This window comes from Argiope bruennichi, chromosome 10 (assembly GCF_947563725.1).
Source record: "Argiope bruennichi chromosome 10, qqArgBrue1.1, whole genome shotgun sequence".
Classification (NCBI taxonomy): Eukaryota; Metazoa; Arthropoda; class Arachnida; order Araneae; family Araneidae; genus Argiope; species Argiope bruennichi.
The window spans coordinates 89383507-89527685 of record NC_079160.1 but is presented as its reverse complement, the minus strand read 5'-3'; the positions used below and the strand labels follow the sequence as shown (position 1 = coordinate 89527685).

Below are 144179 nucleotides of genomic sequence, written 5' to 3'. Positions count from 1 at the left end.
TTTGTAACAGTTACAGAAGTAATATATAAAGCCAGCTTAACAATGATGTCGAAATAGACAGTTGCACACAGTTGAAACTACAGCTAACCAGGTTACAGCATTACTTAGAAATGTCTATAAGTGAAAAAAAATTGAGCGTCGAGAAAAAATAAACATGAACATTTAATTAATCTAATAGAAAAATATTCGATTTAGACCAGAAAATTCAAGTTAGTTAAGTTATATTTATAAAAATCCAAAAATTATTCTTATTGCTGGATTGAGATTTCAAACCAGATACATAATCAGCCGAAGTGCTGCAAAATAAATTATTTACCACACTTAAAATCAATAATGTGAAATACTATTTTCTTTTCATTTACTTCAGTCATTATACTGAGAGAAACTGCTAATGATAATAAGACCTTTGATATTTTACTCTATTGCAAATAAGAAATTTCACAGCAGTACATCTAAATAAAACAATATGTCCTAGCCTTAAGAGCTAGGTAATTTCTTTTCCGAATAATTAAAAAATATTTTAATGCTTATATTTTTAAGTATTCGAACAGATTTGGAATGAATTAAAAACCAATGTGCTGTAAAATTTCGTATTAAACTTTTGATTATTGACACATTAAATTCTTATGTTCTTAATTAACAAAAAAATTTTGATTCATTTTCGGCGAAAAAATATAATGAAGCATCAGAATTGGTCTTTCCACAATTATTTTCCATACTCTCCAGTAAATATCTCATTCCCTTTCAACCGCATAAAATTGTGAACTTTGGGTAAGGTCGTTCACTGGTGATTGAAAATTACGAAATATTGATATTTTTGGCATCAAATTATCATTTTTTTACTGAATCTATTTTGGGAATACGTACTTTGGGCACCTTTTTTGCCAACCAATTGACACATAAATTCAACACATTGCTACAGTTGAAATCAGAAGATAACAAACAAAAATTCATTGCTTTAAATTAATTCGTTTATGAGTTTTGGAGTTTACACACACATGCGAAGTGCAGACCGAAGGACGGACAGCCGTTTGATGGAATTATTTCAAAATTCATAAACATCTGCATTTTAGTTAATGAACCTGTATACCAAAATTTATTGATTTGGCTCTCCGCGTTTTGTAGTTGTTGAATTCAATTGTACTCGAACAGCCGGCCAGACAGACAAATTTAGTCGCTCTTCTGTAAATCAAGTTTCAACCGTAGAACTCAAAACGTTTTTTAGTTATCGTTTTCACGGACAGCCAGAAGGTTAAAAATGCATTTTTGGGAAACAGGGAGATCAGAAATATGGAGATTCATTACACTCCCGAATTCTAATTCTTAGCAATACAAATTTTTTGATGACTACAATACTTCCTCTACACTTATTACACGAGAAAATAAAAATGAATGAAGTTTACTTAACATTCTTTTATTATGCCTTTGTTTTGGCAACTTGCTGGCATGCCTGAATATTAAATGTATAATGTTTCAAATAAATCTTTAATGCAAAACGTGACTTATTCAACGGAGTGATTTTGAATATGATATGACAGATAACAAAATAGCCTTATATTGCCGTTGTTCTGCATATTGCGGGCATGAATAGGCATAATGGGATAAAATATCACTGTATTATTGTGTCATTATAAACGTAAATGAGTAGGTAAACTATTTCAAGTTATTTGCTGTCATTTGGGATAATTTAATTCTAACTTCTGATTCCCCGTGAAAATTATCATGTCAAAAAAAGGCATTACTAAAATCTCTCTTCTTTAGATTCACAAAATGAAAGAAAGCCACGGAATCAAATATGTGGGAAGCGCTGACAGATCCCGTATCCTGTATGGCGCCATGCTGGCCATGTTGCGTCACGTCATTAATCACGTGATGCTTTCCCGCCATTATTGGCAGACGAGAGTTAGGCAGTGAGACTGCAAGACGTGTAGCTCACGCTCATGTATCTTTTATGTTCTATGTAGTAATGTTTTGTCCTTTGTACTTTAATCTTAATAAATATATTTCAAATATTAATGCTGGTCGTTGCCTTTTCCCACATTTTTGGGGGCTCGGCCTTTCTCGTGAATACCCCTAGCAAATCCCGCCAAATTGTTGAAAAGCTGTGGACGTTAGTACAATTTAAGACGTTAAATTGATGCTAAGAATTTTGATAAGAGTGGATTTTTGCCGTGGATATTTTAATGGACGTTAGTGCACGTTTTGGATGGATATGATTCAAGTGGAAACGTTAAAGGTTCAATTACTTCGTGTTCTTGTGCAACTGTGCTGACATATAACTGGCTGCTTTAAAAAAAAGGAACTTTTAAGAGTGAATAATTCGACTGCTCCCAACCAGGTAGGCGCAATTTTTTCCCCAAGTTTGTAATTTATAGTATAGTACGTTACTTTATTCCATTCTCCCTTTAAATTTTAATCCCGAGTGAATGTGCATTAGTTCTGTTTTAATTCATTACAATGTCTTTAAAACTAGGCGATATTGAATTAATCGCTAACTCCCTTAAATATGCAAAAACTAATTCCGTAAAATTGCTTAACTCTGTGTTAGGTTACAGTAATTTTGACCATTCTTCTCGAAAAAGAATGAGAAATTTTGAAAGATTTGAAAATTTAGATGTAGAAAAACATAAACAAGAATTGCTGAAGATTTTTTCTTTATCTGATTTTATCTCCGTTTCTAATTTATTACACTTAGAAGTAACTGAGACCGACAAAGATGCTATGTGTGAAAATATTTTTAAAGCCCTAACAAATTTAAATGAATTTCAGAACTCGCTAGATATTAGTTTTTTATCGGAAACAGAAGAAAAACCTTTGTCTCCTCAAAAGGTTTCTCAAACCGAAACTTCATCTATTAATAACAGCTCTATGAGTAATACGGGTAATAATTCTTCCTTCCCCATCCCCGTAACTTCAGACGAAACATTAATAAATAACAGTCAGGCATTAATTACTGGCGCCAAAAGGGAATCACTCGAAAATGATCCCTCGAATAAACAAACGATGAATGAAATAAACCTTCAGTTTTGTTTTTTATTACGCGATCTCTGTGGTAGTAGCAGAAACTTCACAGGAAATGATTCCTATTCGATTAAAAGTTTTTTTTATGATGTTGAAGAGAATTTTTCTCTTTTTCCTTCTTTAAGCGAACAACAAAAATTAATCTTTGTAAAGAGATTAGTTTCCGGCGCAGCTAAATCTTTTTTATTCTCTCAAAGAAATCTAAATTCCTATCATGCTTTTAAAAGTGCATTCATTAATGAATTTTCCGATAAAGTAACTTCGATTGAAATACATAAACAACTAGAAAGACGTAAAATGCGCTCGAATGAAACTTTTATGCAATATTTTATTGCCATGCGTGAAATTGCGAATCAGTCTGAAATCCTTATTGATGAATGTTCTGTTATTCAATACACAATAAATGGGATACAGGGTTCTCCTTCTGATAAAATTATTCTTTATGGTGCAAAATGTTATTCTGAGTTTAAAGAAAAATTACGAATTTTCGAAACTATCGTAAGTGCAATGAACGCAAATAATTCAAAGATGACTCATGTCGACGCTCTTAGCCGAAGCCCATGCTGCATGATCATTCAAGACTGTGTCAATCTTCAAATTTTCAAAGCTCAACAGACAGATGAGCATATTACAGCTATAAAAGCATTACTTCAAAATGCACCTTACGAGAACTACATAGTCAAAAACAACATTTTATATAAGAACTTAGACGGAATCGATTTATTTGTCGTACCTGATGATATGCAGGCCAACATTATTAAATCCTGTCATGAACGAGGCCATTTTGCAGTAAAACGCACGCAGGAAATGTTAAACAAAGAATTCTTTATTCCGAACTTGAAAGAGAAAATTGAACGATGCATACGCAACTGTGTAACATGCATTCTAAATAACAGAAAACGTGGCAAATTAGATGGCACTTTGCATCCACTTGACAAAGACGATACTCCCTTTCATACATATCATATTGATCATTTGGGTCCTCTTCCCAGCACTTCTAAGAAATATAAGCATATTCTGGCGATCATCGATTCCTTTACGAAGTTTGTGTGGCTTTACCCGACCAAGTCCACCGACACCGCTGAAGTTCTCAATAAGCTCGAATGCCAAAGATCAGTTTTCGGTAATCCTTCAAGGATTATTACGGACAGAGGTATCGCTTTCACATCTACGTCATTCAAATAATATTGTGAACATCAGCATATCACGCACATTGCTATTACAGCTGGACTTCCTAGATCAAACGGTCAGGTAGAAAGACTTAATTCTACTATCATATCTGTACTCTCCAAGCTATCCATAGAAAACCCTGAGAAATGGTATAGCCATGTTGCTTCCGTTCAGCAAATTATTAATTCTACATTTCAACGAAGTATCAATTCTACTCCATTCGAAATTCTGTTTGGAACTAAAATGAAATCTGAGCATGATATAAAAATCCTCGAAATCGTCAACGAAGAGATCCAGTCTGCATTTCTCCAACAGCGTGATGAGCTCCGTAAAGATGCAAAACAACAAATCCTCAAAATTCAAGAAGAAAATCGCCGTACCTACAATCTGCGTAGGAAACAGGCTCAAAAATTTCAATTGAATGATCTCGTCGCAATCAAGCGCACTCAATTTGGCCCTGGTCTGAAATTGAAACAAAAATTTCTCGGACCATATAAAGTGATCAAATTTAATGAAAAGATGAATGTTATTAGAATTTCAGTGCTGTTGCTGAAATGTATGCAAGAAATTATATTTCGGTTTCCAATCACAAACGGTATTGAAATATTTTGATTTCTTAGTAATTGTTAATTGATCAAATTTAACAATAAATGAAATTAACTGTCTCAACTAATAATTAATTATGCGTATAAAGAATTCGAGTTTATGTTGAGGCTCTGTAGGATAATCTGTTATATTTAGAGTTAGCACAATTGTCTCAGATTTATTTCAGAAGATTTGAATGTACTCCTCAGATCTATTTTTTAAATTAATTATAATTTAAGCGAGACATTTAAAAGGAAGGTTGTTTTGTTTTCTAAGACCCAAATTGTCTACGGAGATCTATCGTATCATGATATTAAGAGCCACTACAATTGACAATCTACAGTTGTCTATTGCAATAGCCATTGATTGTACAACAACCAATCTATAATTGTCTATTACATTGCAATAGCCATTGCTATAGACTTGTTATAAGAAATCTACCTAACAGTTTCAAATCAACATCTGAATAATTTATATGAGAAATAAGAAAGACATGTTTTCAGCATGAAAGTATTTTAGAAAACAAATAAATAATACGTTTGCGGTTTAAGCAGCACTGTGACGTCTTGGGGCATTACTGTATTAGAAGGGTTTGTGAGCACAATGAACAGAAAAAATTTCAGTCTAATGAAACGACACATTTGTCTATCTCAAAGTGATGTTTAGAAATATCTTCTTAGTTTTCTGAGTGCTAATTTATAACAAAGTTTTGTTTCAAAGTAAACACAATTCTTGCCCCCCCCCTCTTCAAAATTAAAATAGCATCTAAAAATGCTAGTTTTAAATAATTACAACTTTAGAATAAATGATAACCGATATTTATTGGTACTTACCAAATTTATCAATTTAAACTATATATATAACAACTATTTACAACAGAAATGCATGTGTAAATTATTGAGTCTAAAATTAAAAATACAGCTCAGAAAATTGTGGTGATCAAGGAAAAAAAACCATGATAATCAATTTAATATCGTTGAATAATTGACATGTCGATAGTTTTGCCAAGCACCAACTTGTTGATTTCTGTAAGTCCCTTGTCTTTTATAAAATCTTATGAGGAACAGGGAATTGTACGAAATGTGTGGTACCAGAATATCAAACGGCTTTTGATAAGAACGTTTGGGAGAATTGAATTCAGTGTATTCTAATAGATTTAATTTGAAATATGATTTTCGTTGACGGTATTCTGAAATTTAATTTTAAAAATTTATAAAATAGCACTTTTATTAACAGTGTAAAATTATAATTTTGTGTTTAGTTAGACCCGATATCAAAAATGTCTCATAAAACATTACTCAAGTAGAAATCTTCTCCAAATATGTTTCGATTTTTCTAGAATAATGTTCTGACGTTTATTATGAGATTTCCTTTTGATATTGTTTTCAGATTTCCACGCTTTAAGGAATTTTGTTTGACCTCATGATTTCTGATCAAAAGATTATTGTCTTCTTAAATATGTGAATTTTTAAAATAATAATGATAAAACATATCTGATGCATTTTATTATTTTCTAGATTATATACTTGATAACTGAATAACAGAATCTTTAAAGAAGATTTTAATTCATTATATATCCTGTTACTTCATCAGTAAGTTCTCTAAAGAAATAAAATCAAATATTACAGCATTTATGCCATAAGTATTTTAATTTTTAAGGGGAAAAATTCTAATTTGTTCTGTCTAATTTTTTTTCTCTTCCTTTTATGAATTCTTTTGAATTTACCATAAATACATAATTTATTCAGTAGAGATTACACATTTTGAGAGAGAGGTAACTTATTTTACCGTTTTTTTGAAGAATAGCTTTTAAGAAGATTGCTTATTCTTGATTAAACTTTTAAAAAAATAAAAATTTTGAATGAATTTATTCGCTATGGTTAATTAAAATCTTATGAATTTATTGATTCTTGATTAAACTTTTTAAAAAATAAAAATTTTGAATGAATTTATTCGCTATGGTTAATTAAAATCTTATGAATTTATTGGTACGGTACTGTGAATATGCACTTCTTCAAAATAGCAAGGCATCCCCACATCAAGACTAAAGTATGAGTTCAGCTCAAAAACATAATATAAAACAGATGTAAATGTTTTCGAAATTTCAGGGAAATCGGGACTTGTTCTAGGAAAAATCTCCGCCATTGCTTTCCTCTTGGAGACGTGTATTGCGCATGCACACTTTGGAGCTGAGCAGTCTCGTCTTGGAAGAGGGGAGCTGGCGCATTCGATTCGGATTCCGCAAGATGACCAGTTGACTGTGCCTTAGCGACATATGCGCAATTCTAACGTTCCTCCATTAGTGAACATTTATTGAAGTTTTCAGACAACTCTGTGGTAAGTAGCTTTACAACTTAAAATATAATTGACAAATTTAAAAAATAATTTTAAAAATTAGCCGTACAGATTTAATTTAATTTAATTTATCAACAAACGAATTCAATTCATTTGTTGGCGGTTTCAGTTTGCAGGAAGAATGGCAAAGAAAAATAGTACGTACTTTAAGCAATCTGCGTATAGTACGTAAATAGTAGATACTATAAATACCGTAAATAGTAGATACTATATAAAATCCATGAAAAATGAAAAAAAAAACAGATATTGTGAAAAAAGATCCTCAGAATTTATATTAATTTCACAGATAATTTTTGGAAAATACCAGGAAACATTACTTTCTTAAAATATTTTTAAAGCAAATTGCAAAACCTTCTTATTGCTGCAACTAGTCTCCACTACAGATGTACAACCAGAAGATACGTTTTTAAAATAATCAACTGAACGATGTATCCAGAATTAGAACTAACTCTTTCATGGGATTTACTTTAGCCATTTCCTTCAGACAAAATGCCATTTTACAAACACATGAGATTTTCTTTCATGAAATTTATGTCGTTTGAGAGCATTCAAATTTTGCAGCACTTTTTCATTAAAAAAATTATAATGTCTTTTATTGGATTTGTTATACATATATGTGGATATGACTATAAAGTATAAGAACAGAATTATAAGATAGAAATATAAGACTGAACAGAAGTATAAATATGTATGGGATGAAGATTTATGAAAATTTTTATAAAATATTTATATTTGTGAATTTTTTGCTTATAATCAATTGGAAATGCGCCTTTAAAACTGTTTTATAACTATAACATTCAAACTTGCTTTAAAAAGTAGGAACAGTTTTGTATGTGGCTGAATTAGGATAAGGTACAACGTTCTAACTCAGCAATTTATTCGAAAGATTTACATAATTTTTACAGAAAACAAGTAATATATTATTTCTTGAATTATAAAATAAATTGTTTCTACACAATCTTTAGTGTTAGAATGACAAAATTGCATATATTTTTCAATTATTTTTACACAAAATGAAACTTTAAACCTACTATAAAATATTTTGAAATAAACTGATTATTTATTCTGTAAAATACTTATTAAAATACTTACTAAAACTAATACTTACTTATTATATTTTCAAAAATATCATTAAAACAGATTTGAACAAATAGTCTTCATTGCTTTCCAATTGCGAGGTCGGGTTTTTGTAATTTTACATTTTAACAAAATACAGAAATTTAGAAAAAAAGCATTTAATAACGCATGTAGCATTTTAGTGAAAGCTATCGAAATACCAAAATTGTATTAAAATTTGAAACATGGCTATCATTTCCAAAAATCAACTGTTTAACACATTCCCCTACCTCAGATGTAGTTTAGTTTAGTTACATTAAAGCAGCGAAGCAACTGGAATGTTACATTGAAAAAGATCGATAATTTTTATGATTTTGAATAATTCTCAATATAAGCAGTTTGCAAATTTTTGACAAATTGAGACAACGGACATTTTATTACGAGTTATTTGGAAGTGAGATATTTTAAGCAAAAAAGTAAAATAACATACTGGTTACTGGTATCTGCCATATGTTCAAGAAATAAAACAAAAGGATATAAAACATCTGGATGTAATAATTCAAATTAAATAATATTCCTTAAATAATAAGAATTGACACAAATTTAAAGGAATTAATAAATTTGGATAACTTTACAACCATGGACAAATAAAATTAATGGAAAAATACAATAAATTACACTGATAAATATCAGTAAAAGACTAAAAACTTAGCCTTAGATACTGCAGAGTGATGAAATCCCGAAAAGTTGCTTCCTGAGAAACCTTTCTCTGATGGCATGAAAATAAAATTTTGTTTAATTGCAATGAAGTAAAATACTTAATTGTTTCGCAACACTCATTTTTTAGCTCCGTGAAATTGTGCACATTAAGGATGTATAATTCTATTTGATTGTTAAAGAAAATAAATGAATTAATTTAGCAATACTCAGAATCGAAAAAGCAGCTATTTACTTTCATTTCTTTTTGAAAAAATCACATTTCTTTAAGAAATTACTCAAGATATCTTATATTCAAAATTTGAAGATTTCCCACAGGAAATGCTGGTGGCACTTCCATTACTAAATTCAGCGTCATAAAAGTTGACGTAATCTGTTTTTCCCTTGATAAGAAAATGAAAAACATTAATCAAAATATATTTTAGTAATTCTTCTTATCTTGAAAGTATCGCAGAATTTCTTATTTTATTAAAGAATTCTCTGACTTTTATGAAGGATATTTAGTGACCATGCATTCACGCATTCACTCACGCACGCTCATCCAAACAAATAATTTTTATTTGCATTCATTCGTTTACTTGCCATGAATATTTTAAAGTTAAGGGTGCTTCATTGGCTTTTTCTTCTACAACTCAGATGGTGAAACATATCTTATATTTTTAAATGTAAAATTTGTTGTTCTTCCTAAAATCAAGAATTTATTAAACTAGTCTCAACACTCCTCACATTCTCGCCACGTAAATTATAATGAATGCTAAGAGATTATAAAGCATTTTTTTCTGTTTGTTTTGATTTTGAAACAGTCATGGATATGCCGTATATGACCTACTATTTATTGTGATAATTCTATCATTAAGGGTTTGTGGTTATTATTAAGTCCATAAGATATACTCAATATTGGCTTTGAAATGTGTGGGGAAGAATAGGAATTAATTTTATTTAACCTTTTAATTGTTTTGATCAACAATATGCAACACAGAAGTATTATGGCATTTTTATAAATATTATTTATTTTGCGATATTTAATAAGTTTAAATTTTCAATTTTGAGAAAGCTGTTGAAGATTAAAAACATAAATTCTTAAAGTATTAAAATCTAGATTTTTTAATTCTTACTTTAATTAAATAAATTGTACAGAAATTTAGGGAAGGAATTAAAATTTAAAAAGTGTTTTTGCTCATGAAGACTGAGGGCGAAAAATAATTCAAGTGCAAACAAATAATAAAAGCATAATAACCTAATTTTAATAAAAATAAAAGAATAATCTTTTATTTAGTACTAATTTTAACTAACAGTTTTAAAGAATGTTTAATCTAAATCCATATAACCAAATGTGGCAATCTACATAAGTCTCAAAATTCTTTTTAAGCCCAATGTTCTATAGAGACTTTATTTACTTATTGGTAATTAGCTCGAAGTATTCTTTGCACCGAGATAGAATAAATTATAATCTATCATTCCCTCCCTAGTTTCCCCTGAAGTACTTATAAGTATTCGAACGTCCTAGAAATAATAGTCATAACTGAACATTACAAAATATATAACATTTGCACATGCGCATATTTAAATTGTTTAGCTCGTAATCGTAAAATTTAAAACAAATTAACTCTTTCTTTGTATTTAATATTTTACTCTCTCATGTTGTAGGACTTCGAATACTCAGTGTTTACAGATGAAAACAGAATGCTTACATAATCGTAGAGCACTTAATTCTCAATTAGTATTTTAATGTAGCTAAAAATTAACCGGGAAAAGATAAAATATGTTATTTATTAAATAAAAAAGCAAGCAATAATATTATTGTTCCATATTCTCACGTCTGTGCAAAAAAAGACAGCTTTGCAGATATTCTTATGGATGCTGAATAAATGCCTAGTCAATGACACCTGTTCTTAGCCACGATTTGGGAACTTGGTGATAAATTTCAAAATTTTAGCGAAAAAATTAAAATTTTCGAAAGTTTAGATATATTGGAACTCTATTAATTTGGGAACTCTGTTATTAGAAAGAATAGGTTTTTAGTCATGTCAGAGGAATAAGATAATGATTAGAATAATATAATTCGTAATTAGCAATAACCAAATTTATTTTAAGTGGGCACATTTTCAAAAGTTTGAAAATGAAAATTGTTCCAATGCTACACGTAAAAAATGAAATTACAGTGTATATTTTGACGTTTATTGCATTTTTTCTTCATACATTTTACAGCTTTTAACGCAAAAAGAACATTCATGAATTGAATTTCTTTTTGAACTTAAACGCTTCGCATGTTTTTTTCTGAATCTTAAAAATTAAATTTTATAGTAATAAGAGAGGAGAGAAATTGTCAATTCAATTAAGTACATCTGAGAAATAGTTAAAAAGTGAAGATTATAACAGTTATTCAAATAAGTAAAATATATGTTCATAAACTTATATTTAGAATCCTTGTTCATTTTCAATTACATTTAAGAAATTCCCTCCTGATGAATTTTTATTTAGTAATCGTCTTTGGTGATCAGCTGGTTGACAGAAGACATTGGTGATACTGTACTCCATATAAATAGTTAAGATATGTTTTCTGGTCCATGATTTTATCAAAGTATTAGGAAAAAAAGCCGTATTATTTTAAACACTTTGTATATTTTCTCTGCATTGTGAATAAAAGCACACGCAATGAATTTCAGTCTCATATCCACATGGAGTTATTAAAAACGTTAATGTGCATTTTATGTATTTTGCAAATTTCGTGGTGCCTAATATTATTTATTTATTTAATTTTGTTCTTCTCTTAAATTACACAATTAATACATAGAGCTAACGATATTAAATTTTGCTTAATGCTTTAATTAAATTCTTTCATGTTAAAGAAATCAAATATTATATGAAACAATGAAAAGTGTTTGAATTTCAGGATCTATTAAAGTAATCTATTTTTGAAAACTAGAAAAAAAAAGAATATTTGTTTTTAAGCTTGCCAAAATTCTTTAAAAATTTGCAGTGTCATGAAATTAATATCATTAAAAGAACCTTAAAAACTTCAAACAATGTAAAATTATTTTTTATACTATAATATTTCAGAAATTCTCACAGAAATGCTATAAAATCCAGTTTAATTCTAATTCATTAAAATTTTGAGAAAATCATTCCTAAGTTCACATTTTCATGCCCTAGATAATATAAAGGCGAAATTTGATAGCTATAGTTGAAACGATCTGGTCTGTAAAGCTCCAATATACCGATACAGACATACAGAAATATATTCATCTTTATTTTAGGTGAAAGGAAAATAACACGGTTGTATAAAAATTGGTTCATCAGGATTTTCATATCAAATGAGTAAATTATTCAGAAGAAGACCCTTTTTTTTCGAAATTGTGTACACTCAAATAATAGTTAACATGAAAAACATAATTGAGAAAAAAATTGTTTGTTCCATCATGTAGTATTTTCATGATAAAAAAGAAATTATGTTTTTTTTTTGTTGTTGTTGATTTCAGGGAATATTTTGTAAAGATGTTTCAGTGTATTCTTTAATTTAGAGCTACCAAAAATACAAAATAAGGCACAGATAGATATAAAATTCAACTTGTCAGTTCATTTTTTATCGCTGTTGAACTGCCCTGTCAACAATGTACAGGGTGGTTATATATGTTTGTGTGTGTATGTGTGTGTGCGGGGGGGTGTATTATATTCCACTTTGAAATGGTCATAAAAGGAACACTACTTGACCAAATGTTATCACACTTGGCAATAATTTAAAAGAGGTCATGGGAATTTTTTTTCTGCCAAAAAAAAGTTCTAATACTCACCACCAGGGAGGAATGGTTCTGTATGTAATATTGTTAAGCAAAATAGGACATGAAGACACCGGTTTCAAATGTGTTTAATCGTTTCTGAAGCGTGTTACAAAGCATGTTCAATGCGTGATATTTCAAAAGCACTGCTTATGGTGATTAATCTAAAAAATTTGGCGGAACTGAAAGATGCGATACACCGACAAATGCGCAACATTTCTTCTAATATGCTAAGAGCTACAGTTGAGAATTCAGTAATTCGATTTAACTTGCTTTCATAAAATGGTGGACGCCACATTGAACATGCTTTGTAACACATTTCAAAAACGATTAAACACATTTTAAATCGATGTCTTCGTGTCCTATTTTCCTTAACAATATTGCATACAGCACCATTTCCCTCCTGGTGGAGAGATTTTGAAAACTTTTTCTGGCGGAAATGAAATTCCCATACCCTTCTTTAAACTATTGCCAAATTTGATAACATTTGGTCCAGTAGTTTCCCTTTTATGAAAATTTCAAAGTGGAACTTCAATTATAACCAACTTGTACTTTCATTTTTTTAATCAGGAAAAGAATATCTATTCCATATTGATTAAATGTCTTATATTTGTTAATTGCTATTATGAGAGAACATTTTTTGTTAAATAAATACTGTTTGTTTTTAATAGATATATTTTTTTTCTTTTCTGTAGGTTCACCAATTTTCCAAGGAGTTTGATACCAAACCGAAAGCAGTGTTCACAGAAATTTGAATCTCGTTGCAATTAGGAATTCATAATGTATCAGCAGTCAGATACCTCAGTTGATGACCCACTTCAGCGTGGGTTTTACTGTTCCATTGACCGTAGTTTACTCTCTGTTGATCCGCCTGATATGCTGATATCTTTGACAAGTGTTTCTATCAACTGTTTCTATGGTGTCTGGCTCCCGCTTCATCCTGAAACAGAGCGTGAGTTTGATGATTCAGTCTGAATGTTTTCAGTGAAAATAACTTCTACTTATTTTGGTGAAAAATATTTTTAGTTAGTTTTTACCAATAACATCGTGCCAAAATAGTAAAACGAATGTGTAAATACTTCTCTGAGCGTCACAAGGCTCATGAGTGCTTTGTTTGGTTTTTGGGATATAATATCTCATGCTTTTTGCAATAATATGAGAAATCAGGGAAAATTTTAAAAATGAACTGCTTTAGAAGATTTATATATTAGACACATTGCCGTATGGTTGTTTAATATCTAGTTTATGTGTACTATTGATATGCCCTCAAAATAACAAAGCAGCAGAGTGAAATTGTGAAGATCATGAGAACCAAACCATTGTGCATTAATGACAGTTTTTTGGTTTTGATGCCAAGTGTTTCGGTTGTATGAGTATAGTCTTAGGTCAGCATTTATCTAAAACATATACTGTCTAGTGCATCCATAATCTATCTAATGTTTGTATCGCGCAATTTTTTTCCTTCTTTGCAACTGTCAACCTAACAACCGCTCAAACGCCGCTTCGTAAATCCGAATTATGGTATTGAAACACATCAGTGTTGTCCGAGTTTTCTTTTGCAACAGAAGGTAGTTTGCCAAGAGAAACAATTCGAAACACATTTTGTTTAGATGCATTTTTATGCGCATAATCCTCGCTGTATCTTTCCACATCTTTACTTTGTAATTGTGTAAACAAATGGATTTCTAATCTTCGGTATCAGACTCCTCATAAAGGAAGTCCATGGTTTTTCACTAAGAAATATTGACAGATTCCATTCTGTGACATATTATCGATTAATGTAATACATAAAATGCCTCAGAAAGTGAAAAAAAAATCTTAAATCGTTTAGAATATAAAACAGAGTACCAATCCATATCACTGCTCTTTCAATCATTGACTCACTAAGCAGTTGGGTTGGTATAACGATCCGTTTTCTGCTTTCATACTTCCTTTAAGAGGAATGACACATATGATAAGAATCTGTGCAAAAAAAGAAGGAAGAAAAAGCTTTAAATATTAAATTAAAACATTCTTTGAAAACAACCTTTCATAGCTCTTATAACTTAAAGAATTTTAAACTCTCACCATTCCCTTTTATTGTTACTTGTAGAAAATAAATTGCCTGGTCACTTGTGGTTGGAAGTTGCTGGATGGAAGATGGTTGGAGGATGGTTGAAAGAGAATTTCTTTGACGTGATTCTTAGCACAGCTGAACTCACTATATCTGGTAATGAAATAATGTCGATAAAATTTATATAACTATGCATTTGTGAAAAGTGTAGATATCAGAATTGATAAGCCTTATAATCGGAATTTGGATTATAGTAGAAACTAATAATTCAGACATAAAATCAGATTGTTTCGCCAAAAAATATTTGACATTACACTATAATATAAACAAATGTTGTGGGAAGGAATAAATAATAGCTTTAATTGTTGGAAAGAATAAATGATAGCTTTATATTTTCAAAATTGAAATATAGACTATAAGGCTAAAATGGTTGATAAAGATATTTCTATTACTTACAACGTATTCATCAGGGATATTGATTATGTTTGATTTCAATTAAATCAGTCATGTCTGTATTTTTAAATTACAAATTGCGAGAAAAATTTAAGTACCGTTATTTTAGTTGGCCTATTTTGCTCTATTTCAAATTAACTTTCTTTATCCCACAAGCTATAGAATAAAAAAAATGTCCACATTGTTTTTAGAATCTTATTTGAATAGTGCATGAGCAATATTATGACAACACTTTCTTATTCCACCCATTTTACCGATTCTAGCCCTAACTTTATGCGGTGTATTAATGTTAGCTAACTTCTTATAAGTTATGAGAAAAAAAATTAAAAAGTTAATGTAAGCAGTAGACATTTCGGGTTTATTTTCTAATGCAGTAAATATATGTTGGAAATTATTCATCAAAATATTTTTAGAAAGATATTAAAATGAGGTTAAAGAAATGATAAAAATTTTAATTTCCTACTTTTAAAATATTTTTCGAATTTCAAATAGCGTAAAAATAATTACTGCAATATTTTATTTTGAAATTTCTTTGTCCAATGCTAAAATCTCGCTTAATTTTTTGAAATTCCAAGAATCATATTTATAAATGAATAAAAATTAATGAATCTATCAACTCCAGCGGTCACATTTTCACGATCAAAATTATATCTGTACAAACATTGGTCACCCTGAGCTAAACGATCTAATCTGTAGATCGGAAGTACAAATATACGAACTTAAAAAATATTTATTAGAAGTAGGGATTACAAAACATGGTTTAGTCATATTGTTTTAATTAATAAAAAATGAAGTCTTCATTTTTCCATTAGAAAAAGCAGGTTTTTTTTAAACCTTGAACCGTAGAATCTTGCTAGGATTCATCTATAACACGAGAATAGCCTACTTAGAGAAACTTTTTTTCGTCATTACAAGTAATAGATATAAAGTAAAACTTCTGACGGATGCAGTGCAACTTCTAAAAATTTTTGCAGAGAAGTTTTTAAAGACTCAAAACTGTAAATAAACAAAATATAATCTAAAAAATTATATTTTTAAGTCTATACACTTAATAAACATGTATTTCCTTTTTCCTAACAATTTTTTCACTGTGTCACCAATTTTCAATTTTGTGTTAATTCTTTGTGAAAATGACTTTTATTTCTCAGATAGCAATTTTAGCTAAGCTTAATAATTTAAATAGGAAATGACAATTTTTCCAATCTATAGATTTGTGTTTTTTCCCTTTTCTTTATGTTGATATGGGATTATAAACATGAGATAATTTTTTTTCCAAATAAAATTTGTATTTGAGGTGTCATGAATCATTTATGTATTCTTCATAAATTCTAAAGTATCGATATAGCTACATGGGCTTTTCCCAACAAAAATGACATTTCTCTAATTTTATGAGTGGAAATATGTATATGAGTATAATATGTATAAAATTCTGTCAGTATTGAGGCATTATTGCCATTTTAAATATATACTTTTTCCTCAATTAAACAAGTTCTTTTATTAAGTCATACGGATTAAGTGTGACTTTTAAAGTTAAAAAAAATCACTAATATACTTCAAGCATATTTTAAGTCAACATTGTGTTGATATTTTACAGCCTACTAATCTCAGAATTCTTTTTTCCTGAGCACGCTGTCATGAAAATATGATTATTTACATTTAAAATTCGTATTTAGCATATAACCGTGAATGTGGATGAACGATTCATAAAGTTGTTTTTATTTCTTCCCTTAAGCAGATATAATAATTGTGCGATTCGTTAGAAAATATTTAGTATTTAAAGTATTAGTTTTCCAAAATTTATGTTTATCATTTGCTCTTTATAATTAATCTGAGAAGAATTTCATAATAAAGTGGATCGTTGGTTATTCTTATTATATTAATTAAAAATCATGCATCATGAAAAATAAAAGCTTCTTTTCATCTCACACTTTATGGGACTTATTCTGTCTGGAATCTTTTTTAAGAAATGCATGCACATGCTTAAATTATTAATTTCCTTTGATATAAAACGGAAATTTTTCCTCCGTTTTATACTTAAAAGTATATAGATAGTTCTAATGCATTTTAGGTATAATGTTTTCTTTTTATATTTTACAATTTATATCTTGGCAACATTCGTCATAATTTACTTCTTCTGCTCACCAAGAATGAAAAAAGTTTCATAAGTAAGTGGTTAAGTATTAAAGAGCATAGAGTTGTCCAACATTTCTTAATTAATGCTTTTAATATGATGAGTGAAACGCTTTTCGCCGAAGCGTCTTAGGTATAATAATTGCAATTTTTTCTTTTTGTAGGCTAGAATTTAACAGGAGCAGGTGGAATGCAGGAACAGGTGGCGAAACGAAATAAAGCTCTCTTGGAACTCAGAGACCATTGAAACAGTTAGTAAACCATAATGGATTAATACGACTGTTTCGGTAGTATCTGGGTTCGATGGAGCTGTATTCTTCAAACTCGTCCTAGTTACTGCCAACTGCGATTCCAGGAAAGATGGAAGTCTTGCACGAGATCATAAATTCCTTGCTCGTCTCATTCTCCGGATCAATGAGATTTGTATTTTTTGACGGCAAATGCTGAAGCTCCCAGTCCATAATAGAAAAAAGTGATTGATTCTTTTATCTCTAAATTGACTGGATCAAAAGTGTTTATTTTCATTAAATAGATTATCAGTAATTTGATAATGTATCTTTAAATAATATATTTCAACATATTGTAAGATTTGGTTTTGCAGTAAGTAATTTGGAAAAGATAAAATTCACTCTATTTTTGAAGCATGTTTACCAATATTAAAATATTTTTACAAAAGCATTTGTTGCTCTATTCGTCAGAATAAATGTACAAGGATTATTGTAAAAGTAATGTGATCAATAATGACCAATAAGAAAACGACTGCATCAAGAAGGCAGAAAATTGTTTGAATTACATTGCTATGGTAGAGTCGAATTTTTATGTTGAAATTCAACGATACTAAATGTAAAATTAATTTGGATTGAAAAATAAGTAGACTTAGGAATTTATAGAGAAATTTGGTTTATAGTCTTATAAATTTGTATTTTTACTCTCGTTTTCTATTTTTTTTAATGTGTTTGTATTTTGCGTAATTTTTACTATAGCACATAATTAAACATAAGGTTACGAATTACAATGTAACTCATTGTTATATAATCGTTTGTCTTGAACATAATTATTATTGTCATTTTTATGAATTGATTAGAGAATCAGATATATTCAAAATCTAGAAACAGAAACGATAATCTGCTCATAAATTGTTTTTTGTGCCACTGAATAAATATTTCACTATGAACAATACGAGTATTACGAGTCTATAATGCAAAATGAAATTTTCTCTGAAGAAGAAACATAAGTTTGCCGATTTCGCAAAATCCAGATTTTTTTTTTTATGAATAAGGTTTTTTTCTACAAAATATCAGTAAATATTTTTTAAGGATAACAACTTCAGGATTGAAATTACTTATTTTTTTTAAGGCTATAATCATACTGTATACAAAAATCCTCCACGTGTAGATTTAAATATTGGTTTCGATGATTTATTCAAATTTGTTCCAATTAATAACAAAATGCTGTTTAAGGAAAAATCTGAGAAAGAGAAAAAAATTACTTTATTCATTATCGATAAGTCCTGATCAGGAACATATTATTTTGTGTTAAAATTCCTATATTTTTAAAAAAATATGTCATTTCAAAGTCGTATTTACGAAGAATAGAAAAGTAACTTTAAAAGATGTTAATATCCTTCAGATATAATTTATTATCAGCAATTATCAATTTTTCAGACGACATTTGCAGTTTAATTACAGGTTCTGACTATACTTTTTACTATACCGAACATCAGTAGTATTCATTTTATTGTAAGTTTATTTTATATTTTATACCTTAAACCTTTCTTATGTTTACATTTCTGAGTATTTGCACTGCCTTTGTTTTATAAAAGAAATTGTAACTTACATTTACAGTTTCTGCAAAATAAATGATTCATGTTTTCAAATCTATCCCTTTATTTTTTGAATTTTGGCTTGTTAAACAAATAAAGAGTAAAATATTTAGGAATCCAGCTTCTAATTCCTTAGAATTCATTTCGTATGTATATAAAGAGACATTTGTCCTATTTCTTATACATTTTAATTGGGCAAAAATATTTTTCATTTATTTATTTTACTTTCAATTTAAATATCAGTTTAAAGTTTGACTCATTTCCTTTCCCATATCTAAAAATTCTATCTCATTAAGAATTTTTTTATTTATTTCCATTCAAATATCTATCATTTTTATATCAAATTTCACTATTAGAAATTTTTTTGTTTTAAATTAATAAAAGATATGTACTTAGTAACTTATATAATTTAAAACCGATCTATGTATTAAACCTAAGCTCAGAATTATATAATTTTTAACGTAAAAATTAAAATGCAAAAATATGTACAACTCTCATTTCAAGTGCTCATTTCAAAATTTTTTAATATTACTATAGATTCTTGATGATTCGAAATGATTAGAACAGTAGCAATTAATGTACCCTAAAACTCAGATAATGGAGATTAACTTGAATATCGGAATTTAACTTGAATATCGGAAGAAATGACTGAATTGACAATCTTTTTAAAAGTTTCGTTTACTTAATTAAAATAATGTAAAAAGTAATTAAATTCTCTACCCAGTTAAATGAGACTTGATTGAAGTTCTGCTGCTCTTTTTAAATACTGAAAAAAATTATTATACATGCATAAAATATGAAAAATATTTAACGATAATGGATTCAAATTTCATATATCTTATATAAAACTACTTCAAATTTTTCTTGATGTGTTGTATTTATCTTGTATTACTTTGACTTGGAAAATCGATTTTTCCATCTAATTCACTGCTTAAGATCTCTTATACTATTTCTTATACATATATTTTTTTTTAGTTTTCTACCTGAAGTTTTCCCCGATATTTGTTACAAATTACTGAAAGCAGTTCATCACGGATGTGTGCTTGTTGTTCCATCGACCGTCTGCCTCCGCCGAAACAGATGAATTCTCTTGCTAGAAATCAAAAATATTTTCCCACTAATAAAAGAGGTTTTCAAAAATACACTTTTACGCTTTATCAGTGAAAAATGGAAAGATTATTTATATCTTCTGTTCAAAAAAATTGTGCGAAATGTATATTCAACTATGAAAACTGATTATTTTTAAATGTTTGTTGTATCTAACGTACACAAAATGAGTTAAATATTCAATTTGAAGTATTTTAATCTCTACTGAATTTCCGATGTGATATCCATCTAAGCCTGCTCAGAAATTCTTAAAACTGGTTAACAAGGAATGTTATTTGTCTAGTATCTAAATAAAAAGAATGTAAGAAAACAAAATCTATGAATTATGAACATCTGCGTAAATATTATTGTGTACAGATGTGGTGGTTGTCATGCGATTGTGATTTATAATAAATGAATAAATACATAGTTTCATACTGTAAGAAAATAATCTAAGCTAAGTTATAAGCATTTTGTCTAAAAAATACTGAAATATAAAATTAAAATGACCAGATGATTAAAAAAAGTACTTTTTATTGTAAAAAGTAACAGCTGTAAAATATGTATATCCATCTTGATGCTTGAAATTTTTTTTTAGTATAGACATACTATAAATAAATTTTCATCTTTTTCGTTTGCTTTTTCTTAATTGCATTATTATTTCAATACCTGTTCAAATTTTATTAATATTGTACAGGATATATATATTAAAAAATTTAGATTTTTAATACATTTCTAGATTTCAATTTTTTTTCTAAAATTAATATCGATTTTTTTTTCTAATTCTAATTAATGAGTTAACTTTTGTAACTTGTTATATTTGGAAAGGAAAGAAACTTTTAAAGACTGAGTTTTCTCGTTGAATTAAAATTTCTTTTTAAAATTCTAAAGTGTATATAAAACTCAGGTGATAACGTTTTATAAGAGTTGGCTGTAGTGGGAACTGGAATTTAAAAATTCAAGAAAATAAAAAAATTTCGATTTAATTTTAAAAATTTATATCATTTTCTTGGGAGAGTACATTTCTTAACTAAACATAAAAATTAACTTTTGTTTGTTTCTTTATGTCTGAAAATATGTATTTTACTAATTAAAGACTCTCTGAAAGAATAATATATAAATATGTTGTCAGTTGCATTAAAAATGATATTTTACACCCTTGGTTTTTTTTAAATTATTTTCTGAATTAAAACTTAATCTGTCTTTGAATTTATAAATTTTCAATATAATTTATTTTAGAAAATGGAATTTCATAAATTTGAGTATTTCTTGTCTGAAGTAGAGGCGTAAAAGCTATACTAACATTCAAAGTTAATGGCGGAGGAATATTTGCTGTCACTAAGGATGTATTTAAAGATTAATTTAATGTTTAGAACAAGGAGTGAAGCTTTATATAATAATAAATTTTATTGTTATTATAATTTACGAAGTTATTTTGAACTCTTAGGAGAATATAAAAAAAGACAATGGTTTCCATAAACGTTTTCTGTGCAAATTCAAATTGCATAATATAAATTTATTTTATAATATGATTTGTTTATTTTCCAAAATTCTAATCATAATTTATCGCCATTACTGCTATCATGATTTTCATTCAATAAATATTAATCTGAAATATATATTAAATTGTGTAAATAATAAAGTAAAATAAATAATTTCGACCAGTTAACTTCTTCATAATGAAATCTGTTATCCATGTACTTTAGAACTCCAAATTTAGACAGTAATTCTATTGCATGATTGGTGTAAGAATTATTGAGAAAAAATGTTGAAAGCTACGAAAACGTTTCTGGAAAATGTCGTTTTTTATAAATGTGAATTAACCTGACAGTTAAGTGTTTATTAAAATGAAGAAATCTGACAATTTCCATGTTAAATATTAATTAAACGCTACCTTGAGCACTGTTTTAATATGGTATTTATTGTTGACTGTAGGTCATAGATTTCATTTTAAATCAGGAAATCACTGACATCGATCAGAGTTGATGAAATTCTAGTAAGCGTTTGGCTTCAGAAACTGATTCCTTCTTCCGTGGTCATTACACATCCAACTCATTTCATATTAACTCCTCACGGAATTTGATACTTTTCTCGTCTCAAAAAATATATACACATGTAATTTGTTAGAAAGTCTTTAAAATTTAGTTTTATTGAGTGACATTTTTTTCCTGCTATACTGATAGTATATAAAAGAAGAAGCCACAATAGAAATTCAAGTTTTATTAAGTATAACTTGATTTATATTTTAAAATTTATACTATATTTATTTTTAAATTAAATAGAAAAAGAAATTGTTCTGCTAACTTTTGAAAAATGTAAAAATAATAATTGTTTTTAAAAGGTAGCTTATGTGGTTCTCATGAATTTATTCAGATTAATGTTAATTTGTTTATAATTATTATAGGTATATTTTTTTTATTCTAAACCTTTTTATAGGAAATCTACAAGTCCTTTTTCCAAATAGTTTGTGATTATTTGATTTATGCATTATTAGGTTTATTTCCTATGTTGTATTTCTGATTACTAAAATAATGCCTATATTTCTAACCATTCATAAAAATGCTTATGTTTCTTTTTGGTTTGTTTGAAACTGAACATAAATTTGTTCAAATATGTGGAACAATTGTGGAAATTTGTGTAAAAGAAAATCTGTGGATTCATGACATTTGATAAATTATATTTCATTTAAAATGATACTAAATCTTTTTCATTATAAAAAGACAATAAATTAATGTTCGTCTTTTTGGTTTGTCTTTTCTTAATTGTATTATATACTCTAATATCTCGTCTTGTTTTATTGACATTATGCAAGATATTTAAATACATAATAGAATTCAAATATTTTAGGAATGCATTTCCAGATTTCAATTTTTTCTAAATACTTATGTCTACTTTTTAGGTTAATTTAATTACGTAGCTAAATTTTCGAACTTGTAAAATTTGAAAAGAAAAAACTTTTAAGGTGTAATTTTTTTGTTGAAATTAAGTTTTATTTTTAAAGTTCTAGAATATATAAAACTGATGTGATAAATCATTATAAGGTTTAGTTGTAGTTAGTACTGAAATTTAAAAATTAAAGTATTTGCCAATTTAACTATAAAATTTATATCGTTCTGTTATTAGCATTACAACTTTTGGATAATAAACAGAAATTAAAAAAGTATTTATTTATTTCAATTTAAAAATACGTATTTTACTTGTTAAAGACATTCTTCTGAAGGAAATATATGTAAATATTTAGACCTTTGCATTAAATTGATATTTTATACCCTTGATTATGAATTCAATTTCGCGAATTAAAATTTAATTAGTTTTTGAATTTATATATATTTTATTAAAATTAACTTGATAAAAGGAATTACATAATTTTCAGTATTTCTTGTCTGAAGTAAAGGCTTAAAAGCTATATTAACATTGAAAGTTAACGGCTCAAGAATATTTGCACTTTCTGAGGCTGTAACTAATGATTAATTGAATGTTTAGAACAAGGAGTGAACCTTTCAGCAAGAATACATTTTATTGACAGTATGACTTACGAAATTATTTTGAACTATTAGGAGAATGGAATCAGAAGACAATAATTTTCACAACCGTTTTCAGTGTAAATCCAAAATTGTATAATATAAATGTAATTTTCCAAAATTCTAAATATAATTTATCGCAATTATTGCTATGATTTATTTAATTCAATAAATATTAATCTGAAATATATTATATGTATTTATACAGGGTGTCTCAAAAAGTTTTTATTCCTTAAATATTGATCGTTGACTTATACGTAAATTACAAAGTTGCGTAAAAAAGGTGCAAAATATTATAAAATCGATTAAAATTTCCAGGTGATTAAATTTTTAAAAATAAAAAAATTTCAATTTATATATGGGCCCTGTACAAAAAAATTCCCAATGAGTAAAATATGGCCCATCCTCAAATAAGGCCATGTACAAAATTTCAGAATTTTATCATGAAAATTCTCAAAGACATGTTAAAACAAAATTGGAGAAGGATCAATCAAAAATTAAAATGCAAATGTTTACAGCTTCAGTGCAGAGAACGCGACGCAGGAATGCCTTATAAGGAAATAAAATATGCTTTATATCTTTAGTTTTAAATACAAATTTTAAAATCTATTCTCCCTGAAAAATACTTTAAAATTTTATATCATGAATTGCAGAATATAACTTAAAAATAGCACAGTCATAAAAACTTGTAAAATATCTTATGTAATCTTTCCTTAAAGTAATCTATCCTTTATGTAATCTTTTCTTTAAGTTATTATTTCTACACATTTTTAATACTTTAGAACCAATAATAGTTGCAGTCGCGAAATCTGACATGTTGTTTGCAAATGAAGTGTAACGACCATCCATTCTGCAGTACTCATTAATGAATATTTGATCGCTGCTTTTATTTTCCTCAAACGTGTGAGAAGGTTTCTTCTCACTTGTTCTTAAATCTCGCATTCATAGGGCCATTCTCTTTGTCTTTTCAACGTCTACTTTTACGATTTTCACTGAATAAACGTTACCTGTGACCATAGATCTTCTGGTAATTTTTCATCTCCGTAATGCCTACTGTCTACACTCTGAATTTATTTTTTCAATTTGGCAACATTCTCTGCAAACATCGGTACAGTTGTTACAGCTATGTTTCTGGTGCCCATTTTAGTTTTTCTTGAATATCTTAATCCTCTTCAGGTTTCTCACGATATGCTTATATAAAATTAAAAATTATGAAAATTCCTTATATTTTCATGCTATTATTTTTCTTCAAGTTTTAATATTTTGCATATAAAGGTTCTAAACTATTTTTTCGTTTACAGTAATTTACGAATTTCTGGATCCTCAAATCGGCATGTTGCATACATAAGAAAAGCTTTTAAGAATGTGCTTTCACTTAAAAAAATTCATTGCTGAAACATCATTTGTTATTTTGTTAATTAATTTTTTACAGTTTCTAACAATTCTCAGACTCCCTATATTTTTGCGATTTTCATCTGTCAGTCGATATTTGGGTTCAAACCCTGTAAGTGTCAAGATCAATCGTCTGTAAGGCCCGCAGAGTAAAATGTTCTAATAATAGCAGTGAAAAATGCATCTGACTGGTGCTTATAAAATGTTGCAGGTCGAGAAGACTTCTTAAAAACACAGACTTTTATTTCTTGTGACAAACAAACATGTAATACATTATAAAATATCATATATTACACCGACACAGACTACGAACACAAGTGGGAAAAAAAAAGAATCTGAATCTACGTCTAAGTAAGCGCGTACGAGTGCTTCCGCTCTTATATATAGTGAAAAACATTCGCATAAAACCGTCAAATAACATCTTGCATTAATAATTGGAAACATCATTTCACTTCATGTGATAAATTATTGCGAACGGGGTTCGAATCATCAACAGTTTGTGTACACGCATTCGGATGGAAAGAAAAACCCAATATGAAACTAACATCCTATTTTTCTAACATCATCTACTGAGCGTCATTTGGGACCCTATGTTGTATGTTCATTTTTTTTTTTTTTTTTGTCCTCTCGATGCCTAGTATCACCTCTTTGAATTTGTCGGTTGTATTGCACAGTAGAGAAACCTCGACCTTTCACCTCGCACGTCGAGGAGAGTTTTTTTAAAAATATTTTAATCAATTATAAATTAAGTGTGATTTTGGTGTTATTTCGCGAAAATTTGCAAAACTTTTACAGCATAGAACTGATTTTACACCATTTTAAAATTTAAACTGTTCTCATTATAACGATAGGATTTAATTATTATACAAAATTTTTATGAACTTTAGGTCTGTGTTAAGAATTTTTTTTTTACTTATAGATGTTATTGTTGCTCTGAGATTCAAATTATGCTTGCTGTTTCATTAAATTTTTATTTCCTTCATTTTGTTTCTTTGGTGCGAAGCTAAAGAAGGAAAAAATTCTGTTCATTATCAAAGTAGTTAACATGACTAATGAGAATAATGACAGAGAAAAACTGTAGTGTTACTTTTTTAATAGCACTACCATGTTATGAGACTTGACTTGAATAACACAATGAACAGGAGAGATACAAGTCTATTAAAATAATACGTTTTTGATATCTATAGTAAACTAATGCATAAATTGAACCTTATGATAGAGTTTTAATTAAATATTAACTCAACAAATGTTTCTGGTGATATTATCTGTTACCAAAGATGGTTAAGTATTAATAATTGCATTAAAATGAATTGACATTTATCAGCGCAAACAATTTATTATTGTAATCTTGCCGTGAATATTGTTAGTTGTAAGGATTTATTACCGCTTTATGTAACAAAAATATATAAATAATATATTTACATGAAAATTGACGCGCTTGGATTTAAGATTAAATTTCTGAGCATCTGTGGGAAATAAGGCAGTAGTTTACACAAATTGAACATCGTTCAATAATTGATATTTCTATGAATTTTACTACCTACTGAAATGATGTAGATTTCGGCTGAAGGTCTATTAAGTCTGCAATATTATGTAGAGAACAAGGAATTGTATTATCTTTATAGCGCAAACGGAACATATGAACAAGAAAAACATCTGAAAAAGTTGTTTAATTTCATTAAATTCAAAAAATTAATTAAATAATTAAATTTTTAGGTAGAATTATAAAAAAAACTACAAAAATTTCCACATCAAGAGGAGAGTGAAAGAAGATTTTGTTATGAGGGAATTTAATAATCAATATTAATAAGACAGTTTTAAATAAATAGAAGTGTTTACGAGATTTCGGACATTCCGTCTGAAGCTTCCGTTCTCAAGGGAAACGCTTACGTGGATTGTTTTTCTCTTGGAGGCTAAAAATGTATGCATACCTGGAAGTTTCGCAGAAGCGCTTTGGAAAAAAGCAGCTCGATCCATCTTGCCTGATTTGAAATACTCCAGAAATGAATAAAAAAACGAATGTTATTTTTCTCCTAACCGGTTATCTTAATTTTAGATAGAAATTCGAGATATTTCTATAACTAGAATTCCATGACTTTTGTGATATAAAAGCAATTGTATTCATTCGGTCGCATATAAATTAACTTCACATTGATATAGTTCATGTGGAATTTAGAACCTCCTCTCTGGTTTGCTCTTTCCATATGTGAATGGATATGTCATATGTGAATCCCTTTCCATGTACTTATGTAAATTAGATGACCGATTTCCTGCTACAATTACATGGGTATACTCTGAACCATGTACATATTCCCTATTATTGGCAACCCACGCATTTATTTCTTCCTCAGAAGGCACATTGTATCATTTGGAAGTAGGCCATTAACCAGTCATTGCCACCTAGCAGAAATGAAAATCTATTTGCTCTTTCCGAAAACTTCTCATTTACATATTTGTAATGATTCCTTTAATGCTACTCAGTGAAAATAAAAAGAATGTCTAGAAACTTAAATTTTGAAATCAATCTGATTTTTTTAATTATTCCGAATTAAAAAATTCACAATTAGTGGAATGAATCAGTAATATTATGTGACAGATATTTTTCTGTTTATGGATTCAGAATGTTTTATATTAGTTTTTAGCTAACTGTAACCTGTTGTACCATTAAGAATGTTCGTTCACATAATAATATACAACAAGTGTAAGGTTATTAAAATAAGACGGCTTCAATGCATATTATAATTTGACGCCTTAAAATATTTTGTTGAGGAAATTAATAAAACATCATTTTACTTACGATGAAACTGCGTTTAATTAAAACCGCACAAAACCAGTATTCCCAACTAAGCAAAATGATGTTTTATTATTTCCCTCGAAAAAATATTTTAAAACGTCAAATTGTAATATGAATGGAAGCCGTCTAATTTTCATAACCTTACTCTTGTTGTGTTTATTATGTGAATGAACATTCTTAATGGGTTAAGTTCCTATGCTATCAAAAAGTCACATGAAACTTAATATTTTGCTAAGCCTTTTAAAATTACTCACTGTCATTTGCAGTAATTTGCTTTCCGATGTGAACTGTCGTGTCAAGAAACCATTACCAAAATTTCTCTTCCTTAACTTTACGTAATGCAGAGAAATCATGAGTTAAAATATTTTATAAAACTGTCAATATGATTTGAATTTCAGTGCGATTGCAACCACGGTGGCTTGGGGGTAAAGTCTCGGCTTCGGTGCCAGTGTGGTTCTAGGTTTAAAATCCGATTCCACTGAAGAACCATGATGTTATCATATCTGATGCCAGTTAAATCATGCAGTTCCAGATGTCCTCCATCTGGTGTGGCAGTTTGGAGAGGGAGTACCAGCTCAGGAGTAGTCCTCGTCTTCTGGTTTCGGTTCAAAATTACAAGGTCCGCCACAATACATCCCTACCGTAGCTTTGAAAGGGGGACATTAATATAACTAAACGTCAGTGAGAATGCTGAAATTTATATTAAAATTGGAACACCAATCAAAGATTATAAGGAAATGTTTAAATTTATTAATTAATCATGAGTTCATCTAATTTACTAAGAAGTGAAATTAATTATTTTTACTAATAACATTAAAAAACAAAACTTAATGAATTTTCTGTATTTGAATAATATTTGGGTTTTTTTATAGATTTTAGGTGTTGAAAAACAGACATGTTTGTACAAATTAACTATAATTTTTCAAATTTGTATAGGCTATTATACAGCATCTATAACTATATTACATTTTTTTACATGTGCTTGATCCATAGATTCATTTTGTTTACTTGTTAAAATAATAGAACTTAAAATAAAAGAATTAAAACAGAACTGACTTACTGTTGGCTTTAAATTTTCAAAATAATTACAGAAAAAGATCATTGTTCGGTGATGGTTCGAAAATCGCTTTGTAAACTGTCCTCCACTATAATGGAAACGCCCTTTTTAAAATTTCTTTTCGCTTGTTTCGTCAGAACAACATACTGTTATGTTTCGAAAAAAAGCATCTGAACGGATTGCTTATTCTTGATTAAAATTATTTTTTTAAGTAATGAAATGTTTTAAATGAATTAATTTATTAACAAATAATTATATATTGGGCTAATATTTTGAACGTATAATTGCAGAAAACTGCAAAATATCAGCTGCAAGGAGAGTGAAAGACGACTTTGTAAACAGAAAATTCCAAGAAATCGATCGATTTCAATAAGGGCTTTTGATATAAATAGACTTGTTTACGAAGTTCTGCAGCCGTCCGGGGCTCATGTTGCTAGGCAACCCATGGGGCCCGCATCTCGCTTTTCAGCTGGAGTCGGGCAAGTGTGACTATGTCTTGCACAATCGCTTTCTAAGAAAGAAGCGCACACATCATTGCCAGATTTCAAATCCAGGGTTGTTTCGACAGATCTGCTTTTTTTTTGTGGTCTCTAACCAGACAATTTTTCAGTGAATTGTTGAGTCATTTGTAGTTTTTCAAATCTTCTGCTTTCTACTTTGATAAATATTTATTTAAATTAACAAAAAACTCTGTGGTAATTAATTTTCAAAATTTAGTTTTTAACAGAATAATTTCAAATATTAATTATTTTGTCTATTAAATAATTGTAAATAGTTCAGTCGTGTATGAAAATATGTGTTCTCATGTAAATTCTTGAGCTACTGTGAAAGAAAATGAAAAAGTCACATTTAATTTTTTTTATGAAAATACATTAGTAATATATATATTGAATTCATTTTAGACATATGATAATAAATAAGGATTTTCAAAATTGAAAACTATTTATTTATGTTCTTTGTAAAGCAGGATTCTTTGTAAAGCTGTAGTCATTCGTGAGTGACTGTTGTACACGCTGATAAGGAACTGAAATATCCCAACGTTCTCAGCAGATATATAGTTAATTATTAATTATTACTTTATCAATCAACGAGCACAATTTTTTTTTAGTTTTTTAAATTTAAAAAAAAGGCGGAGAAAGTAACTATGCCTTTTCTTGCTTTCGGAGTTTCTTAAGGGACTACAATTCTCCTAAACGTGATTTTCTTTAGCTGCGGCAGCAAAGAAAAAAGGTTCAAACATCTTTTATTTTTTCTCAAAGATTTGTTTTAAAATGATGGAAGACTGCAGAAAAGTGCAGTCCTAGACATTATAAAATAGGACTTAATTTATTTTTTTATTTTCATAACAGAAAAATTTCTTCCTGGGCTATATTTTTGAAATAAGTAAAAAATAAAAATGATATTTTATAATAAATAAAAATGAATTGAGAATAAATTGTAATAAGAATTTTTTTACTCTGGTTTTTCCATTAAAATTTCCAAAATGAGAATGAGCTGCAATTTTCCTTAACTGCAATTCCTGAATTCTATTTTTTAACATTAATGCATAATATTGAATACCTATCACAAAATACATTGTTTAAACAGGTTTAAAGTTTCCATATATTTATTGATCTTTAAAAAGATTATTTTCAGTGCTTATCAGAGTATGTTTACTAACAGAAGAAAGCATTTTAAAACACTTTTATTTAATTCCACTTTTTTTTTTCTGCTGTAAGAAAATCAATTTTTTACTTACTCGTTTATGTTTTAGAAGCCTGAAATCCTTTATAGTTGTGTGTTCCAAATGACAATGTATTTTTTTAATCTATTCCAAAAATAATTATTAATTAAATGATTAATGTAATTGCTTTTATTTCATCTTATTTACATATTTTTTCTTCGAATAGTAATGCATTTAGAAACCCAACTTCATAACATTATTCAATTTATTCCCAATAATCATAAATCGGAAAGTAAAATGAAGAAAATAGATGAAATAAAATTTTCACTTCTTAATACATTATTAGGAGTCTGTTCTTGAAACCTGTTCAGATAAATTTCATTGTGATCGTTGCCACTTCGTAAATTCGTAAAACTAATTCAAAATTTATGATGTTTAAAATAACCAATTATGAATTAAAGAGATTAATTGGGGAAAGTAATTGTAATATTTGAAATTTACTCCTGAATATATAAATAGATATAAGTTTTTAAAATCCTATTTAATCATAATCACTGGAACCGTAAGTTGCATAAAACAAAAAAGGATAAAAAAAACTGCAAATGATATCATAAACAAACTACTAAACATTCATTACATAAAAATTAATATACTTTATGAATATAATTACAGCTTCAGTTACGTAAAAAATTTCTAATTTGCGGGACACTTTTTCTAAGCTTGTTGGGATATGCAAAATATTGAGAAAAATATTATTTTCACTTTTTAGTAGACATATATTAAAAACTAGTTCAGAAAATTTTTATACATATTATTTTCTCCAAATGAATACTTGTTTCTTTTTAAATATTAATTTTTCTCAAACCATTTTTAGATTGTTTACAACATTTATATATTTAAAATAATAACTAAATACAATGAACACTTCTGCCGAGCCCCAACCATTGGACTGATTTCTCCAATGACTTTTGAGTATTTTGCGCTCATGGGTTATATTTATTTCCTCCAGAGTAACGAACCCTTCTTAATGCCTCCATTTCGAAATAGGAAAAAAAAATGTCTTATTGTGCTTTTTTCATGGAAAATACTGAATCGATTCCAAAAAGTTTTATTTCATATGAAAGCTTAAGTCACCAAAGATGTCGATCTTTGATGGTTTAAATATGTCATCAGAGGTCGACATCTTTTAAGTATTATTAAAACAGACATAATAAATATTAATAACCTTATAATTAGAACATATTTTAGTTTCCAATTTTTATTGAAATTATTCTACTAAGTTAACAAACGTTTCATTACAGAAAAAGGGCCCTGTTAAGATTTTAATGTGAAATTAATAAATATTTCGTAAAAATATTTATTATTCGAAATTGATTGTATTATAATGAAGTTAATATTCGAAATATGTTTAATAAAAATTATTTTCTTGTTTCTTGAGGTATTTATATCGATCCATTTTGAAAGGTTACATTTTAAAAGAAATTAAATAACTAAAATTCACATTTTTTTTCTTATAAAGACGGAAAATTTCATTGGAATACATAAAGGATGCTTTAGATTAAGAAGTTTAAGAAATAAGTCGATGGAAAATATCAAAATTAAATCAGTAATTTTATTTTTATCATTATTAATTCTTTTGTTTAATTATAGTAGTATTAATGTACATTCATAGTAATATAACGTAATTATAGTAGTAAGAAAAAGTAGCATTAAAGATTTGGCTTTAAACATCCCAAAATAAAAAAATAATAAAGATTTTTCGTGCTCTTAAAAAAAGATATTTTTGCGTTTCCTCGTGCACAATGGGGTCACAAAAGCGGGATATATTCCAAAATTCTGAAAAATATTGCAAATTTTCTGCGAGATTGGTGCTATAGCGATTTAGTAAAGTTGCTGTATGCCGTTGTTTACAAACAGGGGAAAATCACGATCTCATTACAAACAAGTTCCTTTGATATAGGGTTGACAGATGAATATCAATGCCACTTCCACTCCCACACAGAACATAAAAGTGGGAAATTTTATAAGTAAACAATACTTATTGCTTGCTTTTGTATTTTTATCAATATTTATTTCACTGTACTTGGGAAATTTTTGACAAATTATTTATTTCTAAGACAATTTTTTTATCAGCAAATTGGAAAAATGAACGGACAATATTAGTCTACAAGCGGAATTTTTAAAGGGGAAAACTCTTAAGTATATTATTCTGCAATTAAACGTCTATTTTACTTTAATTGAAGAAATTCGAGTTCTTTCTTTACTGCACTCCGGTACAGGATACTATATAAAGCAAATAGCCAGATTACTTAAAACATATCCAAGTGAAGATATTTTTATTTTTTCAAATTATGATTAAAACATATGTATCTAATATAGATTAAAGATTTTTATGAAGATTTTTTGTTATTACATCTTTTATGATAAAGCATTGTTTAACTAAATAAACACTGAATACTTTCTTATACATTTTTCTTTTCTTTTCTATAGGTTCTATTATTTTCTAAAGATTTGAAATCAGCCTACTGGGAATCTTGACTGTCGTTGGAATCAGATATCGCAGTTGATAACTCACTTCGGTTGATAACGGAAGTTCCATTGGCCGTAGTGAACACTCTAGAGATCCTCCTCCCTTGTGGTTTTCTTTGAAAATTGGGTTATCAATTGTTTCAATGATATTTGGAAGTTGCTCTTCAGTGAAAACCAATTTTTAATGCCAAATATTCCTGTTTATTTTTCAGAATATGCAAGCAACGAAATGGCCAAACTGTCACTGACCAGAGTATTTAAATGCTCTAGTTGGTTTACAAGTGATGTATTTCGTGCTTGTAAGGATCATACGAAGCTCTCGAAGATACATCCCGAGTTAACAACCGAAATTATAATTAATGCCATATGGTTATATAATGATTCGCTGATTTTTCCCCAGAGTAAAGAACAGAGAAGAAAAAGGAAACGGAGATTGGCATGGTCAGGCCATTGTGCACGAATGTGAAAATACTACCATACGTGCGAATGGCCCCGAATATGTCAGTCTGCATCATATCAGCATTCATCTGAGAAGTCTCGGAGTCATCATATCAGCATTCATCTAGAATCATGTGTAACCTGTATTTCATTTTTTGTTTTCGCGGTGCAGAATGTCAAGATTATTCATCAACTAGCTACAGTCTATACGCAATTTTTGAATATTGATTGTTAATATTGTCAACTCATTAGAACGGAACAAACAACGTCACTCAATTAAAAATATTGTTTCTTTTCCAACAATAGGTAGATTGCCAAGACACTAATTCAAAATAGATTTCTTCAATAGTATTGTTTCTATGGACGTATTAAATCAACCTCATCACTGCCCTTTGGCATAATTAACGGAAGCTAACCGAAGAAATTTAACAGGAATTTATTAATCTGGAATGAAAGCTGCATGAAAGGAAACAAGCGTTTTTCGTCGATGACTCGAGGCTGATTCCTTTTGTAATGTAACATGACTTGACCTACTCAGAAGAGAAAGAAGCACTCAAAGCATCCATAGATTTTCTACAATAATTCACGAAACGCTCCTTTATATCTCCGCACCTAAAACCATTGACCTTAGGGGCTTATTATTATATTTCTTATCAATTATATCAATAGGGGGTTATTATTATACTTCTTTTTTTAGATCTCTGCCGGAAACATCTTTATTGTGTTTATCAGAAAATTCCAAAAGCACTTAAATGGTTTTACATATTCTGTTTTCCGCACCTTCTATAGGGGGCCGCGATGGCCTGGTGGTAAGGTCTCGGCTTCGAAACCGGAGGGTTTCAGGTTCGAGATCCGATTCCACCAAAGAACCGTCGCGTAAGGGGGTCAGTTGCATGTTAAATCCGTCCTGATCAAACGTCCTCCCGTTGGTGTGGTGTGATGTAGAGAGGGGGGTGCCAGATCAGATGTCGTCCTCGTCATCTGACCGCGGTTCAAAATTACGAGGTCCGTCCCAAAATAGCCTAAGTGTTGCTTCAAACAGGACGTCAATATAACTAAACCAGACCAAACCGCACCTTCTATAAAAAAAGAATAAACGAAAAATCTTTTCAGCCTAACAATAGAAAACGACAAATTAAAATAAGTATATTTATTTAACTTTTCTGTTGAAAAAAATTGAGCTTTTTGTCATCTCAAACTGACAAAAGTGTGCGAAATATAAGCTCATGCTACGAATGATTATTATTTTAAAAAACATTTTTTGATTAGAGCCAACAAAATGTATTTTTTTCCTTTTTGAAAAATTCGATATGAAGTATTTTGATTAGGCTGATGCTTGACCATAAAGAGCAAACTAGATACTAGGTTCATGAAGGATATAGATCACGACTTTCTTACAATTTGAAATTTCTTATTCTTTTATCATAGAATCGCCAAAAGTTTCTTAAACATAGAAAATTCGTTTGATATGAAGCTAAATACATGTTACTGAATGAACATGGGAACAAGATAGTGTTGAATGTTATAACGTAGGATGGTTGATCCATTTATAAAATTCAAATTCTATTCACAGACTCATTCGTCAGGAAATCTTTCAACCATGAGGTCTAGAAACTTTAAATTTATCAGTCAGATCTGTTGCATAGAGGAGGTAAGTGTTATTAAATCTGGTCACTGAGAATGAATTTTTGAAAAATGTCTTCTATACGTCTGTCTATAGTATACATATTCAAATGTGTAAGATATATGACTACGTTAAAAAGTAAATTTTTTGAGAAATAATGAATTCTTTTATTTAATATTCTAAATATTTGAGCCTGTTTCTTTATCAAACCGTTATAATTTTGTTTCTAAGTCTTTTGGAGGGGGAAGCTACATTGATTTTTACATTGACACTTTCTTACAAAAAACACATAAATGAAAATCTAATCAATATTTTTTGTTTAAATTTTTTACAGTTATTTTCTAATATGGTCTACCGTTTCTGAGCTGGAGAATAAGCAATTTATTCATTTAGAAATATCTTATAGTTCTTTTAGGGCTTTACAATGTAAAGAAAATTAGAAATGTCATGTTATTTATCAATCGAACACCAATATCAACGAGCATAGAAATACCGCTGATTTTTTAATTCAGTAATAAGATAATATATTTCATATGCCATCTATAAATTTTTAAGTAAATCATTTGATAAATCTCTAAACTAAAGGATTTTTTGCTTTATACCTTTTTTTTTTTTTTTTTAGAAAAAAATATCTTTTTTTTTAACTTAATTAGTATAGTTTTATTTCCTAAATGTTTTTTAAAAAAATTTTTGAAAATATTCAAAAATATAACTGTTTTCTAACATTTTTCAAAAAATTCATCTCGAACGTAGCCACATGCCTTACGCCTATTGCCAGGATCAGTATTAATCATTTAATATAAAGCGCACTTTTTGACATAGACACATTTATAATTATAATTATGGAATCACTTGGCTGTGTTAGATAATATTTCACAAACTAAAATAACATAAACTTAATAAACTAACTTAACTTGGAATTAATTTTAATAACTATGAGAAATTATCGTAATAAAAAATAGAGCTGCTTTAAAAAGTGAGTTAATTTGGTTTTCAAATATTTATTTAGATTCTTATTTCTTAGTTTAGAATAATTATATTAGGTAGGCTCTGGAAGTACTATTTCTAATCTGTTAATAACCTGATACTATGGAAGAAATAATTCTAAGAATTTGGCAATCGAAAATACACATATATTTTAGATAGTAATAGTGTTGCAATATTATTTTAGATCTGCCGTACAGCTCTAAATTGTTATGTAAAAAATTTGTACATATAAAAAAAATCATTGATATTTTTACTATCATTTTTTAAATATTATTTATTATATTTAATCCTCTTTTATCAATATTAATTATTTGCCATCCGTGAGATAGCTCTGTGCAGGCAGAAAGATTAAAAAATGTGAAATTTATTGGGCATGATTACAAATGATAGAATATTTGATAAGTTTTTTTCATAAGAAAAAAAAATTATTTCATAAAAAAATTTCATAAGAAATATTTTATATCTCCTCTGCATTAGCTGTTACTGAATATATAAAATAATTATTTCATTCGAAATCTTTTAAGAAGAGATTTAAATTTTTTTTACAAATATTTTGAGATCATTTGGATTAATTATTATTAAATAAATTTCATGTATTGTTGGATATGTTTGACTATAAATTTTTTAAAAATTTCAGCCTTTCCTTGAAAAGGGTCTACGAATTTTCTTTCAGACTGTATGGAAAACATATTTGAAATACTTGCGGATAACTTCTACTGTGAATCATATGAAAGCATCAGAGTTAAATACAAGACTGATAAAACAAGATAATCTGTGGATCCATAAGATTTTGTAATTTCTATTTAATCGAAACATTTTTTGTTAAAAAACACAATAAATTATATTCATCTTTTAGTAAAAGTTTGTATTTTCTTAATTACACTTCCCCATTATAATTTAATCATGATGCTAAACATTCATTATGTAACTTTATATACATTTTGTAGAATAAAAGTGCTTAATGATTTCAGTTTTTTCCTAAATCTTTATGTTCATTTTTTCAGTTACTGCAATTAATGATATAAAGTTTCTAATTTGTAAAATTTGGGAACAACGCATTTTTAAGGAATGATTTTTTTTGTTTAATTAGAATTTTATTTTAAGAATCCACGGTTATATATACTATAGGAATTAACTTATATAATAGTTAGGTGTAATGTGAATTTAAAATTGAGACTTAAATAAAATAAAATCATTTGTGAATTTAACTATAACAATTTATATCATTCTACCGTGAGATGCACAAGTCATAAATGAAAATAATAAAAATCCTTTTCTCTGTCTTTCTTCTTTCAAATTATATACTTCTGAGACAAATACATTTCTGAAAGCAAAATATTAATCGAGTTTTTGTGTTTTTCTGTAATCTAGAAAAGATTGTAATAATGGAAAAAAATTCTTATCGTGACTGTTTATTTATTTTGTTTGTGGAAATTTAACTAGTTGTTGAATTTATATATTAAAATTAACTTATAACTGAGAAAAGAGATTTAAAAAATTTTCAATATTTCTTATTATAAGTAAAGAAATGCAAGATAGATTAGCAAAGAGAGCCACTGGTTAACGATCATTTACTCTTTCTAAGGATGTAAATATTAAATAAATGAAAGTTTAAAACAAAGAAAAATTTAAGAATAAAATTTATTGTTGTAAAAACTTAAAAAATAAAAAATTTTGAACTATTAAGAATATGTAGTCAGAACACGATAATTTTCATAAATTGTTTCAGCGTAAACCCAAAATTACACGATACAAATCTGACTTTTCTAAAATTTAAATATAAAGTGTTCTAAATACCATCATTTCAACTTAGTAAAATATTTATCCTTATGTTGAGTTTATACTCGACCAGTTATAAGACGGCAAATAGGCAGAGCATTCGTAGAATGGGACTGATTTATGTTTGCGATAACTTCATTAGAAAGAGTCAGGCATTCCATGCTTGGCTATAAATTACCATTTTTTGGCGTTCCTGAATTTTTCTTTTTTACTGCGTATCGTATTAAAAGAATGTATGTCTGCACAAAGAAACATGGTAAAAAAAAAAAAAAGGTCAACATACTTAAATTTGAAAAACTATAGAAAATAAATGGCAAATAAAATGAAAAAAAAGCACAAATTCTCATCAGAAAGAACGAAGCACAAAAAATAGCGAAATTAATCTATGATAACTGATTAATTTTTTCACGCCAAAAAATTAACCCTCATGTTCATTTTGTAGAGTATACCATACATATATGTATATGTATATAATACATATAATATAATATAATTATAATTGTAATTATATTATAATTATAATAAAAAATTATAAAAAAAACTACATACAACTTTATAAAAATATAAAATTGATTTTCTTCAAAAAAGTAATCTTGCTATGATAAGGGTTAAGTAATTGTCCCGTCCGGACAATTACTTGCCATCGACCAAACAGCATTTTCAGTCTTTCTACGCATGCGCTGCCTACTTGCCGTCTTATAACTGGCCGAATGTATACCCTACATTAAATTGCATGTTAACTTACATATATAAAAGAGCGATTCTAAAATAGATGAAACATACAAACATTACTTTAAAAATTAATTCTCTCTTTGTGTGTGTATGTGTGTGTTTTTGTGATTGTTCATATACATGGAAAATTCTATCTAAAAACTTGAGATGTTTTACAGAAATATTGATTTTGTGATATTGTTTGATATCACAAATTTGCAATGATTTGAAACGAACGACGCATGACTCCATAAGAAAGATATCGCCATAATTCTTCTATATTCTAGAATATTGAAATATTGCTCACCTTGGATATAAGACATGCCTACATTCATTCAATATCTATTAAAATCATCGTAAATTTATCTTCCTTACTATACGAGAAGTATTATTACCGACTCGTATAAACAATGGTGGTGAAACATTAATCAAAAATTAATAAGTAAATTTTTTTTATAAATGATGTGACAAAAATAAAACAGAAATAATCCGTTTCTTATCTTCATTTTCAACTGCAATCTTTTCAAAATATGCTTCTAGAAAATATCTTGGTTACAAAATAAAATGTAACATTGCAGACTAAAATCCAAGTTTAAAATGTATAGAAATGCATATACATGCAAGTAATATATATCTCAGAATTTCGTACTCTGTAATTGTTTCTCTAAATATTTAACAATAACTGCAACTATCCCTGATAAAGTGAAGAGAAGTGTTATCAAGAAAATGTACCTCTGGATTAGCACAAATAGAAAAATTTTGCATAGACTTCAGAAATTTAAATAATTCACTTAATAAAAGTTATTTGTATTAAGTTTGCCTATTAGAGATGTTATAACTTCTTTGCATCATCATTCTTTCCTTTTACAATTGGTATCTGACCTTTAAATACTGAAAAAATAAAGAGTATTTTCTATATGTAGCCATATTATCATAACTAAAAGATTTATTCTATATTACGATATGCATATGTTTATTGCTTACTAATTCCTATGAATAATTCTTTCAGTATCACATAAAAATATGAAATAAAAAATGAAGAAACCTCTGAAACTGAATTTAATACTTTTTTATATGTAAAATTATGTTTTTTTAAATTACATTACAGTTATGTATGTTTTTTTAAATTACATAAGGATGAAACTGATCGAATATATTTATTATTTAATGCAATAATCTTTTGAACTGATTCATATTACTGTAACTCTACATTCAGAATGAAACCTCTATGGGAAAGCAATAGCAATTAAATTATCTGAACATCTCTCAGTACCTTGTGCGTTTAAACCAAATAGGATCGAGACAGACCACCAAATTCTTAATTAAGTTTGGATCTGGGAAACTACTGTGAATTTGCAGCCATTCAATTTTCATATATAATTTATATTGTGTGAAATATCGCACTGATGAACGTATCCTAGAAAAGAATATAATTAGTGTAAAGCTGAATTTTACCCCACTAAAAGATTGATATTGGGAAAAAATTCATAGAAAAAAAAATTCCATTTAAAAAAATGTCTCCAAAAGAGTTTAAAAATTACCCTTTTTAATCTATTTTAATGCAGATTGGGTTTTTTTTTTATTATTTGTATGCGATGCTGCCGCGAGTGAAATGAGAAATAGCATAATGTTTCAGCGTGCCAATCCTCTGCTCAGTCATCACTGAAACTAACCAAATTATTACCTGAATGAATAATCAAGTAATTTATGAGTGAAATGGATGTATTGGAGTTACATCTGCTAAAAAATATGAAATAAATGAAAGGATTTATAATTATTAAATATTTTCCCTTAATCTAGATTTAACGAAGAAATAACAATATGATACAAAATAATGTAAAAGACTTTTATGCAATTTCCAATTCCTTTGCCAATTTGGGAATGGAAGGTTTTTTTAATCCTTTTAGACTGTCATTTTCTATCTTACAAGCCCAAAATAATTGATACAGTAGGTCATATGGAGCAAATAGTTTTAACCTTGTAAATGCTTTCAGGGTTCTATTGAAGCTTCCATTGCATTTTTATGATTTCACAGTTTTTCCTCCCTAACTGTCTCTACATTTATTGGAAGAAAACGAAAGAAAGAAAGAATCACCAAATAAGTGTTAATAGCATGCTCCTGAAGTTGGCGCTAATTTTGTCATTTCAATTTAGATCTTAGCATAGTTTTCTTTGTCAAAGGCTCAGATCAATTATCAGTTGTCTTTGGACATAGAATATTTTTAATCCATAAAAATGTAGCACAACTTTCTTTCAGATAGGTAAAAATTCTTCTTTCGATATATTATTATCTAGTAGAATATCAGCCAGCTGGGAGTCTATGAGAACTCATTTCCGTTGCTTTTATTTGTACTATGCATTGCAAACATGAGTTGATATCAGGGTAGGTAAAATTAAAGCGAAAATAGTAGAAGTATTAGAAACTCTTGCACTTTTCAAACAGTGCCTCTGTCTTGTACATAAAAGTTGAGAAAGTAGCATCGTCTTTCTTTTTATGAAAATGTGTATTTGTTTCGTCTAGGAGAAATAGAATCAACAAAACAGTTAAATTTGTATCTGAAACTATAATTACATCATTAGAGATAACTTTAATTTGGTTTATGGCTGCCATTGCAATTGTAGCATGTGCATCTTTATTTGCTGTTATTGCTCTGATTGAATTTCTGATTCCAGAGTTGGAGTCAGTTTCCTTTCATTGGTTTTATTGCCAAGTAAGTCCGCTTTTGCTAAGACGCAAACAATGTTTTTCCCATGATAGGATGAGAGTCTGCCTTTTCTTCTATCCCGCTTTTCATTCCTGATGTGGTGAACCCGATCCCTACTTGCACATGCTTACCTTTGAGCATGCGCAAGCAATTTAGCCATCAGCTAAAAACGAAACATAACAGAATTTCTTTTGTGCTGGTACGCTTGATCTGTGTAAAAATGAGAGCTTAGAACCAGAGTGTGGATTAAAATTTGAATGAATCCTACTTGCTTTTAATTCTGAGAAGGAATATTTGGCAATTGTACAAATGATAGTAAATAATCTTCTGATAATCGCTATTATTTTTCCATAATGGTAACACGGACTTGATTTGAACACTCAACCTTCTAAGCTGGAGTCAAATTATTATTACTTCTCCATACAAGTAATCATCTCTTAATGTAATATGATCAATTTCAACTGCTGCATTTTCCCCATGTTTTTGAAGATATATGCGCTAAATTTTTTCAAGCACCATAAGTACAATTCTTTAGGTAGAACACATGATATAATAGGAATCTTTCACTCCCAAATAACAACCTTTATGCCAAATTTCCGAACAAAAACTTCCTCAAACACCTTTACCATTTTTTTTATAACTTTTCGAATAGATACATCATCAAACGTGGAAGCGGGATTTGAAAATAATTAACATTCCAGAACCTATCTTAATTTACTGAAGCTATTGTAGACAAAAACGAAAGTTGAAGATGTTCAGAATTAAAGCCTATTTCTTTTGCTCTGATTTAAGAAATATTTATTGTGATTTGATTTTCATCATATCTTTCCTCTGAAGAATTCAAAAATAATTTTATACATCATTGAGAGACAGCAAAAGCGCTTTATGCTAATAAGAAACTTCTTCTCCATATTGTGTGCATGAACAACCCTGATGAAGTCAAGGTTAAGATGTCTATAGTGGAATTATAAACTTAAGTGTATAGGTAATATATTTCAAATTATTCATAACTATTTGATATAATTTAATTCTTCTTTCTGATTCTTCATATAAACTGCCATGTCAAGAAAGTATAACAAAATCTCTTTAATTAGCTTGAAGAAGAATCCCTGGATCAATCCATTATTCATCAATCCATAATCCATTTTTACGTAAAAATGAACAAAATTTGAATACCAAAACAATGATGAAATCAAATATATGCAAAATATAAATTTCAGGCCGGTGTCATGGTATAGGGGTAGCGCGTCTTCATCATGGTCTGGGCCCAACCATCCCAGATTTGGACATGGTTGTACTTCTGTGCTCTATCTGTGAGGTGTGTGAATATGCCCCCCTCCCCCGTGTAAAAAAGGAGTTGTACTAGCAAATGTGACTAGCTAAGTCGTACTCTTGGCCCTAGGTGGCGCTACTAAAAAAACAAGAGACGCTCCCTCGGCTTAAATCGTTCACAGATCTGTCAGCGGACTTGTAAAGTACCATAAGTAACAACAAATTTCAAATTCTGATTACTAATCGTAAAAAAATTATTTAATTTGTCATTTGATGATAAATTAATAAAATTTATTAACATGTGAAAAATATTGTCATTGCGTAGATAAAAATATTCTAATCTAGGGAGGCAACATTTCGAATGCAAATTTTAATCTTGTTAGATTTTTTTTAATTTTCTATAACTGAATTTTTTTTAATGTTCTATAATTAAATTTTTTAAATGATTATATTGACGTTTCATTTTAATATTCTTTTCATTTTTTCACACATCTACAAATTTTGTTTTGGTCACCAGATATCTATCTTGAAAAAATTGTTCTGTAAAAGAGTGTGTGCGTGCGTGTGTGTGTGTGTGTGTGTGTGTGTGTTTCACTATTTTCTAGTTTCATAATAAGATATCTAAAAGTTATGAAAGATTTGAATTTATTTCACATTCTGAAATTCCATCAATAAGTACATAAAAGACATAAAAATAAATCCTTTAAATCTTATTTTTTAAGTTTTTAATTTCTAAAAAAAAAAAAAAAAAAAACCCTCTATTTTTTTTATTTTTTTTTCTATTTTGTACTTGTTTTGAAGAATAAAATCTGAATATTTTCTTTTATTCTTGATTAAAATTTAAAAAAAATGAATTCAGTAAAAATTTTAAGCGAATTAATTCATTACATTTAATATTGAAATATATTAATATGCTGGCTTGGTATTGGGCATACACGATTGTGCAAAACTGCAAAGTGTTAGTTCATTCCAAGAAATCCAGTTTAATAACAGCGCATTATATAAATAGGAGTGATTTCGAAATTTCTGGGAAATCTGGGGCTCGTTGCTTAGCAACATTTACGTCAGTGCTTTTCATCCGGAGGCGTATTAGTGCATGTATACTTGGGACTAGAGCAATCGTGTCTTAGAAGAGAGGCTTGTGAACATTTCATGAGCTAATTTTAATTTACACCGACTTAGTCAGACATTTAAAATTTTCCAAAAAAAATCTGATTTTTACATCAACGAACACTTGTTGAAATTTTCTGTGAATCCTATGGTAAATAGCTTTACAGTTTAATTTTACCATCGATTCATTTAAAATATAACCTTTAGAGTATTGGTCATAGAAATGTTTTAAATAATTCAAGGGAGTATGAAAAGGAAATCCCGATCACAAATTCTGAGTTTTAACCATATGTCTGGCGCAGTTTAGTCAAAGTTAGCGCTTGCGCCATTAAAACTCACAACGAACTAACCACAAATTCCAAAAACTCTTGACAATTATTTTTATGGTGTTATTATTAATAAAACTGATGACTTATTATGACACCAAAAATAAAAAGCAAAGAGAAATTTTTATGAATATATGTTCGAGTAAATAAGCAATGAATTCTTTTTTTGACATTCTTTGGACAGTATAAAAGTTTTATTTACTTAGATCTCAAAACTATCTAACTGTAAGACGGGATTTTCTGTGAAACATTTGTCAGTCTTGGATGACACTCGTGTATAGGCCGTGGGGAGCTGCAATGAGTGAAATGTTTATCACAAATATTTAACTACTAATTCATTTAAATGTATCTAGAAAAACACAATTCACCTGTTTGTTGCTTCAATCTTTAGAAAGATACGCAGAGAAAATGTATTACGATTTTCGCTTTCAAGATTCTTAGACAAAATTTTCCCTCGATCCTGATACCCTTCGGCAGAGGATATCAGGATGCAGAATAAGTATTGTAATGAATGCCGAGTGTTTCGCAGGAATACAGAACACAATCTTAAGCATTTTAAATCTATTAAAAATTAGGGTTATTGTTTTTTTTTCCATATCGGAAAAAAATTCTCTGGTCAAGATTTGCAAATAAAAAAAAATAATAAATATTATTTTAAAAATTGTAATCTAATTTTTTTCTTTGCTGCAACTTCCGGATAAATGTTGCAAAATAAAAACTTATTTACAGTTTTTCTTGATTGTTCAGAATTTTTTTTTCTAAATGAATGTGATTAATTGTGTACATTATAATAAATATTTGGAACATCTGTTATATTTCTGTACATTCTTTGAAAGTTAAAATAAATCTGTCTGAATGCCCATTGGATCATATCTACAAGTAGAAAAAAAATATATATTTACTCACTTTTACTTAATCCGAATTTTTTAATTCTTTCTAAAAATAATATATATTAATGGATTTTTCGTTCACTTTTTAACTTGTTAGAATTCTGAAATTATTTTTGTTATCAATTACAGATATCAACACTGCATTTTAATATTTTACACCAGCGTTTCTCAACCTTTGAGTATTCGTGGCCCAGTTTTCAATCATAATTTTAACCTCCCCTCCCCCTCCCGCTTACAATAAAAAGTATACAACAATAATGTATACTGAGTATTTTGTATTCTGTTTTTAAATTATTTTTTACTAACTGCCAATAAAAGAGTAAATGCGAGCCAACATTGGCGATAAACCTAAGTTGGCATTTTGCAAAGCGGGCAGTGAATAGATGAAGCGAATGAAAGTTTGAAAAATTTAAATATTATATTTGAAATGAAAGCCAAATAGGGAGATAAAGTTAAAAGAATATGATTCTTTAATGAAAGTTAACCTAGACGGGGTGAGCTAAATTTAGAAACTGGGAATACATTTTTTCGAATAATAAAAGAAATAAAACAGAAGTATGACTAAACAAAAGAGAAAAAAAATAAGTAATGTTTGTGGAAGAGAATCCACACGACCGATGCCGTCTCGAGCATGCTCAGATGTTTTCTCATAGGAAGATGGAAAATGTTTGATAACGCAAATTTCAATTCCAGCCAATCTCATTCGAGTCGATTCTTCTATCGCTATCGAATATATCGTGAATGTGTATGTTATATATGTTTTCATGTTAATTGCAATTCACCATATTAAATATTTACGGCAGCAGATTTATGCAGACTCATGGATAAATTTTTAAGCGGAAGTAAGCGAGCTTTAGACGACAGTCAAGCATCAACAAATACACAGACAAGCGTGGTTCCGAAAATAAAATCAAGAAAATATTCTCAAGAATGCTTAAATTTTGGGTTTACCAGTACTGGAGTAAATGAAGAAGAAAGGCCCCTGTGTATCATTTGCTCAAAAATGTTGGCCTTAGGCAGCATGAAACCTAATAAACAACATTTGGAAACGCTTCATAGTGAGTACGTCAACACACCCAGAGAATTCTTCGAATAAAAATTAAAATCATATAAAAAGCGAAAATCATTTTTTAAAGAAATTTTGTTTGTGAATAAAAAAGCTTTAATTGAATCTTACAAAGTTTCATATAAAATAGCCAGATGTAAAAAAAACCAAAAAAAAAAAACCTCACACCATTGGTGAAGAACTTATTTTGCCAGCAGCAATTGAGATTGTAGAAACTATGATTGGATATAATTTTTCAAAACAATTGCAGTCCACACCTGTTTCAAATGGTACTGTTGCTCGTCGAATTGGTGATATAGCTGAAGATGTACAGTGTCAGTTTTTTTCGAAGTTGCGTGACAAATTGTTTTCAATACAGCTTGTTGAAGCAATAGATAGTAATAAAGTTGTTCATTTAATTGCCTATGTTCGATTTTGTGATAATATGTCAGTAGTAGAAGAACTACTTTTCTGCAAACCAATAGTACTCAAAACAACGGCCCTCGCATTATCTGCTATTTTATATGATTTTATGAACTAGGCAAACATAGAATGGAAAAATTGTGTCGGAATATGCACCGATGGTGCTCGTTCAATGTCCGGAAGATTCCAAGGTATACAAGCACTTGTAAAACAAAAATCGCCTCAATGCGTCTAGACACATTGCATGATCCACAGAGAAGCTTGGGCTTCGAAAGAAATGAGTCCTGGTCTGAATATTGTGTTAACTACGGTTGTAACCGTAGTGAATTATATAAAAATGAGACCCCCGAAATCGAGAATCTTTTCCGCACTTTGTAAAGACATGGGTTCAGTACATTCAGCTTTACTATTTTATTGCGAGGCAAGATGGTTATCACGTGGGAAATTTTTGCAACGTGTTTTTGAATTAAGAGAAGAAATCGCCATTTTCCTAGAAGAAGAAAACAAACCGGAGGCCGAGAATTTTCACGATGGTTTATTTGTGATGAAATTGAGCTACTTGGTCGACATATTCTAGAAATTAAATAACTTGAATCTTCAACTCCGAGGAGCAAATACACATATGTTGGATACGAGTAATAAAGTTAATGCTTTTTGTGAAAAATTGTAATTGTGGAGCAGAAATTTAAATCAAAGAAATCTAACAAAGTTTGCAAATGTGGATGATTGTACTAAAACTTACAAGGCTGAAGAAGAACATGTAAAAGTTGTTTTTGTAACCACTTAAAATCATTTAGCCATGCTGGCAAATAATTTTAAAAAGTATTTTCTTGCTGACGACAAACTGATAGCAAGTTACGAATGAGTTAGGGATCCATTTCATAAGACTCCTGAAGGGCTCTAAATTGATGAGGAAGAAAAATTCATAGATTTCATGTCAAGTGGCGAAACTAGAAGACAATTTAGCAATAAATAACTATTTGAATTTTGGGCAGGAGTAGAGGATGATTTTAATTGCACTATAAGTAAGGGGATTTCGCATTGCATTACAATTTTCAACATCCTACCTTTGAGAAACTGGATTTTCTGCTGTGGATACTTAGTATACTACTACTACTAAATAGCCACTCTCAGTTTTGCCGAGATCTACAAAATATAGATCTCGGCAGATCTGAGAGTAGCTATTTCTAATATTAAGCCTTCCTTCGAAAAGCTTTGCTCTGCAAGACAGGCCCCAGGAAGTAACTAATAATTATTAAATTTGTTTTAATTTAGTATGCTTTGATTAAGTAAGTTGTTTTTCTTTAATAAGCTATTAAATATGTCGAAATGTATTTTGTTTTCTATGTGTATGTGTGCTTTCCTTTCAGTCAGTTAATCAATTTTTTAAATAATATTTTCTCTTAGATATTCTCGCGCCTAGTGTGTTCGCGCCCCCCTAGGGGGTTGGTTGTTGTTGGTTGAGAATCGCTGTCTTACCATAAAAATTTAATCTATTCAGCAGACGATAAGCCGTTTTTTTTTTATTTATTATTATTATTTTTTTTTTACTTCTTTTATAATATTAAAGTATTGCTGTGTTTGTATGAACAATGTCCCAATAGATCGTTTGTTCTTGATTAAAAGCGGAGCTTCCAAATCAAAAATTTTTGATAAATTAATTATTTGACGGTTGATTTTAGAAAATATTAATAGAGTGGGGATAATACTGGGAACATAGAATTGTATAAAACTGCAGAGAATTCACACATTGAAATCAACTCATCATGGCAAGAGTGAAAGATGAATTTGTGAAGATAAAATTTAAAGAAGTCATACTCATTTCTAGCGTTTGACCTAAGTAGAAGTGTTTTGACATTTTGAATATTTTTATTGCTCTTTGCTATGGGAACGGCATGGGGTTTGATTTTGCTGTTTCATGCTGCATGATTTTTAATTAAATGAAGACAAATTGTGTCTTGATTAAATGAATAAATATATATTTTATATTTTCAAAGCTGCATTTATCTTTTGATTTATGTTCCATTTCAGTCTTACATATTAATCAATTTAAAAAATTAATTAACAAAAATATTTATTTTAGAATTTTATATAACACCAATTTGTATGCAACTTATTGGAATAAATTTATAATATACGATTTTTGCTCCAATTTCTTACATGTTTTGCTTATATAGCAAATTCCTTGATAACATCATCTTAATTTGCAATTTTTTTTTTTTTTTTGAGAAAAAAAATTATTTGGATTTATTAGATGAAACGAATAAAGAAGTAAATCATTCTTGACTAATGCTGTATTTTCTGTATTTTTTTTTATTATTATTTTAACCTTGAGAAAGAGCGTTCTTCAAATGCGACACTAATTGGCAAAGTAATCAATACAATTTTCAGAGCGTCAACAAAATCTAAATACAGCTCAAATATTTTTGGATTTATTATTTATTATGGATTTATTATTTGGAAATTATTTGGATTCATTAGATGAAATGAATAAAGAAGTAAATCGTTCTTGACTAATACTGTATTTTCTCTATTTTCTTTTATTATTATTATTTTTAACCTTGAGAAAGAGCGTTCTTCGACACTAATTGGCAAAGTAATCAATACAATCTTCAGAGCGTCAACAAAATCTAAATACAGCTCAAATATTTTTGAAAATGAATATTGTTATATTGCGATTCTAAAAGACAAAACTCAATGACAAATTTTGGTATCATTAAATAAATCAATAATCATTATCATCTTTCAAAATCGTATTTATGTCTTTGGTACATTAAAAAAGACCAACTTTAATCAATTTGTAAATATTATTCGAACTATGTCGAAAATTCTAAAACTATATGAATTTTCACATTCATGATAAATTTCGAATCTTTTCTTAAATAGTAATAGTATTTTTAGAAAATATTGACTGAAATATTTTTGAGCAAATGAAATTGGCTTCAACTGACTGTTTCCTTCAAAACAACTTTTCTTTTTTTATTCCCGTTCAATTTTTTTTTTATTTTTAAATTTAATTATCATTTTCAAATCTTTAGCTATATTTTTTTACAATTATTAAAGAAGATATACCAAATTCCCCGTATTTTTCAAAAAATCAAAGAAAATCAACATAAATTCATTCCATTTTCAGAATAAGTGGGTTTGATTATAACTTTTGATATAAGAAATGTCTTTTTGATACAGTCATAATTAGTTGTTTCAATTCTTCCTCTCATGGAAATTCATCATGTTCTCAGAATCGGAGTTTTAAATAAATCATTTTTCGAATCATTCCATTGGCTATTGAATTGAAGTCTAATCAGACTGTTTGAAGGTACGAAAAATGACGATGGAAAAAAAGGGAGAATTGCGTAGAGAAATCAGGATACTGTTTTCTGTGTTTAAAATCAAGTCATCAAGTTTGTAAATGTTATTCAGAAGTAACTTGTTTGGGTTTTAGAAAAAGACGTCATATTTTACTCTTTCACAAAATAAAGCAACAAGCATTCTCACCTACTAGAAAAGAAATTGCAGAGTTAGATAATGTTCCGAATGAGGATCAAACTCTTGCGAATGTGTCCAAAAGCCCTAGTGTAATGTTATTAACCTTAACGGTTTTAATCAGAGGCGATGGAAAAAAACGTTAGGCAAGAGCCATCATAGACACTGATCTTATGTTTTAAAAAGTACTGCTAAGGAAATGAAATTTGAAGCCACATGTAAAGAAAAATTGTGTCATTCATTATTTGGTGGAACATGCACTGATATTATAAATCATGATGTTTTCACAGTGTTGTCTAACACCGATGGGACTATCACTGTAATTTTAAGGCTCTTTTCCAAGATGTAATTTGTAGAACAATACCACCAGTAGGTCAAGGTTGGCTACAAGAACAAAACGAACACAACATTACTTTGACTGAGAAAAATAATGGGGCAATAGAAATACTGATTGGAGCCGACATTATAAGCAAACTGATGACTGGAAACTTTAAACTATTTGCCTCAGGTCCTGCTGCCATAGAGACTAAACTTGGATGGACTGTTTTGGGGAAAACAAATTTGTCTGGGATATCAGACAATTCAACACTGCTTGTTACATCCGTGTTAAATAAAGAAACAATGATATCTGACTTATAAGCTGTGGATTCCTTGGGGATTCTAGATACATCAGGAAAGAAAACCAAACAAGAACTTCATAAAGAGGCAAGAGAGCATTTCTTGTCTACAGTAAAAGTCAATGAGGATGGTCGTTTTCAAGTCAGCTTACCATGACTTGATAGCCATCTACCTTTAAAAGATAATTATAATTTAGCTGTTAAAAAGTTGAAATCTGAAACACTTTATGATGCTTCTGGAGATGTGTTTAGTGAACGGGAACGAGAAGGACTAATAGAAGAAATATCAAAAAATGAAATTGATTTTCCATGCCATTATCTACCGCATCGTTGCGTAATAAAAGAAAACAGCACTACACGAATTAGGCTAGTGTTTGATGCATTGGCCAGACAGAAAGGATCACCTAGTCTTAACAACTGTTTAGAGAAAGGTTTGAATCTTATTGAACTGATTCCTTCAATCCTTCACAGATTCCGAATAAATATAATAGGAGTTACAGCAGATGTACGGAAGGTATTTTGCAAATCAGTCTTCATCATAAAGATAAGGACTATTTAAGATTCTTATAGTATGGAGCCGATGGAAAACAAAAGCAGTACCGGCACTTTAGAGTAGTATTTAGTGTTTCGAGTAGCCTTTATCTGCTTGCTTCAGTGATTTGTTACCATCTGAAAACCACATCGAAAGAACTGAAGGGAAAACCGAAATATGTTTTAGATATTATTGAGAGACTAAAAAAAGTTTTTATGTAGATAATTGTTTAACAAGTATAAAGAATAAGCTAGAATTGCAACAATTCATACAAGACACCTTAGCTGCACGAGAGTTAGAATTACGTGGTTGGGAATATAGTGATCCAGCAGATAATTCCGTTAGTACAACTAATGTGTTAGGGATGATCTGGGGAAAATGTGGTGATCATCTTAGTTTAAATGTTTCTAAGATAATCTCTGATCTGCCAGGAAAATTGACCAAACGGGAAGTTTTAACTATAACCCACAAAATATTTGATCCTCTAGGAATAGCGTGTCCAATTATTATTCTTCCTAGAATTTTACTGCAGCGTTTATGGAAGTTGTAATTGTCTTGGGACCAAGAAGTCGATATGAATTCCAAATCAGAAATTTGTAAATGGTTGAATGATTAAAATAGTTTGAAGAGCTTGAAAATATCAAAATGGTTGAATTGTGATCTTGAGACTGAAAGTGTATCGTTAAACTTCTGCGATGCGAGAAAGCTTGCTTATTCAGCAGAAGCTTTTATTTGTGTGCAAACCAGCAATTCTGTTTGGGTTCATGTATTGCAAGCTAGAGCGAGAGTTGCACCCAGTAGAAAGAAAGAAACCATAATAGCGCGATTAGAACTTCTAGGTGCTACGGTATGTGTACGGTTAGCATCCAACCTTATAAAAAAATTTAAAGTTGATAATATTCATTTTTGGAGATATTCGTCAACTGTACTTGCTTGGATACAAAGGGATGAAGTATGGGACGTGTTTGTTCGCAACATAGTTATGGAGATAGAGCAACTAACTTCAACAGAAGCTTGGAGGCATGTCCCAGGGGCAATGAAACCAGCCGATTTTCCCAGTAGAGGATGTTATACTTCTCATCTAATTGCATCAAGATGGTGGGAGGACCCTGAATGGGTATATATTTATCACCAGAACAGTGGCCAAAAGAAGATATTATTGCTGATGAGAAAGAAATAGGTTTAGAGAAAAAAAATTTATTTCGTCCCTAATTAATCTTAATATCAGTGGTTTAGTTCCAACTCGGTTCTCAATTTACTGCAAAACGTTTAGGTTTGTTGCTTGGATTTGCCGATTTACATATAACTGCAAACACCAAAAAGAGAAAGGAAAAGAGGTCTTACAGTGTTTGGGATAAATGAAACCTCGTGATTCGCTTAATACAATTTGAATCCTTTATTGGGATAGAAGAAAAGCGGATCGTAACTCTTAATACATTCCTAGATCGTCGAATCATTAGAAATAAAACAGTTGTATTTCAAAGAAATGATACTTTAGACTTCAAAGCTCCTGCCATTTTGCCCAGTGATCAACCTCTTGTAAGAAATTTAGTAATGGAAGAACATAAAAAGAATGGACATATTGGAGTTTCTCATGTTCTAAATTCTCTAAGAGAAAGATTTTAGATATTATCGAGCCGTAGAATTGTTTCATCTGTTTTAAAAACTTGTATCGTCTGTAAACGTTATTCAAGTAAGAACGTTAATACTCCAGCGCCACCATTGCCTGGAGATCGAGTCCAAGATGTCTCAGTTTTTCAGATAACGGGAATTGACTATGCTAGGCCCACAACTCTTCGCGAAAATCAGAAGGTTTGGATTTGCCTGTTTACTTGTGCAGTGTAACGTTGTGTTCACTTGGAGCTGGTTACATCATTAACAATAGACACTTCCCTTCTAACGTTTCATCAATTTGTTGCCATATGTGGAAAGCTGTCCGTGATTTATACGAATAATGGTACAAATTTTTTTCGGACACATAATGTATTAGTTTCAAAAGATTTCAAATGAAATTTCGAGGATGGGAGCTGGTGTGCATATTATTTGGAAGTTCATTCCCCCTGGGGCTCCATGGTGGAGTGGCTGGTGGAACGTCTAATAGGAATGATGAAGAAAATATTGAGAAAGATCCTTGGTCTGTTTGAATTATGAAGATGAACGCAAATTTGTGCAATTGTAAAGCTACATTGAATGACAGACCTTTAACAGTTGTATCAACAGATTCAAAACTTACTGCCCTAACTCCTACAAACTTTTTAAGAGAAATACAAAATCATTCAGTTGTAATTGTGAAACAAGATTTGGATTCGAATTTCTTCAAGCGTAGATTGCGTTACATTCAAACTATGCGCTAAGCGTTTAGGAAGAGATTTTGTCAAGAATATCTGGGAACTTTGAAAACATCAAGAAAGAAAGTTGTCGAAACTTGTAAACTAAAAGAAGGAGACATTGTTTTAATTGATAGCGATAAGAAAAAGAGATTAGTATGACCTCTTGGTAAAATTATACAGTTATTTCTAGGGACAGATGAAGAGAGTCGACGTGCTCGAATTAAGATGAAAAATGGCAAAGTGATCAGAGCAATGCAAAGTCTTTATCACTTGGAACTGTCAACTATTGAAGAACTTACACAATAAATTCATGAAAATATCCCTTCTTGTGAAAAGTTACATCAGACGAACCTCCAATTCATGATGCATCTTCAAAATCAGCTGGGATTACTCCTACAGACATTGAGTCTTCCACTATGACTAGAACAGGAAGGACAATTAGAACCTCTCAGCGATTGAATTTGTGAGCATTTTATAGTCTTGCAATGTTTAATTCTGGATTCCACATTGCAAGGTGGGAGGATGACAAATATTATGACGTCATTACTTTAACTTTGATTTAACGAACTGAAAAACTTTAACCAGATCTTAAATGGACCTCGAAGTTATCATTAATTATATTTAAGCTATATATATTTTCCTTACTTTTATCATGTTTTGAATTTTGAGTGTTTATGTTTTTGATTATTATCTATGCTCTGTAAAAATTTATGTTTCTGGATGGCAACTTGAACGATAAGCTTTTTCTTTAAAATTCTGCATCATATATATAGCAATAAAAATGGCGATTCGAAGTCGTAATTTTGAGAGCTGTCTTTTTTTCAGTAATAATAAATAACAAATATTTAGAGAATTATAAACAGAGGTGATAAATTGCGATTTAGATACATCGAGTTCATTCCATTTTCGACCATTCATTTAACGGATCCGTTCTACTTGGAATAAATTCGATTGGTCAGATTCAGTTTCTAGTTAGCTCCTGAATCCGGAATCTGTCGGTGTTTTAGAATACCGAAAATATGAACTCGATGTAGAATTAACAAATACTCAGAAAAGCTTCTGTTCTGTCAAAAACGTGTTCTTATGCGGATCAATTGTTTTTGTTTACCTTGTGTTAAAGTGTGTTTTCGAGTTGAGTGCAAGTAATAAAAGAAATTCTTGCAGTATCTTTATTTCTATCTTTTTGGAATGTAGGTATTTCTTTTTAAATTACATTTTCATTCTCTTGTTGAAATCATTTCTAGAAATGGCATTAGACATAATTCTGCAGTACAAGATTTCCGTCAATTATCGGGTTATCAGATTTGGCGAAAAGTCATCAGTGAAAACGAAATTGAGTTTTATTTTAAATTGTTTGCTTCCATATATCATTAGATTTAAAATCTCTGTTGCAGAGTGTATTGGAACAATACTAAATTGTTCCTTTCTTCTAAACATATCATGAATTAGCTTTGCAGTTTTATATAAAATGGACATTGAATACTGTTCTAATAAGATATTCTCTAAGTTGTTCAATTGCCTGTTGATCAAATGGATTTGAGGATCATTTAACTCTTGACATATTATTAACTTTATGATTGATTTCAATATATATACAATAATTTCAATATAATATGAAAGATTTAAAAAAAATCATTTTATTGTAATCCTTATTGCTTTAAACCTAAAACAAATAAGTCTGCCTTCCCATTTAGCTGCTGGGATGTTTCATTCTGAATCTTGATAGTAATTGCCTTTTCTTATAAGTTAGTCAAAGCTTTAAATTAAAAATACTATGAACTATGTAAAATTTACATATAAAAATGTTATATCTTTTGGTTTTCAGCTAAAAATTTATCAGCCATTCATCCTTTACAAATACTGTTTTTTGCAAAGTGATCAGTTAGGGAATATTTATTCAGGCCTCAGATAAATTCTCATAAAATATTTACTTATTCTATGGGTATCAAGATTAACCAAGATTTAAGATGTGTTACTATAAAGCAACATATTTCTATAAGTTTATTTAATCATTTTGAGTATGTGTTTCAGGGCATGTTTTTAATGTAAAAATATTCCTATGTTATATAAAACTTTTCTTTTTTTCTGTTAATTTTTCTTCAAAATATTTAATTCAAAAAATTATTCACATTTTACTTTTTAAAACAGAGTTTTCTGCTGGTAAAGTATTCATACTGTCTAATGTAAATTTTAATCAAGGTTCTAAATTATATATCACTAAACTAAATGGGGTTGTATAGGAAATATTTAGATGTTGGAAAAACGTTTCAATGTTCTATCCTTCAATCAAATTCTTTACTCTTAGAAAGTAAAAAATAGCAATGTTTTTGGTTTTTCTTTTCTTTTTTTTATGTTTATATATATTTACATTTTATGTTTACATGTATTTTAAAATGAATATCTTTTCAAATCCAATATGCTTAATTTTATTGCAACATTTACCAGAGTATTTTTTTTGTTTGATTTTTGTTTAAACAAGTTTTATTTAGAAGTAGATACTATTTGCATTTGCTTATGTTGCACAAATCTGTTTTATTAATGATCAGGCTTCAATTAATAGAAGCTCATTTAATTATTACTAGAAAATTTAGAAGTCTTTGAGATTATGCGAACTTTCCAAGCATTTTCGTTAACATTTGAAAATGTTACATAAACTAGACTAGTGATGATAAGATATAGTTTGTTGTATATCTAGGTAAAGTTTAAGGTTTATTGCAATGCATTTATTATACTGTCTGCTAGTACATTGTGTGTACATTTAACAATGCTAAGGAAGAAATATTTGAAAGACTCTAGTATATTTTGATACATTTTGAAATGTTTTAATCAAAAATGAAACAGTATGTCGTATGTTACTATAAAAAATCATTATATTATATTGAAACTGAAATGAGTGAAAATAAACTATTTGGCTATTGCTGTTGTGAATTAAAAAAAAAAAAATGACCAATTTTCTAAAAAAAAAATGTAATTTTTGATGTTTATTTAAGCATCCTTATTGACAAAAAATAAATAAAAATAGAAAATAAAATAAAAATTTGAAAAAAATGAAAGCTGTCTGGTAAAATTCAGTCATTTTTAGGATTTTCATTTGTATCGATAGTTGACTTTCTGAGTTGCGTTGTCACAAAAAAAAAAAAAAAAGTATATTTGCTTAAGATTTGCAGATATTTTGATTTCATTTTTTAAAACTTTAAAATTTTAAATGATATGCATTGAATAGTCATGTATACTATAATATATGTTATATCTTAAGTTTTTATTTTTATATCAGACTTTTGATTTAATTATAGATACATCTATTTTGATTTGATATTGTGATAAGAATTGGTGATTTGCTTTTAGATAATTGTCTTGTTTTTAAAGTTTGTTCTGAATTGTTATATTTTGTGACATTCCATTTTCATACATATTATGGAATTCAGTAATGTTTTGATTCTATTTATATTTTATTATATTTATGAAAGATTATTCACCATTCAAATTAGTGCCACAGATTATCTGGGTAGAGTATGCCAATGTAGACAGATAAAGTAAAAATTTAATGGTACAAGCCAAAGCTACTCCAAAACAAATTTTAAAAAATTTGAATGCAGACTTTATACTAATTACAGTGAGAAAAGAATAAAAGAGGTTTTGCTCCAAAGTGATTCAGTACTATATTGCTGTTTTACTTGTTCTGTACATCTGAAATATAAATTTAAAAATATAGAACTACTATAAAAAAAAAACTGAAGAGTTATGAGTAAATGATACATATGTGATGATTAGAACATTTTATGCTTGATGTTAGGATAAGATGGGTGCATCAAGTAACATTGCAACTTTTATCAATGTGACTATCAAGTATAAATGGAATGTTGGGCAAATCAAGGATGAATTGGAAGACACACATTGTTACTATATTTTGAGAATGTAGACAGATAAAGTAAAAATTTAATGGTACAAGCCAAAGCTACTCCAAAACAAATTTTAAAAAATTTGAATGCAGACTTTATACTAATTACAGTGAGAAAAGAATAAAAGAGGTTTTGCTCCAAAGTGATTCAGTACTATATTGCTGTTTTACTTGTTCTGTACATCTGAAATATAAATTTAAAAATATAGAACTACTATAAAAAAAAAAAAAACTGAAGAGTTATGAGTAAATGATACATATGTGATGATTAGAACATTTTATGCTTGATGTTAGGATAAGATGGGTGCATCAAGTAACATTGCAACTTTTATCAATGTGACTATCAAGTATAAATGGAATGTTGGGCAAATCAAGGATGAATTGGAAGACACACATTGTTACTATATTTTGAGAACATTTTGAGGAATTAAAATTTGATATCACTCTCTTTTCTATCTTGCATATCAAGCTAAGATTGAAGAAGTAACTTGCAAAAATATTAGATTATAAACTACTATTTTTTAAAATATGCTTCTGTTAATGCTCTGAAAAGTAGAGATTCTAAAAATATATTTTCCTTTTTAAATTTTTCATCCATTCTTTCATTTTTATATATAGTATGAAATCTTGAAATTGATTCATTTTTTCTTGCATTCACTCTCTGGCATTGCTTTTCACATGTAATCATTATGTCTCATATGATTATGATTTAATCTATTACCTAATAATTAAGTTTTGAAAATATTAAATTAATGTATTGTCATTGAAGACATCGAATGTTCAAAATATTGAACTTAACACATCTTGATCTTTGTGAAAAATCAATGACAAAATTCTATGTTTATCAGCATATAACAAAGACAGTTGTTTTAATTTTTAACTAGCAAATTTCTCAGAAACATAAGTCTTTTAAACTGTCCTTGTTGGAAAGTGAATAAAAAAAAAACAGACTATGCTATGGCCCTATCAAGTAGATCAGATGTTTCCAAAATAGTTTCTTGTGCTGTTTTGTTCAAAATATCTGTTGGAAGGTAAATTGGACCAAGACCAAATCTTTTCCATTAAATGTATCAAGAATTAGCTATTCACCCATGCCTAGGATGAAAACCCCATATACATATACTTGAAATACCGGTTATGTAGATTGATCACAGAACATGAGTGTTGATGTTTGCATTTTTGCATCAAAATATTTCAATTATACTAAGTCTTATAATGTGTTAATTTTTCTAATTTTTTTCACACCATGTTGTGTGAAAATAGCATAAACTAGTATCTGCTTCATTCCTGTTGATTATATTTTCAATTTACATTCCATATTTTTAAACTGAGACATGTTAAACAGTGATGCAATGAGAGTAAATGACATTCGGACAAAATATTTATTTTTTTGTCCCCTCCTCGACTTCGACTATATGAAGAATCGATTCCAACTCAGATTTTAAAGTGAAGATTCTTTCATTTGGAACATTTATGGTAGTTACCAGAAAATGATTTGGGCTCTCCTTTTTTATAAGAAGTTAATAATGATTTGCTACTTTCATCAGTGGTTTTGTTTGCTATGCTCAATATTTGCATGAATTTTCTGAAAAATAATGCATGATATTCGAGAGAATGTAAAAAGTGCATAAATACCCCCCCCCCTTTTTTTTTCGAATTTTCCCCTGTAATACGCACAATTTTCGTTCAAATTATGCAAGACTTCCAGAATATGTGACAATATTCATAAATATGAGTATTTATTGTGAATAATTTTTAACTGCGTTTGTGCGAAACATTGCATATATTTTCTTTCATGATTTTGAAACTAGTTACATAAGGCATCCATTATAAAAATTGGACTATGGTTTTGATTCAGAAAGATAATGGCATTACAGTGAATTAAAAATTTTCCACAGAATGATATATTTTTTTTTAAATTTTTGAATAATTAAAGTATATTATGTAAAGATTAAAAATATGCTAAATGCTTTGCTACTTATAAATTAATTACGCAATTTAAATTGCATTAAATGAAGCACTACACAAGCCTGTGGAATTGAAGTTTTTGTAAAATATAAGAGAAGTTTTCGTCGATTTTATGTTATTAGGGGTGTTGATTTCAAAAATGACCTCCATTTTTTTCCATCACGTCAGGATTTTTGTAAAATCGATACTGATATTTGAAAAGGAAATCTCTCGAACAATTTTGAATGTACCTATCTGGTAACAGTGGATTTTATCAATTTAAATGTATATAGAATCGATTCTTGTTGAGGCAAATCGATTTTTGAGCAATCGATTTATTTTTTATAAGTTTAAATGAATGAAAACCATTGTTGTTCGATCACACGAGTCACCTCTGCGGTATTCTGTAGGTTTCACCACAGCAGAATGATGGTCAAGTAGAGAGGGAAGAAATTCAACGTCAAAATTTTTTTCATGGTAAATGCTCATAAAAATTGAATTGAATTTTTCAAGAAAACGTGATGTGATAAAAAATTTTATTTTTATTTCAACACCAAAAAATACATAATGTTCAGCTATCAATTCCCTTGTATTTTTTTTCATCGCAGGCTTGTGTTATAATTAACAATAATTAATGTTACGATGTTTATGTAATTTGCATGAACTTTTAGTTGTAACTCACACCGTGCCCGAAATTTTAAGAATCTTGTATTTTGTCTATATATTTTGTTATATATGATGTAATTCAATTCATCTTAACTATATTGATATGTTGTCTATAATATTGAAAAAGAAATAGCAGATCCATCCTGTATATTTAAGGCTAATTTCTAAATCAAAGAATAGACAGAAATGTCCTGACCCGAAAGTTTATAGACAAATGCAATTTTATACAAATGATAGTAATCGTGATTTCAATTTGGAATCCATAAATGCGTTATAAGAAAAGGAAAGCATTCGTTTGTTCTGTGTTTCAAGATGTCTAAAGCTTCGCAGCTCTCTAATGAAGAATCGAATAAAATTCTAAATTTGAAATTGTTCCGGAAGACTATTAAGAAAATATCGAAAGTTTTAAATCGTTCTTTATAAAATATGAATTATCGTGCATTAACTTGTAAGACGTCATATGAGCCAAAATTTCGTTTCGGAAGACCACATGTGACGAATATTCGCAATGTTAAACGGATGGAAAGAGTGGCTTCAAGTCAGAAAATGTCAGTTCATGAAATTACTAGAGCTTTCGAGTTGCAAAAATCCGAGAACATTGTTCTTAGAATTATAGAATCTGGTTATATGATCCACCAAAAATATTTCGCGGATTACCACATTTAAAGCTTCACATTAGTAAGAGATTACAATAGACTCGCAATCATATTGTGGTAAATGGATGGTTGTCCTTTTCAGTGATTAAAAAAAAAAAAAAAAAAAAAAAAGGGATCTTGATGGACCTGACGAGAATACAAAATATTAAAATAATATTCGAAAAAAAAAAAAAAAAAGAACGAAAATTTTTCAGTGGACAAAGTGTTGGTGAATCTGAGATGATCTGAGCGACTTTCGATTTCAAAGGTCTTATGCAATTTCAACAGTTATATAAGTTTTTGCTTATCCACATTTGTAGGATAAGCATAAGAATATCCGGATGCTTTTAAATTACATAGTGTAATTTGTGTAACACTCTAGTGATACATTCTGTCTCAAATTTTTTTATATTATAATAAAATATATGCTTTAGCAAAGGTATGCACACAGCAAGCAAAATTTCTTATGAAGTTGCAAATCATCGTCTATTTTCTGGGAAACGGAAAGAGACCAAATAATTTTTTTTTTTTTTTTCTTTTTTCTTCATCACTTTCTATAGGTTCCTAAGTAGCCATATGATCGAATTTTCACTATAAAATGTGAATCTGAGTAATTTTTTTTTTTTTTTTTTTTTTTTTATGGGCGAAGCTTAAATATGGTTTGTCCAACCTTTCTGCAGAAATTCGAAAATGCCCGAATACCTCTAATCCATAGTATATGTTTTATATATACTTTTAAATATTTTCAAAATTCATCACGGATAAAAGCAATTCAAGTGTAAATAAATAGAATCAGAACGCATCATTTCTAATTTTTTAGGAAACTAAAAAATTAGACTTATTGAGACTTTTTATAAATGCATCATATACAAACCTGTAATTCTTTCAGAACATGTAATATAAATGACAAAAGTTTATTTGGCCACATAAAATGTATTTGTTCTAAATTTTTGGGTTGTTATTTTTCAACTAACACTATTATTTTTTATTTATTTATTTATTTTTGAATACTTCGCTGAAGTAGTTGAAAATTAGTAAACTCAATGTATAGTATGAAAATATTTTGCTTTCCTCGTGTGATTCAAAAATTACTCTCTGTCCTCACAGAAAAAGGATTGTGGCTGTCAGTAGAAATTATTTTTTTTTAATTTACAATTTTTCAAAATGATCCGCACTCAGAATTAAAGTAATAATAATGAATTTTGCGTATACTATCATAAAACTTCTTTTCCGAAATTTATCAATTCTTTTTTAAGATATGTGATTACATCCAAGATAGTTATATTTTTAAATGGTTATATTTGGTTTTTGTACCAAAATAGTTATATCTGGTTATTATACCAAAAGGGTTATGTTTTTTAAATAGTTATATTTGGTTATTATACTAAAATGGTTATATTTTTAAATTTTTACATAAAAGAAATTGGAAAAACTCCTATGTAACCAAAATATACTAGTTAAATGACTAAAGTTTTTAAATGATTCGAAAAAGGTGGTGTGTGTGTTTGGCGGGGGGCTAAAAAGAAGTATAAAGCAAAAATTATTTAGTTTAGAGGTTGTTCAAATAATTTGCCTAAATTTTTGCATGTAAAAATACGTTAATTTAGAAATACAGTATCTAGTTCCTAAATAAAAACATAAGCTGTATTTCTATCCTTTCTTTATTTTCTGTTTATATTTCTGTATATATATGTTTCTTACTTATACAGGGTGATTCAAAACTTATCGTTTAAATTCCGCGGGGAGGTAGAGAATACGTCAGGAAATCGTTTTCACATAGGAAAGTATGTCCACAAACGTCATCTGCATGGACAAATGAAGTGAACGCAAGGAAACATTATGTTCACTTCATTTGTTTTAACGAATGTGACCTTTATTCCAACAAGGTAAAGTACAAGTTCACAGTAGATGCTCAAAATTGCAACCATTTATACGAACGCAGTTGCATCGACCGCCAAACATTTCCAAAAACACCTGGCATACCACAGGCAATGCCTGAGACTGCCACTATTCGTGTAACACAGCCTTTTGCACTGTCGATGGGGGTCTCGTACACATGATCTCTCATAGCCCAGCACAAAAGAAATCCATGGGCGATAAATCAGGTTATCTGGGTGGTCAAGCGATCAGTCAACCTCTTCAGATCCATTGAGCTCCGAATATTAGATTTAGGTACTCACACTCAACAATTGTGCTATGGTCTGGAGCTCTGCCATTTTTATACCTCATATCTCGGCAGACATGCCGCAGACATTGTCTGTGATATGTCAGGCGTTTTTGAAAATGTTTGATGGTCGATGTAACGGCGCTGTTTTTCCCGCTTTCATGTAAATGGTCGTGATTGTGAACACCTACTGTGAAGTACCTACTGGTAACGAATGTACTTTACCTTGTTGGAATAAAGGTCACATTCTTTACCACTTAACTTTACTGTTTCCTTGTGTTCACTTCACTTGTCCATTTTGTCCATACACATGAAGTTTGCGGGCATACTTTCCTATTTGTAATCGATTTCCTGAGATATTCCCAACCTCCCCATGAAATTTGAACGATAAGTTTTGAATCACCCTGTATATATTTCTCATTATATGTCCACCCGCCTCCCTCTATTGGAGTTTGACTATTAAATAACATGATTATTTTTTTCGCATTTTGAATCATTAAAACCGTTACAGAGTATTTCTAAATGAATACATTACTTACTCTCTTATTCAGAAACAGCAAAATATTGAGAAATTTTTACATCAAATATGAACAAAAAAAATATACATTAGAAATTAATTTGAGGGTTTTCATTAAAAAAAAAAATTGTACCAAAGATTTCAATTTGTGAAAATAGCATTGAAATTTATGTAAATGCAAATATGTATATTTAAAAAAAATCAGTATAACTTGCTAAAAACTGGACTTAGAAACAAAATTCAGATGGTTTTATAAAGAAAACTGTTCGAACATCAAGAATATTAAAAAAAAATTTAAAAAATCATATTTTTGCAAAAAATTGAGTTTTCAATGTTGTCACCTATTTTAAATTTGGTGAGAATATTTACAGAGAGATCAACTTAAAGGTGGAAATATAGATTTTTTAATAAGACACTTTTGAACAATCAGTAAATAAAGAAACATAGTATCTACATAATTTTTCCGAAGTTGCATCAATCTAAATTAATTTATTAAATAATTTATAGCATTATTTTATTTTTTGTTCTTTCTTATGAAATTTTCTATAGACTATGTCCTTTTCGGAATGATATATAGCCCTTTAGAAAATTTCATTTTATTTCCGAATTCTATTCATTTAAAATTTTTGATTGTTTTATTTTTATTCCTAGTTATTTTAACTAATATTTTTGGTCTTTTTTATTTTGATCTTAAGCATTCCTCTTAAGCACAGAAATATGGAGCAGCAGGAATGGATGGATGTTTTTGCTAGCCATGGCGAACCTTTGTTTGAAGCAATAGTTAGAGATTCTTCAGATGATAAGTAATTAATTTTTAATATGTAGTATAAACTAAATGAAAGAAGTCTAATTTTCAGTGTACTATAAATAAGTTTTCTTTTTATTTCAGTTCTGATGGTGAAACTTTAGTTGAGGCTATAGCTGATTTTTTGAAGAATAAGTTTACTGCAGTTTTCAAACCTGTTACAAAACCGAAGGGTTCATTGACACCAGGTATCTATTTCATTTTTTGTAGAGCAAAAATTTAATCATTTGTCCTTTAAGCTGGAGTATTTTATATTAATATAAAAATGGCATCCCGGAAATAATTTGCATGATATAAAATTAACTCATGAAAAAAGCATTTGAATTTAGGACATTTACGAAATATAAATAAATAAAAATCAAAGAATAAACATTTACGATAATTTTTTTTTTCTATTAACAAAGAGTTTATATTTAAGGTCACGAATTTACATTTACTTTTGTTTAGCATAGCATTTAATATCTTTTTAACAATTCATTCCCACTCCCACACACACACACACACACACACATAGGCGACTCTGTTCTTGTTGCATATATGCATTTCTCACAGTTTTTCTTTCCGATTGCTAAGAATCAAGATAGTCTTGATGAGCACAGTGGTGTCACATCTGACATGAAATGTAAACGTCTTTCTTCTGTTCAGAAAATCGCGCTCCAATAAATGGAGAGGTATTTTAAGCCTTGGTAGACTTCCTCAATTTTTTTAGTGTAACCAAATATTGAATTCTCTGCTTTGCATAGAATGCAATGAAATGTTATGATAGGTTGTAAGAATTTCTTCCTTGTATTCCAGTCGAGACTTCATAAATTGTTCGCGACTTCTGTGGCATGATCAAATATGAATCACCCCTTTATGGAACAAACTTGGCTGTCTGCTTTGAGTCAGTTTAATAACAGAATGTGTAGTAATCCATACTTTGTTTCCAGTTGAGAAGCGCAGCCTTCGTCTACAGATTATGAAGTTGTCGTTTCTTATTATTCTACTTCATTTCGGTTCTGTATTTGATTTTGTTTGAGAACTTTAAGAAAATATTTGGATATTTTGATATTTCAGGGACCTAATTATCATTTTCTTTGACTGATGTTAGGGAATTGACAATCATCGTTCATGGTACAAAGTTCATAGGCTAATTGTAGAAAGACGGAATTATAATATCCTGCATTTTGATATTTATTTGTGTTCATAGCAAATGGGATAGATATATGGAAAGTTTCCTTCCCAATTTTTATGTTCAATGCCTATGAGGACAGTCAATCGTGATTTAAAAACATAATTATTGCTTTCCATCAGGTCTGCTTTAGGATGGTAAACGTGAAACGGTGACCTATATGAAAGATTAAGGTAGAACTAGTAAACTATTACAACTTATCATTCGTTAGGAAAGATCATACCTGAGAAGATACGATGTATGAGTGTGATAGTATTCTTTTTTCTGGTGACTATTCGAGAGAGAAAAGATGTATTCATCACATAGGACAGTTTTCGCTTATTAGTACCCAACATTTTCCATTGCCTAACGTTTATCCGCCCCCCTCTCATGTATGGATCTGAATGGATCAATAGACAGCCTCAAACTTCTTATATTCTTACAAATATTCTTAAAAGCCCTGCAAGTTTCAAAGTAATTGATTTATATCAAGCACATTCTGAGTCAATGACTATGCTGTGTGCTATTATATGATAAGTTCTCTCTCCATCATAGTGGCCCACAGTAATTGCTTTACGCGGTCTACAACGTGCCTTTCAGGCGTTGACTTTAGAACGTAGAGATATAGAAAGCCTTGATTCTTTATTTATCTTCACACAGTCCAATTTGTAAAATTCTAAGAAGATAAAAACTTCATATGCAAAGTTTTATGGTGTTTTTTTCAAAGATACAAAACTTTCGATGATTTGATGCAAAATATTCATATGCAAAATTCAAGCTGATCAATCCTTTGGTACATTTAGCACTTTATTTATTTATTTTATTTTATTTTTATTTATTTATTTTGAAAAACGTTTCTATAAATCTTTTTTGGCATGTTTTAAGTGTGTGCTGGAATCAGCACAAACCTATTCCATTAATTTCTTTGATTCCGACAGATAGAAAATCCGAAAATCCATCAACGCAGAAAAGATTTGAGCATTGACCCAGCACTGAATTAGGTTCTATCGCTTACCAAAAAAAAAAAAAAAAAAAAAAAAAAACAGGAAATTTTTGTTTAATGACACTAGGCATACCGCAGACTCAATTTGTCACATTTGATTGAGCAATATCAAGATCATTTAGTTCATTTCTTCGTAGCATATGTGAGACTGTACAGGTGTTCCAGAATTGAAAAATTTCTTTATGAGCACTAGAAACCCTTGTATTTCGTCCTCATGTTTCACTTGCTTCAAATTATTGAATCGTTCAGTGGTTTGAAGTGGATCATTGATTCCTGTCCACTCATCAAGAAGATGGGGTTTGTTTGTTTTTTTAGTCTGAATTGCACATTTTGGTCATTTGATTGGAGATCATTAAAACATCAGGTTTGCCTTTTAATTCGTCTAGCCAAGATTGGAATTTGTTTTTCAGTTCAAAAGCAAAATCTTTCCATGTACTTTCTTGCAATGAGAAAATAGAATTCAATTCTCTTTAGCGTTCACCTTGAAGCATTGAAGGAGGTCTTAATATCTGCAGAAGCGTGGATTCTAGTTTCTAGCAGGTAGTCATCCGATTTCCACTCATTTTACTGATCAGGTATATCGCCCAGAGATTTTAAGGTATCTTTTGAATTATGAATTGTTGTTTACAAAGTGTCTTTTTTCTTCAAATTTGGGCTGCATTCTTTGGAGATTGAATCTCAGACAGAGAGTTTAATAGTTCCTGTAAGTGTTTGTTCTGCTCACATCTTCAGTTTTTCAAGCGCTTTGCGCAATCTTCGACATTATATGATGCATCTTTGATGTTCTCTACCGTCATATCTTTCGTGATTTAATTCCAAGATCAACTGTCAAACCTTTCAGGTCTTTATCTTACTTTTAGCTAAGTGGGGATAATTGGATAGTATATGGCTTTAACATAATACTATCCAATTCAACACAATCATGGTGGTAAAGACAAGAGTCAGTATAGATTTGTAGTGAAAGCATATAAGCCAGTTAACAGCTACGCTACACGGGCAATTGCTGTTGTATTGTGGCCATGTTACTCGGCTGCGAACCACAAAGTCTCAGGTTCTATCCTCGCCCATCACAAACCACCACAGATTCTACTGAAATCGGAACTAGCAGTCTTTAAACTTTTTATGAGGCTGATTAAATGTTTAATATAATTAATTCCTGAAAGTTCTAATAAAGGCTGTAAAAAGTAAGCGCGGTTTTTACAGCTGCGCTTAATTAAACGCTTCGATAATAATCACGATAATAGAAATAGCCGTCAAAAATCTTAAATTGACAGAAAAAAAATATTAATCGAGTTTAGAAAATATAGAAATTTTATCGAGTGCAAAAATATGTTTAAGCATCTCCACGTAGGTAATTGCTTTGATCTAACTGCAGAAATTAATGTTCAGAAGCATTATTTTTACGTGTATTATTATCAAGAGCATTATTTTAGCTCAGGAGAGCAGCTGTTCTCCAAAGGTGGATAGGTTTAATAAATAAAATAATAATATTATTAAAAATTTTTTATAACTTTAACTAACTTTTTTAATAACATAAAACGCAAATTTCTAAAAAATTAAAAAAGTGAGAATTTTTATAGCTTTTTTTTATTGAATGCACTGTAAAATTAAGTTCTTTCAATAAAATTAAGTGAATTAATGGTTTAAGAATCAAGTGAATTAAGGGTTAATTGTTAAATCATGTTTTTCAGTTTTATATATAACGAGGTGAAATTTTTTCAAAAAGGCTTTCTTTGGGAATAGTTTAACATCCTAACAAGTTAATAAACTCGGCGGACAAACTGATTGTTCAAGGCAGTTAATTTAGTTAATTCTTCAAAAATGTTTAACTTTTCTTGTTACTATTTTTTATGTACTTGATGTTTAAAATGCATATATTTAATAGAGAAAAAAGAAATATAATAAAAAATTTAAGCTTTTTTTAAAATGGAATAAATTGTTGTTCTTACCATACACATAAAATTATGATGGTTCTTAAAATTTTGGTATCAATTTAGGATTTAAATAATGTATTTATTTACATATAACAGCTATAGATGTAAATAATTACATTATTTAAATGTTGTACATATTGTGCAACATAACATGTTTTAAAATAATGTACATATTTTAAAAAGTTGTAATCTCAGAATGAAGATATTTCATTGTTGAAATATAATTTACTAAGCTTAACTACTAAACAACTCTCATCACAAAATTAAGTCAAATCACTGACGGAAAAAAAGTACTGTAAAAGGTAGAGATGAAAGAAATTGACTTATTCAAATAAGTCAAAGTTGAGATGTAAGGCTTTTTGTTGTTATTCAGTCGACTTTGATAAGTGTTAGGAGTTTCATAATTAAAACACACACACACACATATTTATGATAAAAAAAGAAAAAAAACTCATCCACAAAATTTGTTCCTTTGTTGATAATGAATAACATCTTTATGGCGTTTATGTCAAATTAATAATATTTTGAATTAGAAAAAATTATTTTCAAAGTGTATTTTGTGATGAAAGTTGATGAATGAAATGCATTTTAATAAGCAAATTTCTCCTACATATTGAGTTTTTTTTTACATCTATCTTGAATTTTATTCTTTGAAAATTTAAACAAATTTTTTATTATTATTATGGAAATTTATTCATAGTTTTTTTAGATTTCAAAATTTTAAAAAAAAATGTGGGAAATAAACTGATATTTCAAACATTAAAATTAATTTTTTTTCGCTATAACTATTTATTTTTTTCTTAAATTATTATTATTATTATTAATTTTGGAAGAGTAGGTAAAAATGAAATGTTGATGATTTTTCTTTAAAACATTTCTTTAAATCATCTTACAGCTGTTTCTTACATATAAATAGATGTTGTATATATGAAATAAAAAAATCCGGTCCTTTTTATAAAGCAGTCTAAGCTTCTTAATATAGGACTAATGGTTTTTCTCTATGTGTAAAGGCCACAAGCCTTGATAATGTTATATTATTTTTTATGTTGGAGATGCAGATTTATCTTTATTTTATTATAGCAAGGAAAGTTTAACTTCTAAGACAATCTGGCTATTGATATAGCAGATGTAATGAAAGAAAGACAATTTTGACTTACAAGCAAATTCATAAATATGGAGGGGGGGAGAACCTCTGAGATTAATGCTCTGAAATCCAATCACTATTTTATTCAATTCAATCAGCTAAAGGACAGATCTGTACATATGTATTAATCAATCTTTATAGTCTTGGAGATTTCTGGTATTATCTAGTATCATAATTCTTTATTTAGTATAACAAAAACAGATATTGAGATTTTTAATTTTTTGCATTAACTGCATCAATTTTCGAATGTGTTATTTTTTTTTATTATTTATTTATTTGTGTGTGTGTGTGTTGGAACTGTAAAATTGCATTTTAAAAATATTTGATTAATTTTTAACAGAATTAAAATTAATACACTTTTCTAGTTAACAGTTCAATCGTCATATATTGGTTTTGGTTCATTTAAAAAAGAATCACTTTTACCAGCAACCAATACCAGTTAGTAGTTTCTTTGGTATTTGATATTTTTACCACTTATTGCATAATCAATTTTTTGCAATAATTAAAATGTTTTAAGTATTTAATGAACTACTTAAGAAAAAGTAAAAAACAAAAAATGGTTTAACTTGTGTATTCCAATTTTGCAATTTTAAATAATTAAAGTATTCAACCTCTCCAAGTTAAAAAAAAAAAAAAAAAAAAAAAAAAAAAAACGAACTAAAGTTGAAACTATTTCATAAATAGCTTTATGTTCACCGTTTTTCTGTTTCTTCCTTGTTTGTATGTTTCATCTATTTTCTAAATATGTGAAATTCTGTTTAAATATGTTTAAAACTAGTGAACTAAGAATATGAAGATTAAACAGTTATTATCGGCAGTTTCTTAGGAGAAAAGAATGCTGCTAAGGAATATTTGAGAGGGAGTGGGTTATATTCATTCATTCAAGAAACACCAGGTAGTTTATTTTTATGACATTCAAGAATGAATGTCGTAAAAATAAACTGCCTGGTGTTTTGTTATTATATGTTTTCAATTCTCTTTAATCATATGATCTTAAAATTATATCAAATTCTGCAATTTACTTTTAGATATGTGCTATAAACAAAAGATCAAAATTATGCATAAAATAAGAAAAAAGCAGTAGGGGTTTTGATGACTAGTTCATGAAGAATTTTCAAAATTAGAATTATTCATATATGAATTAATATGATATGGAAATTATTTTTTATCTTTGTAGATCCTCTTCCACTTGTGCCACCAGAAATATATCGCCCAGGTATTGATAAACTAAAAAGACGGAAGCTATTTTATAAAGTAGGATTTTATTTTTACTGTAGTAAAATATTTTGATTTCCAATTTCATAGTAATAAAATATTAAATTTTTATATTACATGAAGGAATTATTCTTTACTTGTTATTTGCATTTCTTGTTACCTTAAAAACTTTCTGTGTGTGTGATAATGTTCCCTTTCAATTTCTATTTTAGCATTTATTGCGCTGTGATGTTTTGTATTTACAAGTGATTAATTGTGATGATGAAGAAAATTATAAGTGTTTGGCTTTGGCAAAACATGGGGACTTACTACAAATTGATGATTTATCTCTTGTTGTGAGTATTTTTGGGTTTCATTCCAATTTTATTATTAAATTATTTATGATATTTCATATTACATTTAAATTACAATAAAACATTACATATCTCTTAATTACTAGACATGTGTAATTATTTTTATTTATATTATTGCTTCCTTAGTAATAGAGTTTTTTTTTTTAAGTCAGAAGATATATGATCCATTTGCTATGTTGTGGGTGAAGGAATTTTTCTTTTAGAAGTTTTATCATTATTATTATTATTATTATTAAAGAAAAATGTAAATTAAAAATAGCATAATATATGAAGAAGGGAATGGAAACTTCCGAACTTCTGTTTATAAAATCCCAGATATCATTATGTATAGATTGATATTTCTTATCAATTTCATTTTACAAAATTACATTCGTTTAAATTTTCTAATAATAATTTGTTCACTTATGTCAATGTTCTTTTATGTCAAGAATATAAGTGTTTTATTTTGCAGCAAAGTTTTTTTTTAAGTAGGGAAAAGTTATTTTATTATATTGTTAGTAAAAAAAAAAAAATGATTACCATGCTCTTTTTCAAATTGTATTTATTCTTTGCTGAATTTTTGTCTATTTTTTCATGAATAACAGATTCCTTTCTTTTGTTTTAATTTTTGCGCTTCTTTAGTTTAAAATGTTAAATTTTTTTTTTATATTATCAAATATTAGTTGTGAAGTAATTGTGTTATATCTTTGCACCTAATTTTGGACAATTAATATATTAAAATGACATCAATTATACAGTAAGCATGTATAATTGAAGCTCACTGTAACACAAAATATTAATGAATAGTATTCAAATGATGAAAAATTTATTTGATCAGAAATAGAACAAATGAACAATATATATATATATATATATATATATATATATATATATATATATATATATATATATATATATATATATATATATATAATATTTGTTTTTATATGTAATATTTGAGTTTTTAATCTTAAGGAAAAATCAGATTCTGGTGTGTATTCACATGTCATGCAAAATCTAGACCATCATTGTAAGATATGAAACAATGAAATGCATCATTTTATATTTAAAACATGGATATTATTCTTTTAAAATTAATATAAGGTACTCTGAATCAGGAAGGGAAGCATCCGTTTCTATATATAATATAGAAAAATGTCCATGAATTATTGTTTGTTTTTTTTAACTCTGGTAGAGTTATGTAAAAGTTTGTATATATAACACAGCATTTAATGATTGATTTGAATTGAATATTATAGCATATATAGCTGCAATTCAAATGCTACCTTTTCAGATACATGCAAATACTTGGTTTCAACTTGTTAAGTTTTATCATTGAGATTTTTTTTTTTTTTTTTTAAATTCTGCTGGCAGTTACTAAATTTATTTCCGACCTATACCTTTAACTTTTGTTTTGCATATTTTGTAATGTATATAATTCTGTTTAAAACTTTCTTGATGATCCAGAATTTTTTTTAAAAAATAGCATTTCTTTGTATAAGATCCGTGTTTAAACATCTGAATCAGAGTTTTCTGCTATTTTCTGTAATTGGAATTTTAATTAGGTCTTAATTTGTATTTATTTAAGTTGTTCACAAAGTACATTTGCAGTATTTATAATCACTGTATATTAAAAATTTTGCACCGTATTTTCTTTTTTTCATATTATAGTTCTACTTTCCAAAATTGCCTCCCGAGTTGAAGCTTCTAGGAGAAGATTTATGCAAGTTTGATTTAATTAGAGGCAAGTATGAATTATTTTTAAATTGAGAAAGTTCATGTGAAACATATTAAAAAAATATTTAAAAGTATTATTTTTATACTGCATCAGTTTCTGAATTACTGCTTTCATTTAAGTGTAATATAAATTGACATGTAACCCTTCATTAATGTTTCAGAGAAAAATAGTTTAAATTATATGAAATGAGAAATGATATAACTTGATCAAGCTTTCTTATCAGTAATATTCTTCAAAAAAGATGAAAGATGTGTTTATTTAGCACACTTATTCCTTTAACTTTGGTTGTTTTTAATTAGCAGTAATACCATCTGCCTTGCATTCTAGCAATCATTAATAGATAATTTATGTTTTTTAAAACTTATGCATGGTAGATACACAGATATTACATGCATTGCCAGTAGACATACAGATATCCACCATTTTTATATATTTTTGGATATACTTTTTTTTTTTTTTTTTTTTGAATTGTAAATAGATCGTTTCTCTGGTATTTACAAACACATTTCAAGATTGGTTATGTTTTGAAGATTCAAGGATCATGAAGTGGCATTAAGAGATTTTAATTTCTCTGATCTTTCAAACTAATTCTAATTATTGCATTTTCACATTTAGTAGCTATCCTTTATTCTTGAAATAGCTGTTTAAATCAGCTTGATGATTATTTATAAATCATTGTTTCCCCTTTGTTTCTTATTAATTTAGTTCAGAAATAAGTGAATTTTATTTTTAAAAAATAACTTTCAAGCTCAATAAAATAAATTACAATAAATTAATAAATATTACTGAAGCTATTTGATACTGACATTTTCTTGGTCTTTATTAATTTTTATATAAAACTATGAGCTAAATTTTCTACTTGAAGACATGACATTTGTTTTAGTCAAGTGTTGAAATTAAGGAAACTAATTTACTAGTGTATTTTGAGTATATAAACTGGTAACTGGGTATAACAGAAAAGTAAGTTGTTCTAAAAGGTTGTAGATTCTTTCAAAATCTGACAAAATTCAAACTAGTAAAGATGCAGAGAAAATTTTTTTATTCCTCAAAAATATATAAAATGCTTATTTGGTAATGAAATGTTTTGAAAGATATCTTAAAGCCCCTAATAGCTATGCAATTGAAAAGTCTTCATCAAAAAAACTCTATCTTTGAGTTATATCTTGTGGAATCTCAATTGATTTTCTACATTATTACAGCCTTTAGTCCTTCTAAAGTTTATGGCTTTTGTTAATTCACCTATAATTTTAGATATCTTCATAGGAAAAAATCATGCAGGGGGATGATTTAATATCACCTCTCAGTAAAATAAGATGATCTGGAAGCATAATTCTCTGAAAAATGTGAAAGAATGATACAAATATACCGTATGACATCTTGATGAAAACATACAATTTCTAGATTTTAATTGTTAAATGACTTGTAGATAAAGAAAGTCTTCAAACAATTCACAGTTGTGATCTGATGCTAGAATAACTGTAATAACATCCTTTTTTATTATTATTATTCCTAGAAAACTATCATCCTAATTGAAATGGATCAAGAATACAAATGCAAACTCTCAAGAATATAGGATACTGCTGAACAGTATGTAAAGTAGGATAAATACAACCGTGTTTGAAACTAGCTGAATTTCACATATTTTAAGTAACCATACCCAACACTGTATCCCCTCTATAGGTTGAGCAAATCTTCCACCAAATTAAAACAACTTTTTTGCTGCATTGTATATAACATTTTTTTTTTTAATTGATATGAAGCGAACTTTTATATGATATAATATATAAAAAAAACATCAGAAATTAAATAATCATTTAGATAATTACTTTAACTGGAATCTTTTGTATGTCAGAATTTAAACTTCATTACTCTGATATCTGTATTGAAGCAATCTGCATGTAACTTGTGAATATTACTAGGAAATAAAAGTTTTTAACAGCTAACATTTTTATGATTAGGAAAAAAAAGGGGGCTAGGGTTTTAAGTAAAAATACAGTATAATTTTGGTAGATGTATAGCTGTAAGATGACGCTTTGGAATAAAGTTAAATTTATTTTGTTACAGTAGGGCAGGGTTTATTCATTGAGAATTCAAATGTGTTCCTTTGCATCAGAAAACAATAACTAAGTGACAGAAAATTTTCCCTGTAGCGATTTTACGAAGAGATTTGATAGGGGTTCGTTCAACACCTGTCAACTTAGGAAAAGAAATCATAAATATCTTTTAAAAAATGCCATAGGTATTAGGGATTTTTATTCTTTTGCACAAAGCATGAGAAATTCCTAACTCAATGATTTTTAGAGTGCATGTTAGAAATAATTAAATAAAAATAGAATTTGGATCAGGAAATTAAAAAAAAAAATTAGAATAAAGTAACGTGGACTAATTTAAAATAAATATTAGGAAATTAATTGAGGCACCTTTAAAAGAATGAATAGGAGATTAAATTCAGTGATTACATTCTGATTTATGTTAATTATTATATTTTCTGTTAATTATTCAAATTTAAGATTCTGATTAAATTAAGAGATATCATTACATATATAGAGAGAGAATAAGATAGTTTTGATAGGCTAATGATTATATGTTTAATTTTAAAGAAAGCACAAAATTAGGCACCCATTATAAAGATCAAATGTAAATATCTTAATTTAATAATAAAAAAATGGATATTGGTTAATTTCAGTGAGTGTTTAGTATGAAAATTCAATAATATTGCAGTTGGTTATTTAATAAGATGATTATCATCTTTAATTTAACTCTTATTTATTTGTAAACATGATTGGATTATTAAATAGGCAAAGTTGACAACTACTTAGGATAACTCAAGTTTACAAGATTTGTGTTACAATATTTTGAAAGTTTCTTTTTAATTGGCACATTTATTTATTAGAAAATGCTGTGCAAACAAATTTAATCCAAATTAAAATCTAATATTTTTTAAATTAATTTTAAAGCATTATTGTCGAAACATTCCTAATTAATTGTTACTTGCAAATTTTATATTAAGATATTTTAATATATTTTTTTATATTAAAAAGTGTGGTGGTTTAAAATTTTAAAAAATAGCTAATCTTATTATTAAATATTTTTTACATTGTGTTAAGAAAAGCTTTGTCTTTTTTATTTTATTTGCAAGATATTTATTCTAATATTTTAAAAAGTTATCTGCAGTCAAGTGTTTTGCCATTTTAGTGTGTCAAAATCTGCAGTTTGAAACTATATGTATAAAAAGTATATATATATGAGGTAAAAGAAACCTTGAGAAAGCTTAATCTAGCCTTGTTTATTAATAAAATATTTGCAATGTAGTATTTCTGTTAATCAATAGATTTCATATAATTTTCAAAACAGATGCAGTTTTATTACAGTTTTAAATTTATTATTTTTTAAATGAAAAAATTTCTAACTTGGTTTTTTTGTTGTTGTTGTTGTTGAATATTGTATCAAAGGAAAAATGCATTGTTTTGCATATTCAGTAACTCTTGTAAGTTTTTAATTTCTCTTTATTTTACCACACTTTTAAAGAAAGAAAATAAATAATAACTCATTACATTTTAAAAAAATTTTAATCAGTGTCTTTATTATTGATATTGATGATAACTGCATCAAAAATGAAATGGATGGAATTAATTAAAGTAAACAGCAATGGCCCTACCAAGTCAATTTGCCTCTAAAAATCGGCCTCAAATGCAGGAGTAGTGCTCTTGCTCTTTCCCAGTTACAAACAAACCCTATCTCGCTGATCATAGGACGTAAATATAGGTTACTGTATTAATAATCTCAGAGTACACAATCATGTTTTAAATTTAATTGGGGAAGGAGCAGGCTGATTGCTTTGAAAAAAAATGTTTCGTTTTTCAGAAAGTAGTATTAAAAATATTTGTATGTATTTTCTTTATATCAATCCACGAAATTAGCTTTCTTTTCATTAATCCTATCAAATATACATACAAGGTGCCATCTATCTACAACGGCAGATAATCCAACTCTATGATATTTCATATCATACGAAAGAATACCATAGAATTTAAAAAATATATATATTGCATTTTGGAAATTCTCATACTAATTAGAGTGACCTGTTGAACATTCTGACAAAATATTAACAATACTGAAATGATCTTGCTGATTATATGACTCCTTGTATTCAATTAAGTTTAGCCACTAATTTTCAGGTGAGATTCAGATACTTTATGCAAGTGATTTGAGAAAAAGATTATAAAATTTATCTTTTAGTTATATAGATTTTTTTTAAAATCAAAGTGCTTGTTGATTGAACAAGTTTTTATCATCTATTATATGTTTTTTGGATAAAAATATGTAATCCAGAATAGTTTGATGGAGACAAAGTTTTTAGCATTTTATATTTATATTTTGTTATGTTATTAAAATTAAATGTGCAATGTATCATAGGTGCTTTCTGGTCCTGTGATCATTGGCAGAGAAAATTGTTTGTGACTCTTGATATTTCAGTATTTAGCGAAGAAGAGAGAGAAAAAATTCCACAGCTTGTAAGTTTTATTATCTTTAAAAGCTTTATATGCAGTTCTGTCCTGCTGTTTATCTACTAACTTATTGCTCATAAGTTCTAATGTTTGGTCCAAATTATTAAATTATAGGTATAATTTGTTATATCCTTGTTATATTGTTATGTTGACTGTCAATTTATTGGTGACCCTTCACCTTAAATTATGTAATGTGAAAAACTTATTTTATAATGATGTATTTTTCATCCATTGCTAATAACTGACATATTCAAACGATGAACAAATACTCTGTTCATTTGTAGAACATGTTGGTAAGGGAATATAAATATTATGTTTAAAATTCAATTTTATTTAAGAATTCCACCACTTAATAATATCAAGGTATAATTTAAAAGATGGACACTAAAATTATTTTCAGTTGATACAAAAATATTTCTCTAAAGGGAGAGAGATTAAATTAACTATATTAATTAATTATTATCAATTTAATGAGATGTCATTTTAAATGTGATTTGTTGGTTACTTTTCCAAATGAATTAACTATTTTTAGTTTTTAGAAAAATAACTCATCATATTTGGGTTAATTGTTTAGTGAGAATGCATGCTTGTCTAAAATGATCTTTAATTCTAAATTACAGAATCTATTAATTATGATAAACCTATTAAATTTATTAGAATTATTAAGCATGTAAATAAAAAAAAGTGAAGAATAGATTAAGAATACAAGAATCAGAGCAAAAAAATTAAAAGGCAATGTGGTCTTTTTTTCTATTATATCTGCAAGGTGTATCAGCAATTCCACATAAAAGTAACTTTGATTTGCAAAATAAATAATACTTTTATCTTAAGTAAGACGAGGCATAATTGATGCAAGGTTCACCTGACTGGGAAGTCATCTTGTCACAAATGTAATTATCAAAAAAATGTTACTTTTATTTTATGAAATGTTAAATTCTTGTAAAGATTAGTGTTAATTGTTTTGGGGCCATTTCTTATTTTAATCGTATCATGTTAATTTGTTGCATTTTCACAATTTCTTTCATGTGCTTTTGTTTTAATTCTACAATTTTTGTCTGTGTGTGTGTGTATGTACGCGTGCATATGCTTATATGTGTGCAAATTTATATGTCTTTGTAATATCGAAATATGTTCTAATTTTGTTGCATTTTTAATCTCAAAATTTAATAGATAAAGTTTTTTCTCCTTTTCTGAAAGAATTTTATAAAACTGGCTTCTTGTTTCTTAGGGTAAGATTACACGAAAAGATCTACCACATTATGTTGAGTAAGTATATTTTTTCATTGAACATTTTTAAATAAAGTTCATCTTTGCATAAATCAGTTTTTTATTTTTAGAATTCTTAATTCTATGATTAAAAACTGTGTTGAGAAGATTATTCAACTTATAATTTAAAAATTGTGTAGGTATTAAAAAATATTTTTAAGCTTATGCTTAAAATATATTTTAATAAGTAATTTTATTTATAAGCGCCTTTTGATCGTAATTAAAGAAACCCTTTATGAATAGAAGGGTTGTTACTAATGTAAAATGTTATTCTTCAATTGTACCATAGTTTGTTTTTTTTATGAGAAGTGGGTATTCTTTGTTAGATGCTCCTTTTTTTGGAATGTATTCATGCATTATAATGATATATTTGTTAAAAGATAATGGCTACTTTAAAAATAATTCTTTTGATTCATAATAATGCATGTGACTTTATCATCTATATTTCTACTTGCCTTATAACTCACAAAAAGAGCAAAAACATTATTCCTGGATACATATTTTTTTTTAACATAATTTTACTTTTATTGTAGCTAAGTATATGTCAGTTTTTATTCATCTCAAAGCAAATTAAAATAATTATGTAATCAAGTTTGTACATTTTTTTGATAATTTCAATATCAAGACAATATTACAAGACAAAAATTGCTATTCTTTAAATAATTCTTTATTTGTAAAAAATAGTTGCCAAAAAATTATCTAGCTAAAATGCAAGATGTTTCTTGATTTCCACCCCACCCCACCCCCTCAATCTTTTAAGTATCGCCACATTATCAGGAATAAATCTTATGCATTTAAATTGAATTTTGGTTATGTTTAACACTAAAGATGTGCATTGAAATATAGCAAATCACTGACAACCCATTTATTAGAAAACAGATTCAGTATTTCTTTAATAATGATTTTGTAGTTATGTGTTTCAGACATAAAGTTATACTTAAAATGAAATGTGCATGAGTTGTGTTATTTTGTGACTCATTTCCATTGCTTTTTACGCTCTCGTATACAAAGTATATTAAAAGAAGGTATGGTAATTATCAAAAAATTCAAACTCTGCCCCTCTAAAATTTATAGAATTCTATCAAATTTCAAACAAAATCCATTCAAAGGAAGTATGTTTTTCTGGTTATACAAATATAAGTGTCAAGGATTTGACTATGTCTTGGTCTGTTATTTCACAAGCATGTAAATGCGATAACTTAAAAATGTAGTGGTTTAAATAGATGAAATTTGGTATATGATTTTGTGATTACAATTGTAGTTCTGTGTCAAATTTTAATTTTGATAACCCACCAAAAGAGCTTCCAAAATATTTATTTGGTTTCCTGGTACATGTCTATTAACACCATTGCAGCAATTGATCACCAAAGATTGTACTCTAATAGGTCCTTTCATAACCATAACTGTTGTTAATAATACATGACAACATTTATTTGAGTGCATGTGAGAAAGTTTCAAGGAGACCATTTCCCCTGGATTTTTTTTTTTTTTTAATTAGCCGTCTTTTAATTTCTATGATTTTTTTAACTTAATTTTTCAAAATAGATAATTTGCTTTTACTGGTTTCCTTAATTTCACCTATTCAGATACATCTGAACACTGAATGAAAATCTAATAAGCACTTATAAAAATTGTACTTTCAATAGAGAAATAAGTTATATTAAATTATTAGAACAAAAAAAAAGTGCCTAGAAATTTGCACAAGTATTTTTTTACAAAACAATTAGTATATCAAATGACTAATAGTCTTAGTATAGATAAAATATTATTTTTCTTTTGGAAACCTACTCTCATTTAAGAGGAATAAATTTCCTATGCTTTTTTCCCCTTTAAATAATTATTGATGTTATTGGATTATTTTTTGTGTGATCTATGGGCAGAACAAAATCTCTTTTCATGAGCATAAATGAAATCTTCTCTGAAAAATAATTATTAGAAAAAAAATTAAGAGCCATTAAAATATTTAAAATTACCTATAATTATATAATTTTTGCTAAGTATATTGCATAGAAAAAAGAACATTTTTAGTATTGAATATTAGTTTCTAAATATGCATAATTCCTTTATAATATGGATTAATAAATATAATTTCAGTGGTAAAAAGGTTGGAATGACATATGCAGGTTATGTAGAACGATCAGCAAGTTTCAGGGAGCCAGACTACTGCATAAATGTGTTACAGGATTGCTTGGGAACTGATGCCATGTGCTTTACTTCATTTTTTGAAGAAAGAAATAAGTAAACATTTTTTTTTATTCTTTATTATTATCAGAATTTTTTTTATTGCTATAACTAGCATTATAGAAAAGCTAATTCTGAATTGATTTTTTTCTGTTTATAAATGGTTTATGAGTATTATGTCTATTATATTAAAATTACTATCTTTTAATGCAATTTTTTATATATATATCTATTATCATTAATTATCAAAAAGCTATTTATGGACTCATAAGTTCTCTACTCCTGTATCCACACATTTCACATAATATTCACAGAGTTGTTGAAAACATTACTTAAATTCAATATCAAAGAGGATATCAGCTATTTCATTTGCATTTCCAGAAACATTATTTTTTATTTACTTTTAGCCTTTGAAACCGGTAAAAATCGTCTTATAGTGAATTCAAAACAAGCTCAAGGGAAAATATCATACTTCATAAAATAGGAATAGTATAGCATCACAAAATGTTTATTCATTAGTAACCTGTGCAAAATTAGTTCGTTTTGCCCACGTTTCAATTCAGTTTTTTCATTTCATAGTCAGTTCCGATTATTATTATTATTTTCAGTTTTTCATATTCAGCCATTTTTAGTTTGTTTGTTTGTTTCAGTTTTTAAGAAATGCTCCACATTTAAATGATTTAAGTTAAATTAAGTTTAAATTATTTTTCTTGAAATATTTTATTTTTATAATAAAGATCATTTTAGTGGTAGTTTTTGATTTCTATAAATTTCTTTTACATAATAATTTTTAATATTTTAATTTACAAGTTTATAATTCCCTTTTCACAAATGTCTAAATGTTGGTAGAATGTCTGGAAATGCTATTAATATTCAGAAACAAGCATTTCATTTCAATGTCTGTTATGTTTTTTCATATGTTTGTATTAATGATGATGCATATCTGAACATTTTTCATTTGATTATCCATGTACTATAATTGACTTAGGATTGAAAACCATATCTAAAACTTTTAATGTATTGCTATATTTTTACATAAATGAATTTATTTACCCTAATACTTTATATTCATGTACATTTCGGTATTACTATTTTTAATTACTTTTTGATTTCTGAAATTTTAAGTCGTATTCAAGTTTCTTTAATTGTAATAAATTTATCTACAAATTGATTTAGAGTTCTAATTACATATTTAAACTAAATCTGCCATTAATGTTTCTTAAATAAAAATTTATGTTATTCATATACTGAATTAATTTTCCATGGCATTAGATTTTAGATTTCAAGTTTGCAATTCATCAGAACTATTCAATATAAAGCAAAAAAAATTCTGTGTGTGAAAGATGAAAATGGCTAAAATTTTTGGAAGGAAAAACATGAATATATTTATCATATTTATCATTTATCAACATGAATATATTTATCATGTAATAAGTCAGTATATTAAGGGTGTTTTGTTTTTTGTAATAAATAAATAATAAATTCATGATGTTTTAAGAAATATTGATGTTATATCATGATGACAATGTTAAAAAAAAATCTATCTAAACACTAGTTTCATCACCTGTTGTATTCTATTTGTGGTTTCCTATTGCAATTTGGAAACTAAAGTTTGTAGCTTCTGAATTTCTTAAATTTAGTTTATACAGATTATTTTGCCTTAACAAAATTTAAATATATAATTCATATAAAGCCTTACATTATGAAGATAGATTCATAAAAATTTCAATTTTTATGATAAAACCAATCCCTTTTTTTATTATTATGATATGCCTTTCTGTTTCTTCCACTCTCCTTTATATTTTGTCGGTTTTTCTCTATTTTTTCTGGGAACGACCTTAGCTGTAGCTCACGATATTTAAAAATATTGCTCAGTATTTAAACCAACATCATTAAAAAGTATTGTTCGCATTATAAAAGGGAGCATAAATAATTTTTTATGAGACAGCTTTTATTTTTTTATGTTATTGGTCAGAAATGACAAAATTAGATTTTATTGGTATGTAATTATGTTTGTATCAGAATTTCAAAAAAAAAGACTCCAGGAAGGACATTCCCACCTTCCAAAGTATATTTATATAAAATTCGTTAGCTTTAGCTACAAATTGTCTGTTCTGTATATTTTCAAAGGCATGTGAACATTCATCTTTATTTGTGTTAGAGTCGTCATCTTAATGTGTTTTTGTAATTAAAAAAAATTAATGAGCCATTGTCTGATTTTCAAAATCAAACAATGGAAGAATATTTATTCTATAATTATGCTACAGTGACTTAGATTGAAAAGTTCCTACATCCTTTCTTAACCTAGCAACTTTGAATTTTTCAATGCACTCTTTGATACACTTTGTGTGTTAGTTCTAGAAGCGTTTTGACACTTGTCAGCATCATAAAAGTAGTTAGATTTTCACTTGTTATTGTTATTATTTTATTGAATGAACTTAGGAATGAATCCTAATAATTTTAGCTACATTATTGTACCATTTATTTGTAATGCAGGCTTTCATAGCTTTTTACATACCATCAAATTTAGTTATCACTTAATTTAAATTTTCAATACATTTCAGGAAAACTTATCCAGCATCTGAAAGTCTTGCTGAACTTCAGAAAAGGCTTCATCCAGATCCTTCGCTTGCAAGGTAGGTATTTTAAAGTAAAATAAGTAAAAAATTTACATGTTTTACTTTTAAATGTAATTTCTAAACCATATCAATGCAAATAATAATCTATAAAGTGAAATTATTCTTAAAACATTTAAATAAAAAAGATACTTTAATCCTTTTCTAGCAGTGTGATATTTCACATTTCAATCTTTAAACACACTGATCTACTGAAACCTAAGATATTACTTTAGATTTAAATTACAAAAATATCCCTTTTTATTCCTTCCTGATATATTGTTTATTTATGCTAATATGACATTCAGAATTTGCTTTAAATTGCTTTCATAATGAAGCTGCATATTATAGTTAAATTGCTTTTCTAAAAAAACATTAGATTTATTTTTGTAATTAAAAAACTTATTGGAACTCATGTTCCAATATGTTTCTTTAAGTAATCCTTCATCTTCTTTCAATAGATTATGGACATTTTCTGCTCTGTTCTTTTTTTTTTTTTTTTTTTTTTTTTTTTTTGTTTATTTATTTTGGTGATAATTTTATTAAATTTTTAAAAAATATGGATGTATTTGAAATCATTTTAAGGTTTATTTGTTTGTTTTAATTTTAGTTTATATTTGTTATAAGTTTGAATTATTAAATATCAAATTTTTTTATCTCAGAAATATTTGATGATTTTATTAAATAATCAAAATTAAAATCATTTATTGGGATTATATTAATTTTGGATAAAAAATGAAAAATAACATTTTGAATTTTGTTTTTTCTAAGCTTTTAAATTTGATCAGTGCAAGTGGATTATTTACATCATTATAATAGATCAGCAGCAGAAGGATGATTATTTAGCTCTATGAAATAAAAAAAGAATTTCAAAAACTCTTGAGTTTAAAAACGTTATTCAAATTTTAAGTTTAATTATAGATATTTTTATTTACTTTGAGATGTTTGATATACTTGCCATCGAAGGTTACAATGGGTGCAGACAAAAAACAACATTTTGCAAAACTCTTTGAAATATCAAGACATCAGTGCTTTTGATGGCCTCCTGAATGGTAGTTTTGAGCTCAACAATTGTTTCAGGCCTATGTGTTAATTTTGCCTTTAATATTAATTAAGAAATGGTTCGCAAGAGTAGGGATCAAAAGTATATAGCAACCTAAAGATTCCCATTCCAGTGGCCTCTGGGTACCTCAAAGCCTGAATGCATTCTTCAAAGTGTTCTTTCTGGACTTTAAACACTTTGTCAGTTTGATGGAGTAGTGTTCTGTCCTGTATGAACTACATCTGTTCAAAATCTATATCACTTTGAATAATAGGTAGAACATCATTTTTAAAAACTTTTGACATATCATTCAGCAGTTTCCATGCCTTCAATGAATATCATACTAATTATTGCGTGACTTGACAATGCACACTAAGCGGTTACACATTTGGGGTGGAGATTGCGAAATGGGGTTTCAGTACCCCAGATGTGTCAATTCTGTGTATTGATTTGCCCATCCAAATGAAAATGGGCTTCATCACAAAAACAAACTATATTCAAGTATTTTAAAAAAAATCCTGTTTGTTAATCATATTGAGAACAGTACTGACAAAGCACAAACATTGTTCTATGGCAAAGGTGCTGAATGGTTGACGAGTTTGAATTTTTATAAGGAAAGAACTTTATATCTTAAACAACAATTTGTTGCAAAGACTTCCAGTTAATTCTGACCTGGTAAGCAGCTGTTCTGATCAGTGTCCTTGGGTTATTTTGTATCACAATTCGTATATTTTTTGCATATCTGCTAGCATTTCCACATTGATTCAACAACCAGCACTTGTCATGAAACATAGCACGAACAACGCCAATTCTCAAAAAAAAAATTTTGATCATATTGTTATCATGCTTTAACTGGTTGTTTCAAACTTGTACTCAGCCACAAATTTACTTTCAGCTGCAATCAAGCCATTATTCCTCAGATAATAGAAGTTGACAATTGTTATAAGCTCAAAAATGCTGTATTTCGAAATTTTCAATGAAAAATGAACGAAAACAACAATAACAGTGTGTATACTCCCACAGAGAGTGTAAAATCCCACATACCTCCATTCAACTGGCAAATTTTTGCTGACTCTTACCAACATTTCAAAAGTTATCAGGTGTATTTTCATATTGCTCAATAATTGTCACCATATAATTGGTTGTCCAGGGCAGTTAGTTGTATATAAATGTATTAAAATACTATTAAGTTCTAAATAAAAAAAAATTAAAATGTACACCTTGTGTATAAATATATATATCTGTCTCTCTCTCTCTCTATATATATATATATATATATATATAATATTTTTCTTATGTCTTATTATAATCACTTAAAATTCAAATTGAATGAAGGAATTAATATTTTTATTTGCATTTTTTATGCACATGAATCAATGAAATGTAATTGATTCTCAAAATCAGTATTTTTTACGCAAGTTATAGCTAAAGTGATTTGAAAATGTATCAAGTTTATGATTTCAGCATTTGAGTGAATTTATATGAAATATAAGTTTCTGGAAGATTCGGTTAATGTTCTTGTTTCTCATCGGATGTTCCTGGTTTCATGAGATCTCTTTCCACAAATACTTGCCAGTAGTAAGACTTTTTTTAAAAAGCTTCTTATGAATTAAGTGAATAAACAAATTTAGCTACCATTAAGTATAAGACTAATGAATAAATTTTTTGACTGTTAATTGAATGTTCCTATTGAAATAATTGTATGATTTTCCATTTTGAATATTTGAGCTAAAACAATCCTTGTAAGCGGATTTTACGTTATGCCACATGAACACAAGAATAAATCGGCGTAGAATATTTTCTATATAATTATAAAGGTTATTTCAATTCCAAAGTATGTTGTCTAGCATTTTGGTAATAAAAATTATATTCAATTTTTGTACATGAGCTACCAATATGATCATTTGTAAATTAATTATAAAATATAAAAATAAATATGTATAGTTAAATTATCTAAAGTATATTTCATGATTTGCATATGTATATGTATTTCTCTTTGTTTAATTTCAGATTGATCCAATCATTTGAATATTTTAGAACTGGTGATATGTTTCAAGCACTTTATTATGCTAATAAAGCCTTAATGATTAATCCAGATAGTGTTCAAGCTCGTGTTACCAGAGGAACAATGTAAGTGCTACGATTAAAAATTATTTTATTATCACACTCTTATCAATATATATTTGCAAGATAATATTTTCAAAAGTGGGGGGTAAAGTTTTTGTTGACATGATTATGTTACAAATTTCATTTTTTGAATCTGCCATAGAAATATAATTTAATCTGCTTCTATTCATTGCAATTTATTCTTTGTGCTTTCTTTATTATTCATACCTGATTTTTTTTATTAATGTACGGCACATCAATATACCCGGTATTGCTCAGGATGAAATTTTTATCCTTTTTACTAATGAGACTTTAATTAACTATCATAGAAACGTCATTAAAATTTTGTTAATTGCCAGTATTTTTTAACAAAGCTTAAATTGCTTCACTGTAATAGCATATATTTATAGAAAATGTTACATATCATACCAGTTTTTGAAAGCTATAGGATTTAATTTCAACAGCTTTTTTGTAACCATATAGTATGTGAAAAAGTAAAAATGTATTTAATAATTACATTCACTGTATTCCCTATGTAATCATGAGCAAATGATGTATGTATTCATGAGCACAATTTACTTTTAAATCAAAGCTTATTTTATTTTAAATATTATAATGCATGAAATATCTTATCATCTACAATTATATTTTTTCTACAAATTAGAAAGTCTTTGTTCTTTGCATCAAAAAGTTTCAATAATAGAAGTTTTTCAAAAAAATTATAAACCTTTTAAAGCTTTAAAAATTATTTTTTAAGCCTGCAGGAAAGTTATTAATATTTTTGAAGAATTAAATATTTAGTTGAATATTGAGAATAGCAATTTAAATAAAAGCAAAAATTTTAACAGAAAATTTCATTATCTTTCGACCATTAAAAGCAGTTAGTTGAATTTGGAATTAATTGTTAAATAAAAGGGATCTCAAAATAATTATCAAATTAATTTCATTTTGAATAAAATAGAATAAATTTTATTTAAAAAATATATTTCTCTTCTATTAAGCATTCTGAATTCAGTTTGCTTGAACTCCATCATGTTGTTTAACGGCACAGTACAATGCATGTGCAAAGGAAACATAGATTTTTAATTAATAAAATTAACTATTTAATTAAAAGCCACAAATTCTTCTCTAAAAACTTCCTTTTGCTTCACAGTATTTGTAAGAAAGATTTGAAGAAAATCTATTTAGCATTTTTGATTTCCATAGAGAAGAGAAAAGTTGGCATTTCTGGTTTATTTATAAAAATTGATCCTGCCATTTTTAGTAACTAATAGATATGTTATTGTTTTTGTGGAATTTTATTTTGCCTCAATAATTTTTTCTCTTGCTATAACTTTCCTAAGTAGCTGGTGCAAATATATATATATATATAAAAAAAAGCTTTGATTTTAATTTTATTACTGGTATATTAGCTATATGAAAATAAATTTATTCAAATAACCAAAAAAAAAGTTAATGACAAAAAAATTTATTCAAAATTTAGCAACATTCCTAGTTTCTATCTTTGCCTGATTCACAACTTCTCAATCATATCTTCAAAAATTTTAGATGCTTTAATTTTTTCAGATTTTTCCCATTCAGGCTGCAAATAAAATTTATTATAAATTTTATGAGTTGGTACAGGAGAAAACTTACATTTTTCATTCCAGCTATGTCGAATCTTATTTGTTGTGCATACCTGAAAATCAAATACAAAATTTTTGGTCTTGTTAGATTTAAATTTAAAGAATACACATTCAAAATAAATTTTGTGACGAATTTTTTTGTTCTGTAAAAGCTATGCATTGTTATAAAGTAAAAAAAAAAAAAGTGTTTAATTTTTGCAACAATTTCTCACAACGCATCCTGATCAATTTCAATAATAATAAAATTTGGAAATAAAAATTAATTAATATACAAAAAAGATTATTCCTTTCTAGACACTGTATTGAATTAGAATGATAATTTTAATTTAGTGATAATATTGTTTACTTGTGATCAGAAGAATTACTTATAAAGAAATATTAATTTTTTGACTTCATGGCTGTGCCATATTGATTAAAAAAATAGTGCAATTTGCAGTTTCAGTAACTAAATATTTATTTTTATTTAAATAGAAATGCAAAATGGAAGAAATTATTAGTAAAAGAATAGTTTGAGAGATTTTGGATTAAATTCTTGTACTGCACATGTTTTTGAAACTTAACTGGCTCATTTTCATTTCACCTCTACATTTTCTTAGATATGCCAATTTGGGGAAACTAAAGAAAGCTTTTCGTGATACAGAAGATGCCTTAAAGATAGATCCAGATAATGAGACTGCAAGAAAACAGATGTCAGAGTTGTTAGTCTCTGCTTCAAGGATGTAAGTTATTTATTGTTTTAATTATTTAAATATGACAGAAAACTTTATTTATAAATATAATATTGCTATATTTTACTAACCTTAATGCTTAATTTATAAATAAAAATTACCATGAGTTGTTTTTTAATATTTAAGGAAAAAAAATTCCTAATGTGTTTTTTTTTCCACATGTTGCCAATATCTACTTGTGGTTTTCACATTTATTGAAAATTATTTCTAAAAGCTGTTTTGTAGACTCAAACGATACCACTAAGTTATTAGTATTTTATTACGCTTTTGGAATTAAATAGTTTGAATGCTGCAAAGATATGCAAGTGAACATGAATAACTAGATTGCCATGAAAGCCACATGAGTTCTAAGAGTACTGCAAACTGCTTCATATTATAGCATGCATCGTGCCATTGCTTATGTACAAGATGAAGTACCATTGCAAAGTACAGTGTATGTATATAGGCTACTTCACTCAACTTTCATAGAGATCTGTGTTTTTCATTAATATTTCTTATAAGATGACCTTGTTTGTCTCCTATTATTGCACTTTGTAGCATTTGGCTTTAGAGACTCTTGAAATCAACAGTGTCAGAAGCAATTACAGGGTGGAGACAGAAATTTTCCAATGGGAGGGCAAGACATCACCAATGTGCAAACAGTTCCTTAATTTAGCTTTAAAATAATACAATAATTAATGAAATATTTAAATCAAAGTAATTAAGTATATAATAGCTAATTTAATTATAAGTAACTATTAGCAGTAATTAAATATTTGTATGATGTCAGGAAAATAAGGATTGTGCGACTAAATGACAAGCAACATTATAAAATAAAGTATTTGTAAACTAATTTCAAATGAAATGTTAATGAACTGATATTTTGCCCAAATTTGCAGTGTTATTTACGTTTTATAACAAAATGAAGTAATAGCCTAAAATATTTAAAAATAATTGCTTTTTATTAAACTTTACTATTGAATAATACTTATTATCAAAAGGTGTCATCCCAACAAAATTGCTATTTAATGCTGTGACCAGTCTTCATCTAATGGCTATCATTCAGAGTGATAATGATACCTTGAATATTTATAAACCATTATTCCATGCATTGATTTATCTTATATAACACATACTCAACCAGCTGCAGCAGCATCTAATCATATAAATTGTAAACTATGCCACAGTAAATTTTGATTTTACTGCAAATTAAAAAAACTAGTTATATCTATCTATTGTAGAGTCGATTGATTTAAAAAAAGAAAGAAAAAAATCATAACTTTTGTGTCATTTTCTATTTGTTTTAATAACCATATTTTCTGCTAAAAAATATTTGCCTTTAAAAAATGAATTATAATAATTTGCTTTCTTGGATTAATAAATTTTCTACATAGAAAAACTTGATTTCTAATAATCCAGTAGTTAATGAGTATATGGGGCATCTGAGCATTCCCTTTATACTTTTTTTTAATATTGGAAGTTTCTAAACCACTCATTAATTACATTTAGTATGTCTTTCTTCCGTACTAATTACCAGATCCCCAGTATTAAAGCAGTTGAGACCAGAGTCTATTCATTAAAGTAAAATATTTTGCTGCTTACAACTTGAGGTATTATGCAAAGTATCTCTAACTGCCATTTGATACAATTTTTTGTTTTATTTTATATGAAAAAAGTTATATAGAAGTTCTCAATTAATTTGAGATAATTAATGCTTGTGGGATTGTGGACAGACAGGAGTACCTAGTTTCCTCTGAATTTCTAAATTAATATATGTTATCTTCCTTCAAACCATCAACGGCAAACTAATTACATCTATGGAAGTGATGTAATTGTTGGGTCACTGGCAGTCAAAATGTTTCTCAGTTTAAAAGGATCCTAACTAATTGTGTTACAATTGCAAAGTCACATAAATATTTCTTTTATCTTATTCTTCAGTACTAAAAAAATGGTGATCCATCCTAAAAATTCCCTGGTCACTTATTCTATTTATATCCATCATTTTTCTAAGGATTCCATAGAAAAGAAAGAGTAAGAAAAAACTGAAATTATAAAAAAAAAAAAATTTAAAAATTAAAGAGGTCTCGATATATAATTGATAACTATTATTAGTCACATAGCTTGTGCTTCATATTTTTACTAAAAACTAAATAAAATTATTCTATAGAGGATTTTGAAATTAGAACTATACTTTTGTTGTTCCTTATATATATTTCAAATTCTTAACTATTCAAATTTTTTAAAAAATGCATAACTTAATGTAATAATTTTTAAAAATATTGAATCTTGCATGTTGAAAGGAAATCCCACTCTGTATACAATTTTCTGTGTTCCTTTTTAAACTTATTTTAAATTATATTCCTTAATTTAACTCTTTGGGTAAATTTTTTACATCTACAAGACCAAATGCAAAAGGAAGAAAGAAAGGATTTATAAATATGTAAAATTATTGGCAACTATCTATATATTTATTAAAGACAGTACATAATTATAAGTTAAAAAAGAAAAGTAAAAAATCGTCTTTTGATTTTCTTTAGATTGAAGGCAGACTTGCTTAATAGTTTATTAACAAAGCCAAAGATAATGAGTTACAATATGGAAATAAATTTCCATGCCTTAATACCTTATTTTTCTTTTAAGGTTCTCGTTAATATGAAAAGTTATAAGTTTCTGTATTTCAAATTTGTTCTTATAAATTCTAATTGAAATTACATTTTATTTTTCAGTTATCTATGTGACAAGGAGTATTCAAGGTGGCGTGATTCCCTGCTTTTAGCTAAGAATTATAATCCAGATAACTGTGAAGCTGAAGAATTGCTGTCAAAAACAAAAGTAATTTTTTAAATTGTTAAATAGTTTTTTTTCTTTAATTCATTAAACATAATTGCTATTTTATCCAAAAATATTTTAAGTATATGGTGAGTTGCTTTTTGTGTATAGACTAGCTCTATTATAAAATTTAACATACAATTATTACTTGATAATATGGTACACATGTTGCAGCTTTGAAATAAATATTTCTCAAAAAATATGAGGGTTGGGGGGTTGGATGGTGGATAAATGGAATGATGCAAATCTGCCAGTATGAATTCTTTCAGATATAAAGATGCCTATCAAATTCTTTCTATTATATTTAAAACTTAATGAAAATATCACTTTTCTTATTTGTGTAAAAATTTTCTTTCTTGAACTTAATTAAAACAGAGACTTAAAGTGGACAAAAAATTAAAATTGGGAAAAATAAAAACTGACTGAATGTATAAATTTTTGATAAATTTGACAAATTGTAGTTAGAACAATGTTTAAATATTCAGTATTAACGATTTTACATTTTGCCAAGGATTCGGTACTCGAAGCTGGATTTTAAATATTTTATGAGATTTCCATGGTTTTTCAAAATATTTGTTGATTTTATGCATAGGACTCTCAGAAACTTTTTGAATTATGATTTTTTTCTTGATATTATTCATTTTAATATTCATATTCATTTTAACTTCTATCACTTGCAAATAATAAAAGATAAAGTTGCTATAGGATTTATGATCCACATGGGCTCTTCTATCAGCCTGTTTTGTTTAGTAGACATGCCAAAACTCACTATGTAAATACAAAAAGACGGAAATATGAATTTATATTCAATAACTGGGGAAGCTTCCAACATTTATTGCCAAATTGTAAACAAAATATTTTCTTCTAATGAAGGTATTTCTATTGTTTTTTTTTTCTTTTAATTTTGTAGCAAGCAGTAAAAATTATTTTGATTACAGTTAAAATTCTATTATTTTATTCATTTAAACTTATTAAGAATGTTAAAAAAAAATTCTGTCAAGCCTTACACATATTTTTGAAATATTTCATCTTTTATGTTTTTCTAAGCTTTTTTATAACTCATATTTTACATCTATGAAAATCAAAGTTAACGATAAACAAATCCATTCTTCAGAGAAACTTACAGGGATTACTTTCTATTGCTTCAATTAAAGCAAATTTCATATTGTGACAATTTCGAATTATGCACTTAAATTTATTTTGTTTTTTATTAAGCATCTAAATGAATGTTATTTGATTGCATAAACTGAACCAATAAATTATAGTTTGTGGTGTAGTGCATTTCCATTTCCATTATTTTTTGTTTAAAATAAACTCAGGCTTTGAATTAACATTAATTTTATGAACATTATGTTTGCATTGCCAGAAAAAACTGTACATGTAAAATTATATTATGTAGTTACAAAAGTGCCCATCTCCGAAAGAAAATTTCTGGGGAAGTAAAATTTTTGCTTAACGAAAATGAATATTGCGCCTTTCAAGATGACCTTAATACTTCTTAATAATTGCCTCATTTGTACTAGAATTCAGCTCCTCTAATTTCTGTATTTCTGTAAACATCTGTGTAGTAGTTTGAAAAATTTGATCTAATTCTCTCGGAGAGAGTGCGCCAAAGTGTGACATGGGTTTCATCTCCGTTAATCATCCAATCGCATTGAGGCGCAGCATGACTCAGCATTTCCTCCTCGCTAGAGAGAACGGGAAGAAGAGGATAGGCAGAGTAGCTCCCAGGGACAAGGCACGCGATTCTGTCAGTTGCAAAATAAAGTTATATTTTTGATAATAAATGTAAAGTAATTGCTTCCAAACCTTTACATAGAGTCAGATTATGATAAATAATATTTATGGATTAATCAACCTCTTCATATGTATGTTATAAGCAAGAAACATGCATGGAACTTTTTGGTTCAAAAATAATATGTATATTCCTAAAAATAAAATCTACACGAAATCATGTATAAATTGTGCACACACTAAACAAAATCATGGAAAAAAATGTAAGTCATAATTAGTTTTTTGAGGAGTGTATGTACCTAACTCATTTTCTTTGCCACCTTTTCCTTTTTTTTTTTTTTTTTTTCTAATGCTATATTTTGTATCACAATGGTTAATTACTATTTTTTTCTGTTAGAATCATATATTTTTATTATTTTTATTCTTTCTTTCACATTTCCTTTCAAATGATGTAATTTATAATTGTTTTCATTTATAAATAAATTCCATAAAAGTATCTAAAGAGAAAATAAAATTTAAAGGTGTCCAGATATCTCTAATTTACTAGCATATGTTAGTATACAATTCAGATATTTGTACAAATAAAAGGACTAATGTGATAAAATGTATTGCTGTGTATGATTCATAGTTTAATGTTAGAAAAATTAGATACCTAATTTATGAATATGCAGATGTATTTAACATATTTCTAGCCATTCTGCAATTCAATACAACAAATCTAAGATCAAAGTTTGAAAAATATTATTACCGAAAATTTCTCTTCGTTTAGCTTCTTTTAGAGAATATGTTTCAATTAGTTTCTTTTAGAGACTGTGTTGAGATTCAGTTCTTCTGCAATACCAATATCTTTTTCAATATTAGCAGCATTCAACTTAAATTTTCACATACATTTCCCTATGTGTACGGCTTTATATTAATAAAGAAAGTAATTATGCTATGTTTTATGCTTGTACAGTTAAAATTTATTTAATTCAAACAATCATATTTCCTAGAGTATTTAAAATATTTATTATAATTGTAAACATAATGTATTGATAGCATGTAGTCACATGCTCTGCAAGTGTCGTACAATTTGATTGAAAACTATGTGTGTTATAAATATACAGTAAAACACAAGCAGGAAAACTTTCGATTTTTTGATAAATCTTTTATTTTTTCCCGTACGTGTGTATCATTTTTATGAAAATTCATGTAAGTATTGTACACACTTAGCAAAATCATAGATGAAAATTGAAAATCATTTTCAGCTTTCTGAGAAATGGGGTGTGCCCAATACTTTTAATTCTTCTCAATTTCTGATCAGTCTCCTAAATTCATTCATGATCGAATCTTCATTGAAAAATGTGAAATCATATATATTGTGTACATAATTAAAATCAGGGACAATTTCTTCAGTCTTGCTGGAGGAACTCGAAAGTGGTTGGTTGATTTTGATCAGATAGTATAGGTTACTTTAATTAACTTTGTCTATGAGCCAAGAATTCACAATAAAGAAGTGTACCAGCTCCTATTTGTCAAAGTGGCATGGAGGTTTTAAATAGTAGAGTAGAATTTATAGAAAGAGTAGACTGATTTTCAGAATGAATTGTCCTACATTTTTGTTTCTGGTGAAGGAAAATCCTCCTACTGCCAGCCCAAGCACAGAAAGTAGTTCATTTCAATAGCATTCATCAATCTGCATACTGCTGCTGGTTAAGAACACAGCCTAAAAATAGAATTCATAATTTTCTAAACAGTTAAAAGCTTCTTCAGCTCTGTGAGTTTCTTTGGTTCTACTCATTGGCTAATAAATTGGCATATTTTTCTGTGACTAGAATATTTTAAATCAAAATTAATGAATGAAAGCTCTTTCTTGCTTAAAAAAATAGTAACCTCAAAGTTAAAATTGAACAAGATAAATTTCTGTTTTGATATTCTTGCTTTCTAAACTTTATCACACATTGGGTGCTGACTATACTAAAAATCTTGTCAGGCAGGAGTTTTTTTTTTTTTTTTTAATCAATATACAACAAAGTCTAGGAATTCCATTTAAAGCAGTTCTGTAAGTTTTTTGTAATACTAATGACTTCATTTTGCATTTTTTCTTTTACTTAAGTCTCTCCTCCACTCTACATAGATAACTAGTAAGAAAGAAAAAAAGGGATCTAAATAAATTTTACATTACTGTTTCCATTTTTATACTCCTATTCACATGTTTTACAGCTAATATATTGCTTTTAAATCATTATTCAGTATCATATTTCTTGTGTTCTGTGCTTTCTATTTATAATTTCGACTGCTTTTGGTTTTAAAATGCCAGGCCTCAAATGGATCCCGGATTAAAAAGGCTCATAGCATATTATCACATTTAAATCTTACTGGAATAATTACAATCAGTAATGTATATTTTTCACTGTCACTCTTAACATGAAGAAATGTACAGAAAAAAAACCTACATTATTTATTTCATTATCTATTTTCTTTAAATATATATTAATAAAATTATACGTATGTAAGAGTATAAAGGGTGAGATAATAATCAAGATTTGTGATTATTACAAACTTCGGAACAGTTATTTTGTTATTATGCGCTGTGAACAATTTCCTGATTTTGCTTTCAAATGTAGCTTCAACTTTGTGTCTCTAATCTTAAAAATTCTTTTATAGTATGAAACTCTTTCTGACGGTGAAAATATTCCTGTAATTGAAATTTGTCCTGAAGATGAAACTCGTCCTGAAGATGAAACTAATCCCCAACCTGTGAAAGTCTTTATTCCGCCATCACCAGAAGATGTAAGTCTTTATTTTAATTTTTTCTTCTTCTTCTTTTTTAATGTTAAACATTTCTGTTATTTAATTTAAATATTTGCATTTAAGTTATACTTTTACATGTATACTATAGATTGTTTGAATTTTTCCATCTTTGATATTGATTATTATAAATTATAAGATACTTTTGAATATATTTTTCTCCTCAGTGAAGCATTTAACATAAAGCCACCAATGCATTGTTATCTGAAAACATTAAATTTATTTCTCTTGACTAAGATAAATTTCTATTTATTTACTTTTCAATAATAACACATAAATGCAGTTAGTTTATAGATTAATAATAAAACATATTTAAAAATATTTGGCAATTGATATTTTCTTTTTCGTTTTGTTCTTTATGTATGTTCTTTAGGCAAACATAAAATATATTAATTTAAGATAAGATGAAAGTGTAAGAAGCATAAGTCTAACAAAAAAATTCTGGAAACATGTTCATTTTTATCCGTATTATTCTTTTGTGGAATTAAATTGGGGAGGAGGGATTACATTTTGGAATAGATATTTCAAAATAAGCTTCTTAATATAATGACAAAATGCACCTTGTTATGTATGCATGTACATCATACATAAAGACCTTAAAATTTAAAGTATCAAAACGTTTATATCAAAGGTTTCAAGAAATTTCTAACTTATCCGAATCCCATGTTCTACAACAAACTTATTAAATCCATTGTGAATTATCAGCATAAATATACCTACATCATAAACAAATAGTCTCTGTCTTTGAAGTCATCTTAATTGCTCTTTTAACTTGAAATTCTATTTTTTATCATTTGCAACTCATCTAATGATCAACCAGGATTCCTAATTTCAATTGCTTCTTCTCTCAACTTATGTAGTCATCTGACCAAATCTGCCTGCATTTCTCCAAGCACTCAGATTTTACAATCTCTCAGAAGTGCACGTTCTCTGGCTCTCAAGAGAATAATAAGTTCAGTCAGAGAGGAATGCTTGACAATTACATAGCTTTTATTCTCCCCTTTAATGTCATCCAATAAGGAAATATCTAGAGTGTAATTACACACAGTTTTGAGAATCGGAGAGGACTCTCTGTGATGATAGCAATTTTTTGTTGCAATTTCTTAAAATTAATTGTCTTTGTTAATTATTTAGATGTCTTTTTAGTTAGGTTTTGTTCCCTTGCATCCCTTTGTTAGGACAGTGACTGTTGTTTCTGAATTTCGAAATTATAAAACATTGATAAAAATGAAAGAAAAACATTTTAATTTTGTGAAGAGAAACTGATAGTCCCTTAGTATAAAGAAGAAGCATAAAAAGATTAATGTCAGTGGAACAGTGTTTTGTGATTTATTGTGTTAATTGTGTTAAAAATGGATTTGGTGCAATAGCTGTCCATATAAATACAAATTACATTGAAGAGATGCTTACAAAGAATGTGAATTATTCTTTACCGAGCAATTCTTCTCCAATCAATCATCATCTTGATCAAGAACAAATCTAACACCTGTGCCAATGATGCCTTTCTCTGTGATAGAATTTTAAATACTGAATCCGTAATTTTGGCTATTATTGCAGAACATAATTTGCCACTTTTAATGGTTTCTGCTTTGATGATTGTTAGCAAGATTTTAGCTGAAAAAAGATTTGAATCATTATTTATTAAGTAAAAATTATATGTCTTGCAAAATGAAATGTGGTGGTGCAAAATCATTTTTGCAAACAATTTGAAAAATTTGCAAACAATGAAATTTACCTTGAATTTAAATAAAACCATAAGCAGTAATAATATGATAGTGCTTTCAATATTAGCAAATTATTTTTCTCCTTTCATAAATAGGGTTGTGATGGAACATCTGGCATCTTTAAATGTTGTAATAGTAAGTTCCAAAAACAGTTTTAATGGCAATTCAAATTATTTTTGAAGCAACAAAATTCCTTTGAAAAATCTTATGTCTATTTCAATGGACTTTTGCAGAGTTATGAGGGGAACAAAGAGTAATGCTAAAACTAGAATTAGGAAGGAAAAGGTCTCTTATTTGTTTGGAAATTGAAGTAACTCCTGCTATCATATCCTCAATGCCAGCAAAACATTTTGTTTGCCTTTTGATTACAGGCTTGAGAACTTTTTAATTACATAAAATGTTCAGTTAACATTGCAAAATGTTATTGAAATTTTCTTATTGAAAAATGCTAATTGAAAATTGCTCATATTAAATTTGAAGTATTTTATCCAATAAATGTTGTTTTCCATCTTCGATTATCCTGTTATGATGCGCCAATGAACATGTTACACCTAATTGAAGCTTTGATTCATTTGTATGATGCACTCCTTAATAGCAGTCATAAAACTGTGTATTTTCTACAATATCTTTTTTTTTTTTTTTTTTTGTCATGTCTATGACATAGCCGAATCAAATGTATCCACGAGTTCTGATTACTGCTTCTGCAATTTGCTTGATGTTATCATCATTCAATGATGGTAAGACTCCCATTTCTCTCAGATTAACACTCATAGCTGGACGCTCAAAGATATGGCCTGGTGTCAGCTGCGTATCTGGGCAGTTATCACAGTTCCTGTAGACTCTCCTGCCCTCTCTGTGAATCTTCGTGCCTCTTTGGTTTTTGGTTCTCAGCCTGGCTATAGTTTCTGTAGTGGATCTATCAGCATTTATATTACAAATCAAGTGTTTCGTTGCTATTAATTTTTCTCTTAGTTTAGATTTAGCTATTGCATTTGCTTCTTGAATGGAAACATTATAGTCGTTAATATTGAGATTTCTGGCTTCCTTGACTAATTTATCTGCATTTTCATTGCCTGCAATGGCAACGTGTGCAGGTAACCCCTGTAGAGTACAGGTTTTGTTTAAATCCTGAAGATTTGAGATGGTTTTTTGGGTGATAGAAGAGTCCCCTTTTAAAATTGCTTGGAGGGCAGCTTTCGAGTCGCAGAAGATAATAAGGCCCTTTGCTTGCTCAAAGGTGTGAAGGGCTTTATACATATTAAGGGCCTCCAAAATTGCCCGTAGCTTGCAGGTGAAGTTAGAGGCTATAGTTCCTGCTCCAAATTTACCTTGTTGAGGGTTATTACTTAAAGTAGTTAAAAACACTCCGGAGCCCCCATTGGTGATAGTTTTATCAGAGGTACTATCTGTATATGCATGTACAAAGTTCTCTTTTGGAAACTGTTCAATGGTCTTGAGACCCTTTTCTTTAATGATATCATTGTTTTCATTTTTATTGCATGGCTCCAAGAGGTCAGTGTGAATATTTGTGTTCAGTGGAAGCTTTTTGAAGGAGATTGGTTCTTGTAGAATGACATATTTGTTGTGCTCAAGGCCTACACTTGCCCTGATATCTCTATCATATTGCATGGGTGAAGATCTTTTCGGTCTTGTCCTGGCATTCCATTCTTCAAAGGTAATGCAAGAAATATGTTCAGGTGTTTACTTTGTTGGTGAACTTAATCATATTTACTTTCCTTCTCTTTTGAAGACTTTCTAGACCACACTCTCTGATTATCTTACCATTGTTGGTGGAAGACAGTGCACCGGTTATTATCTTTGCAGCTCTCGCTTGTACGCTTTCTAACTTGTTTAGGGCTGTATCAGAGGCATGCGCCCAGATCAGAGAAGCATATTCCATAATGGGTCTAATGAGTGAGGCATATGTGGTCTTTAAGGTTGTGGGAGAAGCTCCCCAGTCAGTGCCGCAAAGACTTCTGATGATTTTCAGTTTTTTTTAGAGCTCTTTCGAAAACTGTCTTCACATGCTCAGTGAATCTCAATTCGGTATCTAGAGTTATTCCCAGATATTTAGGGTTAGATGTTTTCATAATATATTGTCCTTCAATATATAATTTTGGATCAATTTGACCCCTGTGCTTTCTATCTGTTGAGAAGACGCAAAGGGTGGTTTTTTCAGCATTAACCTTTAGCTTTAGATCTCTCATCCTTGATGATACCATTGAGGGAATTCTGAAAAGCCCTTTCTGAGTTGTTGATGTCTCTGTTCTTGTGCCAAATCACAATATCATCAGCATAATGGGCCACTTTGGTCTCATTGTCAAGGTTGGTTGAATGTCGTTTATATAAAGCAGGAAGAGTAGAAGACTCAGGACAGAACCCTGCAGAACACCAGCAAAGACATCCGTGTATCTAGACAAACGGCTATTGTATCACACTCTTATTCTTCTCTTTCTCAGGAAGTCATTTATCCAAATGCAATATGCTGTATTTATAAGCATGAAAATTTTGATTCAGTAGATAGAGTACAAATGAAAGAAATATTGGGGACGTTATCATTAAAAAAATATGACAGAATATGGAAAGAGATGAAAAGATATAATACTCCAATTGTTGTTATTAAGAAGTTATAAACATGTGTCCACGTTTCACTCTAAACAACCACTTATTCATAAGCTATTTGGAGTACAAAAAGACAGTTATTTGTTGATTTTTTTTTATTTTGTTTTATGAAACAGGAAATAGTTATAAGGTAGAAATTTAAAAAAAAAAATTAAGTATTGATGTGATGAATGATACAAATCATATAAGTTTGAATAAAATGTTTATTGGCATAGAAACTTAATCTATAATATTAAATTATCTTAATGATTGTATAAAAGAAGTTTTTTTTAAAAAAAATTGTTAAAAAAATTTTCCAATCTTATTAAGATGAAATTATAATAACTATTTTAGATGCTTTTGTGGCGAATTGGTACGAGTGAAGATAGAACCTGGGACCTTGTGGTTCGCACCCTAGTAACATGACCACAATACAAAAGCAATTGCTCGTGTAGTGTAGCTGTTAACTGGCTTATAAACTTTCACCACACTTTCATGGTTCTCAAGATAAAGATACTTTCAATATAATGTCAGACCTAAGAGATAAAATATTAAGAAGAATGTATATTGTAACATATTTTTGAATTCAGACTGTAAAGTACAAAATGATGAGCAAAGATCAGTTTACTGTTGAATATTTTTTTTTCATGGTGCTGTTGATAACAGTGTGTGAACAGGTAAAATTTGATAGTGAAAAAAAAAAAAAACATTGATGAAAGGGGGGGGGGGGGATAAAGAACAACCTTCCTTTAAAGGAAGAAAGTAATAAAAGAATTTTGAAAATGAAGAAAAACAACAGTTTGAGTGCTATTTTTGAGAAAAAAAATTGAGTGTTATTTTTACCTTAGTTTTCATTTTAACACAAAATTTTAAGTAATTCATTTCTCAGCCATTAGTTATATTTTATATAGTAATTCTGCAATATTTTAATATCTCAATCATTTTTGGCACAAATTTATTATATTATTCAATTAATCAGATTTATTTTACTTTTTGTAGTTTATTATGTGGCACAATTCATTATTTATGAAGATCATTCCCCCCCCCCCAAGCTTGTGTCATGTTTGAGTTTTGTATTTTATCATGTGTTTAGCATAATATGACCAAACCTAAATATTCACCGATAAACATCAATACTCAACCATCCAAACAAATAAATGTCTTTTAAAATTTCAGTTTTTTCCCCCATTATTTTGTCATTCTTTTAAAATATGTATGCAATAAAATTGCATGGAAAATAGACTGTGTTAATTTTTTTAGTATCTACATTATCATATGCATATTATCTTTATTAATTTTTATATGCTGATTTCTTTTTGATGAAAAATTCCTCCTAACTGAAATGTATCTCTTCAGGTGCTTCCTATATATAATAGAATTTCACTAAGAGTGGATAAAGCAAGACTTATAAAACAGTATGTATTCATTAAAATAATATATTCATTTTATTTACATCCCAGATTTAAAATATTTCTATAATATTAAAAAGTTGGAATATTTATTTATTTATTCATTTATACTTCTCTCATAAACTTTTTTTTTAATTTCTTCTTCCCTTGATAATGAATTTTTATAGCAATAAATGAAAAACAAATGTTTAGAATTAGTAATTGAGATTTATACTACTGTAAATTTCACTTAATGTCACCATTTCTAAACTTAAGAATTTTGATAACAGTAACTGAATTGGGTAAAATCGACTGTATTTTTATGATATCAAAGGAAAAGAAAAAAAGCTCTTATATCTGGGCTATGTATATATTTAAAAAATAGCAAAATTTGTGGATGTATTTATTGTTTTTTTAATTTGCCAAACAATGTTGCATGCTGAGTTTCAAAGTATCCAATGATTGACTTCTTTTGGCATTCATTGGAGGGGTTTTTTTCAGCACATTCATGTCCCACCGCAACATCGATATTTACTATTTGATCTTGCTCGCAAATATTTCATTATTTTACGAAAAAGGACCTATGAAATTGTCAACCTTAAACATTTGGTTGTCTTGCTTTTTTGAACTTTTATGTCTGTTCAAAACTCAACTTTGTCTTTAAAACTCATAAAAATTCTTTTTGTTTTTTAATTCAATTGTGATCGCAATTGAATCACATGATAGTGATTTTGCAGATGTAGTGGTTATTCAACATATTTTAATTCAAATCTGGTAGCTTAGCTGTATGTTTAGATGAATCTAGATTGCTCTAGTACTCACAAAAGAATGTGAAATCCAAATTGTTTTCATTGTTTCATCATATATTTAATCGTGTGATTTTCAGTCCATTGCTGAAAATTAAAGAAAAAGATTTATTTATTTATTTTATTTTTATTTATTTTTTTAATATTTCTGCAGTTTGCAAGATGAATATAAAAAAATGAAATTACAATGCCATGAAATTTAAAAGATAGACGAACCAAGCATTTACATTTTTAATAATGGTGTGATTTCATAGGGCAAGTCTGTCTGTTAAAAACGTTCACGTATGTATAATGAATAGAAAAGATATAAGACTGCTAAAACAATATGGTTTTAATGTCTCACATTTTAACGAAATTATTCACAAGAAATTATGTCTTAAACGATTTAATTGAAATTAAATATAACCAGTATTCCCAATAAACTAGCTGGTCACCAAAAATGGCTAGTTCAATAATACTGTGGATTTTTTTTAAAATCTTAATTCCCTTAACCCAATGAATGCCCAAATATTATTGATACAAATCATTCCTTTGTTGTTTTTTTCCCACCTTTTTTTCCTGTTAATTATTTCTGATTCTAATTACTTATTTTTTAATCAAATAAGCTTTATATCTGTACATATAAACAAATCTTCCCCTATTATTACTAAAATGAAAAAAATCAAGCGTAGGATCATATTAAATGAAGTTTAATACTATACCGGCTGGGCAAAAAGTCCGTAAAAACTAAAAATTCATAAAACCCGCAAAATTGAGCAAAAAAAAAAAAAAAACCGGTTTGCAGATGTAGCATGGATAAGTCACAGGATTCTTTAAGTAAGAAAAAAAATTCAAAAAACAGCCGATAGGTAGCTTCGGTATGACGACTTAGTTGGAAATATGCCAATGAGACAGGCGATTATAAATACAGGTTAGCAAGAAATAAGTTATTCTCTTCAGAGGGCTATAAAATGCATTCTATTGGTCCAAACAAGATAAAATTTGAACTACAGTTTATTCAGATGCACTTTACACTTATTAATTTTAAAAAATTAGTACAAAAATTCACCAATAGATGGCGCTGTAACACAAATGGCATTTATTTGCATATATTGAAAATATGAAACATAATTTGCATTACAACGCAAGTATATTACCATTTTTCTTTGGATAAAATGAAGGTGGATTCTGCACGAACATTAGTTTCTTCTCTGTTCGTCATGCCTACGTTGTAAGAAAAAGCACTGTTGGTGAAATTGTTCTACCAGGACCAACAAAACTCCGTTGCAGCTCTAAAGGAATTTCATCGTATGAAGCAGATACGAAGAGGTCCAATGTCTCCAGGTGCCCTACGCAAGATAAAACTGGGCAACTTGGCATTCTTCCAGGTAGAGGACGAAAAAAATATCTCGTCTTCCATCGTCGAAAATGTTACGACCGTGCTTGTTGAAGCCCGCAATCAGTCGCCGCATAATAGTATGAGTTTGCCAGTTGTTTCCCGTGTTCTGGATATGTCCTATTCATCTAAACAAAAAATCATACTGCAGATTTTTCATTTTTATCCATAGAAAATCATCTGTGCACCTGTTGCAGGACGGGGATTTAAAAATTTTGCACTTCAGTTCCTTGCTCGAATGATGGTTGACACAACTTGGCCATGGAACATTCTGTGGAGTGGTGAGATTCACTTTTGCCTCAGTGGGCAAGTTAACACCCACTGCCGAATTTGGGCAGAGGAAAACCCTTACATTATCCAGGAACAACCCTTGCATCCTGAAAAAGTGACAATATGGTGTCGTTTTACAGCTACCTTTATCATTGGACCGTATTTCTTTGACGAGATAATTCAAATGGAATCCAAATCTGTTAGGTCACAGGACAACGGTACAATGATATGCTGAGGGATATTGTAATGCCAACTCTTCTACAGCGTGGATGCCTTCAAGACATCATTTTCATGCAGGATGGTGAACCACCTCACATTGATCGTCGTGTAAAGCGATTGTTAATACAGCATTTCACAGAAGCACGAGTTATCAGCCATCATTTTCCAATAGCATAGCCTCCTCGCTCGCCAGTCATGACCCCTTGCGCCTTTTGGTTGCGGGGTTATTTGAAGAACAAGATCTACCGTCAGAGGCCACCATCTCTACCAGATCTGAAGGACAACATTCGGCGTCATATTCTTAATATTCCAGTAGACTCACTCCGGTCATCTATAGAAAATATGTTTCTGCGATTAGAGCATATTGTTGAAAATGAAGGAGGACATATTGAGCAATTTTAATTTTACTTTATTTAACAATTATAAATCATATTAAATAGTTTTATGTGTATTACAACGCCACCTAACGGTGAGTTTTTGTACTATTTTTATTTATTTTTTTATTTAATAAATGTAAAGCGCATCATCTGTAGTTCAAATTTTATCTCATTTGGATCAATAGATTCCTCCGAAGTGGGTAACTTATTTCCTGCTAACCCTGTACTCACGCTCTTGATCCAGAATCAGTTCTCCGTTGCATGCTATGTATGTAAACAAGGATGCTATGTGGAAAAGATAAAGCTTTGTTGGTGAAGCTGTTTTACCTGAACCAGGAATCAGCGGCTGTTGTACTGCTTAAATTCAGATTTTTAGAAAAATGTGAAGAATGGGAAAGGACCTTTAACAATGGAAGGCATCATAAAGCTTTTTCAGCGATTTCAGAAGACTGAATCGCTGGAAGATCGTGTAAGGTCCGGCCGACCAAGTCTAATGCAGACACGTTCGGGACGCGCTGCAGCCGAAATGGAAACATTAGCTTCCGAAACCGCGGCAGGGACTAGCAGTGCACGAGAAACTGGCAGACGCTTGGGATTACTACCATCCTCGATACGCAACATTCTTCATGGAGTTCTTAATCAGTATCCAAACAAATTACAGTCTTGCCATGAACTTTTAGCATCGAATTCTGTAGAGAGAGAGAGAGAAGCATTTGCGAGGTGGGCTCTCTCCAAAATTCAAGAATATCCCTTTTCTGCCTTTAACATTTTGTGGACAGATGAAGCTCATTTTTCGCTCCAAGGCGAAGTTATTACACATAACTGTCACATCTGGGCGACTTCAACTCCACGAGGGTACACTGAGATAAAACCTCTGCATTCCCCCCAAAATCGTAGTGTGGTGTGGGTTCACAGGTTCTCTCATCACAAAACCTTTCTTTGAACCACAGTGTCCTGTAAATGGGTGGAAAACGGTGACAATAAATGTTCAGCGTTATTTAATGCTTCTACGTGAAACGGTTGTTTTATGTTTGCGTGAAAAAGATGCGCTTTTTGCTGTAATGTTTATGCAAGATGGAGCAACAAATCACACTGCCATTCCAGTCAAGGAATTCCTGATATAGATGTTCGGGAAAGAGAGAAAAGTTTCCATGGCTTTCTCGGTTACCAGATATGACACCAGTTGACTTTTGACTATGGGGAAATTTAAAATCCCGGGTGTATCAATCCCGTCCATCCAATCTGTCGGAATTTAAAGATTCAATCCGCCGAGAGATATCGTGTATACAAACGGACATGCTGCACTCTCCCGTTGCTGGATTTGGGACATGCCTGCAATGGGTAAACGCTTGTGGCGGTGGACATGTTGACACTTATTGCAATAATAAAAGATTTGATAACATTATTTTTGTTATTTGCGTGTCTGTTCTTTGTCTTATGTACGAAACGCCATCTATCGGTTGTTTTTTGAATTATTTTTTCTTACCTAAAAAAAAATCCCGTGATTTATCGGTGCTAAATCTGCAAATCATTTTTTTTTTTTTGCTTAATTTTACAGGTTTTATGGATTTTTAGAATTTTTACCGACTTTTTGCCCATTTGGTATGTAAATATATTTTATGCTGCTTTTTATCTGTATTCTAATGTTGTTCTATTAGGTATAAGAAGCAACGAAGAGAAAAGCGGAGGCGTGACCAGCGGCGTAATACTGTGCGCCGTAAACGAACCTTAGCAGTGGGGACAGTGACCAATAGTCAACCAATCCCTACCACTACTTCCAGAAGACCGATTTTCCACAAGCCAAGCCCCGCAGCGTTTCGAAGACCTTTTCCTCCAAGAAATAACCCTTGAACGTAAAGCGTTTGAAAAAGTCATTCAAAACAAAATCATCCAAATAATTCGTCTATATTTAATTCACCTCTGATTTATCACTAACATTTATATCAAAATAGACCATGAGAATGATTTTTTCCCCATTCTCGGGCATGTTTTTTCTTTTATATATATATATTTGTTGAAAGCAGGATGAATTAAGTAGTTATTATTTGAACTTTTTAATTACTGAAGATCTCTGTGGTATGCTCCATTTTTTTTAAAATATATTATGTGCTTGATTTCATTTGTAAATTATGGTTGTTTTTCACATTGTATACAGTCATAAAGCCATATTTTTGTATCCAATATTGCAAATCATGTATTGTATCAAATATTTTTGTTGTTTCATATATGTGGGTTTTTTTTTATCCTTTCTGTAAATTTTTTAATTAAAAATCATGTTACCAATTTACTTTTTTTTTTTTTTTGCAGCTTGTTTATTAGGGTTGTAGATCTACAGTACTGCTTGAAATTACTGTTTTAAAGTTGTGTTTTCCTTTTTTTTTTTTTTTTTTTCTCTAATTCGCTTACTTTTTCACTCCGAGAGTTCATTAACAGACAAAAATGGGGGAAAAAAGACAGAAAATGAATCAAAAAGCAAGAGAGGCAGAGTTCAGGGTTAATATTTGGGTAGCCCATGAACACACAACTGATATTTCATATTTAGAGATATCAAATCTGCAGTTCCACCAGAACTTGGCTTAGATTGCGAGCACCTGATCTATTTTAACTCCCATCCCGAGTTCAACTTCTGTTCTTGCAAAAATAACTCGGTACCAGCAAAAATTTCAAATCCAAAATTCTCAATTATTTTTGTTATAGTTGATTATGTAACTGTAATGTAAAAAAAAAAAGCATTATTTTATTTTTTAAGTTTTTTTTATAATGGAAATAATGTTTGGACTGTTGATATTTGAATGATTTATGTCAACTTTCTGAAAAGATAAAGATTTTAAAATTTTACATTTGGATTTAAAATATAAAAATTTAGGTTACTTATGAGTAGGGATTGCAATATCGGACCAAAAGTTCAATACCGGTATTCGGTATTTTTTTAGATTTTAATACCGGGATACCGGTTTTTAATACAGGTAGTAGAAATTTTAGAAAAAGAAAGAAAACACATGTGTTTCTTTGTTTTATTTGCCAGTTTGATTAGAGAGTGTAAATATCACAAAAAATAATTTGCAACTTATAAATTATAACAGTATATAAAGAATCACAAAAAAGTAAAAGAACATCTTATTTATTTAAATCCCAAAAAAGTGTAAATATCACTATTCAGTCTGGGCTACTATTACAAATTTTTGAAATGTGATCTTAAAAAATATAATGCATCAATTGTACTGTTATTAAGCCTGGAACGTAATTTTGTGCAAAAATTACTAGCTGTCGAAAACACTCTTTCGGCATATACGTTATTTGGTGATACTCTTAGCAATGCGTGATATACTTTTTCCAAGTATTTACCACTAAATCCCTCTTCAAATTAATCTATTTGTCGTCGGATGATTTCGGATATAGCTGATTTCTGTATTGTAATTCTGTTTGTTGAAATTTTTTTTTTATTCATCGCTAATTCTAATTTTTGTTCAAGAGACAATTCCTTTTTTATATCACTATTAATGTCATCATAATCTTCAATAACTGTATCGAATTCTTCTGAATGTGAATAGGTTTGTGAGTAAAAAATTTTAATAAAATTTACTATAAACTTGATCAGATTCGAATTGATTAATCTCTTTTCTTCTTTTTCATTTTTAAAATCATTGTAATTATGTAAATACCGTAAGACATATTTTATTTCTGTATGCCTTTCTTCTGTGCGATTTTTCAATGTAATATATAATTCTTCAGATAGTGATGTGTGCTGTTCTTTCAGTGACTGCAACATCAAATTTAATGTTGCATTAGCTGTTAATAAGTTAGAATCTCTCCGACAAAATGCTTCAAAAGCCAGTTTTATTGCAAGTAGAGCTGATACAGCTCTGGATGTTAAGTCGAATCACTATCTGAAAAATTAATTTGAAGGTTTAAGTTGATTGTTGCTTTTTGGATTGGATTTCTCAGTTTCAAAAATCGTTCAATCATTAGGAGTAAACTGTTCCAATGTGTTTTAGAATCTAATATTAACATATATTCTGTTTTATTATCAGTTAGTATATATTTTTGTTATATGGCATTTTTTTGTGGGGGAACTTTTAAATATCTTAAAACAATTTCGCACTTTATAAATTATAGGGTATAAATTATAGCACTTTATAAATCATGGGTCAAGTGACTCGCTATCTACCAATCACAAAGCAAATAAAACACACGTTTACATTTTTTTTAAGTAATAGATAAGATGTACAATTAACAATATCTCATGCTCATTATGAAAAACTACTCATAAATAAATAAATTTGAAAAAATAGTCTTTTAAAGAAAAGTCATATCAGAATTTATAAATAAATTGTATTTATAATAAATACAAGCAATGGTTATTATAGATTTAAAAAGATTACAGTTTAAAAAAAATATGACAAAGGAAAAAAACGATCTTTGAAAATATTTCTTTATTCAAAAATGAATTATTTATATCAACATAACAATCGTATTCACAAATTGATAATAATTCTATAATAAAGCCAAACATACTGTATGATCTTTCACGACATAACACAGAATAGGCATAGGACGAAATTCAAAAAATGCATTTACATTTTTAATAAAAAGACAAAAACAAAATGAATAAAATGTACCATCGTAATGTACATAATCATTATTCTGAGATAAATTCATCAAAAAAAAAAGTCTATCTTAAGAGAATTCTGGGGAGTTCATGGTACAACAACAAAAAACCTTGAATTTCGTGGGAAGTAAAAATGATTTGACAGCCAAGTACCTCTCTCCCTCTCGAAGTCTTTTAGTAGTACAAATAAACAAAATATAATAATTATAATACCACATCAGCAACAAATGACAAATAATGAACAGTCATTGCTTCACAAAAATACAGTAGACACAAGTAATGATTGCAATTTCATCTGACAACAATATCAGCAAAACTAGGAAATAAGAATTATTTCGATCATTTTAGATAATTTAGAAGATTTTATATTAATATCATATTTGACACTTTGATGTATGTCAAGGCATATATTTGATTCACTTGATGTCAAGAGATAGTAATTCCAATGTAGAGATTTTGAAGTCGATCTGGAGAGTTTTTGATCGTAAAAACAATTAATGTTCTGATGTATTCTTGTAATTCAAAGACAAAAAAATTCTACAATAAAGCGCAAGTGTTGCAATGCCACACTTAAGACAAAAAGAAATATATTTTGTAATGTATAAAATTATTTAACAAATCAAATAGCTGTTCTATTTTAAAATAAAATAAAGTCTAATTAATTTTTTTTTTAATTCTATTTTATGTTCAGGTGTGAATTAAAAAGGACTAAAATACCACAGAAGATTTTTTTTATGTGTACGTAGTTGAAAATCCTTTTGTTCAACCCTTTATTTGGCACTGTTGCTTCAGAAATTTTCATGGGAGATGTACAAATCCAAATATTTTACATATGTATTGTAAACGTAGAGAAAAATTTCTGAATAATAATTAAAATCAACTTCTGAAAATTAATTTAATTAAAATAAATTTCTAAGAACTCATAAAATATGTTAGACATATTTTACTAATTTAATATGTGCAACTTAATTTGTTTTTACTACAATTTTTCATCATTTGCCAAATAAGAATTAAAATATTCTACAGAAAAATACAATTGCTAGACAGTTTATTAAATATATTTTAATTTATATATAATGGTAAAAAAACTGGCATATTTTTAGTAATTCTAAGATTAGCTTATCAGGGAAATAAATAATTGGCTCATAAATAGATACATTCATTTAAAAGTTTCAATAAAGATTTTAAAGAAGTAAATTAATTGAGTTATTCACTGGACATATCTAATCATTTAGAATAAAAAAAATCTTTAATAATCATTAGAATACAATCTTGTTCTAATTAATCATTTAGAATACAAATTTTTTTTCTTTCATGAAATGAAATGTTTTTTCAGTGCATTTGGTATAACATACACATATTAATTAAAAAACTGATGTCATTAATCCTTAGAGCTTTTCCATGCATTGCATATATTCCAAATGAACCATTTTATGTAATGCGCTTCCCAGAATGCGTCTTCAACGAGAACATGTATCATAATAATAAAAAGTTAACATTTCTGTAACTTGCACCTGGCAACATATTGACTGTCTTGAAGTGAAATGAATCAGTGTAATAATAGAAGTCTTCATGCGCCTCACGTGGTTTGACTGCCAAAATGAGAAGTGAAAAAGAAATCTCATTTAAAATTATTTTGTTTTAAAGGCTAATACGTTTTTCCCAAACGATTTATTTTAAAAACAAGTAGGAATGGTCTACCTTAAACTTTCTCGCATATTTATTCCCTAATAAAGATATTATTCATTCTCTTTCCAACATAAAACTGGACATAGACATTGGTCACGGCAGTGAATGCACACAAGTGTCCCTTCTTTTTTTCAAACTCCTGCACATGCGTGTTTGGTGCTTCGTAGTATAGCGAAGAAAATTGGATATTGGAATCCTTTTTTTCGACTATTTCTTGCTAAAATTTGGTACAGAAAGAACCACATACCACATTTCTATTTATCCGTGCCATTTATAACGTTTATGAGGTGTCGTATTTACATGCATGTGCACGTACAGAATGGTCAACCCATTGATAAATTTGATTCAAAGCATGATACGAATCTATATTTTAAGTATCAAGGTTATATATCAAATTTTATCCATCTAGCTCTTTACGCTTTGTAGTTATCGCGTTTACTTGCACATGGACGCACAGACAGATAACTTTCTTTGAATGTATTTCATACCAAATTTTATCTTAATCTACATATTTGGTGTACAGATCGCATACCAAATTTCATCCATCTAGCTCAAACCATTTATTAGTTATCATACTCACAGATAGATATAATTTCAAAAAATGCGCTTTCCAGAGACTTGGAAAGTTCTGAAATGTGGGGATAGTCAATATCTTGAGAGCAAATTTTTGGACGAGTAAAATATTTTGTCTTTGTATACCTCGTATACAAGAAAGTAAAAATCTTCTTCTTCATTTCCTTCTCTTTCATATTTATTAATAAAAACTGCTGGAAATAACACTTTATATTAAATATTATTGGGGCATGTTACATACATTCTCTATAGTATGTAATGACAGATGTGCCCTTAAACCTGCTGCGTAAGAAAATGTTTTACTACAAAAGTCACACGCAAATGGTTTCTCTTTTGTATGCATCCGTAAATGCGCTTTTAAATTCGCAGACTGAGAAAATGCTTTATTACAAATGACACACGAGTACGGTTTTTCTTTTGTATGTGTACGCAAATGTACTTTTAAACTCGACTTTTGTGCAAATGCTTTACTACATATGTCACATGAAAACAGTTTCTTTTCGACATGTGTACGTAAATGTACTTTTAAACAAGACTTTTTAGAAAACTCTAGATGACAGGTGTCACAAGTAAACAATTCAAGTTTCGTATGTACCCGTGCATGTGCCTTTAAATTAGATCTGTCAGAAAAAGCTTTATTGCAAACGTTGCATACATACGGTTTTTCATTTGTATGCGTCCGAAAATGCATCTTTAAACGCTGCTGCAGAGAAAATGATTTACAACAAAAATCACATTCATATGGCTTCTCTTTTGTATGTGTACGTAAATGTAATTTTAAGTACGATTTAATAGAGAACGCTTTATTACAAATATCACACGCAAATGGTTTCTCTTTCGTATGTGTTCGTAAATGCTTAAATAAAGACGTATTATTATAAAATATTTTATTACATACATCACATGCACTTTTCCCATTCGCATGCGCTTGTAAAGATGTCTCTAAATGAGGTACCAGAGAAAAAGCTTTATTGCAAATGTCATCTGAATATGGTTTTTCTATTGCATGTGTCTGCAAATGATTCTTTAAATTTCGATTCTGAGAAAACGTTTTACTGCAAATGGAGCAAGCATAAGGTTTCTCATTTGTATGTGTCCGTAAATGTATATTTAAAGCGGATTTGTCATAAAATGCTTTATTACATATATCACATACAAATGGTTTTTCGTTGGTATGCGTTCGTAAATGTTTATTTAAATTCGTTCTTGCTAAAAATGCTTTATTACATATATCACATACAAATGGTTTTTCGTTGGTATGCGTTCGTAAATGTGCATACAAATTCGATTTGCGTGAAAATGCTTTGTCACACATTTTGCATGCAAACGGTCTCTCTTTCGTATGCGTCCGCGAATGATTTTCTAAAATTGATTTTTTAGAAAATTTTGCTGCTGAGATGCATGCTTCTAAATTTTGCTGCTGAGAAAATGATTCACTATATAAACTAGAGGCGTATGGTGATTCCATTATGTAAGTAAAATAAAATATATATTAAAAAACAATTAGTTTTGAGTATATACTAATTCATTAGCCACAAAACCTTCAATTTCAGTTTGCAAAACCACATTTTAGAAAATCATGCACAATAATGTTCTAACTTCGCTAATATTTTTTCTAACAGCGCACATGAAATTTTTCTCTTTATACAAATAAAATTATGATTCTTAAAATTTAAGTGCACTTTAAAATCTACGTTATACTTTATTAATTATTTTAAAATTTGGGTTATACTTTATTACACAAGTTTCAAATTTCTATTTTATGCATGCATATGCAAATATTCACATATGTTTATTAATAAACAATAAAATCATACAGCGTAAATGAGAAATTCCAAGCACATCTAATGAAAAAAAATTATTCTTTTCTATTTTATGGTGCTGAATTCTATCCCGATTGCAGCGTATATTGCAATTTAGAATTGTGGGTAGAATTGAGATAGAAATTCCGTACATTTCTCCTTCCAACTGCCATTCGTTTGACTGCATCCACTATTATTTTCAGGATACACTTCGAAATTATAACCATTCACTAAGACTCTTGACAATGCAACGTCGTTTCTAAATAACATAAAATAAATTAACACCATTTTATACCTAGAACTAAGGAAAATTAACAAATTCATGCAAAAGTTAAAACAGATATACTAAATGGTAATGAGATTAACGATTGCATGCAGATCGATTAGAAAAGAGTGCCATAATTTTAAAATATTGCACTTCCATAACAAAACAAATTAAAGTTTAAATAAATCCTTTTGGCGGATCAGCAGGCAGTACCAGTGCAGCAACATGATCAATGGAAATTCATGTTATTGCACTAGTACATTTAATCTCTAAAAAGTATGGGAGTACTTAGCCATTCTTTTCATTACAATTCATTCATTCATTACAATTAGCTACTCTGGTGGCATATATTACTTCTAATATTAAATGCTCATATAAATTATCAAATGGCAGATGAAATTATATAGATCATTTAACAATTTAAAACATCAGAAAATGCTCAGTAAATTTTTACTACTGTACAGTTTCAAAATTTCAGAAAGGTGATTTTGAATCCTTTTGTCATTTTTTTAAAAGCATCATATAAATCTCGTTTTTGAACAGCCTGAACTATTAATAAGTGCTGTACACATTTTGTAGAATTACATGTGAACAAGATGCAAGCTAAATATTGCATAATTTGCATGATATTTTAATTACAAAATATTATTGAAATTATAACTTTCGGCAATGTTACCAAATTGTTGTATATATGTTACAGTGAAAACCTAAAATCAGTCAAAACCCGAATTAACTAGCTAGCAACTAACAGCGCTAGGGAGACCCGAATTAACCAGTTATTTGCTTTTGACGAGTATACTCATCATGGAAAAAGTACAACATTTTGCGTTATGATGAGTTTATTCAATGACAGTTATTATATTTATATAATAATTATTTAATTATTATATTTATAACTAATTATTTATTATATTTATATAATATAATGCTTATGACAATTTAGATATGCATTTTCCGAAGGGGTCGAAATAGTTAACTGGTTGACTAGTTAAAACGCGTTTTAACTGACAGCGATAGGGAGAACCCGTTTTATACGTGTTTTGTCTGATTTATTAGACAAAATAATTTATATCTATTCAAAATTATTGTATTAAACTATACTTAGTAAAACAGTGTTTGAGGGAAAAACCTATCATAAAAAAAAAAAAACTTTATTTGGATATTGTTTAACAAAGTACCGATTTTACAAATAACTTATTCTGACAAGGTAAACTGCTGTGACATGTAGAATTTCAAAGAGAACCATTTTTCATACGAAAGGACGCTTTTTTTTACAAGAACCGCGGACGAACCCTTGTCCAGTCCCTACAGCTCCTTTTCTTGCTGCTAAGAAAAAGAATTCGGAAACTACTGCATCGACTTTGAAAATTTCAGAAGCAACAAATGTAGATTCATACGGTTTTAAATGGACAAAATCGGAAATCACTAGAGAAAACCAGTTCTCCCTAGTGCTGTCAGTCAGAACCCGTTTTCTCTAGTTATTTCGGGTTCTCCCTAGTGCTGTCAATTAAAACCGTATTAACCGTTTCCTAGATAATTCGCGTTTTGACTGATTTCGGGTTTTCACAGTAACATATATACTAGTTACCTTTGATGATCAGCTGGTCTACCTGGATTATTAGTAAAATTTAATTTCAGCTAAACCACTTGGACATAATTTTATGTTTATGATTTTGGCATCAAATTGTGGCATTAAAATCGCATTTTAATATTTTTACATTGTGCACATGAATTTTCTTAATGGAAAAAAGTTACTACAAAGCAGTTCCATTACACCATAGCACTACTAAACACGCAATTGTCTGATTCACCTTTTAGGGATTGCAATACCGGACCAAAATTTCAATACCGGTATTCGGTATTTGTTAGATCTGAATACCGGGATACCGGTTTTAATACCGGTATTAGAAATTTTAGAAAAATAAAGAAAACACAGGTGTTTCTTTGTTTTATTTGCCAGTTTTCTTAGGGAGTGTAAATATCACAAAAAATAATTTGTAACTTATAAATTATAACAGTGTATAATCACAAAAAAGTAAAGGAACATCTTATTTATTTAAATCACAAAAAAAGTGTAAATATCACTACTCATTCTGTGGTACTATTACAAATTTTTTAAATGTGATCTTAAAAAAACATAATGCATCAATTGTACTGTCATTAAGTCTGAAAAGTAATTTTGTGCAAAAATTACTAGCTGTCAAAAACGCTCTTTCGGCATCTACGATAGTTAGTGGTACTGTTAGCAATGCGCGATATACTTTTTCCAAGTATTTACCTCTAAATCCCTCATCTTGAAATAAATCGATTTCTTATCGGATGGTTTTGGATATAGCTGATTTCTGTATTGATTTTGGTTCGTTGAAATTTTCTTATTTATCGCAAATTCTAATTTTTGTGCAAGAAACAATTCCTTTTCAATATCGACATTAGTGTCATCATAATCTTCGATAACTGAATCTAATTCTTTTGAATGTGGATGGGTTTGTGGGTAAAATATTTTAAGAAAATTTGCTATAAACTTAATCAGGTTTGAATTGGTTCTTTTCTTTTCTTCTTTTTCATTTTTAAAATCATTGTAATTATGTAAATACCATAAGACATTTTCTATTTCGATATGCCTTTCTTCTGTGCGATTTTTCAATGTAATATATAATCTTCAGATAGTGATGTATGCTGTTCTAGTATAATATGTGCTGTTAGGAGTAAACGGTTCCAACTGTTTTAAAATCTAGTATTAACATATATTCTGTTTTATTTTCAGTTAGTATGTATTTTAATAATATGTCATCTTTTATAAGGGAACGTTTAAATAAATATCTTAACAATCTTTCGAACTTTATAAATTATAGGAAGCAATTCTTTATGGATTAATATTTCATCCTCATTAGCCATATCTTCATCAACAATTATATTGTTATTATCTTCATTGTCAATCACTCTCACTCTTACTCTCTTCAAAGTTGGAATCCGAAGTGTCTATATCCACAGTATTTGGATTCTTCTGTTCTTTATTTTTTTGGTATAATACATCTATTATTCCTAACTGAATTCCATGAGCATAAAACAATTGCTGATTTGCACCAATCAACTTTCCAACTTTTTTCATAACTGTTGCTCCATCAATCATTATGGATACAATTTCTTCTTTCAGGGATAATCCATGTTTCGCTAATTTAGATTTAAGCAATTAATTAAGCCATTAATTAGTTAATTAATTTCGCTCGTTAGGGAGACATAAAAACAAAAACGTATACTATTTTGCTATGTTGGCGATCCCTGAACATATAGTGGAGACAATTTTAAAAATTTCTAGTAAATACCGAAAAACCAGTATTTAAACTTGTGAATACCGGTATTACAAAATTGTACAAATGGCTCAAAATACCGGTATTCGGTATCCCGGTATTGCAATCCCTATCACCTTTCTACTATCTTTCACGATATTGCAAATGCCTCGTCTTTTTATTCTTGTCTTTTAAAAAGATATTATACTGAATTTTTATTTAGTTTTACAAAGGCAGAAATTCCGCAATTAATTCTTTGATGAAACAATGAAAACGTTTTCAATTTCAGAACAATAATGTAATCTATTTTTGGAAACTAATGGGGAAAAAAAGGATCAAAATTTAAGAAAAATTTGCTCTATTATTAAATTGTTATCATAACAAAGAAATTTTTTTTTATATATATTTTGAAAAGTTGTAAAATTGTTTTTTGTGCAATGGTATCACGAAAAAACTTTGAAATTTCACTTAATTCTTAATTAAAACTTTGATTAAAATTGGGGGAAAAATTGCTAAGAAGTGCACATTCCCATCTTCCAAGGTGTATATATATGTGTGTGTGTGTGTGTGTGTGTGTGTGTGTGTGTGTGTGTGTGTGTGTGTGTGTGTGTGTGTGTGTGTGTGTGTGTGTGTGTGTGTGTGTGTGTGTGTGTGTGTGTGTGTGTGTGTGTGTGTGTGTGTGTGTGTGTGTGTGTGTGTGTGTGTGTGTGTGTGTGTGTGTGTGTGTGTGTGTGTGTGTGTGTGTGTGTGTGTGTGTGTGTGTGTGTGTGTGTGTGTGTGTGTGTGTGTGTGTGTACCAAATTTTGTAATGTAGGACCAACGGTTTATCCTGTAGAGTGTCAAAACACATATACATTCATCTTTATCATTAGTAAAGATTTTAATCATAAAATCGTTCTATAATTTAAAAATAAAAACTTCTAAAAAATAAATAATTCTAATTTGACGACTACAAATATTAAATACATACCTTTATGGTAAATATCCTTGAATTATATCCATCCGTATGTAACATGTGATCGAACATTATTGAATTGCTCAAAATAGCTTCACTGCTTAGTCACTAGTTCTTTTCCCTAAATAAAATACTGCTTCAGAAAACAAATTTAGAAATGATAAAGGCAATTTGCAATACATAAATTAGAGATTAGCTTAAAAAAATAATAACTTCAGATGAGAACTTCATTTTTATTATGTTAAATATCCATTTTTTTATTTTACTTTTTATATTAATCAGTTATGCATTTTGTGATAACCAAGAAAGATTAAGTCATTTCGGGCAGCACCAATAGTTAATGGATCATTTTCAATAACAGACAGGTAATGTAATAAAAAAACTGAAATTGACTACTAAGATCTTAAAATGTAATTGCTTACTATAAAAGCAATAGCAATAATAAAAGCGCAATATTGTGAAAAAATACAAATACCTAAGAAAATAAAACTAATAGATTAATTTCGTTTTAGGAAAATATTTTTTTAAGTCAGCACTTCGATAAAGATTAAATATAAAAAAAAAAAAATGTTCAAAAATTCGGCGAAAAATATTTTTCCAATTAATTTTAATATGTTCATACAAACTAATGTGCAATTTTCGCTTTGTATGAAACCAAAGGGTGATTTATTATTTACTAACCGCCTTTGGCGACCAGCCGGTTCGCCAATCTTAATGTTCGTTAAAATTTTAATTAATTAATGTTTTATGCAGTTCCTACTTTAATAGCTTCTTCATCAAAATATTTTAAAACTTCAAATTTTGATAGTCATATAATTCACTCATAATATTATAAACGCCTTCAGTCATAACGTAATATGTATCTCTCTAATTTTCTGTTAGCACCCGTAGAATTTATACTTTAAATTAAAGTGGAAAGGATTAATCTGCAATTAATATAATAATATTTTTTACTGAAACAAAGTATTTTTTTGTAATATGATTACTGAAAACAGTCACTGAGCGTTTAAACTTTATGGGCACTAAAGAATATCTTTCTTAATTTATGTAATATTTCAAGAATTTGTCAACAAAATTTTCTCAGATTCATCATGACCAGATCGATCAATTAACAATATTTAATTTTAAATGCATCAAACACTAAGAAAATAAAACGAATCGTTTAAAATAAACGGTTGAAAACAGGTTTTAAAAAAACTACTTAAAAAACGATGTACTTAAAACTATAAGCATATACAAAAAATATATAACTAACATAAATACATTTTAATTACAAAAGCATACAATGAATCTAAAAATAATTTAAATCCAGTCTGCATCCGTTGATAATAATTCTCAACAATCAGAACACAATGTGCATGCGCGAATTTTCAACGCCAGTTAAGGTAACGCAAATACGTGAATTTTTCTACGCCAGTTAAGGTAACGCAAATGCGTGAATTTTTCTAAGCCAGTTGGGGTAATGCTATGCGGATTAGAAATTTTTAATTTCCTTTATTCTGTTTTATTTTAATTCAAAAGTACTTCAAAATGAATCTCAAAGATCGATTAATTAACAATATTTAATTTTAAGTGCATCAAAAATTTAGAAAATAAACAGAATCGTTTGAAATAATTGACCGAAAAATCTTAAGCCTAGCCTCATTAGAGTGGGGGGGGGGGGAAACTGAAGCCTTACTCATTTGGCGGTGGGGGAAAAACTGAAGCCTTACTCATTTGGCGGGAAAGTTAGTTTTTAATTAATAATTAAAATTCTAATTAAAAATTCAAAAAATGGGACCCCAGGTGCACATTGCCGACCTCTAAGGTATACATGTACCAAATTTGGTAGCTGTAGGTCAAACGGTATGGCCTGTAGAACGCCAACACACACACACACATTGAGCTTTATATAAGTACAGATTTCATGAAAAGAATGCTTTATATAAAGCTTTTCTCTCTCTCTCTCTCTCTCTCTAACAGCATTTTCTTCATGGAAATATGTTTTTGACAAATTGTCAAGAGCATATTTTGAGTTTGAAAAACAATTTTTAAATATGGCAATGTTAATTATTTATTCCCCATAATTAAATGTATCCTCCATTTAAATTCCAATTAACTTTTTGAGATAATAACTGCAGTTTAATCAGGCCTGCAATATCAATTTATTTTGGAATTTATAATAATGGGTAATAACAAAAATAATTTAACTGTAAAAGTCCGATTGAGGAGAAAAGATATTAGATCTGTCCTTCAAAAAACTGCAATTTGGAATAGTCTGACAATTATTCTCAAAAAAAGGGAATACAAATTGAAATGTGATAAATAAACAGTAGTTGTTTCTAATAATCACAAACAATTATTTTTAAATTGAAGAATATTAACAAAGTTTTAAATTTTTGAGATATAGAAATAAACTTTACTCATAAAAATTAATGATGAGCTATCAAACTTAATATTTGGAGCATTCATAACTACAATAAGTTCAATAAAGAGTTAAACCTCTTCAAGTAAAAGGACAAGTATAGTTTGTTATTGAATTTTCATGAATACAGCACGATGACAAGTTATACTCACAACGCGACTAAAGTTACTGTAGAATATGATAATAAATTTGGTTTAAAGGGTCTAGTATATTGAATCCAGCATCACTTTTATTACTTATATTATTATCATGGATTTTTATAACATATTGCTTACAATTAGAATTTCTTGATACAAATCGCAACTAAATTGTTGTTAATCAGTGGGGTTTCAATTTTATAAACATTTAGGGTAAACATCGGTTTTCTAAAAGAAAAACATGTTGTGAACTGAATACAGTAATGGATAGTGCAGATTATGAATATGAAGGTGATTGGAGGGATTCTGAAGAATCAGAAGAAATAAGTAAATATTTATGTCATACTGATAATGAAACTCATGATAGTGAAATATTACCAAGAAGATAAAAACATACTAGGCGACTAGTAAGTGATTCTAGCAAATATTCTGGAATCGTAGACACATCATCAGAAGAATGGAAGGAAATAGATAATGTGCATGAAATAAAGAAATTTGTGAGAGTGCCTGGTGTAAATGCTCTGATGTTGGTAAAACTAAGTACTTATTCGAAGTCATTAGAGGTTTTTGACAAAGTATTGAATATGAACTTATGAATTACAATCATATCCATATGAATAATATAGTTTTAATTAACATTATGCAAGAATTATAAAATGAAATTTGTTTTTAATAAAAATTAAATCGCTGTTTTGTGCCCAATTTTTCATTATTAATTCTTACTGGAAGGGGTTAGTAACAAAAGATACTGCAAAGCTAAAACAACAAAATTGCTAGAGAAAATGTTAAAGATAAAAATTTATAAAGCACAATAGTATAAGGACATAATCTATAAATATGATGAATTCCATCATATTTCTAAACAATACTGTAAAAAATAAAAGTATTGAAATTTAAATTAAACATGTATTTTTCTCAAAAATAAATTATATAAATAATTTCATCATTAAAAATTTTATTTTATCAATAGGTTGGTTAGAAATTTTATGATTAAATTTAAGCAGTTCTCTAAGGAATTTGTTTGGAAAAATTCATATCATATGGTAAATTTTTTTAATTATTTTCATTTATCTAAAAAATAACATTTAATATTACTGAAAACCTTATAAATAATTGCTCTAGTTACTGTAAACTATTTTATTAATAATTTTGAAATTCTAATATATTCTCTAGTCTAAAGAATGTAGTTTATTTTGGTAGTAATTTACTTCAATTAGTACAAAGTTTGCCTATAAAATGTTTAAAATTTTTGACAGCTATACTAAAACACAGCATATACTTTAAATTTCTTTAAGATCATAATAATTTTTACTCAAAACTTTAATCTAAGCCCAATACCCAAATATTCTTATCTTAATGTGTAAAAAGTTCAAATCTTATATATGGAAAAGTAACTAAGGATATTAAAAGGCAGCAGATTTTTCAAATACTTAATTACAATTTAACAACTACAGTTTTTTCTTCTTGTAATGTTGTTATTAAAACGAAAAATAAATAATACATGAAAATATAGTTTACAGTAATTATTTGATTAAAGCCTACTTATTAAAATTCTGCTGTTTTCTTAATAACTTGTACAAAGTATCGTTTTCAGTCATTGTTTTGTAAACAAACTTGCATCCTGAGAAGTAGTCGTTAGGTTTAGAAATCCTTCATGGCCATTCGTTCATTATTCGAATACCAGTTCGGCTTCGAATTCTATAAAAAAAATCAAACGAAATAATGAGAAAAGAATTGCTGATTGTACTCATTTAGGTTGACATGGTCTGGTCGATTTCTAGAGTGTCAAATTCCGTTCCGCGCTGGCTTGGTAGTAAGGTCTCGGTCACAGAGAAAGAGATCTTCTCTGCGGCCGTTTTCTTTGCAGTATTGAACGGCACTTCCAGTTCGGAATGAACGATTTATCCCATTCTGTTTACATTCTAGTCAATATCTGTTTTCAAATCTAGCAAATTCGGACTTTTCACACAACGTTATTGAAAAATGCTGCAGATTCAGCTTCTGATGTAAGGATTTGTCTTAAAATTGAAATACTTTAATTTTTTTCGAAATAAGAATAGTAATCATATTTAATTTTTATACAACAGGTGCCTCATGAATTTTGTTTTATTCTAAATTTTTTATTTTCAGGTATTTTTTAGTGTTATTGTATTTCTTTTCATAAGAATTACTTTCATATAAACATTTACATATTACTGATAAGAAATAACAATGAAATACTACATCAAATAAATAATATTATTAAATAGTAATCATTTTAGTGATTTTTCACAATTAATGAACCTAATCTTATAAAGTGTATAAAACTTTAGCAAGATATGATCTTGTTGAATGTACTACAGATATTGCAGTTTATAACATATTGAAATTTTATGTTAAACAAAAAAAATTTACAAACGAAATTTATCTTGTATTTGTTTGTTATGATATATAACATCATATGTGTGTAATAGAGTGAGTATACTTATTTTTAATTTAATGGTATCTTATATGTTTTTAATTTTGAATGCTGATATGTATTAAACATTAAAAAAAAATGTTTATCTGATAAAGTAAAAATTTTCATGTTTATGAAATGAGCATACTTCAAATCTAATAAATTTAATTAATCAAACTACAGGTTTAAAATTTAAAAACAAATATGCACAAGTATATGCTTTTTAGAATATTGTTGTCCATTATTTGTGAGATATATATTTGTTTTACACCATTTACGTTCTATATTTTTTTATTAAAACCCCTGATTATATTATCAATATTTATCAATTTTTATTTAGTTAAAAAGTAAATTTATATCTTTTAAGTTAAATTTTTTTTTGTCAAATTTCTTGTTCTTGTAATTATATTTTATTTGTACCTGACAAAAACATGATTGTGCTATATTTATTGTTATTAGAGAAAGAATGCCTGCAGAAGATTGGCAACAGCTTTGGAACTAAAAATAATATTGTAAAATGTACCTAAAAAACAAGACTGTAGAAAAAGATGAAGATTTTGACTGAAAATTTGTTTACAGATGTAGACACTTCTGCAGATGACATTATTGCTTTGCTTTATTCTATCGTCTTTTGAAACAACTTTTGTGAGATCCAATTCTATCAGATTTTAACTTCTAAAATAAAGCTCATCCTGTTTTATGATGAAGAACCTCTCTGAAAAATATGTATAAAAAGAATTTTAAAACTATAATATTATCACTATGGATGCATCCAAATCATAATCCTTCATTTCACTCGTGGGTGTTTTCTAGCCAGCATTTATGCAATTCACTTCCATTCATTCTGTTTTTATGAAGAAAGTAATTTGTCAGGCCATTGATGAAATTTCAGTCACAGGTAAAAATTTACTTTTGTTGACAAACAGCTATTTGATCCTTCAAACTTTAAATACTTAACAATCAAAAATCCAAAGGTCAATCACAAATTAGTTGACTTTTTTTTTATCTGTCTGAATTGCTAAATATGCAAGAAGATAGCATTCTTAATATCCTTATATATATATATATATATATATATATATATATATATATATATATATATATATATATATATATATATATATATATATATATATATATATATATATATATATATTACAGTTACTTACTGAACACAATAATGTTGTTTCATTGTGTTTGATATGTTGTCAAATTTCTTAATAGCACACACATACATATATATATATATACACACACTTTTAAACCTGTTGAATTATTAATGCATCATACAAATCATGTTTGATCTTTACACATGTCAGCTATATTTTTATAATATTTTACATATATAGGATTTTTGCTAATTATATTAGAAAGATAGTTTAGTTTGGATCTTTTTTTTTTTTTTTTTAGAATTTGTATGTGGTGACTCTTTCTGTTCCTGTTGAAGAACTGTTGCTACTTTCTTTAAAACCCACATTTTATGAAATATTGAAATATTTATCATAAATATTAATATGATCTGATAATTATTGTGCATTTCATTATCTTGTCAAGAAGTGTAATTTTTCATCTTTCAGTGCTCATTTTGCAACAGGTATAATGAATTTATTTAAGTGGATTGTTTTTATTATAAATAATGTAGATAAATGATAAAAAAATTTAAAAAATATATATATAGTACAAATTTTGACATGTTTATTATAGTGTTGATAATGGAAGAAGTTTCAGAGAGCTATATATATATACACACACAGCGTTTGTTCTCAAACTTTTTTCGTATTTGCCATGATTTAAAATTTTGATAATGCATGAATTTATATTATTGCTAAATTATCAAAATTTCCAAATGGTACTAATGCAGTAAATTAAAATGTACTGCACACAGAATATAGCATTAATGAGAATAATGTAGTTTAGTCTAGGTAATGAAGCTTTGACTTATTTGTTTGAAATGACAAAAAGTAATGGTACACTTGCATGTCATTAAGATTCTGCAAGCCAGAATATTTTCTGGTTTTCTCCTCAGCGTCTAATTATTATATTCTTTTTTTCTTTCTTTCTGTTCTTTTTTTTTTTAAACTTATGAAAATTATGTATTTATATTTTTCTGATTTCAAAAATCTCTAAAATAAGTTGAGCGGATATTTACTTAAAATTGCAATATTTAGTGATTCTTACAATTCTCAACATTAACTGGATAGAGTCACTAAATATTAAAAAGAAAATGTTAATTTAATTTATTGTAAATGAAAATATTAATATTCAGTTGTCATAATTTATATGCAGAAATATATGACTGCAAACATTTTTTCACAATGTAGTTTTCTAATGATATATCAATTCATTTTTTTCATATATTTTAAATATTTATGATTTAATTGTCTTTGGCAGATTCATTAATTTATTTTAATTTAAGAGTATGTGTCTTTCAGTTTACTTGAATACTAAATTTATGTTACCTACTGAATGCTTCTTTCTCGAAAACAATTTTGTGCCAAAGAAATAGTGTCAAATTTGTAATACCAGTTTCTATTCAAGGAAAATTCATTTGGATCATCAAAAGATCGAGGTCATCACTTTTGTATTAAAAGTTGAGATTACTTTTTTAATTTATCAAAAAGAAGTTCTCAAGTATATAAACTATCTGTGGGCAGTTATATATATGGTCAATTTATATATATTTTGACATTTTTTTTACAAATAATTTTGAAGTGTTATTTTATTTTTTGTTAGGTTGTTAGTGGCAAGCAACTGATTCCCCAAGGACATCAGTTATATTTAATTTCAATTAAATCATTTAGATATAATGATGTCCATGATTCTTTTAAATTCTCAAATATCTGTTCATGAGCCTATCGAATGAAGACTAGTTCTATGATGTTATATCATAGCACTATTGAAAATGCAAATATGCGGGTCATCTACCTTCTTAATTTCGCTGTATTGTAACTTCCTTTTTTAAAAAAAAAAATTTATAAATTACACAGATATTACAGAGAACTCTTCTTCCTTAGCTTTCAACAATGGAAAGCTAAGGAATTATTAAATGGAAAGAAAAGCATGAGATTAAATATTTGATGAAATAATTAAAACGGTTTGACCTCAGGTCAATAATGTAATCTACAGTTGAAAATTAGGCAAAGGAATATTCTTTTTAATATTTAATTTTTTGCATAATTATTAAATTGGTATGGTTAAAATAACAATTTTTATTTAACAAGTCAAATTTTCCAAAGTTTTCACAGAAATAATGTCAAATATTTGCTCAATTTTTTATTGATTAAAATTTTTTAAAAGTCATTCTGAGATGAACGCTTCTTCAGTCCAAGATATATATGTACCAAATTTGGTCACCGCAGATCAAATGGTCTGGCCTATGGAATGCTAACACGCATATATTTATATTTATTATTAGTAGAAATATCACGTAAATATTAATTTTTGATTCTTAAATAGCTTATAAATTTTATTTACTGATATTTTCAAAAGCATTGTAATTCTGAATTTTTATTATTTTTTTGTTCTAAGCAAAAGAAGCTCAAAATTTCTTTTTAAAAGGATTAAATCTTACGAAACAATAATTGCGTAATTAATTTGAATATATATATATATATATATATATATATATATATATATATATATATATATATATATATATATATATATTAACTAAAATCTTTTTAAATATTCTATTTAATGGATTTAAATGTTTTCTATGATTCTCTGTTAACCAATGCTGCATATGGATATGGAAATTAAAAAAAATGTTTCTAATAATTTTTCAAAAAGGCAATAATGATTGATACAGTAATTTTTTTCTCTCAGTGTGTTCCATGATATGTTTACATTTCCAAAGAAGAGAACTATTAAATTTATTTATGTTATTGCTAATATTGAGGATACAGATAAAAATTCACATTTATTAAGAATACACAGTATTAAATTACGATAGTAACCAACCCCTTTAAACAGAGATGCTTTAGGATATTTAATATTCGTTATTCCGCATAAGTAAAAATGAATATGTTAATTTATAAATCATTATCAATTTAGAAAGACAATCAGCTGTCGCTTACAAAGATGAAAGAGATATGGAAATGGAGTCCATTAAACTCCATCGAAAAAATTATTTATTTATCCGGTGACTTATTCATTCACATGTTTTTGTTAAGTCCTCCTGACGAGAGGATATCATGTATGTTATGCAAGTCATGAATGAAGTACAATATATTTACTAGTTCTGTCACATCACTGATTCATTTGCCACGTATTTGGCAGCTATTTTGTTCAGGAAATATTGATTATTCTTCATATCACTTTTATCTCTTGCTGTTTCTCGGTTTAATTTTCCTTCGGCGAGAGACTTGAAGATTTAGCTTGTGATGAGCATTTTTAGTTGTACAATTTTAAGAATTATTACCTATTCTGTTTTCCATATAGGTACCTGAAAAAAGTCCACAAAAACTGTAAAAATTCATAAAACCCGGAAAAACAACTGAAATAAAAAAAAAATGGTTTGCAGGTTTAGCATTAATAGGTCACGGGATTATTTTTCCTTATCTTTTTAAGATAAGAAAAATAATAAAAAAACAGCCGACAGATGGCGCTGGTACTTAGTTGGAAATATGCAAACTAGACAGGCAATTATAAATAAGTTCTTGATTCAAAATTACGATCTTGCCATGAACTTTTACCAGCTGATACCGTAGAGAGAGAAGCATTTGCGAGGTGAGCTCTATGCAAAATTGATCAAAATCCCTCCTGGGTCTTTAACATCTTGTGGACAGATGAAGCGCCTTTTTCGCTCCATGGCGACACGTCAAATCCGCGATGTATATGAGAAACCACTGCATTCCCCAAAAGTCACATTGTGTTGTGGCTCCACAGGTTCCTTCATCATGGGAGCCCTCTTCTTTGAAATACAGTGTCCGGTAAATGGGTGATAAACGGTGGCAATAAATGCTCAGAGTCAAGGAATTCCTGATATAGACGTTCGGAGATGATAGAATCATTAGCAGACATTGCAAGTTTCCATGGTCTCCTCAGTCTCCAGATCTGACTCTAGCAGACTTTTGGCTATGGGGAAATTTAAAATCTCGGCTGTATCGATCCCGTCCATCCTGGCTGCCGGAATTGAAAGATGCAATCCGCCGAGAGATGTCATGTATAACATGCTGCACTCTGCCGTTGCTGGATTTGCGACACGCCTGCATGTGTTATGACCTGTGGTGGTGGACATGTGGAACACATATTGCTTTAGTGAATGATTCGGGAACATTATTTTTGTTATTTGCGTTTCGTTTCTTTAACTTATGTACAAAACGCTACCTATCGGATGTTTTTTTAATTATTTTTTCTTGTCTTAAAAAGATTCCGCTACTTATCGGTGCTAAACCTGCAAACCGTTTTTTATTTCGATTATTTTTTCGGGTTTTATGAATTTTTAAAGTTTTTATGGATTTTTTGCCCACCCTGTACACTTACCTCTATAATTAATGGAACGAAATGTCCGTTTTAATGTAAAAGCAATGCAAAATCCAACTAATAGCACGGTAGATAAATTGAAACATAATCATACAAAGAATAAAAGTGTGTGATTTATATACTTCATAAATAACTCAATTAGACTACAGATGGCTCTTTCCTTCCGCGTTGAAGATATTTGGGAAAATCTGAATGACCTTTACAGCGTTTAGGGAAACTGTGGTTGAGGCCTAAGGCCATATCCGGCCACGGTACAACCCCTCCATTAGAGGCACATTCCGTCATCCGTAAGAAATAGCCTTTCCCACATCATTTCTGTGCCCATCAGAAACCAACCACCCTATTGGAATTCTTATTTTGGAGGTGCCCCCACTCCTAGGGAATATTCTACTGCATATATTTCATTATATTATTTAATCTTTTAGCTAAAGAGCTCGTCAGGATTGAAAATTTGATTTTTATTGCTTTTGAAAGTGCAATTTCTTGTAACTGGAGGCTCCTATAAATATATTGCTCTTATCAAATTAAATCATATGTATGAGACTCCAGCATAAAAAAATTAAAGGCAAAAACATCATATTTCTTCAGTAAAATACTGAAAAAAAAATAATTGTTGAGTGACCTTAAATTTCATATTTTCAAAAATGGCAATATTTGGGCATGTCCTTTTTTTTTTTTTTTTTTTTTTTTAATCGTCGATACAATAATAGTTTAAATACTTCGATTTTTATTAATAGCAATCGGGCTAATCTAGGGCAAATATTTTTAATCCCAAATTATATCTTGTAAGATTACAAATGATACAAAAAAAAAGTTGAAAACTCACTACTCGAGATTTTTCCAACTGATGAATATTCACTTAAGTTTATTTATGTTAATGTCCCGTTTTAAAACAACTGTAGGACTCTTTTGGGACGGACCTCGTCATTTTGAACCGCGGTCAGATGACGAGGACGGCAGCTGTGCTGGCACCTCCACTCTAAACTTCCACACCAGCGGAAGGATGTTTGGCTCCGACGGATCTAACATGCACCAGACCAGCTTACACGACGGTTCTTCGGTGTCATCTGGTCTCGAACTTGAAACCCTCCGGTTCCGAAGCCGAGATCTTATCACCAGGCCACCGCGGCCTGAATATTCACTTAAAAAGCCCTTTAGTTACAAAACTGATTTATAAACTGTAGTAACTTGTAAGTTATTTTAAAAACGTATTCCATTAATTTGACAAAAAAAAAAGAAGCAAACAAAGAATTGAAGTTTTTAATAATTTAGTCTTTTGAACGATTGTATAATGACAAATTGTGTAGAAACATGATGTGATACTGAGATTGAATTTTCTTTTTCTAGATGACTTTTGAGGATAGGAGCATGCAGTGAAGGAATAAAGTGTCTACTTCAAAAGAAAGTAGAATGTAGTTCTTATTATGTACGAATGAAAAGCATTGCCTAATGGGCGATTACAACTCATGCGACTTTACCACATTTTTTTTAAAGTAAAAATTTGTTCAGAAAAAAGAGGATGGAGGTTTCTGTCAAGACGAATGAAGCAAATTTAGTTAGCGATCCGCCCCATGACGCATGTGGCATTGATACAAATATTCACATTCAAACTCGGACAAATCAGAATCCCAAATGCGATTTATGTGGTGAATTTTTCTTTGGGAAAAGTTGTTCATGTGAATCCGTTCGTAATGATGCCGTGGAAAAACCCTATTCGTGCGATACATGTGGCAGAAAATTTTCTAAAGAAGGTTATTTGAATAAGCATTCAAGATGTCACACTAATGAAAAACTCTTTTCTTGTGATAAGTGTGGAAAAAACTTTTCCCACAAACATCGCTTAAATTATCATTATCGGCTTCATTCGAACGAGAAACCCTTTTCCTGTGATATGTGCGGTAAATTATTTCTTCAGAAAAGTAATTTGAATCAACATAAACGCATTCACTCAGGTGATAGACCTTATTCTTGTGACACATGCAGTAAAGCTTTTTCTACAAAACAGTATTTAAAAAGGCATTATCGAACTCATACGAATGAAAAGCCATATTCTTGTATTGTATGTGAAAAAAGGTTTTCTTTGAAACAGTGTCTGAACAGCCATTACCGTAGCCATACTAATGAAAAACCTTATTCTTGTGAAATTTGCAATAAACAACTTTCTCATAAACAGTCTTTAAGAGGACATTATCTAACTCATAAAAATGAAAAGCCCTATTCTTGTGATGTATGCAATCTGAGGTTTAATTCTAAAGGTCAATTGAAAGAGCATTATCGAAGACATACAGATGAAAAACCAATTTCTTAAGTTTCAGCATTATCGAGTTCATAAAAATGAAAAGCCCTATTCTTGTGATGTATGTAATAAAAATTTTACTTGTAAATGTAATTGGAATTAAGAAGTCATTATAAATGTCATTGGAATGCAATTGATGTCATACAAATGGGAAACTCATTTCTTAACGTTACTTTAAGGAAAAATTGTCTTCGAAAAATAATTTAATTAAGCATGTTAAATCTCAAATTTTTACTCAGAAAAGTGATTGGACTCAATATTCTCATACATAATAATCAAGCAAATAAGTATTTTGTTTGTACGCTTATGCATGAAAAAATGTTATCTTTACGATTTAAATAATTCTCTTGTTGAATTTAATTAACTAAACATTGTTGTCGGGGGCGACACAAAGCAAGGACCTTCGTAGTCTTAGACAAAGAAAAAAAATTGAAGTTTTTTTCCCCCCAATATTCACTCACATATTCGCAAGCATATGCGGATATAAACAAAATTTGATACAAAAAAAATGAAAATTTCTTTCATAATGAGAAAACCAGTATTTAAGTTTCATGAGAAAAAAAAAACAATTTGTGAAGTTATATTTTTATTCAGTCATTTACGCATTCATTGACTTATGTAATTTATACATAGATAGTTAAAATTATTATATGGCATATTTATAGAAATTATTTTATTTATTGCTTTTCTCTTGCAAATGCTTGAAATAGTGTGTTGATGTTTCACAGTCCAACACCCTACTGTGACGCCCGTGGGAGATCGCCTAATAATTACACCATCCCTTACTATCATAATTGTATAAGTGAGATTCGCCACACTTTATTTTATCAAATACAATTTACGAAATTTTGCATATAAATGTTTAGTATTATCATTATCATTGGGAAAATAATTTCTTCTTGGTAGAATGTAATTTTTTTCTCACTAGTATTACAAAGGAAACTGTTTCATTATACATTCTTTGATTGAAATTTCCGCATCATTAGACATTGCAGAAGGTTTTATTTAAATTTTATAGATTAAGAATTTTATGATTACTCTTGTCGGTTTTGCAATGATATCCGAAGAATTCAACAAATATTTAATTTTTTCATTGAATGATGATATATCTTTTTATACCATGAAATGAACCTTAATTATATGGTGAGTTGTTGTAAATGAATTTCATTTAAGTCGGCTGTATTGATTTTCGATGAACTGAACTGAATTTTATTTTAAATCGATTGAATCGAAAACAGATGATCGAATGAGTTCTATGGTAAATTGCTGACATTTATAGGAAGTTTTGAATTGTAAAGAAGAATGAAACCATATTAACTGAGATTTCCTTTCCCAATATATCTGCAATTATTATTGGTACTTTACCGGTCTTTATTATCTTCGAAAATATTATTCAGTGATGATGTGCATTATTTGTATACCATCACTGAAAATTGATGTTTCCAAAATTTGATTCAAAATTGATATTTCCATCCAAAATTTGTATATGTACATGAATTGGGACAAATACAAAAAGTTTCACCTTTGTTGTTTAATTAGTATAGGTTCACTTACATGTATGGTATAGAAATCTAGTGGCTACTATGTCTTCCTCTAGCTTTAATGAAATCCTGTACAGTTTCGGCATGTATTCCACTCATTTAATACATAAATTTTTGATATCGTCATCACGTAACCACACTTTTATGACATTCTCAATCATATTTCTCTTAGTTGAGCAGTCCATTTTACACACGCGTTTCTTCACAATGCTCCACAAATGTTCGATGGAATTTACAACTGGAAAATTACCAGGTCAATTTCTTTTCTTGAAAAAAGTTCTTTACCCTCTTGGAATAATGGCATGTAGCAATATCTTGTTGAAAGATACCAATACCACCAATGAACATTTGCATCAGAGGCTCGTTTTTTTCTTCTAATATTGAAGTGTATTTTTTAGATTTCATTATCCCTTCAATTGGTATTAAGCTGCCAGGTCTTCCAGATGTAAAATAACCTCAAAACATCTGTTTCTGAGGGTGCTTAACTGTTGATTAAGATGTCGTTCCCTGATGGATTCTCCAGCACTTCGTCTGACAAATGTTGATCGAATCCCTTGCACAAAAAAATGCGTTTCGTCGCTGAATACAACCTTATTCCAGTCTTGTGCAGTCCAGGATTGATATTTCCTGCTCCAATACAAACGTTTTCTCTTCATTGTAGGTGTCAGCAACTGTATTAGTGTTCTTGCCCATCTACCTGCTTCAATAAGCTTTCATCGTACTGTCGATGAATCATCGGTAGCTAATAATTCTCCCTGAAGATTTATACTTGTTTTGCGAGGATAAATTTTACTATTTCGTACAAGAAATTGGTCTACCTGAGGTGTTGTCTTGCATTTGTGCCCACATTAACTCTTTCGTTTTGGAGAAACTGTCCCAAACTTAATTTGCTGATTAATATCCTAGAAACGACGGATTTCCCAATTCCAGCTAATGCAGCAATATCCCTCACTGTTATGGAAGTGTGCTGACTAAGGGTAACAGTTCTATTTTTTTTTTCCTAGGAGTGATATCTATTTTTTATACACGTTAGAATAAGACAACTCGCACTATCGACCATTTCTTACAACAACTGAAACACAACTGAAGGTAAAATGCTCTACATGTGATGATGACGTGGTCAAACTAATTTAGACTATTAAACTCCAACTCGTTTTTGTAAAACTGGTTTGAGGGAGAAAATTCCTGAGAAAGGAAGAATTTTATTTAAAAAATGAAATGTGTCCCAATTAATTTGCACTGTACTGTATATTATTAGCTACAATTCTGGAAGACATTCATAAATGAATGAGTTTCAAAACCAACTAAGTATTTTTAAACTGTTATTTTACTATCATCAAAACAAATTTCAGAAATTGGATTTATATTACCAGTGCATATTTTAAATACATGAAGATAAAATATTGATGATGATTCTCAGAATTTCACCATAACCGTTCAGGAATGTAATTATTTCAATAAAATGTAATATTTTATTTGTTTTCAAAGTGCACTTAGTTTATTCTCTGTCTTGAACTTTTATTTGGCACCATTGCAGTACTGAATTCTTTATTATTCAATAATTTTACAGATGCATGACCGAAAAGAAGAAACTTGAACTAAATTTCGATTTATTTGAATACAGAAGGAATATTTTGTGCACGGAGATGATCAATGATTAAGAGACGGACTTATATATAAAACGCGCCACAAGAACTAAATAAAAAATTTATTTTTCTCGTGAGTGATTTTGCTAAGAAACTCTTTTAGATTTTTTTTACTTGTATAGATTTAAGAAAGGGAATCTTAGGTTTCTTTGAAGGAAATGCGTAGAATACAGACCGACCGATGCATATTGATCTAAATTTGATGCGTATCTAAACTTTAGATGAAAAATATATCCCATGGACTGAATGGTTCTTTTCATTCAACTGTATATATGTATCTTAATTTTTTTTAGTGAAAATGCATATTTAAATAATTAAATTAGTATTATTATCTAACTTTAATTACTTAATACTAAAGTTTAAAATTAAGTTAATAAATTTATTATTATCAAACATAATAATTTAAATTATTTAATGGACTAAATTAATTATTTAAAAAATGTTGCCTTAAATATTTTTCATTAAGAATTTTTAAGTAAAAAAAATGTTAGAATAAATTGAAATATTTTATTTTAGTAAAGGTGCCAAAATCCAAATATGTTATTTTGTGAAAAGGTGACAAAACTTGTTAACATCACTTAAACTCTTTATTTATACGGTTGGATATTTTCGAAATTAAAAACAATATCATGTGATAGAATTATAAAACAAATCATATTTTATATTTTTATCCTTTATTATCATAATATACAGAATCTCATGCTGTAACTTAACTCAGTTAGTTTTTATATACATTCTTTAAAATCATCTTCGAAATCAAAGTTTTTCAACACATCATATTCATTGACCACGATAGTTAAGAAGTTGTTCGGGCATTCCTGAATTATCGACAAACTATAACAGTTATTCAGCAGCTTTAGTTTCATGGGATTGCTTGCATTTCTGACCTTTAAGCATTTATAAATTTCCAACACAGTCATTACATTCGGGAAAATTGATTGTACCATAAATCAGTTCATGAGAATTCTTTGAAGGTACTTTTTTCCTTCTTCGTTTCATTTATATATTATTTCATTATTATATTGAGATTCAATATTCTATAAACAATGTTCTTTAAATTTTTAAGCAGCCTCTTAATTTCAAAATTCGTTCTTTTTGGAAAATTAACCAAATATTAAATAAATTTTACAGTACGCTTCAAAACGCAACGAAAGTTCTGGACGTTGCATATCTGGCAATTTTGTTCTGACACTTAATTTTCCTTTTCACCTACGTACAAGATCTTCCGAATTACAATCTTCACAATGTGTGTGGGCGTGATTTCATTTGCCTTCATCTCATAATTATCAAGCATTTCTTTTTTGTTATGTGTGTTTTTAGAAAATTTCAACTGGGAGAATTCGAATAGTTATATATATCCCTTATTTACTATGGAAATTTTTTAAGTAAGAATTCATAAATGTTTTCTTTCATTTAAAAATATTAAATTAATAATTAAAAAATAGAAAGCCACAAAATTAAAATAATCATTTCATTTTTTAAATTTTTTATGAATTACGTTCATAATCACGTTTATTTTTTTTATCAACACATACAGAAAACTATAGAAGAAATTCTCTTTTAATCATTCAAAAATAGCAATAAATAAATACTTATACTACCTGAGAAAAATTGTATTTTTAATTTTTTTTTAAACTACATTTGTTTATCTATACACTTTAAAAATGTATAAAGAAGTTGGTATCTTCAAAAATCCAGCGAAAGAAAATCTCGTGAGAATAAAATGCTTTGGAAATATAGACGACAGGAAACGGAAATGCACAGAAATCTTTACAAAACAATGTAAACCCCTCTGCCTAAGGTCAAGGGTGAGGTGAATGTCACACCCTTTTGTCGATGCAGGGAATGATATTGACATTTCTTGTAAAAGGGGGCTCTTTTTTTTTTTTTTTTTTTTTTTTTTCTTTTTATCTTATGTTAGCTGTGAATTATTGACTTGCAAGTCAGTTAGAACAAAGAAAAGAAAAGATGGATCTCAAAGATCGGCAAACAAATAAATAAATTCTAAGAGAAATATTCTGAAATTTGGCAGAAAGTTCATTTTAATTATAATGCATTCCAGTACACTATCCTTGTACAAATAAATAAAACACAATTACGCATTTGTTTCCGGAAAAAAGACATTTAGACAGTCCCAGTAGGCCATTTATCCTTCAGTTGCTAATAATATTCAAATCATATGATTTTGCGAATCATACTTCAATTTATTTACAAAAAATGGTTTTGATATTTTGTTTATATATATATATTATAGTTTTTTATACTTTAGACATTTTCCGAATATCACTACTTTTGAATTTATTTATTTATTTTAGATTTTTTTCGTTCCTAGTTATTTCCCCCATGTTTCGTTTGACTCTTCATTTTAATTGAATACTTTTTTCGTTTCTTTTTTTTTTTTTTTTTTTTTTTCAAATAAAGGAAGGAGGTGCGAATTGTGTAAAAACCTATAACCAAAAAAAATTACTGCCGGTTCAACAGCCCCCTTCTAGGTCACAAGTCATGAGGCGACCACTTCCAACGTCTGTGTGGAAATCCACCACTGACCACACGTCGTTCCAGAACAAACGAAATATACCGAAAATGGATACTTTTTCAGTCTTGGCCGTCGGGAGATAAGGCCTCAGTACTGCTTGGTGAAGTCATCATCGGTAGACCGTGTCACTGCCGATTTCGGAATGACGAACTCTCTCCTCCTGTATAAATGGTTTCTCTCCATTTCAGATGGGGACTCCGTTCCTTTTACTTTCAAGATTTGTTGGGTATTTCGTTCAAAGGAGTTATATTAAAATTATAAAATCTCCTTTCCATTGATATTAAAAAGGATAGCTAAATTAAAATATAAACTTATATTGAACCTTGCCAAACATGGATGGTTTTTTTATTATTATTATTTATGTTTATTTACTTTATTATTCAGATTGTCATAAAGAAGAGAGAGCATTTTTAATCCTTTAAAGTAAAAATTTACAGTAAAAGTATATTATTAGAATATTAATTAGAAGTCTTTCAATGCATTTAAATAATTTTGCCGGTTTTCTTGAGAAAAAAAAGCATTAAATTTTTTCAATATCAATTACTTTATTTGACAATTAAAAATTATTATAAATATTCGTTCGCATTTTACAAAGTACGTTCGTATTTTATTATTAAAGTTTTATTTCATTTGAAGTGTATATTTCCTGAGAGAATATTCACAAATATGAGAAACCTATTTAAACTATTGATGATTAAGTGTCAAAATTAAATAAAAGAAATTCACATATTTCAGGAAATTAAAAACAGAAACGTTAGGCGCAGTTTTATAATTCCTTTTTAGGGTACTTAACAACTAAACGGCATTTTATAATCCCCAAAAATAATGGAGAAAAATATAAAATAACATTACTAAGATTTCACACTCAATCAAGGAGGGAAAAGAACGTAGTGAACGAAGAACGAGTCATCAGAAAGAATCGTGGGAACATAACTACAGGATGTGACGTCAGAGATTTCAAGAAATTTTTCACTGCGACCTTATTTCCGAACAGCAATTGGTTCAGTTCGATCATATAAACTATAAATGCTTATTTATAATATATTTTTGCAGATGCCTGCCCGAAAAGAAAGACAACTTTAGAGTTTTACCCTTAACTGGGAAGGTAAAAATTTAGAACTCAACTGGGGAGTAGAGGATTACGAGACTGTATTTTCTTTACACTTAAATTAAATTTTCTAATCAAAGAATTAGTACGAAAAATCAGCCAATATATTCTGAAGATATTTTTCTTGATCTATAAATATGCTTTAGAAATTTTTCAAAATACATTATCATTGAAAAAAGTAATTGTGCTTCAACATACATTTTCTTCTCAAATTACATGATACAACAAATAATTTTCTTGAAAAATCATTTCATTTTTTAAATCCTATTTATTTTTCCAGCATACAAAGGTATATAGAAAAACTATACTGGAAAATTCAACAATTATATGATAAATAAAAAAAAAAAAGATAATGAGTAATTTTTTTTTTTTATCGGCACCATTTCTACGTAGAAATTTTTGGACATTCGAAGCACGGTTTTTGATGGCATTTTAAACATAACATGTTTAAGTACTAATATAAAAGTCAGCCTGTGAATTTTGTAGATATTTCTCTTGGTATTTTAGAGTTTTCAAAATACATTATCACTAGAAAAATTAATTATATTTGAACATACATATCAGAATCAGTCAAAGTCGAATTTTCATTTAAAAAAATCTTATGTACAATTATTCTGATTACTATAATCATTTTCTACTTTTTTAAAAAATCTCTGGAGCTCTGCTTCATAACGAGGATCGTTAGATTGGATGATATTTCGAGGATCAAAATTTAGAGCCATCTGCTAAACCCTGTACAACACTAGAACACGAAACGGCAGGTACGGTTTCGCAAATGTCGCAAAACTGAAATATTTTTAAAGCATCAGCTGAAATCGGTGAAAAAGTGCCCGTGTAGGGGAGGTCACGAAACAAGAAGCTACAGGGTCAATCCATTCGAATGAGCTAAAAATAGAATAGGGGTGGCCACAAATCCATTCTTAGCGGTCTGAGATTTCCTATGGGAAGGCATCATTTGTACCTGGGGAATAACGCCATCGCTCGCACCAGAACAGAAGAATAAAGTAAAAGTAAATTTTCCTCAAAAGAGATATTTATAAGAGATTCGTTTAGGGATTTCTTTGACAAGTGTCATTTAGGAAAAGGAATCTTAGGTATTTTTTGAAGTCATATCGTAGGCCTAAAGAATTTTAATGCTTTCACTTGAAAATGGTAAGTCCAAGAAATTTTTAGATTGCGTATTTAAATAATTTTTTAAAGTGATATTTAAATAAAGAAATAAGAAAAAGTTTTAGAATAAAGTAATACGGATCAATGTACGATAAAAATTAGGAAATTAGTTAGGATTTAAAATAAACTAAGAAATATCATTATACACACACACACACACACACATATATATATATATATATAATTCTTTAGTAAATGTAGGGCGAAATAAATTATTTTAAAAAATTTCATTTTTATTCAAAATAATAAATTGATTTTAAAGAATTCTTAATGATATTTGATTTCATTTTATTCTATTCATATAAAAAAATATTTTTGTAGAAACGAATGTGTATTTTATAATCGGAAATTAAATTATTTTTGATGATTTTATTTTCTGAATTATAGATTTTTCTACAATTATATGATAAAGTCGAGGTTTTAGACTTGATTAGCCAATTATTTCGTACCTAAAAATCTTAAAAGAACAAACAAACAAAATTACCTCTTTCGAAATGTGCTATTTTTTAACTTAAAATTTATACAAAATATAAGGCTTAACAAATGTATTCTGTAATTAAAAGAAATTTTAAGTTAATTTTATTATATTATTTAAAACAGCAAGGTGACGGACAGCATTCCACGGACACGATCAACCGCTCTTTGAACCTAACATTCTATTTTCTTGTGAATGCCAATTTACATATATTCTATTTTGAGGAAATATTTTGACATCGTAGGGGAAATTGTGGAAGAAATGTTTTTATAAAGAGTTCGTTTTCAGTATTGTAAGCGAGGACGTCTTTCTTAAGAAAGGGAGCAGTTCTTTGGCTGTTATATTGCTGTGCTCATTCTTTCCCTATTGGGGGTTAACAAAAGGGAAAATTTCGGGAATGTTCCACTCACACTTTCCCCCACCTGCCACAGACGCGTATGTCTTCCGACCAAAAGAATGCGCCATTTCCCTTCCTGGCCTTCCCAGTACTGGTGCGCATAGCACGATCTCTCTGTGGCTTCTGGATTTGTTCTTAATATTTTAATCCAAAAGTTTGTACGATGGATGCACTTTCGTCTTCCTTATCCTACAGGAATTTTAAGCTGCAAGATGCGGCTAGCATTGTAAGGTGCAGTTTCATGATGCGAAGGAATATTTGTGCCTTGGATTTGTCTCTACTCGAATTTTCAGTTTATAAAAAACACGTGGTTAGCAGTTCACAAAGAAACTTATTGAAGGCTTTGATGGGATTTTTCAATACTGAAGAGCAAATAAGAAAATTCCTGGTGAGAGACCGGAACATTTTGTGTACTTTACACTTGGATATTCCGCAAGGAAGAGAACCCAGCCTACGAAATAATGAAATACTCGATTCTGTTGATTTTCTTGTGGACCCTAAAAGCTTTCACGTTGGGTCCATATTTATTCCTGACTTTTGGCATGAAGAAAAATTGCAAGGATTTGTCATTCAATCTGTTTACAAATCTCATCATAAGCTACTGACATTAAGTCGAATTTTAAAAAACGATGGAGCAATGTATAATGTGGAGATGCCGCTGTACGTGATGAGGTACGACTTAGGAGTTCTATGCTTCGAATGGAATGACAGTGATAGTGCGAAAGGCGTAATTATTGGTTTCAATATTCGTGAAACTACTTTGTATGCAAAACGACCGAAAATATCCCAGATTCATACATTTGGTGGATTTCAGCTTCAAGGAAAGGTACACCATGAGGGTTGCATAATACATGAATTGGTACTTGGTTGTATATTTGAATTCATACCCTCGCTTTTAGAGTATGGGCTTTCCTTGAAGGTCAGTGACGCAGAATACAAGCAGTTGAAAGAGTCCATAATGTAAGTAATACTTTCCTTTGTATTTCCTTCTATCTTTTATTTGTTTACCAGAATGTTATAGTAGTATTCCATTATCAGTCACCTGCTTTTAGTAAACTTTATTATTTTCGTTCAATAATTTATCAATGGAGATAACAATCAAATTTATGTTATTAATGAATAGGATCTTGCTTTTACTATTCAAAAAAAATCATGGCACATAATAGTGAAATGAACAGTGTTAAAATGTAAATGACATCTCATTTGCATTTAATTTCTTATTCTCTCACATGATTTTTTTTTCATTCGTAATTTTAGAATGGAGCATGCTGCATTAAAATGTCAACTGTTTGAAACCATGCTAGTTAAAAAAAAAAAAAATATTCGCTTGATGGCTTATAGAGAAGCTGGAGTAACAGTTTAAACTAAGCAAATGCGAGTAATCATTTCAAACTTTGTTTATAATTCGATTTTTTTTAAAATTTCTATCGATTTACATATTTTTAAAACTTTCAGAATATCTAATATAAGAGAGTTTATGTTATTTGTTACTTTTTAGCTCCTTTAGGGCAAGCGTGAAATAAAGATCTAATAAAATAAAGACATGAATTTTAATGTATTTACATGGACATTAAAATTCATGTCATATACAAACTTCAAACTGTTCGAATAAGTTACATATACATATATATATATATATATATATATATATATATATATATATATATATATATATATATATATATATATATATATATACGTGCGTGTATATACCGCTATCTCTTAAAGTAATTTAAAACCTAATTATTTTCCTATTTTTAAAATTAATCCATGCAACTTTATTCTAAAATTTTCTCGTATTTCTTGATCCAAATTCAATTTTTAAAATTTAACTATTGCCAACCCGCATTCTAAAAATTGCCCTTTTCTTTGTTTCCCACGTCACGAGCGAAGGGATAATAATCCCCCTTGTTGTTTCAGCAGAGATACCTAAGATTCCCTTTCCTAAGTCGACACGTGTCAAAGAAATCCCTGTGAGAATCTCACAGTAAAATCACAGAAGGGAAAAATTTCGGTCACTTTTTTCTTGTATTCTGGTGCCAACATGCATATTCCAATTGCGCAGGAACAATGCATTTGTCCTCGTGTAAAAATAATGACTTCCGTGGGAAAATAAATAGAAATTTCAAATACCTTCCTCTAGGTTACGTAATTGCCAAAATATGCTTAAACAGACACACACATACACATTTATATCTTGCAGTCTCTGTATTCAATTAGGATAACTAATACAACTGCATTTATTTATTTTGGTTTTTCAATGTATTTTCTATAATTAGATTTCTAATGCATTCAAAAAATGAAACAAAATTGCTATACCAAATTCAAACCAAGAATTTTAAATGCTTATTTCTTTATATGTTTACTTAAAATTGTTTTGATTAAAACTGAAATAACGAAAAAAAAAAAACGATGTGATTAACTTACTGTAAACAATATTTTAGAATTTTTTTGATTAACTCGTCCTTTTATCTCATACATAGGGTGTGATATGTAAACGAATTTACAGATAAGAATATAAGAATATGACGAAATTATTTTCTTGGAATATCAAAGAATGTGCTAACTTATCAAGAAAATAATTATTGCATATTTTTTTTATTTTGAAAGTTGATATGGTTTTTAAAACTTTTGGAGAGTTTCAGATTTATATTTCAAATATAAAAAAAAAATTTCTTTCATTTTTTTTTTTTTTTTTTTTGCAAATAATGTATTTTATTTCTGTTGGATTCGAACAAGCGTGTTCGAAACGTCTTGATTTCTGTAATGTTTCATATTATCCTGAATCACGTGACTGTCTACATTTGGCATTCTTTATATTGTCATAAACTTTTGGCATTATCCGTTTAATTAGACATTCTCAAGGAAAACTTTAGGATGAATATTCTGATGAAACAATCAGTTTTATTTAACTGGTTAAAATAACATTCATACAGACATACAAATCTTAATTTTTCTCAATAAAGCTAAACTGAGAGATTGATTCATTTATAAAGCAAATAAGAATCGGAAAAATGAAAGTCAGAGCTGCAGTTTGCCTATTAAAACTATCGGATATTTTAAATAATTTTTATTTCACAAATTTGTTGTACGCTATAGATTTTTGCAAATTAAAAAAATATTGCATGTCATTATTTTACACATTTATTTAATTTTTTTAACATGAGTGACTTCTTTGTTATTTCAAATTTTCTTTTAAAAAAAGTGAAAATTATTAATTGAGGTTATTCTTCTGATTCGAAACTTTCAAGTATTTTACTAGCGCCCTACAAAAAGTCATAATTATAGCGGTAATATCGAACAGAAGCAGACTGACTGTTCTTCGACCTATGGTTCTGAAATTCTTGCACTCATAGATTTTTGCTCATTCCGATATTGAAGATAACAAGATTTAAAATACTGCAATTTTCCCTGTTTGTAATCATTACCTATAAATTAATAATAGTTGTACTTTTAATTGTTATATTACTTAATACTTAAAACTAGTTTACTAAAACTTCAATAGGTTATTAAATGTTTTATATGCATTAATTTTAATCTTATGTCTTGAATTATCTTATAATAATAATTTGCACTTGTCTTCATGTCACAAATGTAAAAACTTTAATGTATATATTTGTTTAAAAAAGAAAAGAAAAGAATTTTTCTTAAGAATTTAAGACCCTTTTTTTTTTTTTTTTTTTTTTCCTTAATGAATTGGTTTCACAGCTGAATTAAAAGTAATTATTATTTTGAGGGCATCATCCAATGTTAGATTTGTTGAAAATTATATTCAATTTTTTGAATATAGAAATTTAATATTCAATGATGAATATGGATCATAATTTATTCTAAAAAACTATAAACATTTATTTTTTAACTGTCCTCTAATAATTATAATTTTAAAAAAACACATATATCGATCAACAGAAAGTAAACTCAATTTTACTTCAAATTCGAAAATTTTTTAAATTCTCATTGATTTTGTAGTAGAACAAAGATATGTAGACAAATTTCTTTTATTTCAATTTCACGAAAAAAAAAATCATTTCTAATATGGTAAATTATAGTAAAAGTTTAAGAAACATTAGAAACTATTTTCACAGATGAGCTTCTATCTTCTTTTAAGAAAAATGACATTACTTCCGCTGGGACACAAAAAAGTGTGATTATAGATATTACATTCATTTTTATAATTATTAACATGATCTTTGAATGAAATAAGAAAAATTAATATATGTTTTCATCTAAATGAAAAGTAAATACTTTTTTAAAATTTATAAATATTTCATATATATTATATCCATGATGTAAAATAATTAATCTTATTCTTATACTGAAGTCATTACAATTGCTTAGAATTTATTTATAAATAAGCTAAAATTTTTAATATTATGGGGATCATTTTCCTGAAATTTCTTCAATATATTAATGCTATTTAATTGTGCTTTCTTCACATATAGGAAAGTGATAACGTTTAGTATGTCTTCCAACACTAAACTTTTACAGATTTTTTTTTTTTTTTTTTTTTTTTTTTTTTTTTACTCTTTACGGTGTATTGCCGCAATTTTAAGACTCAATAAGAAATAAATAAGCCACACATATTATAGAGCTGAAATATGAAAG

At 28.6% G+C, this 144179-nt stretch overlaps 3 protein-coding genes across 5 annotated transcripts; 2 read left to right on the top strand and 1 right to left on the bottom strand.

Annotated features, from left to right (window-relative positions):
- The first annotated feature begins 54231 nt into the window (after positions 1-54231).
- On the top strand, positions 54232-108362 carry LOC129988326 (tetratricopeptide repeat protein 14-like). Its single transcript, XM_056096531.1, has 16 exons — positions 54232-54642; positions 63975-64082; positions 64169-64272; positions 70493-70569; positions 70743-70865; positions 72534-72606; positions 77017-77114; positions 78337-78374; positions 80469-80612; positions 83120-83191; positions 86223-86342; positions 88540-88662; positions 91377-91482; positions 95860-95985; positions 101685-101743; positions 106422-108362. The coding sequence occupies exons 2-16, from the start codon at positions 63997-63999 to the stop codon at positions 106612-106614; spliced, it is 1542 nt and encodes a 513-aa protein (XP_055952506.1). The 5' UTR covers positions 54232-54642; positions 63975-63996; the 3' UTR covers positions 106615-108362.
- Positions 108363-109245: 883 nt separating this feature from the next.
- Positions 109246-122222, bottom strand: LOC129988327 (zinc finger protein 271-like). Its single transcript, XM_056096532.1, has 3 exons — positions 122027-122222; positions 117959-118064; positions 109246-113695 (listed from the first exon to the last, which is right to left on the bottom strand). The coding sequence occupies exon 3, from the start codon at positions 113100-113102 to the stop codon at positions 111855-111857; it is 1248 nt and encodes a 415-aa protein (XP_055952507.1). The 5' UTR covers positions 113103-113695; positions 117959-118064; positions 122027-122222; the 3' UTR covers positions 109246-111854.
- An 86-nt stretch (positions 122223-122308) lies between these two features.
- On the top strand, positions 122309-130934 carry LOC129988331 (oocyte zinc finger protein XlCOF19-like). Of its 3 annotated transcripts, XM_056096536.1 has the most exons (3): positions 122309-122490; positions 123381-123819; positions 129753-130934. In XM_056096536.1, exon 3 carries the CDS (start codon positions 129925-129927, stop codon positions 130711-130713), a length of 789 nt encoding a protein of 262 aa, XP_055952511.1. In that variant the 5' UTR covers positions 122309-122490; positions 123381-123819; positions 129753-129924; the 3' UTR covers positions 130714-130934. The 3 variants fall into 3 exon arrangements, with proteins under 3 accessions (XP_055952511.1, XP_055952512.1, XP_055952513.1); XM_056096537.1 differs by lacking the exon at positions 123381-123819; XM_056096538.1 differs by lacking the exons at positions 122309-122490; positions 123381-123819 and adding an exon at positions 129480-129595.
- The last annotated feature ends 13245 nt before the right edge of the window (positions 130935-144179 follow it).

Excerpts from the sequence above, each read along its gene's own strand:
- LOC129988327 (XM_056096532.1), bottom strand. The coding sequence starts at position 113,102 with ATGGAATCACCATACGCCTCTAGTTTATATAGTGAATCATTTTCTCAG.
- LOC129988331 (XM_056096537.1), top strand. The coding sequence starts at position 129,925 with ATGGAGGTTTCTGTCAAGACGAATGAAGCAAATTTAGTTAGCGATCCG.
- LOC129988326 (XM_056096531.1), top strand. The coding sequence starts at position 63,997 with ATGGAGCAGCAGGAATGGATGGATGTTTTTGCTAGCCATGGCGAACCT. Across the intron at positions 70,570-70,742 it reads GACGGAAGCTATTTTATAAA|CATTTATTGCGCTGTGATGT; the intron begins GTAGGATTTTAT and ends TTTCTATTTTAG. Across the intron at positions 91,483-95,859 it reads AATTGCTGTCAAAAACAAAA|TATGAAACTCTTTCTGACGG; the intron begins GTAATTTTTTAA and ends ATTCTTTTATAG.